Source organism: Erigeron canadensis, chromosome 2, assembly GCF_010389155.1.
Source record: "Erigeron canadensis isolate Cc75 chromosome 2, C_canadensis_v1, whole genome shotgun sequence".
NCBI lineage: Eukaryota > Viridiplantae > Streptophyta > Magnoliopsida > Asterales > Asteraceae > Erigeron > Erigeron canadensis.
In genome coordinates, this window is record NC_057762.1 from 27,287,149 (window position 1) to 27,431,327 (window position 144,179).

The window sequence follows — 144,179 nt, forward strand, 5'->3', positions numbered from 1 at the left end:
TGGAAGAGTGGCATGCTCAATGAATAACAAAGCCGATACATGGGAATAGCAAGGAGCAAACAGTAAGGAACTTACTCTAAGACAATGAAAGAGTTCATTCAGAGTGCAACTGACTTCAGCACCAGCTATGTTTTCAAGTGGTCAACATGGGTACCGAAGAAGTGCAATATTTTTGTAGGAGTAATCATGGATAGAATCCTAACTCTTGTGCAGCTAAAAGCAAGGAGTTTCTGGTTTGGAGACCCAGTTTGTGTGCTTTGCGAGAGGGAGAGGAGAATGTGGAACATTTAATTTGCTGGTGTGGGGCGGCGATGGTGGTCTGTCAGTACGTGGTGCAAGGCGGGTCTGTTTTATGTTTTGATGTCATGGATTTGATTGAAATTCATGATCACGTGAGTATACAAAGGCAGGAAAAGGAGGCGCTTAAAGGGATCGTCATTGTGGCATATTGGCGCATATGGAAGGCATGGAATGATAAAGGTTCTCTGGTACCAAAGTTAACATGAAATGGATCATTCATAATATCAAGACATTGGGAAATTGATGTAAGTTAACATTGATGTGGTATAGAAGTAGATCAAAAAATAGATCGATTACATGGGAAATTGATGTAAATAATGTAGTTTGTTGTTGATTGTTGCCTACCTAGATTGATGTAAACAGTAAAAGTTACCTTTGAAAAGAAAAAAAAAGTTACATAATCTTACTTTGACCCGTACCACCAATAAAGAATACATCTTTTTTTAAAAATATTAAACAACACAGATTTAGGGGACCCGTAGCCTGGACTACCCCTATATTTAATATTCTAATGTAGTTACGCACTGGTCCGGAGCGGGCGAGATATTATGATGGTTTGTCAAATTTCGAACTTCCCTAGTTGATGGGTTTGCTACTAAAACTTGTGCATCAAATGGGGATATTATGCATACAGGACCATTGTAAGTACCAACAAAACGACATGACTTGAAATCAAAAGTAAGGTCATGTACTTTATAACTAAAATCAAAAACATAACCCGTCCTAGCTATTACCAGCTTATTATATAAAACTTCATGATAATTGGTTTTGTGAGTTATAATGTTATGGTTTAAATGGGATTTAATGAATTGAGGACTAGTGATGAAAGATTTCCAGGACTTACATACACTTTTGAAAATAATGAGATCTTTTACATCTAATAATATTAATACCTGTTCAAGAATATCTATGCCAAATTCTGACATTGCGAACCCTAGCTAACTCCCTACGGTAATCGCTCATCAAAATAAAAAAAAACAATTGCCCACGACACCAAGTTTTATTCGGGTAATCTCATCTTATCATATTTACTCACTAGATTAGGGACTCATGTTAACACACGAACACATTGAATAATCATTGTGTAGTAATGTTTCACTAGTTAATCAGCTCGACTTCAACCCGGACATTTTTAATAAAATTTTAAAAACAATAAAAATCTAAAATAATTTATATAACTTTTGTTATTATATATTATAACTCGACTTGAAGATATTAAATTGATTAACACAATAATTATATATATTAGTACCTATTGCATTAATAAAATATAAAAAGACATTTATGATATTATATAAAAAAAGTATTTATTTTGTTTTCTACTAAAAGAATAAATTTGTAGACATCATAAATAAAATAAAACATTTTGAAAATATTTAATGGGCTATTTATCTTTAAAATTTTATTAATTATATATGACATCATAAATAAAATAAAAACATTTTGAAAAAAATTGTAGACATGCCACATCATAATTGTTTCTAAAAATAGTTAAAAAACAATCCTTCTTTATTATATATAAAGATTATCATTAAGTCTCAGTTTCCATCCCTAATTATTTAAGTCTCAAATTATCATATTTACCCATCTAAATTCAAGAATATTATTATTTACCCAATATAAACTCGAAATTTACAATTTATACCAATTTCATTAACTTAATCATTACTAAAACCACTAAACATTTACATAAAAAGCAATTGATATTTAAGTTGAATAATGAGTATATTTACTGTCAATTTCTAAACTCATGGATTGAAACCTTATTATTACGAGTATATCCATGCTCGATGTCTTGTGAGCAAAACATGCAAAACGTGTATTTCAAAGAAAATGAACACCTTAACAGATTGTTGGAGAATCAATTATTTGCTAAGCTAAGAGAGCAACGTTAACCGAGTGGTTACATAACCGATCGAGGGTTTCAATTCTTATGAAATTCAGCTGTTATTTAGTTTAGGTGTCACAGATACACCTTTATCGGATTTTGGATTACCAATGCCTTTTGTTGAATCTATGAAATCGTCTACTAATGGAGGATTAAGGTTTACTTGCCACAACCCGGCTTTGGTCAACTATATGTTGCCTTCTCACAGCCCGACGCATTGAAAGTGGTTATTATACCCACTGATGACTAAATTAACAACCAAACAAAAAGCATCGTTTTCAGACATCTTACACGAAATTACTCCATTGTAGGCACAATCTACTATCCTATTAGTTATACTTGGCCTTGTTTCTTTTTTTATTAATAAACTTAATAGTTAAAAACTTAATAAATAAAAATAACTTTCAATCACTATAGCAATCATTTTAAACTTCTTGAAATAGTATAGACATTTAAAGAAGAAGAAAACAAACTTCATGGCATTTACACAGTAAAAGATTATTAAAAAAATTATTAAACTATTATAAAAAGAATATTAGATGTGTTTGTAATTACTTTGTCATTGTAGCATTGCTCAATAAATAATGTGCATTATGCTTCGTATATATACTTGAAAAAAATTCTACAATTACATTTACAATACATGTACATTATGCTTCCGTGCACATTTTATAGATATAGCTTTTTGTACATCTGCAAAACTTGCTACCCAATCAACTTCTAAGATTATATACACATATACACTTCGTGATACATTATCGACACCACATGTAACTGTCCCCACGGTTACAGATGGGGAGAGTGGGGTTCAATGCATCACTAGAGCCAATTTGGTGTCATCTTACTTGAGGTTGGTTGTGATGATGAATGGTCGGAAACCTTGGCTAATGAGCGATATTGCACTTTAATGCTCTCTGCATTATCCAGGGTCTTCACAACGTACCTGAACACCATACACAAAACTGGGTGAACAACAAGCAATGAAAAGTTGTATATACATAATCTGTGTGACATAATCGCTAAACAATACTTTGCTATTTTTGTAACATCGAAACAAACGAAAGGCATACTAATCATTCTGCATGGAATTTGGTGTAAATGAAACAAATTGATATTTGTGTAAAGAAAGAAAAGAGACTGACCATCCATTTAAACACTGGGTTGTGACAACAGCCTCGCAACCAACAAAACGCTCTGGTGTCCTCTTGTTCCCCTGGTTCATTATTCTTAAAATGAGTAAGCAAGCAGAAACATCTAGGAATTATAGATGTGCATCGACACTAACCTTGATAATAACACGGTCACCCTCTGATAACGGAAATTGAAAACTTTTCCCTCTTGGTGTGTCCATGAACATGGAATCACTGTAATTACTCCTGTCCTGCTACCATTGACATGTCAGTTTGCAATAGCAGATGTAGTGAAAAGGCTGGTAACTCTTGTTGGTCCTAGCTAGAGGTGGCAATTTGGACTCATTCATAGGATTGTGGTCTCAAACGGGTCAGATCAGGCTTCAGCCAAAAAGCAGGTCAAATGGGTTAAATAGATTAAACAGGTCCAAAGACACTCAAAGTCCACTTTTAATGTAGACAACTCCTAATTGGTTATACTCAAAAATATAGTTTGCTATCCTAAAACTATAAATGTTGTAAAAATTTAATTCCCAGGCCGAGTAATAGCCGACTTCCCGCCACAAGGTCAGAGACGAAATATCCAAGTAATTGCCACTTAGTAAACAAATTGGTTAAAATCCGGTCAAAACTAGGCCAACTCAGACAAAAATTGGGCAACTAAGTGTTAACTTGTCAAAATCAATTCTGAACTCTGAAGTACTTCAGTGAATTGTGTTAATGTTTGTAAATGTTGTAGGGCCCTATAAACAATTTTATGGTCCTATGAACATATACAAATAATATCAAAATTTATGTGATTCGACATAAATTATTTTCTAGGCATGATTAACACAGCAATATAATATTTGTATAAAAAGTATTGTTGGATCAACCAGGTCTGGCCCTTCCTGTACCAGATTACACACACAGGCTCAAACCATTTTGACCTGTTACCATCTGCCCGTATTGCCACCTTATTGGACTAAATTACTTGACATAGCTATTGTTCAGCTTTTACAATGAGAAAGAGTAGTTATTATCATTAACTTATTACTACTACATAGAAAGGACTGGTCAGATTACACTATGGAATCTACAAGATTTAGACTAATTGGGAAATAAACACACCTGGTCTAATCTCTCTCTTCTTCTTTTGGATGCATGGTGAATTCGAAACTCTTCCTCCCTGCGAAATGCCGAAACAGCCAATTGCAGAGCTACAATAAGAATCCGAAATAAGACTCAAAAAATATATAGCTTGTGGATAATAGATCTAATATATATATATAAACTTTACTTGATTCATTTTTCATCTCAAAAGTCAGCAATGCAAAATTATCAAGCCTTTTGAACATTTAGGATAGAAGAAAATGTGCAACTCAGTTTCAGAAAGAATAAAATCCAAAAGGGGTTAAGTTGGGTTACAATTTACTTCTATCGGGTCAAATGGATAGACTTAAGGGGTATAGAGATTGAACAGATAAAAATCGATCCGATTTTGCCATGTCTACTAAAATCTAAGAACCTAAAAGTGATGGGAAGTCAACCTATGATTATTTAACAACTGGTTTGGTTCAAAAGATATGGTATGCTAGCTAGTTTATATGGGCGAGGGACTCGATGGTAATACTGTAATTATAGAAAATTACACAGAAAATCTTGCTTCTAAACATCTGCTTCGATAAAAATCAAGCAATGAATGTAAATTTTGAGCGTTCAATTATGATCCTACGCTGCTGAATCCCCTTAAAATTTAATCAGATAAAGCTGTCCTGGATCACATCACTTTGTGTTTTTTTAATAATAACACCATAACAAAATCACAGTTTCTAATTGCTAGGTCAATCTTGTTTTTTAAAAATTGTAACTTATTTTTTTCTTTGGATCTCAGTCATCGCAAACGAGAGAGAAAGCATATAGTCAGCAAAGGTAATACTTTAATTATCGAAAAATCAATACAAGACAATCATGCTTCTAAACATCTGCTTCGATAATAAACGAGCAATAAATGTAAATCCTTTACCCCCAAAAAAAGCAAAAAAATGCAGATTATAAGCCTTGAATATAAACCTATGCCCCTGAATACCCTTAGAATTTAAGCAGAAAAAGGTGTCCTGAATCACATTGCTTTGTGCTTTTTACAGCGAAAATGCAGCTGCTAATTTCTATGTCGATCTTGTTCCTTAATACATGTAACTTATTTTCCTCTTTGGATCTCAGTCAACGCATACAAGAGAGAAAGCATTTGTTGGCCTCACATATGCAAACCAAAAAAGGAGTAGCGGGAAATTTCATTCACGTCAATTGTTGTGCCCTAGTGTTGAAATAGAAGTGGTGATATACATAGAAAATGATAAAATAATGATGCTTGATATGTTGGTATGCAAAACCGATAAAAAGCTCAATTGCATCATACATAGAATAAACTTTGTAATAACTAAAGTGGATACACCGGGGCTTAAACAATTAACAAAATCAGGCAGCTGAATATGAACTACGAAGGGACATCGAAAATCTAGAATTAAATGAATATATATTCTTACATAGATTTGAAGCAACCAAACCTTCTGCTACAGGGTGCGAACAAGTGTAACATGCCTTCTGGAAAAAAAAATACGTATGAAAGAGGTCGTCACAAAATTTAAGAAAACCCACATTCAAAAAGTATGATTAACAGATCATAATAGTATTCACTGTGGATAAATATTAAAGTGGAAACTAAATAAACACACAAACGAATACCAGAGACTTGTAACTGAATCTTACCATCTTCATAACATGCTGCATTCCACCACTACTGAATGAATGGCCACAAGGCAATATCATAGCATCATCCATAAGTACCCCTCTGTATAAAATTAAGACCATTAAGTTCAACACGACGTAAACAGTAATATTATAGATTAAATGATTACTCGTAATAAAAAAGGCAAGTAGTTTTAGGGCTATCAGGGTCAATTACAATCTCAAAACTGGTTGAGCTGGCCAAAAACACCTTTAGTTTGAAAAAAAATTATGTTTCTTATAAACAATTCGGATGTCAAATGTGATTGCAAGAAATATATTATGCAATAATGATCCAAATTTTTGAATATAAAATTTTAGAGGATTTTATGCAATTACACTTAAATGTACAATACGGGCAGCCTGTTCGAACCATTTAAAAATTTCCCTTATAGTCTTTCTTATTGATGTTACAAATTTGACCCAAACGAAGACACAACATACCCCAACTTGGCCCATTTATAAGTGAACGGGTTTAAATGGTAACTTCTAAGTATGAATAAGTACAAACACTCTGATACAAATTTTACTAAAAAGATATAACAATAGCCACATACAAAAAAGGGTTATGGTTATTTGACCCTATTTTTTTGTCTTATCAAGCACAGGTAGTTGTAACAAATATCACTTGTCACAATATTGTAGAAAGATACAACATATTATGATGCTTTCTTACACCTAATTTGAAAAAGATATTGTTTTCTAAAGATAAAAGATATAAACAAAGACATTTACAATGAATCAATTAAAATCAGAAAATTAACTAACAAGAAGAAGCTTACGTTATAGGATCTGATAGTATTGTTCTCAGTGATTCCCCGGATTCACCTGAATAAAAAACATCCTTTCTTCTACTAAACCCACAACCCTTTTCAGCCTCCCTATTTTTAAGCCCTTCTCCTGAACCTTCAACACCATGAGGATACTGTGAATAGTGTACTTCACCATTACCGTCCACAAGTGCAAGAGCATTCTGGTAATGACTTGCGTTATGCTCATGATACTCGCTTAAACTCGGTCTTGCATCATTTAAAACATTTCCTGAAGGTTCACTTCCTACCTTTGCTACTTCCCTGGTAGAACCTAACACTCAAAAAAATGAAATCAATATCCGCTTCATGTCAAGTTTAAACAAGACAAAATTTTAAAAAATTATTATTTCATAATACTTGTAGAGTTGCTAGAATTATTTATGGAGCAAACGGCTAAAGAATGCAGCACAGTTTCATTTTTTAACAACTGAATGCAACCAAGTTGATTCTCTACCAAGTACCAACCAACGCAGCAATGGTTGACCCTAATACAAATATATACAAAATAAAAGAAAAAAGAAAGTTGGTCTCACAAAATATGCAGCCAACTATCAATATTCAAACTTAAAAATTCAACAACGTTTCGCTTTCTTGCACAGACTGATATCAAGTTCAAGCATGGCTACATTAATTACCAACAAAACGACGTACTCACAATCCTCTGTAAAAAAAAAAAAAATTGGAACTTGACCACATTGTATAGCCATTTACTATAACCACTCAACCGTTTTTATGTTATCTCGTGATCCATCTACCGTACCTGTGTTACATGATCACTAACACAAGCACATAAATCAATAAATTTTTAGATAAATAAAAACTTGTATAAACTTAAGTAGAATGATTCTATGGATCCAATTATCAAAATAACACACCTACTATAAACAAATAAACTTATTCATGATCAAATATTTATTCCGAAAACTTACCAAAAGAAGAAATATGATTCAAATTCACATTTCCATCTTTTTCACTACTATGCCCACTGGTATTACTACTAACATTATTATTATTCTCATCATTTTCATCTGATCCATCACCCGAACCGGAGCCCGAATCCTTTCCATTCCAAGCCTGTCGAGCCAGACCGGGCGGGTAATACGTACTCTGCCGGAACTCATTTGTACTTTCGGGTCGGAAAAAACTGTGTTGGTGATCAATGAATCCGGTCAACTCACGGGTGGCTTTATTGCTAGTAGAGACAGCAGCAGGTTGATCGGGTCCGGGTATAGACCCGGGTCGATGGGTGGTCCGGAAACCTGGTAGGTGATGGTGTGATAGGGCTAGATTAGTTTCTTCAGAAGCCATGATTTGTGAATTTTTTAATGAAATGAAATAAAACCCTAACCCTAATTTTGATTTTGATTTTGGAGGGATTGAGAAATTGGGGAAAATGGTGGGGTTAGTGTGAAGGAGAATTTATTTCTCAAATGGGGGGTGTGTGTGTTAGAGATTAACACTGTGTTGTTTGAAAGAAAGAAAAAGAACATAACACGTAAATTAAGTTGTGTTTTTGAGTTTAATTTATAGAAATGAAATACTCGTAAAAGTGAAGATGAGTCGAAAGAATTTTTTAGTTGATTTTATTTAAAATAGTTTCTTTTTACTTTTTGGGTGATTTGAAAAGAAAATATGATGACTTCTAATCATTTCATTTTCTTTATAATTTAAACTCAAGAACATAGTGTAAGTTTTTAAGATTTAAAAATGAGAGAGATTAACGATGAAACAAATTAAGGAAGACAACGTCTTAAAATTAATATATTTAACTTTTTTTTTCTTAGCTGAAATTTTAAACCTTTTTTCAAATACTAGCATGGCGCCCACGTAAATACGGCGACGGTGGCGGCAATGCGGTGGTGACAAGTGGCGGCGGCGACTAATGGTAAGGACAACGAGTAGTGTAGGCTATTGCCTATTGATGTAAATATAGTTAATGTAGTGGTTAGTGAGGTTATTATAAGAATTAAAAGACTGTCGGTGTAATTTATTTCATTAAGGATATTTTAGATATATTAATGAAGATAATTGAATCTATAATATAACTAAAAGAGTGGGTTGGAGGTACAATTGGCACCCCTAATCTCCCTCCTTTATTCTAATTATCCATCCTCATTATTCCTTTATTCTAATGCTACAGTTGCTATCGGTCGCTAGCCTCAAAAAAATCTTTGTACCCTCATGGATACGGTCCTGAGAAAGTTTTCTAAAAATTATATTACATCTATATACAACCTAGGAATAAACCATTACATATCCTTAACCAAAAACAAAAACTACGACCAAAACAAAAAAATAGTCGTCTATCAAGAAGGCGACTACCAAGAGGGTTTTTTTTAATATACTTTGTTCATATTTAATCATTATTGTTATTATTTAACATTAAATTCTTACGTTATTATTATTATTATCTCTATTAATTTAGTTTATTATTCATTATAGGTTCATCATGGCTTCGTCTTCAACAACCAAAAATAAGACCACATTAGTTCATCTTGAAGATCTTTTGCCAACACATGTTACCCATCATCTACGATTCTGTGTTGTGCATGTATGGATTGTTTCGGAGTAGAACAAAACGTTATAAATAAAAAAGTTATATATTTTTCAAAAGTTAGAGAGGGTCTTTGTTGCTGAATTGGTATGTACTTTTCAAAAGTTATATATTTTTCTTTAGTTTTTCGTAATTATAGTCTAAAATTGTAGTTTGTGTTTGTCTTGAGTTTATATTTAACAAACTACAATTTTTTTTATTTAACTAAAGTTAAAAATAGAAAAGGTTAACTAGATTCAATAGTTATATGGAATTCATTTTCATATGTTTCCTTCTTTAGTTTTCGTAACTATAATCTAAAATTGTTGTTTGTGTTTTTTTTCTTAAGTCTAGATATAACAAACTACAAATTATTTATTTAACTAAAATTGGAAAGAAAAAATGGTTAACTAGATTCAATATTTTTATGAAATTAATTTTCATATGTTTCTTTCTTTAGTTTAAGTTGTCGAATTGGTTCTAGGAATTTTGTCACCTTTACGATGATTATAATGTTAAATATAAACATTGAACATTGGCTTCAGTATGTTCGAATAAAAAGCAAGAAAATCAATAAAAAACCAAAACCAATAATTTATCATATTATTATAACTTTTATATATATTGAGGATCATTTGTTGTCAAGAACAATTATAAACATATACAAAGAATGATACGGAGTATTTGAAAAATAAAATCAAAAACTAAAACAATAAAATTTCAAAGAATCTCGATTTCTCCAAACCCCTTTACACCCCTAAACCAATCACATTAAATTAGATGTTATTAATTAAATAACGATTAAGAAAAATTGTTACGAAACACGCGGACCTAAAGTTTAAAACCAGGATTCTAAACACATCAAATTCTCCTTCGTTACTTGAATTCCAATTTTGTTAGCTTTGATTAATATATTTTAAGTCGTATTGCATAGAATAATTTTAGTATTTCTATAAATGAAAGGTGTTATTTTTTTTATATGTAGATATAGATATAGATATAGATAAAATAAAATAAGTATATGCTCCATAATTATGGATATTTTGATCTATTATTGCCAACAAACTTTTCAATATATATAATAATTAATCTATATTTTAATTCATAGTCATTCATCTATCAAATGTTATAACTTTTCATTCTAGATATTCATCTTTTTACTTAACGTTGTACATAAATAGTTTTTTTTTTTTTTTTCTTATCAATATTTATTAAATTTGTGCCCACGAGAGATGAAATATGTTTCAACTTTCAAGTAAAATTGACAATGGGTCAAATTTGGGGTATTGCCACGCCCAAACTCGAGCCTGAACTTGATAACGAATATGCTATCTAAACCTTATCCGATACCATCGGTACCTTATTGCGGATCTCGACGGGGATAAGTTATGCTCAAAACCCGACCAAATATGGATAATTATATTTCAATAAAAATTACCAAAACTTTTATGATTTAAGAGAAGGTTATATTACATGTTTTTGATCTTTAGAAAAATGGATGTGCAAGTTGTGAAATATATATACAATATTAGTTGACATTAGTGTGGATTGTGGAATATTCTATTTTATTTACAAAGGTAGAATATAATTTTAAAACTAATCACTTATATAAGTATGTATATAGATATAGATATTGATATTCGGTCAGAGTAGACATGCTCTAGTAAGTAAGTAAGTAACTCCCAATGTCGTCTTCAACGGGTTTTGGGTCCCAATACCGTCTTCGACGGTGTATGGGGGGGGTTGATATGTAGATAGCCTTACCCCTACCAAAGGTAGAGAGACTGGTTCCAGGTTCTACCATAGGTAGAAAAGGACCTCCAGTCTTGTTGGGCATGAGGATCGAACCCATGAGGACCTCCAGCCTTGCTGGACTAGAGTAGACATGCTCTACTAGAGTAGACATGCTCTAGTCCCTACCCCAAACAGATTTCCCCGTTGGGTTGGGTTATTTTCCATCTCGAGTAGCAAAGACACACGGTGAAAAGTTTGATTGTAATAACGTTCGATGGACATGATAATTGTGTAAAAAAATAGAGACTAACGGTAGGTGGTTGAATTCAGCGTTTAATATGGTATGTGGCTGAATTCAACGTTTAATAGATTTAGAAAATAGATATACAATAAAAAAATTATATCGCACTAAAATTAGATATGATCTGAAAAAGTGAGAGTAGAAATCATTACGTATATGATTTATCTATTTAGATTTATTTCTTTTAACATAATTCTAAATTTACCATGAAATATAAAAAATTCACATTGCCGATGTTGCCATAAAATAAATTCGTCCCTATAAAAAAAAATGGAAAATGCTAAACAAAGCTCTTAGGCTTTTACTTAACATGCATAAAAAGGTTATACGTTTCCATATCAAAAGCCCACCCCCTAATTTTTATGGTAAGTGTACAACTATTTAATGCACCTTAACGAAAGCCCTTAGGACTTTGTTTAGCAAAACCCTAAAAAAAAAATTGTTTTTTCAAAATTGTTTTGTTTTTAATATCATTTTTTAAAATTTATAATAATATATTAAAATTTTGTTCTAATTAGTTTAAATATATATTTTTTTTGAACATTTAACTTTGTTTTATAACTTATCATTTTAAAAAGTCAAACTTGAGACTTGTGAGTAAAACCAAGATAACGTACTCACAACTATAGGCTAGTTAATTTAGCCAATTGATTTTACACTAACTTTTACTTAAATTATCAAATTCATATACTTCATTAAAATTATATAAAAATTTAATTATAAAGATCATCTTCGTGCTTTATTAACAGGTTTTATCAAAACCTTTTTATATATTATAGTTTTAATTTTTGACTTTAATCTTCTTCCATACATTTTTAATTAAAAATCAACATTTTTTGTTAAAAAAATAACGCTTTTTCACCAAATTTGTTGATGGTGTTTCAAAATCAAAGATTGAAATCGTAAAGCTATGATAGAACCCGTCAAATCTCTAACACCGACTCATCCATACTAGGGGTGTTGAAGATAACCAAACCCAAATAATTCGACCCAACCCGAATGGGTTTGAATGAAACGGGTTGGGTTATTTGGTTTGTGGGTCGTCATTTGGGTCAACCAAAATAACCCACAACTTAATTGGTTTGGGTTGCGGGTGAAAATTTTATAACTTGGGTCAACCCGAATAACCCAATTAAGATGCGTTTATATACTAATATAACACATTAAATTTATTTAAAGTATACATTATTTGAATATTAAATTTTGATTCATAAACAAAATCAGGATCGTGCAAAGTTAAATAATAATAGATGTTTAAAAATACACTAATAAAAGATGATAACAATATGAATATAAGAAGAGTCATATATTGTCAAAATTTGTTTATTTAATATCAGTAGTTTTTACATTTTCATATAGTTTATAACTTTTTTTGTTTTGTCTATGACTTTTATTATAATAATACAATCATCTTTTCATGCGAGAATTCTAAAACGCACAATCAAAAGTGTTTCAACACTTTTGGATATAAAGAACTTAATCAATATAAGTATCATTTTTATTCAAGTTTTTGAAATTGAAATTATATTGTTGCAATGTTGCGTAACTAATGCACGTAAATTCAATCACATTTTATTTGGGTTACCCAAAACCCGATCCAAAAAAATCGAACCCGAACAACCCAAACCCGGATAACCCAAATCTTATTCGGTTTGGGTTACGGGTTAATTTATAATTCTTCGAAACCCGAATAACCCGAAACTCATTTAACCCGATCCATCAACACCCCTAAATTCCACACGACCACACCTCCATATATTATTTGGATTTTTATTTTTTGAGTAAATTACATTTTTCGTCCTTCAACTTGACACGTTTTGCACTTCTTATCCCTAAAGTGAGAAAATAACAAAAAGAACCGTAAACTTGACACTTTTTTCACTTTTTTTTGTCTCTGAGATAACGGTATTAGTTTTTTTCCGTTAAGATTGCAAACATTCTTTAGTTTTTTTTTTCACTTTTTATTTTTATTTTTGAGAAGTCAAAACTGCTTAGCGATGTGCCGATATAGAAATCGTACATGAGTAGGCAACGAATCTTAAAAAGAAACTATCAAATAAGTAAGGTTAGTATCAAATAATACATAGAAAGCACGGATATATATGAACACATGACAATTTATTGAACGAGACAATTACATAAAGGTACAATTAACACGATGAATAACAAAGTTAAACACATAACAAGTCATCTCTACCAATGTACTAAAATACGTGTGGAGTTTTTCTTTAGGTGACGCGTGCCTCTATATTAAAACAACGTATGTCTTTTTTAGGCTAGACTTATTTAAAGATAAAAAATTATTTCAAGATAACATTAATAAACAATAAATATTCATATTTTTAGTATTAATAAAATTTATATCGTATTTATTATGATCATATCTAATTAAATATATATACGTAAATTATTTTTTCAAACATTTTCGATTATTGAACTTTATAAATCATCAAACCAACTATACACTATACTATAATGTTTTTGTTAAGTATATTGTGTTATCTAAATTTCAATAAATAAATTTTGGTAAGTATAAATATATAAAAACAATTGTAATATATCTCTTATTCTACTTTCAAATACGGTTTATACACCATTGGGCAGTATTGAAATTATGAAATTGGGAAAAAAAGGTGAAAAAAAGGGAAAGACAAAAAGTGAATAAAAAACTAGCGAATCTTGGCAATCTTAACGGAGAAAAACTAACACCGTTTTTGCGGGGACGAAAAGCGAAAAAAGTGTCAAGTTTAAGGTTTTTTTTCTATTTTTTCACTTTAAGGACGAAAAATGCAAAATGTGTAAAGTTCAGGGACGAAAAATGTATTTTTTTTATTTTTAAGAGTTAATTGCAAGACTGGTCCCTGTGGTTTGTACGTTTTAGCAAGGGGTCCATATTCGAGAATTGTTGCAATGGGGTCCCTATTTTGAGGTTTTTTTGCAAAATTGGTCTAAATTTGATAGATCCGTTAAAGGTGACCGTCAAATGTGCACGTGTGGGGGAATTTTTGTACTTTTCACCCCACAGGGATCCATTGCTAAAATGAAAAAACCACAGAGACCAATCTTGCAATTATCACCTTGATATTTTTTTTTGATTTAAATCAAGAAATTGTAACATACAATTACCTGCTCGTTAGGTCTCTAATACTAAATTTAAGAACTTTAAATTTTTAATAATAAAGATATACCTTATATAAATACTTTTAATTTAGAAAACTGATCTATATATAAACTTTTGTTGTTATATAAGCTTAAATAAATAAAAGATTGTATGTTAATAATTTGATATTTATTAAAAAGAAAAAAACAAATCTGTTCAAATAATATAAATGTCATATATGTTATTTTAGTTATCTATTCTCGAGTCAAATACACAGAAAGTCAACAACATATTTTGAAATAAAATAAATTACTAAATAAATGAAAATAAAAAAAACTTATAAATTCTACTCTACAAATATAAGAAAAAGAAAACTAGTAATTTGATATTTGCCTTAAAAAACAAAATCTTTGATATATTATTAGAAAGTAAATATAAGTTATTATGAGAATTGGAGTTTAATCATAAATTGAAATATTTATAAGTTTTAAAATTTTTAGTGGATATATGTTTTCAGTAATTGAAGAATAAATAATTATGAAAAGCTAAAAAGTGTTAAAAAATATATTTTAGTTAACTATTTAATAAGATTTATACTTTTATGGAAAAGTTAAAAAGAATTATTTAGTGATTTATTTTTAACAATTGTAAGTCTATAAAACTTTTTCTAAATATAATTAATAATTAAAAGATTTTTAGTTTCATATTTATTTGATTTATAATTTTAATTATGATACGTGTAAATTAAATTTTCAAGTAAACTAAAATTTTTTAATGTTTAAGAAATGCTTAGGCCAATAGTTTTTTTTTTTTATACAAAAAGAAGAGTTAGTTGCAAGATTAGTCCCTTTGTTTTTTCCATTATAATAATGGGGTCCTTGTGGAGTGAAAAGTACATAAATACTCATGCATGTGCTGCACACGTGCATACTTGACGATCACCTTTAACGGATCCATCAAATTTGGACCAATTTCGCAAAAAGAAATCTCAAAATAAGGACCCCCGTTGCAACGATTATCGAATAAGGACCCCCTTGCTAAAACGTACAAACCACAGGGACCAATCTTGCAATTAACTCTATTTTTAATTATTATTATTTTTTGGCCAAAGTACTTTTTTCGTCCCTGTGGTTTTTTGAATAAGCATTTTTCATCCTCGCCGTTAACTTTTGGCTAAAATCGCCCTTGTGGTTTGCATTTCGTCCCTGCCGTTATAACTTTGCCGTTAAACCCCTCACATGCAAGTCACGTGAGGGGCATTTTCGTCTTTTCATGGAGTTAAGTGCAAAAATCGTTCCTGTGGTTTATCGTTTTTGCATTTTTCGTCCTCGCCGTTAACAATTCCAGGAAAAAATTTCAAAAAAAAAAATAAAAATTACCGTACCAATTTAATCCAAACAAAACAAAAACCTATATACCTACATTTGAGGATATGCTCAATCACTTTCAAATGCAACCACACACATACAATATTTTAAATACCGGTAGTATACCCGTAATACCGGTATCGGAAGGTACCCCGCTACAACTATTTCTAATATTTTCGGTATTACTATTCCGATACTTCCGGTATTCACATTTTTTATTTTTTGAATTTTTTTAAAAATTATTTTTACAATACTTTAATGTTATTTTTTGTAATTTGTTATAAAGTACCTATTTGTTTGGGTTTTTTTTTTGAGTGAATTCTAATTATATTTTGACTATTTTCGTTATATTGTAGTAAGTTTTATAACATTTTTTAAAAAAATAAAATAAGTTAAATTAGTTGTACCGGCCGGTATTAAATTAGATCCTCATATGTAGATGTATATATAGGTTTTTGATTTGAGTTTGTTTTGATTTTTGATTAAATTTTTGTTTGAAAGTTTGTTAAATTTAAGGATGAAAAATGCAAAAATGACAAACCATAAGGACGAATTTTGTACTTAACCATAGGAACAAATGGGTAAAAAGACATATATGCTCTCACGTGCAAGGCACGTGAGGGGGTTAACGGACCCAAGGATGAAATGCAAACCACAAGGACGATTTTAGCCAAAAATTAACGGCGAGGATGTAAAGTGCTTATTCAAAAAACCACAAGGACGAAAAAAGTACTTGGGCCTTATTTTTTTAATCAAATGTACTAAAAAAAAAATTTGTTTATTCTCACCTTTTCTTTTAACTTACCTCAAAAAAGAAAAAAAAAATTATCCCTCAAAAGTCGAAAACAATAACATCAAAATAGAAAGACTATAAAATCTGAATCTTCTTTCCATCTCGGTCTCAAACTCAAGTTCGCCACCGCCATTGAAATCCAACACCAATACCTCAATCGAGATTTGTGATTTTATTATAAGGTACGTTTAAGTTATAAATTTTAAACGTTTTATTAATATTTTTTATAAGTTCGATTTAGAGTTTTTATAGTTAGATCTAACCAGTTTGTGTGTATTATGTTGATCATTTTAATTACAAAACATATGTATATTTTTCTACATTCAGGAAAAGCTTCACAAATCTTAAGCAAATCATGGAATCAAACATGAATAATGAACACGAAGAAGGTAAAATCGTCATATACGGGTACAATGAAGACCCAGAACATCCGGAAGAAACAGAAAGGGTTCAATCAACAAAACATTCAAAATACGTAACCAAACGTTATAAATGTGTGTGGAGAAAAAATGAAAGATGGATAGCCCGGATTCGAAATCCTGTTACCAATTCACAAGTAAATTTGGGAAATTTTGACTCCCGTGAAGCCGCTCTCTTGGCTTATTTCTCTAGAAAGCGTTCGTACGATAGTCAAATCAGGTCAATAAAAATTTCAAATTCTGTTATGATTGATTTTCATGGTTTTTTGTTGGGTGATTTCAGCCGAATAGATGAAGATCTTTGGATCCGCTAATAAGCAATAATTCAACTAGGTAAACGTTTATATTTTATGTCTATTTTATATGAAGTAAGCAATTGAAAAATTGTAACACCCCACTTACAAAATTTAGATGTCAAAATTTTGTTTGTTAAGAGGACAGTCGTATTTCCCATTTGCTAGGATGCCATTACACCATAAGTGGACAATCAATTAAACGAGATATTAGATGATAACATGGTTTCAATAGCAACCAACATTATCAAAAATACATATATCAACAATATAATTGAACAATCAATTGAGACGAGACAAAAGCGTGAGGGTGGTTTAGATAAGAATGCATTTTAATTGAAATATAGAAAATGCAATTTCGTACATTCATATGATTACATTTTCAATGATTACGAGGGAATGTGTTATTTTTTTTATAATATTGTATAGATTATTAACCCATGACTAATCCCAACATTAAGAAATAACCGTGAACATCAACAGTAACTAATCTCTATATAACATTCCCAATACATAACTACCTGATCATTAGTATAGGTAACAATAAAAATAAAAATCTCCTTTGCGTTCACTCGTTATCCATATAATGAATAACTTCATAACGGCTCGTTTTTAGAGCAATTACGAGCAAACCATGAGTAGATAAAATCCCCCGAGTTGAAAATAACCTAAATAGAGAGATTATTTCAGGTTTTATTTAAATGATAAAAAAAAGACCTCTAGTCTTTATATAGAGTGAGGATTCAATCATTAAACTCTGTCTATATTTGTGAATTCATTTCTAACTGTAAATTCGGGTTCTGCCTTAGATGTTAAATTATTTCTCATGGATAGCGTCTTATAAGCTATAAATGAGCTACCAAAGGCATGAACCTTCTGCGAGTGATTTAGGGACAATCGTATGCTGTTGCGAAAAATCTATGCTCTCATCAATGTTATCCTCTCACAGTCTCACTTCACATGGGCAATAAAATTGAGACTGCTCCACTTCAAAAGCAATTTCGAAATATATATAGTTGTAATTACTTTCACGTTGTGTCAATTTTTCCCTTAGAGTATTCACAGTGGGCTCGTTTAGCTCGTCCCTGCACTCGTTCGAGCTTGGAGGACGAGTTCACACTGTTAGGTGGTGTGAACTCGTCCTTCCGTTCGTTCCGCTTTGTCCGTTCCCGCAGAGACGAACCTCCTCTCCATTTTTTTTTTCTTTTTAGGTATTTTATATATGCGTATATTGTATGTATATATTTGTTATGTATGTATATATCAGTGTGTAGTGGTGGCCGTGAAAAAAAGGCATAGCCATTTTTTCGGCGAGTTTGGTGGGCGGCTGCGAAGTGAAAGGAAACGAAGAAGACAAGATGGAGTAGGTGGTCCATGTTTGTATACTTTATTTATTATTTATTATTATTATTAATTTTCAGTTTTACCCTTAAGTTATATAATTCTAAAAACCACCTAGAATAAATATATTTTCAATATTATATATGTTATTAATAATAATAATAATTATTATTTACATTTTATATTATTAATATTAGTATTATTATTATTGGGTTAAAAAGATAAAATTAAATAAATAGTGGGCCATATACTACTCCTGACATTGTGGGTGTTTTTGGGTATTAGTCCTTGGGCTGATGTGGAGCTGATGTGGTGCTGACAGGGACTAGTCCTTGGAGAATGAGTGTCACCCACTGTGAATGCTCTTACAGTTTAAACTAGTACTAACTAGGGAGTTTTTCTGCGGCATTGCCACAGATTCAGTTTTTTTTTTAATGATGAAAATAATAGCATAAGCTCCGATTATGAGAAAGAAAAAAAATGCCAGAAACAACCAAGAATTAAATAGGTACAAATAGAGAGGATTAGGAATGTGTGATTGTTTGTCTGAACTTAAGTTTAGGTTTAGAATCTCTTACATCTTAATATTTAGACCCATAAACAAACATGACCGCTACAAATAAATATAAAACGTGAATTATAAAAATTTAACCCACGAAAAATTTACATTTAATGAACTAATTTACACTACAGGTTTTTTTCTTCAAAAATATCTCAACTACTATATTTAAATCAACTTATATCATTCGATACCGCCGCCGCCATCACCACCATCACCATCAATAATAGTCGTCGTCATCAGTTCACCACCATCAGATCATCATCGATGCACTGTGCTTGAATCCTTGCAATAAATCAAAATTTATTAGATATATAGTTTCATTTCCCTTTACTTAGTACATTATGTTTTATAATATGTAATTTACTATTCACATCTACTTCTCTTAGTAAAGAAAGTAATTATAGTATATTGGTTATACAGGGAATCATATTTGTTTGGGTTTTGTTAATAACAACTCATAGAGATTTTATTAACGTGTATAAATTAGTATACTTTTATCGTAAAATTCAGTAGTAAATTTTCGATGTGTAAGATACAAAATTTTTGCAGGTTAATGTTGCTAAAAAATTTCTATTTGTGTTACCTTATATAATGCATATGCACTATAACCTACCACCCATACCGTGTTCTTTCATACTACTAGATTTTTATCCCGCGGAAAATGCGGGTATGTTTTTAAAAATCGATTTTAGTAAATTGGTAGAAAATTATATTTGAGAAAATAAAATAATTAGTTTAGAAGTTTAACATATTAGATAAAAATCAATTACTAAGAGATACTAATAACATAATTAGTAAATAGGGTAAAAAAAAATGTATATCCATCATTAATACAACTATATTCTAAATTTTGTATCATTAAATACCTCTTATACACCTTTTAAAATCAAAACAAGTTAATTTGATTAAGTACACTACCACTCCTCCATGTAGGTTGTATATAGATTTTTATCCTGCGAAAAACGCAGGTAAGTTTAATAAAACCGTTTTTAGTAAATTAATATAAAATGAAATTTGAGTCAAAAATTAACTACTTTAAAAGTTTAGTATCTTAGATAGAAAACGATTAATTAGACCTAATAGTTACATAATAACTAATTATTTTAAAAATGCATATTCAAATTTGCAAGAACTTTTGAAATTGTAATCTACTTTGACAAAGCTATAGTATTTTTAAAGTTTGAAGATGTTCATAATCATCATCACCATCCATATTAGTTTAGCTATTCAACCTGAGTATTTGTCTTTGAAATTAGATAAAAGAAAACAAAAAAGAAAAACAAACCTAATTAGTAACTTCCATTGAAAAGTTGATGACATTTTCCAACCTTCATTTTTAAAAAACAGATAGTATGCCAAAACTCCTCTTGGTTGTAAAACAAATTTTCTCAAAATATATTTTTATTTTCTCATCTATTAAATACCTATTATACTATCTGTTCTTAAAAAATGGAAATGAATTGATCAAGTACATAGGTACAACTCCATCTAGATTGTACACATTACCTATTATACACACAATAGTTTCCAAGATCTGCTAATGAATGAAATACGGATAACAACAATAAATTAATTTCCATCTCAAATATTCAATTTTTTAATAATCTTTAAGACTACTCTTCTATCTATACGATAAAACTAACATGAGTATATATAAACTCTATATTACAATTTCATTTTTTTTCTTACTACCTTCCATGTCATCCACAATGGACTTGTAGATCTGATTGGTCACCAAATTTGTTCTTTAGCTAACATTTAATCTTGTGATAATTTGCAATCATTTAATAATTAAATCAGTATAGATGATAGATCATGTACAATATAAGTTCATTTTAACATCCCATCCTTATTACTATATCACTTCACATCTATGGTTTCAAGCAAGACTTGTACTAACTTCATTACTAAAGAATGCGCCTTTGTTGTCTTTCTAGAAGTCAAATAATGTTAAAGGGTCAGAAGATCAAACTGACCACAAACAACTAACTTGTATCATGGTCAGCCCAAACATGACAAATATATTTCATTTTTTGACATTATATCTTAACAATCCCAAAAATTCATTTATATCAAGTCAATAAATGTTACTCATCATGATCTATGTCTTTTTTATCCAACCTCATGCAATTGCAAGTTTATGTCGAGAAGATGCTACCTATTATCTTTAGGAAATTTTATTGCTAATTTTCTATCACAACAATACAATTGTATATTAAGACTATAATGAGATAGCTTTATTCATGCTATCTTTTGAACACACAGAGCATGATAATTAATAATTGACATGTAGTAAAAGGGTATGCAGTAACTAAGTAAATACTTTCACTTTTGTCCGATTCTTCATTCTGCTTGTTTCATCACCAGAACAGCGCATGTTTCATCACCAAAACAACATAGCTAAAACATCAGCAATTCTGCAAGAAAAACAGCAGCAAAACTACATCTTTCTACAGCAAATACAGCAGGAATATTCCACTGTTTCAGCAGAAATTCTGCCTGTTTCAGCACCAAAAACAGCAGCATTAGTGCATTGTTTCAACACCATAAACAGCAGCAAAACTGCACTGTTTCAGCACAAAAAAGGCAGCAATATTTGAATGTTTCAGCACAAAAAACAACAATTCACCATTATTTCAGCACCAAAAACAGCCTATTTTCAGCACCTAAGAGAGTTAAAAAAAACTGCAAATGAAACAGAATGTAACCAACACAAAATGGTCAAAAAACAGCATCTCTTTCATTGAACCATGATAAAAACAAGTTACAAATTACAACTTTCCTTTATGGTTAACCTTGTTAAAGCGATCACTAACATTTTCATTTTTCACATTGGCTAACCAAATCACACACTTAAACTAAATGGATATAAAAAGTCATCTCCTTTGAACCCATGATTTTGACCCACCAGACCCACCCACTTTGCCACCTCTAGAAGCATCCGTTTGACTGTAATTTCGACAAATACCGTTACTGAAATAATATCACCAAGTCAGAATTCAACAAAATATGGATCGGAAACAATATTTACAATGGCAAATGTAATTGCAGTATGAATGTGTCAATTCATGTTTTATTTAGAAAGTGTCAAAGGAGTAAAATTAAAATTAAGTATTTGGCTGGGATGGTGGACAAAAAAACTTACAAAATCAAAGAGCTTCCAATTTGTTGCAAAATATCCTCAAGTTTGATGCAAAGCAGCACAATACAGCTTTACAACAACAGCTGAATCAGCCTCAAAACAGTTCAGTAAATTATGCACTTTAAACTCCACAAACTCTTATACCCTTTGTAAACATCAGTCTAACAACCAACCCAATTGTCTAAATGTGCTAATTATTTTTCATGAGATTGTAAACTTCTTTCTGATGAAGCTGACCTAAGACATTTTATGCATTAAGGTAATGATAGAGTTGAATTGTACTAAATGTGCTAATTATTTTTCATGAGATTGTAAACACCGACAATGAAGAGCTTCTGGGTAAACCAGACCCAGACCCATATTCAAAAACTTGTCTAGATTTATTCGCGACACACCCATCTTGGAACCTCAACTACATATAAAAAGCTATAAATATTTTTTTTTCTAAATACTAAATAGTCATTTTTAAGATTGAGAGTTGTACCTGTTATTGCTGTTGTGATATTTACCCCCAACTAAGCACGTAGCACCTAATAACACATACCTTAGCTTTTTGGAAGAATCAACCAACTTTCTTCCACTTAAAAGAGTTCCTATCAAAAAATTTATTAATAAAAGTTAATATATCATCACAACTAATTAGCAAATTACCTAACATGATAATTTGCTATACTTCGACATTTTCATTATGCAATCCCAAAATGCATACCAGAAAAATGCATTAGATACATACATGTTATAATGGATAGTTAATGTGCAAAAATTACTTACTTGTAGCAGTAGTAGCAGCAAGCACTAAAAAAAACAATGGATATGATATCATGTTTTACGTCAAATATAGAACATTGTATATGCATAAGGTTATAGATATGAGAAAATTATTAACTTTAATCCAATCCCATTAAGCCAATACTACCTCCTCCATAAGTTTTCAACTTTATAACAATATATTCATCCAATATCAATTTCTAAAAAAACCACAAATAAAAATTTGAAAATTCATATCTGAAGTGGCTAAATCCATCAAACTTTTGGCTAAAAAAACCCTTTCTATTTGCTCCCCTGCACCAAGTCTGAAACAACCACAAAATTACATAAAAAAAAGTACGTACTTGAATACATAAATGTAATACAATTCAAGGACTAATGGTTATATGTACTTAGGGGGGTGGGAGTCGTTGTGGTGTGAGAGGCGGTGAACCCCGGCCCCGCGTGGGAACACCGCCGCCGGTGGGTCGGGGTGGGGAAAGGTGAAGCCCGTGTGGGGTTCTAACACCGAAGAGAGAGAAACGAAAGGGGGGCCCGCTTGTAGTCAAACAACCAACCAGCCTGTGCCACGTGGGCTAGCCAACGGCTAGTGTTTGTTACCGTTTCTTTTTTTTTTTTTAATCTCACCCATCTTTCTTTTCCTATATATATCCAACACCATTTTTAAACAACATTACACAACACAAACTTCAAATCCAAAAATCTCCACTTTTATAAAAAAAAAGAACACTTCTTCTTTATAAAAATGGATCCAAACAAAACCAAAAAAAATCCTTTCAACAAATCAAAATATCGCCTAAATGATCCACAAATGCATGCCAATTTTCATCCAAATCAATTCATGTCTCCACCAAATAATCCTCCTACAAATAAATATTATTCTCAATCATCTCAACCTCCTCCAAATCAATATTCTCAACCTCTTCCAAATCAATCTTATTCTAATCCATCACCATATCAATTTTCTCAACCTTCAACTCCATCCGCTTATTATCCACAACCGGCGTCTCCACAAATGTTTAACTACGGTTCAAGCCCATCTACGCAAACCAACGCCCATTTCGTAAACATGGCTAGAATGAACGATTTTATTCCGATCGAGGAAGATGTTCATCAAGATGACGAAGAAGTTGAAATTGTAGCGGAAACCCAACAAGACGATGTTCAAAAAGATGATGACGTGCAAGAAGTCCAAGATTGCGGGAAAAAGGCGAAGACAAAGCGTGAAAATTGGACGCCGGCACAAGAGGTTGCTTTGACACAAGCTTGGGTTCAAATTTCCGAATGCAAAAAATATGGAAATGAACAAAAAGCGGATGGTTTTTGGCGTCGTGTACTTGAGCATTACACCACACTTGTCGGCCCGACCACACGGACCATTCATGGGTTAACGCCAAAGTGGAAACAAATGAACGCCACCATGGGTCTCTTCAACGGGCTATACAATCAAGCGGTACTCTTACTTATATAGTATTTGCTTAGTTTTTAGTAATTATATAGTTTTTTATTAGTTTTTAATAATTATATAGTTTTTGCTTAATTATTAATAATTATATAGTTTTGTTCGTAGTTGCTAATAATTATATAGTTTTTTCATTAGTTTTTAGTAATTATATAGTTTTTGCTTAATTATTAATAATTATATAGTTTTGTTCGTAGTTGCTAATAATTATATAGTTTTTTCATTAGTTTTTAGTAATTATATAGTTTTTGCTTAATTATTAATAATTATATAGTTTTGTTCGTAGTTGCTAATAATTATATAGTTTTGTTCGTAGTTTCTAATAATTATATAGTTTTGTAATATGGTATTCTTTTTTTGTAGAAACAAGCCAAGGGAAGCGGGTGCAACGACTTGGATATTATGAGAGTCGCTATGGCGGATTTCAAGACCCGCACCAAGAAGGAATTTCCCCACCAAGCCGCATGGGATGTTGTGAAGATACACGACAAATGGGCCGAGCAAGAATGTTTCCAAATATACCAAGACATGGGACCTTCACGTAGCGACTCTTCAAAAAGGAAATCTGGAGAATATGAGACGGCCAGCACCGGGCACTTCATTCCCGACATGAATGAAGACCCAAACCCTCCATTGGAAGCGGCAACAAAAAAGGGGAAAAAGAAGGCATCCGCATCCGGATCCGCCTCTTCAACTGTGGCGGATGACATTAGAGAGTACGCCAAAAGGAAGACGAGATACTTGGATGAAAAACACAAGACGGATGAGAGGCGAGCAAGACAGCGGGACATCTTGTTTTTCACCAACTCGCATGCTCATATAACCGATCACGTCATGTTGGAAATCGTTCTTAGCGAGAACGCGAAATTGCCGCAAGACATGGATGACAATGCCCTTTTTAGTTTCGTTCGTGTAATGTTTTCATTCGAATAACTGTTGGACTTGTTTTTAGTTTCGTTGTTTTTTTTTTCCAAGTATTATTATGTATTTTTTTAATTATTAATGAATGTTTTTTTATGTTTTAAATTTATAGAGTAAAAATAAATGGAAATAAAAATGATGATTTAGAAATTGGGGTTGGGGTGAGTGGCGCCATAGTTTTGGGGTGATTTGGGGTGAATTGGGGAAGTTTGAGGTGGAGGGTTTTTATTGAAAGATGGTGATGTGGAAATTTGGGGAATTTTGGGGTTGGGGAAACCACTCCCACCCCCCTTACATACTTCTAGCTAGGGATGTGCACGGGTCAGGAACCGGCCCGACCCGCGACGACCCGAGAACCGAAAATGCTAGAAAGTTGGAACCGAAACCCGGCCCGTTAACCACACGGGCGGGTCGGGGCGGGCCCGGGTTTTACCGGTTCGGTTACGGGTTTTTCCATTTGACCCGAGAACATACTCTCTCAAACCTTATGGGCTTTTTCACATTTGTTGGGCCAAAGAAAATCTGCTATATTACATTTCCAGGACTACAATTTCCAAACCTGATGGGCTATATTACTCTTTGGGCCAAATATAAAACCTGCTGGGCCAAATATAAAACCTATTGAAACAAGTAAATTACATTTCCAGGAGTCCTGCTATATTACATCTACTAAAACCTGTCGAAATGCACAACCAAAAGAATACTTCCACCTGCTATATTACATCAGAATGGCCTTTTATCATATATTACATCGGAATACTTCCGCCTGCTAGTAACCTACTACTACTATATTACATCAGAATGCTTCCAAAGTTCCAAGTTACAATAATACATATCTTTCATCTTCATGCACGACCAAAAGAGACAGTAAGCTTCCATTCCCAGGAAGCATAACAGAAAGTCAGAAACTAGATTTTAGCACTAATAAGTTAGCCAAAATACATACATATTACACGCACTACATTAGTAAACTACATTGCATTATCAAAATATAGTGCAAGAATGTAGTGCAACAAAAATATTGCCATGATCTTCAATGAGATGGTTACGGTCATATCTTCAACCTCCTAGCTTCTTCTTTCATTTCTACAAAGTACAAACATACCAACAAATAAATAAAACAAACATATATAAATATTCAGATTTGATTGATGATTAATATTACCTCTAATTACATCGTCATCCTTTTGCAAATCGTCTATTTCATCATCGAAGTTAACCACGACCTTGTTTTTAACCCAATTTTGGGTGCATATCAAAGCTTGTACTAAAGAAGGGGACAACCTAGTCCTATATGGATCCAAGATACGGCCACTTGTACTAAATGCGGATTCGGAGGCCACGGTAGACATTTGGAGTGCTAAAATATCTACAATGTACATACAAATTAAAAACCAATAAAGTATACAATTATCATACTAAAAATTTAATAGAGTTACCTTTCGCCATCTTTGCCAAAATGGGAAATCTTGGACCATTTAGTTTCCACCAAAGAAGTATATCAAACCCGGGATGAAGTTCTTCACGTGGCTCGTGTAGATACTTCTCTAACTCGGTTGCAACTTTATATGACCCACCCTCTCTTCCAAACAAGAAAGCATTCACAACTTTGCTTTGACTTGGTGCAACTTCATTTACCGGTTTCTTTGATTGAATTCTTGAACTTTCACCCTCTCTTGCTTTGTATTGAGCAAACAAGTCCTCAAATGCCTTTTGAATTACACCTTTCTTATCATCAACCATACTATCAAACTCGTCATCCAAAATTTCCGGTTTCCGACCATAAGACATCAAAATTTCAATCCCATTTCTAACGCTTTGCATCTTCATACAAGGATCTAAAATCAATGCAAAGTAAGTATACATGTTGAGATTCATGAAATCTCCCCAATACTTCTTAAACTTCTCCCTCATTTTACCGACCATGACACAAAACTTCACATTGTTTTCCCATTCCCGAAGATGAGAATCAACATCAATAACTTCCATAAAAAAACGGTGGGCAACCGGATACGATGTCCCTGAGACCAACTCCGTTGATTCTTTGAACTTCTCAAAAAAGTTAACAAATGTTTCAATGAGCACCCAATCCGAACCCTTAACCACATATTCCAAGTCACTTTCAAAACATGAATTTTTACGCTCATATATAGGAAATGCATCTCTCAACTCCCATGCCGTTTTCAACATATCTAAAGTCGAGTTCCATCTAGTTGGGCAATCTACACATAAGAACCTCTTAGACTCACATTTTGCTTGAATGATACATTCCTTAAAACTATCGATTCTTTGTGTGGAATTCTTGATATATCTAACGGCCGAACGGACACCATCAATAGCTTTATGATGAAGAATCAATCCATCTTTCACAATCAAATTAATTATATATGCCATACACCTAACTTGAAAGTGTTTCCCATTATCATACATTTCCGGCAACCTATCTTGCAAGTACTTAATGGCCCTATCATTAGTGGTGGCATTATCGACACTTACGGTCATCACATTTTTTAGTTTCCATTCACTAATGCAATCTAAAATCTCCCGCCCCATTTCATCACCTTTATGACTATGAACGACCCTAAAGTTAATGATTTTTTTATGTAACACCCAATAATCATCAATAAAGTGTGTGGTCAAGGCCATGTAATTCTTTCTTTGATTGGACGAAGTCCAAGTGTCAGTTGTCAAGTGCACACCTTGGTTAGTTTTGCCTAAAAAGTCAAACAATTTTTTTTTTTCTTCAAGAAAATATTTGGTCACTCCTTTTGAAGCGGTCCAACGAGAAGGCAACTTGTAAACGGGGGACAATGACGCAACAAGTTCTATCATAGTCGGGTGTCTAATAAAAGAAAAGGGTAATTCGGCTAACACAAACAAATTTAGGACCGCCTTCCAAATTCTATCTTTGTTATACTCCCATTTTTGAACACTAGAACCTTCCCCATTCCCCGTTTTAGAAAAACAAATGTTACTTTGATTGCTTGAAATAACATTATTCGGGTTTAAAGTACATTTATTGATATGACGGTTTAAATTGGATGTACCATTTGTAGACCCTTCAGCACAGTAGGATGTTTGACAATATATGCAACGTCCTTTAAATACACCGTCCTCAACATCGGTATACGGTTCAAAGTGATCCCAACATTTTGCTATCAATTTACGCTTTCTTTGCGGGTTAGTTTTTGAAACATAGATTCTCACTGGTCGACTCACGTTCGCACCCCTTTTCCTTTTTAACTTCTGTTTTTTGGTGGTTGATGGATTCTTGGTTGGAAGTACTTCTTCCCCCGATGATAAGTTTACCTCATCTATGTGTTCATCAACATCCTAAACACAAACACAAAATCAAAAAAGGTAAGTATGCTACTGTCATAAGCTACTGTGTTCGAAAAAAAAATTAAAAAAAATATGCATGGGATGGGTTGATAGCTACTGAATTAAATACTAACAAATAAGCATAAAAAATTTACTACAAAAACAAAAAAAAAATTCGGATCTTTTTTTTTATGGGAATAGATTATACATCTACAAATAGGCATGAAAATAGATCATTATATCATATTTATCCATAAATAAACATGAAACAAGACCTAATCTATACTTTGCATTTTTTTTGGTTTTATTTTTTTTTCCCGAAAAAAAGATCACGAAATTAAAAAAAAAAGAGACAAGATCCGACTTACCATGGAGGATGATGATTGAGACATTCTTGTAAATTTAAAATAGAAAAATCCGATCAAAAACAAGCATCAATCTTCTAGGTTTTGATTTTGAATGGTTTGAGAAGAAGAAGAGTTTTTTTCTTAACAATCCCAATGTTGGTTGGTAGGTTTGTGTGTGTGTGATGTGTACCGTAAAAAAAAAAGGGTAAATAAGTTGCCAAAGTTAATTTGTATATCTTTTTTTTTGTTTGTCTGCTGTCTCACTCTCACACTCTCACGTCTTATATTTGCAAAGCCCAACCCAAGTCCAACTATGTCTTTTAGCCCAATCACTAAAACTCACATTTTATGGAATTCACGGTTTCACCGGGTCAAACCGGCAACCCGCGGTTCTGACCCGGCCCGAACCAAAAACCGATAAACACTTAGTTGGTGAACCGTTAACCAGCCCGTTTGGGTGCCGCCGGGTCGTGAACGGGCGGGTCGCGGGCGGGTGGCGGTCGGGTCGCGGTTTACGGGCCATAATCTCATCCCTACTTCTAGCTCTTGTGGTTTGTAATAATATGTGAAGATGTGTATCCCCTGTCCAACTTCAATCCTTTCCCAAACTTCTAATTCATTATACAACATCTTCTTGTCCTACATAATTTCAATACAAACCATCCATAGCAAACATATTAACCATCTTTAAAAGACTACTTAGAAACACCATCATAAACATACCAAAATAAGATTCTTGGCCATAAGACTTGCAGTCCAAAAAAAATCATAAAACCAAATGCTTGACTTTGTAACTTTTTTAAAATCCATAAAAATCCATCAAAAGCTAACAATAAAAAAAATTAAAAAAAACTCACATACCTTTTTTGCTTCATCATCATCTTCAATCTGCGAAACCCTTTATTTTTCCATGCCTAAAAAACAATAAGAAGATTGTTACCTATAAACTCGAAAATTTAACTTCATCACCTGAATACAAGTATAGCTAAATATATGAATAATATGAATAAATCATAAGTAGGTTGAAATTTTCTTTCAAGCATTTTGTCAAACATCTATTGTACAATATTTAACTTGTACAAAAATGCTTACCATTAACTTCTTTTTTGGTGTTGTTTTTCTTCAATCCAAACAAACATACCATTCGACCTTTATACCTGTAAAACCCCCCATCTATACAAGTTGCAGGTGCAAGCAACTCGGTTACCTGCACATAAAATACATACACCTCCATAAACACTAGCATGTTTTCTAAAAACTATAGAGATTGGAGATGAGATTATAGTATGTTGTCTTCTAACAACATCAACAGATATTAAGAGGTTGCAAGTGATTGAATAAATAGATTAAAAACTACCCTTTTTGAGTAATTGTTTAGTTGCTTCAATCTAAATGAAAGCGAAGTAGTAACAGCTTGTGTGGTTGCTTCTATCTTCTGCTTACCATCGACAACTTCTCCAACATCTTAAATTTATTTAGATGAAAATGGAGAATGAAAGAACAGAAAGAGATGAAAGAAAGAAATTATAGATGTGGATCTGTGATGTCTTTCTCTCTCCATTTCTCACCACTCAATTATATCCCCCTTCACACCTAATTTGAAATAAAGCATGCATTTCCCCCTCTCAAACACCACGCCACTTTCACACCTAGCCACTCTCTCCCGCCAAAGCCCGTATTTGAAACCTACCTTATTCCCCCACCCAAATACGTCCCCACACACACCAAATACACCATGAAATACCTACAACTTGACATCATACTTCTAATGTGGAGTAGCTCTTTGCTTGACAACACAACTTTGTGATGTCACATTAGAAGTCTCCTTTAGTATGAAAGGGGGATGAGGCACGAGTTAAATATTACAAGGTTGCCACGACCACCTATGATACTCGTATATCTGCAAGTCGTGACTTGTTATTTTCATTCCTTTTTTTTCCAGTTACTATTCCTCACTTATAAGTATGTGATTTAGTTAAACACGAACCAAATCGTACCATGTATTTTCTAATTCAAGATTTAAGGTTTCAAATTTTCAATGTTACCTATAAAATTGATTAACGTTAAAGAATCTTTTTCCATTACCAATATACACAGGTTATATATGTCATGATTTTTACACGGATGATGTTTTTGATGCATCCAAGGAAACTAAATATGAGTAGACTATTATGCCCCTAACCATTTATCCAATTTCCCCATTAACATTTGACTCCCAAGCGATCCAAGTTCCTTTTTGCTATAATCCGTTCACCACTTTTTTCCGTCAATCCTTTTCACACTCTTGTTGTGCACATTATCAAATATATACAAAACAAAAACCAAACCTTTTAGTATGTTCTTCTTGTTCGCCGGTGGAGGGTAGATCGTTCATAACCTCCGTGAGTCCATTCTCTATTCCCCTAATTAAGTACTCCGTAGGTTTTTTCCGTTATTGTATCTCTATTAAATGTATATTTATATCTATATTCATATATTAATATTTTATATCTATATTCATATTTAGCTAAGACAGAAGGTTCTTGATTTTCTAACTATTAAATTTTTCATAAATCAAAATCACGCGTCTGTATATATATGACTGTATCTATAAACAGTTTTGTACTTAAGTGATATGTATCAAAACAGTTTCTCAACTATATTCATATTTATACTTAACTAAACTCGAGTTGACAAAAGATTCAGGTATTTGTATAAATGTTAATCAAGATGCTGGTATCGATATGATGATATCACTCCAAGAGAGCATGAAAAGAAAAGAAAAAAAAAAAACCCCTTAATTGATATATAAATTGAGAGTCTCACGGCAAAAAGTAAGAAAGTGATAGAGCATCATGTAGATGTATAGCAGATACATGTAATGTTTAATTTGCCAGAGAGAGAAAACGAGATGCTCCTAGAATAGTTGACGGTTTTAGAGGGATTCCTATTGACACATTTTTTTTTTAGAGTAAATTACACTTTTCGTCCCTCAAGTTGGCTAGTTTCTCACTTTTCATACTTAAAGTTTAAAAATTACAATTTTGACCTTAAACTTGACAGATTTTTGCAATCGACGTCCTTTGGCCAGACGGTGTTAAAAAAAAGGCTGTCAACGAGCGCTCGTGCGTCACACGTGAGGGCAGTTCCGTCTTTTCGCTTTTTAAAGTTCTAATATACTGAGTAAGTTACATTTTTCGTCCCAGATATTGTTATGATTTTCATTTTCAATCCTTTTTAAAAAAATCCAGATGTATTATTGTATTATATCTTTTCTAAATATAAATCCTATCACATTTATCCTAACACTCATATAAAGGGGAAAAGATATAATACCGAGTAAGAATTCATTCATTCATTCATTTTTTACACACACAAACACAACCACCAGCCGCCACCATCGACTCCACCTCCTCCCATATCAATCACTAGCAATCACTAACAGTTGTCATCACTACTCCTCCTCCGTCGCCGGAACGTTGTATCGGAAAAAGAACCAACATACCATATGTATTTTGTTGCCTCAAAAACGCGTTTGGGTCACCATTGAATCGTCGTTTAAGCTTCAAAAAAGGTGTTCGAGACTTTCAGACTACCACCCATAGTTGGAGATGAAAAACTGACTTAGGAATCCACCAGATCTGGTCCCTTTCCGTCGGTACCACCATATCTTTGTGGTAGTGGTTTGCGGTGGTCAACAAAGGGTTTTAAAATTAGGGTTTTAAAATCACTTTGCGTTGATGAAGACGAGGAAGAAGAAGAAAACCTTAACTTTATCATCACAATCTCAACTCAATGTTTTCCAATCATCAGATTTGTACGCTGCCGTCGCTAAAATCGTCGTCATGCAAATCTGTAAATCCGTCGGATACACCGCCGCTCAAACCGTGCGGTGATCAACAAAGTGTTACCAGATTTTCCGGTAGTCAGTGAAAAAGAAATAAAAAGCAGCGGTGGCTGACTTGGAAAATGAGGGTAAGTGTTTCTAATTTAATTGGATGTGTTTCCATATATATATATATATATATATATCTTATTAAATTACATTTTTCTGATCAAGTGAATTGTGATGTTGTTGATGATGATGATCATTTGATGATGATGATATGGGTTGTAATTTAAGAGTAAATTACATTTGCAATCTGATTTTTCTGTTGATGATTTACAATCTGGGTTATACAATGATGATGATGATTTGATGAATGATGATAATTAATAGAGTAAATTGTAATTTTTGTCCTTGAAATTGGTAGGTTTTGCATTTTCGGTCCCTCAGTGTAAAGGGGGAAAGACGGAACTGCCCTCACGTGATTGGCACGAGCGGGCGTTAATGGCCTTTTTTTTAACTCCGTGTGGCCAAAGGAAGTCGATTGCAAAAATCTGCCAAGTTTAAGGTCAAAATTGTAATTTTTTCACTTCAGGGATCAAAAGTGAAAAACATGTCAACTTCAGGGACGAAAAGTGTAATTTATGAAAGTCCTTTAGCCACCGGATCACACGAGATTAAGTATCTAATGTATAAGTGCGGAAAATCTTATACACTAGAAATCAACACAATATATGAACACGAACACGAATATGAATAAACTGGAACCGTATATTACTTCAGTAAATGCAATTACAAGTAAATACCAAGTTCCTAAACACGAGAATACGAAAGAAACAAAAGCTAGAAGATTAATGAGTTGCAACTCTCCCTCTCTCCCTCTCTCCCTCTCTCTACCTTTTGAAACCTAAACCTTACATCTATATATATTGGCTTAAACATGGACCGCGCCGGGCCGACGTCTCGTGTAGGTCGAGCTCGACCAAGTCAACACGTTGACCAAGTCGAGGTTGACTTGATTATATGAAATAAAATAACGTTTATTACAAGTACATATTCAATAGACTCAAGACAAACTTCTATAGTGATGTTGTCACCCGGAAATGCACCAACAGACTCCCCCTTGACATCAGCCTTTAGAAGTTTTAATCGATCTTCAAAGTCTTCACTTGTAATGCATGGAAATAGTAACAGAAATGCCCAATCAAGCACTCCTTGACTATTGCTATCACTTATGACAATCATTAGTTAAAATATCTGCAATCAACAAATTTTCGTTAACTAATAATATTATGTCTTATTTCGGTAAGGCTTGATCTTCATACGCTGCACATTGATCTTCAAACTGCAAAATCTCCGTATCCTTATGACAACTAACAAATCCAAAACACAAATTGTAATTCTCCTTTAAACAGTAACCTCCAAATTAAGCTCCAAGCAACATTATCATGCCAAACATCATCACTTTAAATAATACAGACATCATTGCCTCCTCATGCAATTCAGATATCATCAGTTCAGACATTATGCAAAATATCATCGCTCAATCTATTTTGATCTTCAAGCTTAACCGACATATGTTAAAGAAGTTGAATCTCCAACAATCAGCATCGAATTTAATCAGCTCTCACTGATAAGAAATTATGTAACTTGAATTTCAGATATGCAGCACTCACAAGATCCAAGTCTTTAACCAATAGTGTCTGACTTTGTCTTGTATCTTCATGAATTCACCAATCACCTAAAGTCTTTCATATCAAATCTCCCCCTCAAGGTAAGCATCTCCAAAATACATAGAGAACCACTTAATCTGCAACCTCTTCACTAGTCACCGGATTAATCATCTCTACATCATTGGCATTAAATAAAGGTTTGATTTTCAATTACTCGGCTACAAATGATTAACTTTATCACAAAAGCTTTTCGACAAAATCCCAAACACATGTTAAGCAAAGATTATGAACAGTTTACTCGGATTTTCAATCACGGTCTTCAATCTTCATCTGATTCATTTGAATCACCTAATCTTAAATCAAGCGCCTTTGATCCAAAAACTAGGTCGGACACATGTCACACAGATTCAAAACCAAAAAGATACCATGACTAAACCCTATCGAAACACCATGATGTTCATTGCTACGAACATCCAAGAATTTTGCATAGAAAACATGGAAGCTTTGAATTTTTATCCCCCCCTTTTTTCTACAAAATTCTTAAAACAACCTATATGTTTGTTTTTGGTTTCAACACATCTCCCATTCTCATCTTAATCCCACAGTTGTTCACATATGCAATCCAGAGATAACACAATAGCTCATTGCCATAACAACATGGTGACACAATTGTTCACTTATACAATCAAGAGATAACCCAGTAGCTCCTTGTCAGAACAACCTTTTTGGCCTGGTCTTGAATTCCTTCTAACATTTCTCAGAATCTTCTATAAAGGATAGTTATCTAGCCATCATTGATTCGAGTTGCCTAAATTTAGAACCTAAAGTTGATCAAGTTTTCAAGTCTATTGCTTTATTACAGAATTCGAACCAAAACTTAAAAAGTTTACAAGTTCAATATTCCAACAAGCTTATACCAAGACTAAATCAAAGTTACAAGTTCTTGACAATTCGAAAAGTAATAAATTAGAATCTAAAGTTGATCAAGTTTACAAGTCCAAAACCGTCGATTAACAAATATCAAACCTAAACTCATAAGAGTTTACAAGTTCAATATTTTTGCTTACAAATTCTAAACATACTAATCACTTGGAGCACCAAATTTGATTATATAGTCGAACAGGATATAAAGGACAAGCTTCAGAAAAAGTCAAGATTGAGCTCTAGAAAGATCGAGGTCGAGCTCCAGTTGTGGTCGAGGTCGAGCTCCAAATCTGGTCGAGGTCGAGCTCCAGATCTTAGGGAGGTCGAGCTCGAGCTCCAACTGAGGTCGAGGTCAAGTGATGTTCCCATAACCATTGGAAAGTAGACTCATTTACGAATTCGTGGCCGCTTGAATCGTCAAAAATGGAGTTACGGTTTGAAAGTTATGGTCAAAACAAAATCAGGTCGAGCTTGACTGGTCTTGGTCGAGCTTGACTGGTCTTGGTCGAGCTTGACTGGTCTTGGTCGAGCTTGACTGGTCTTGGTCGAGCTTGACTAGTCTTGGTCGAGCTTGGCTTGAATTTGGTCGAGCTTGACTAGTCTTGGTCGAGCTAGGGAAGGTTGGTCGAGCCCGAATTGTATGGTCGAGCTCGAATGGAGCGTTTGATGCTTATCTTCACCGAAAACCTTGAAGAATCAAATGTAAACACATTATTGTTGTTGAAACCTTAACCCCGTACCTAAGGAATACCTCCATTGGCTCTGATACCAATTGAAAGCCCCTTAGCCACCGGATCACACGAGATTAAGTATCTAATGTATAAGTGCGGAAAATCTTATACATTAGCAATCAACACAATATATGAACACTAACACGAATATGAATAAACTGGAACCGTATATTACTTCAGTAAATGCAATTACAAGCAAATACCAAGTTCCTAAACACGAGAATACGAAAGAAACAAAAGCTAGAAGATTAATGAGTTGCAACTCAAACACTCTCTCTCTTTCTACCTTTTGAAACCTAAACTTTACATATATATATATAGGCTTAAACATGGACCGGGCCGGGCCGACGTCTCGTGTAGGTCGAGCTCGACCAAGTCAACACGTTGACCAAGTCGAGGTTGACTTGATTATATGAAATAAAATAACGTTAATTACAAGTACATATTCAATAGACTCAAGACAAACTTCTATAATGATGTTGTCACCCGGAAATGCACCAACAATTTACTCTTTTGTTTATTGACACCCCACAGAATGGGCGAATTTTAGGAGCAAAAGGGGCGAATTTCGCCCCATTTGACCTAACATTTTTTTTATCATAATGTTGTCAACTTTTGGTCACTTCGACCCGACATGTCAGAGCAGAAGGGGCGAATTTTTGAGCAGAAGGGGCGAATTTTTAAGTAGAAGGGGCGAAATTTACCCCATCTGACCCCACACTTTTGTTGGGATTTCATTAGCCGGATAACATAAAATGGGTCCGGTAATCAACCCGGTTTGAAAACAAATTTTAAATTACAAATCAAAGTGCGAAGCAGAAGCGTGTTAATAAGCTGTTAGCAACTATTAAAACGTGTGGTATCATTCTAGGAGACATTTAATAGTTCTAACATCATGGACCAAGATCACCATGCAATGCAATATAAGTTACTTAATAAATACAAAACTAACCTCGTTGCGGTAGAGAAGATCCCTCACAATGTGGAAGATTCCGGAAACGAGATTGTATAGAAACCCTCCGTAAGTACGTACAAGAACAATGTCTTAACCAATGATATGCTAGACACCTTTAAGCTTATGACCGCAACAAACAAAACCCTTACAATTCCACCTAGTGGAATTCGAACCTCTGTAGCTAAAACAATTTTAGGGTTTTGCTTCTTTTGGGATGTTTGGTTCGACAAAAAAAAAAAAGAGAAATAAGATTTTCACCTTTATGTGTGTGTTAGGGATTTGTGAATGAATGAATTAATTAGGGATTTCTTAGAATATTTATAGAGAAGTCTTCTAATCAAATTATGAAACCAAAAACCCTAATAATCCTTTGCAAGTTTCATCCTCTCCCTTCTAGGATTGATCTAGAACCGCCCCAGGGGGATACGTGGGTCGGACTGGACTTTCCTTATTTAATCAATTAACTATTAATTAATTATGGACATTTAACTATTAATTATCCAAACTTATTTAATTAATAAGTTATTTATCAATCAATTAAAACTAACTTTAATCGACTACTATAAATAACGATTGTCATTTTATCCGTTTATCGTCAATTAACTTGCATTAATTTATAGGTGTATAATTTAATTAAAACTATTTAATTAAATGCGTAAATGATCAAATATCATTCCATAGCTATGGTTAAATATTCTAGATGTTCAATTGTGCATGACTCTACAGGCTCAAAGATTCGAAGAAATATAGTTAGTCGGGTCTACGAAAGTTCACACAATTTCAACAACTTTTTCCCATACCCCTATTACCTGTATGTCACTTTTATCCGACAATGTCATGGGTTCATCTAGGTGGTCTTAATATGTCTCGGTCAATAAGAATAACGGATTTTATTTATGGTGTCCTATTTACATTTGTGTAGTAGTGTCATTACTATATAAAATGTTGTTTGATTTCCTAGTCAATGGTAGATCAAACAAAGAAGGAGCCAATGATATTTCTATGGTATTATTCATGTGTGATGGTGACGGAGTATACCGTAAGAGGAGGATCATAAAAAGTTTATTTAAAAAATGTAACTGTCCTTTCAAATTGCATGGTCATTATTCAAAGGTATGTGATTGGAGAGTAAATGTGATATATCATACACATAATCATGACACAGATGATATGTATGGTCATGCGTTTGCTAGATGTTTATCTCTGACTGAAGAAGAATACGTAAGGACACAGTATTACTTAAGTCGGTTCGGTTTTTACCATCGGTATTTATATATGAAACCGAAGCCGAACTGATCCATTTGGTTTCTAGAAGATCAAAACCAAACCAAACCAAACCGTTGATTCAGTTTTTGGTTTTCTTGGTTTGGTTTTATCCTTTTTTTTGTTTTTGGTTTTCCAAATCGGAGATGGTAAAAAAAAGAGTATTGATGATGAAAGAACCATGATGGCTACGTTAATCTAAACAACAAGAATATATTTTCAAAGATATTAACAACAGTTAAAGAATATTGCATTAATAAGACTATTATAATCATGTTCTCATTTTCAAACATAGTGACTAAATTGATACTTCCACATCTTCTCCTTTAATGTTTAAATGAACCATAAGATCATGTTCCAAATACTAACACTAGAACACAGATATATAATAAGGTAAAACATATATGGTTTCGGTTTGATTTTTACTGTCCGTTTTATACATGAAGCCGAAACCCGAACCGATCCTTTCGGTTTCTAGAAGACCAAAACCAAACCAATCCGTTTATTTGGTTTTCGGTTTTCTTGGTTCGGTTTTATCTCTATTTCTGTTTTTGGTTTTCCGGCTTCGGTTTTTGCGCACCTATGGTATGTATGGATCTGGAATTTAAATATATACTCAAAAGAGGCGAATTTCGCCCCTTCTGCCCAAGATATTTCACCTCTTCTGCCCAAGGTAAAAGTCAAAATTAATTAATGGTGTTGAATAAGGTTAACCGTCACTAGCAGAAGGGACGAATTTTCAAGTCAGAAGGGGCGAATTTCGCCCCTTTTGAGGTATGATGTCAATAGCTAAATTCCTTGGTGTCAATAGTATGTCCCGGTTTTAGATCTTGAACTTTAGAGGTCGAACAAAGGATAAATTTCATCAAAATATAATATAGGGGTATATAATGGTCTATGTTAGATTTCCTTGTATCCATAAAAAAAAAAAAAAAAAATAAGTGTAAGAATCAAATTAAGGCTAAAATCAATAAAATTATATGTTTGCTACCATTCTTATATAATACTCCTTACATCGTTTAACCTAAAACCATTTTAATTTTTATAGGATTATCAAATCATTAAATTGAAATCCAAGGAATTATTATTTGTACGTAATCATTCAATTGAAATCATTAGAAAAAAATATATATTGGAAATGAACTAATGTTTCCTTCTTGATCATCCATCGACGATAAGAATTACAGTGAGATATAAACACTATCTTATATTAATTTGTAATTGTCTCAAACCCTAAAACATTAATGCCCAATCCAATGATAAATACCACAAGCCCAATCTTCGATATTCTTACATCGACTATATATATATATATCGATCTTTATAAACAAAATACTCTACCATATACATCCCAATCACGAATCTTAACAAAGTAAAGTCTAGTAAAATAACAACTATCTATACAAAGATGGGGCATCATCACATGAATCTAAATCATCACCACCATCAACAACCTCAACATAGTCACCATCACCACCATCAACAACCACATCATCATCACCATCACCAGCCACCACACCATCACCACCACCACCACCACCACCACCATCATCAGAATGCATATGGTAATCCACTAACTATATTACAGCCACTTTATTTGCTGTTTTCATCAACTTTTGAGGTTATGGGAAATGGTCTTTCTGTTGCTTGTCACCCTTTTTTGCATTGTTTTGGTTTAGGCCGTGATCGACGTGACCGCGATCGCCATCACGATCGATGTTAATTATCCCAATATTCAATATTCAGTTTCTTTTTTAATTGGTATACTATTACTTTTTTTTTTTTAACAACACGATCGATGTAATATTCAGTTTCTTTTTTAATTGGTGTACTATTACTTGTTCGTGGTTACAGCGAGTGATTATTAATGGAACTTAATTGTATGATTTCTGTTCACATAATATTCTGATTTTTTACTTTTAGGTTTTGTTAATTTGTCCATGCATCCCTTTAATCTTTTACCGGTGAAAAAATAATAAAACTTTATGTATATCATATCGATCTATAGGTTTATCTAGGGATTACTATATATTCCCCTTCAAATTGGCACATGTTAATGATTTTGGTACTAATAAAAGATTGTCATCATATTGTAAAACTTTGGATTGTGTCTACAAATCGAACGATAACGTTATCATAAAGACCAAAAATGCATTTTGTTCTTAAAAAAAAAGTCATTGAAAGATTTTTTAATTATTTCATTATAGATGCTCTAAGTCTCTAATAGTCTAATTAAATATGCTAAAGGCTTGATTTTTTTAACATTAAGTAACTAAATGAATATAAAGTTGTTTTTTTTACACTAAACAGTTAATTACTTACTTACTTTTTTTTTACTATTCTGAGAGAGACGAAGACAACTATCATTTTTTTCAATTCACGGCTAGCGAATAAAGCTTGGCTATTTGAAGTATGTGACAAAAGAGAATTTCATATGCGTGCAAAAGGTAGATCAAGCTTACCACCTTTAGATCTGAAGAAAATGAAAAAAACAAGCAATTCCTTCCATCATTGTCTCATACCAATTTTTATGATCAATTGAGGGACACCATCATTCTAAAAGGTAAGCTGAACTAATTTAACGTTATAGCTAAATGAACACATATTTTTGACTTGGTAAAATCATTAAAACAAGATGATCGATAAGTATCATTAACTACGACTTTCTTCGACTAGATCACGTAACTTCTTATTACCGCAACAACAATCATGATATTCAATTAATTTTGTCGAAAATAAGATATTAAAAGATAAGATGTGGGGCAAAGAAATTGTTTCCATGACCCTCATCTAAATTTATGACGGATAACAATTGTTTATCGATGTAATTCTTGTTACCAAATCACCAGAGTTAATTGTAATAAAAAAAAAATTGTACTTTTTAACCATAGCCTAAAAATGTTTAATCACATGACACCTAAAATGAACCTAATCTTTACACATGTGGTTATATATCGAGTACATGTACATGGGGTCCAATAATCAAAATCACACGCCAATCATTTCCTTTGGAATTCATTTCCATTCACATCTCCATGTACATCCATCCATACTTCCTCATTAAGTTTGCTTCCCTTTAAATATCTCAACCACGGATAGATCTTGCAACATTATAACAATTAACAACACTTATATATCAGTTCCAATATAATCACACCACCAAAAGAGAGCAAAATAAAATAAAATCATATTCAACAATGGGTCATCATCATCATCATCATCACCATGGACATCATTATGGACATGATGATCCATATGATAATCCACTAGTGACACTTTGTTGTTGTCCTTGTTTGTTAGTTTCATCTATATTTGTCATGTTTGGAAGGTGTGTTTCTGCTGCTTGTTATCCTGTTTTACAGTGTTTTGGATTGGACCGTCATCATCATCATCATCCTCCTCCTCATCATCATGGATATTATTACTAGATTGTAACTAGTTACATGCATCTAGTGTTTATATGTATGTAGTTTAAATTTTTGGTGGATTTTTGTTGATATTAGTTGTTTATATATGTTTTTAGTGGATCAGTGATCAATTGAAACTTTGTATCTAAATTTTCTTCATATGAGCCAAGGGTCGAGACGACTTTGAATCAATATGTAGTACTTGCATTACTTTTAATTCTAATGATTTTCTGTGCACTTGTTAGAACTTCTTAACTACGTATAGAAATTATCCAATGGTTGTTAAAGTACTAAAACTTTAAATATACAAAATATACTCCATATCACTTATATTTTAACTAATATCTATGATCTATCGTCACATTAATGGGTGTCATAATTAAGGATGGAGGTCTGATTTTAACTTTTCAAGTAAGAAATCATTTAATTAAAATCAATGTTTAATATTTAAAATATTATTTTAAATCTTAGTTATTACTAATTCAATGGTCATGATTTCCGAACTTGACCGGTTAAGTTGAAGGACTTGAGGGATTACTCATTCGATAATTACCGTGTTCGTTCAGATCATGAGACTAATAAGCCTTGGCCATGGCTCCGTCCGAATAAGTTGGATCAACTGACAGTAGTCGTTAGCCATCGTGTTATCTAAACTCAAACCATAAATAAAGTGTTTGTTTGTATGTAAAAATTTAAAAAAAGGAAAATGATTAATCCTCATAAAAATTAGCCTAAAAATAATTCTAAAAGCTTTAAAATATGTCAAGTGTTATTCACTAATTCTCTTTTTTAACATTATTCCTGATTTTGTCACATGTCTTAATATAATAGTTATGATGATTTTTAGTCTATTGTATTAGGATGATTTATCATTTCTCAAATAAAGATTATTAACGTTTTAAGAGACTCGTATATAGTCGGTTGGTATCCAAAGAGCTTCCCAATCAATTTAAATAAAAGAATATGATTTGACATTCTAACAAATTAGCTTAAAAATCATCCTAATAGTTTTAGATGGTGACATATAGATACCACTAATTTTTTTCCTAATATAACCTCTAATTTTTTTCATATGTCCCCGTCTAAGAATTAAAAAGATTTTTAAACTATTATATTAAAATGATTAATCATTTTAATATATCATTTCACTTAAATCAAACATTTCGACCCAAAATAATCCAAAAACGTGTAATGTGTGAAGAGGGAGATAAGAACACACACTCCCTCACACACACTCTAACAAACAATGGCGTCTCTCTTCAAACCGCCATTACCAACCTCTTCTTCTTCTATCTTCACCAACAATCCATCCTCACATTCACAATCTTTTTCACCTAATTTCTTCCAACTCACACTTACACCTAAACACACAGTTCTTATCCTACACACCTCCAAACACACACTCACTCTGTGTGCCGCTGCAATCAATCCGCCGCCACCGCCGGAGAAGAATTCTCCGGACGGAAATGTATCGGTAGAAGTTTCTAGCGTCACCAGAGACCGTCGGAAAATCGTTAGAGTCGCGTGGGAGAAGCTCGTCCGGTGGTCACGTTCGTTGCGGTCCAAAGCCAAAACCGATGTTCTCGAACGCACGAATAAAGTAATTTACTTCGTTACTCGATTTGGTAGTCTTTATTGGTATATTATATATTCTGCAGAAATGAATTTGTAAAATGTAGATCACATTTACTATAAATTAGGAGATAATTAGACCTTGTACATATATCTATCGATATGTATATGTTGTGCTATTATTTGTTGTCATGTAATTTATGCATATGTATTTGTTTTGGAAATTAGGCATGATGAGACTAATATGTGTGTACAGTTTTCGCCTTAAAAGTATATAATTCGCTCTTCGGATTCATTGACTTACCTATACGGCTATACGTGTGTTTGTGTGTGTAAATAAGACTATAAGAGATATATGGATAGAATATGGTCCCAATTACAGCTGATGCTTGTCGCATCTAATGAGTATGAGCGTACTCTTGATATGGCCCATGGTTAAGTATTTGACGAAGTGTGAGTTCAGCGTAATTTTGTGCTAAGTTGATATCGATATAGATTATTCTCTGCTGAGATATTTATGCGAGACAAGAATTTCAGTACTTAACAGGCAGAGTTGAAGAAATAGGCAGAGGTGTTAATAATTATGCTTCATATGGCTTTGTTAGAGTGCTTAAGAATGTGTGTAGTAAAACCTATTGGTTATCGAGCTAGATCCATCATATAACACTAGGGTCACGGATGAACTGTATGCTTGATGGACAACTGGACAAAAAGGAGATGAGTAGATGATCAATAAATTAAATCTCGATAGAAAAGATTTTTGATGCCTTTTTTTATAAAAAAAATGGAAAGATATTGGAACCGGTGTCAATTATGTAGACGCATTGTGCCTGTTTTTTAATATAGATACACACTTCGTTGTGGTTTACTGATTCTTCTGATCTTCATTTGCTTCTAGTTCTCATATAATATTCAACTGTTCCTGCTATGGAAGGTCTTCTAATGGTCTCGTGCCAATGTTTGTGGGTACCACGATTGAAGTTAACTTTAAACTCTAATGAAGTGTTTGCTGCTATGGAAGATACCATGTGTCTCATTTTTATCATAAGAGGAAAACAGGTTGATGTGTCTTATCTATATTGGGTGCAGAAAAGATGGTCCCGTGTCACGTTTTTATTGAGCAGGGAAAAAGGGCTATGACTTATGAGTCACATTTCAATTGGTGGTGTTAAATTTTAAAATGGAGCTGAGAGATTTGCCCTCTACTAGAAGCGTCTCGTGCATTGCAGTGGATAGATCAGTTTATAATTCATCGATGAGAATATCGTCGGCTTGAAGGATCTGACAACCAAGTTCATCGATGATGGACTTGTTTGGTGGTCAGTGTTGGTAACTTTAGAAATGAGTGATAGTTAATGGGATGAATTAGCTAATATATATTAATGAGTTTCCCCTTATGGTCGAATATTGATTTTCTATCTATTAATATAAGATTCTTTGATTTAACTTGTATTCATGTTTAGGGGCAAGATAGTGATTTTGCTTTACTAAATATGTTTAAATTTAAGACCCATGTTCAAATGCTTTATGATGTAGTATAGATAGATAAGTCTTATCATATTACACTCCAAATCATAAGAATAATATTTCTATAAACCTGGGTTTACTTTGGTACTCAGTATCATCTCAAATTTGCATACCCAGGTCAATTATTACTTTAACTAACCATGATCACTTTACAAGAGAAAAGGTCTTGCTATTGGCATGAGGTTCCTATGATATAATGTATCTCGATTGATTTGGCGTGACCAAATTTTTGGACAATTTGATTTGAAGCATGAATGCATACTAATATACTTTAAAAGTGGTACTGGATGTATTGGGACATACATCCCGTATTGAGATTTTAACATTTGTAAATATGTGTCTTTTTTTCAGCACATTTCAAATAGTTGAATAAGTGATTCTGATGACAAGTTGAATTGAATAGATTTTAACATCCATATGGTATGTACTTTTTGAACATATTTTAGGTGGTAGTTCTTGGTGGTGGATCTTTTGGGACGGCTATGGCTTCCCATGTTGCAGGTAGAAAGGCACAAATGGAAGTAAATATGCTTGTACGTGATCCTCTAATTTGTCAATCTATTAACGAGAAACATTTTAATGGGTGAGATTTTTCATCTCAAGATAACTCTTTTTACCGCTTTTTGACATATTACTTGTTTTACGATGTTGATGGTCTTTATTTTGAGGATAATGTTGTTAGAAAATATGATTTATCTTGGTTTGCAGTAAATATTTTCCAGACCATAAGCTACCAGAAAATGTCATTGCAACAACGGATGCGAAAACTGCTTTGACTGGTGCAGACTTTTGCCTACATGCTGTACCAGTACAGGTATATAGTTTGTCATGGACCATCTTTCAGATTAATTGGACAAATATTTTTTGAAATTTTTAATGTCAACTTCTCATAATGGATGAGTGAGTTATTAGGTTAGAAGTTTATCGATCGTATCTGGCTGCATCAAATATGTATTAGTGGCAACTGTCTTAAGCTGATATATTTTGCAGTTTAGTTCTTCTTTCCTGGAGGGTGTTGCCGAGCATGTAGAGCCAGGGCTTCCTTTCATTTCCCTTAGTAAAGGATTAGAGTTAAATACATTGAGGATGATGTCTCAGATAATTCCACAAACTCTTAGAAATTCTCGACAGCCATTTGTTGCACTTTCCGGGCCTTCATTTGCACTAGAGTTGATGAACAAGTTACCTACGGGTGAGTTGCAAACTGTGTGCAAGGAAAAGCATTGCATTTGATTGAATTATCCTTTTTTTTTTCTTCCATTTATTTTGTTCCGTTTTCTTTCATTGCCGGCAATTCTCCATTTTTGACTGTGGGTCCTGTATGTTTTTATAATTTTATGCCCCATGTCAAGTAAATGGTGCCATAATCACATCTTTGCCTCTTAATCATGCTCAGATAAACTAAAGGTATCAGTTTCAACCAATTACTTATTAATAGGTCAGTTTTGGTCGAGTTTTATCTCAAATTGTATAAAATCTTTTAGCTAAAGGGGAACAAATGAGACATGTTGAAAGTTGACAATATTCTATATCCATGTATACATCCTCTTAAATGTTTTGGTCAGATATTTAAAATATTCTTAATAATCTCGTTTCTGTAATCATAACCAGCTGGGTTTGATCAAGTGGTTGGAGCCCTTGTCTCTGGAGACAGAGGTCAAGGGGTTCAATTCGCATGCCCAACAAGGATGGAGGTCCTTTTCTACCTTTGGAAGAACCTGGAAGCAGCCTCTCTACCTTAGGTAGGGGTAAGGTTGTCTACATCTCAACCTCCCCCATACACCGTCAAAGATGGTATTGGGACCCGAAAACCGTAGGAGACAACATTGGGGGTTACTTACTTAATCTCGTTTCTGTAATCATAATTAGCACATTATTCATAAAAGTAGGACGCGACTGATACCCCGTTCACTTTGACTCCACTTTTGATCTATTTTACTAATAAAGCCTGATTTCAACCCGAAACTTTTTGGTGACCAACCCGCCCATGTGGCCACCTCTAATACAAATGGACCAACAAAAAGGAAATGATAGATGGCTCCTAAAGTCTTGCTCTTGCTTTTGTTTTGTAGCGATGGTGGTTGCGTCAAAAGACAAAAAGTTGGCAAACTCAGTCCAACAACTCCTAGCTTCTAGAAACTTGAGAATCAGCACAACAAGGTAGATGATACTCTCTAGCATCTGAAGTTCCAGTGTTACTAACAATTTAGTCTTTTTTCTGCATTTTCTTGTCTATTAGTTCACTGAAATTTAATGTAACCTAATTGAAGGAGCCCGTATCTATTGATTGCGATCCCCAGTTTGTAACTCCTGATGGTACAGTGATGTTACAGGGGTTGAGATTGCTGGTGCACTGAAGAATGTGCTTGCGATAGCAGCAGGGATTGTGGAAGGTTTGGATCTTGGTAATAATTCCATGGCAGCCCTTGTTGCACAAGGTTGTTCTGAGATACGATGGTTATCAACAAAGGTGTGTATAGCCTTTGCGTCTTAACACATGCATGTGTTGTCCATGAAAATATACATTATGTGTGTGTGTGTGTGTATTAGTACTGTGATTTATAATTGACAGAGGTGGCATGATGAGTGTGTTACAAGTAGGTTTTAGTGCAGGTCGAGTCCGGCACCCACAGTTTTTTGTCCATATTTCTAAGTAACTAAAACGTTTGTACCATTATAGCGCCTATATCATTACCGTTATAACCCGTTAATTAGGAGGCTTTATGCATTTAAAATACATATTGGGTGACTTTCAACCCAGTTTCCTTTTATCTTAGATAGTTTTTAGATGTACGTTTTTGTCGTTTGAAGTTGTAAAATTCAGATAATTGAATTTCTAAAGCAGTTGGCATATTCAGGTTATTTATGGGCTTATGTAAAATCACAAGCATGGATATTTTTCGTTAAAGATATACATTTTGTGAAATGGGAGCTAAAGTATTTCGAATCAGGTAAAAAGAAGGGGTATATGTAGTTAATTTTATTTCACAAGCGAATTATAAGTTTTGTTGGAGCTGGTATGAAACATCAAAAACTGATATCTCGAGATAGTCAGTTTCAAAACACAACTCCAAAGACCCATTAGAGATTTGATCTAGGTTTATTTATGATTTAACCTAATATTACTGCAGTGCCTAATTAGTGGTTTACATTATGAACATAATGAAGATGGGAGCCAAGTCCACAACAATCTCCGGGTTATCAGGAACAGGGGACATAATGCTTACATGCTTTGTTAGCCTCTCGAGAAATAGAACAGTTGGCGTCCGTTTGGGATCTGGTGAAACACTTGACGATATACTCTGTTCTATGAACCAGGTTACGTTCTAACCTTGATGCAGAACCTATGTCTGGCCTAGATGTGGCAAGACAGGAGGATTGGGTAACTGGTCAAAACAGGTTCAGAATGAAACATATCAGGTGGTTGTGTGGCTTGAAATGAGTTTGGCCGGGTGGGTTTGCATGCAAATACTTCTGTTATCTATTTTTTAATTAAAAAAATGACGTTTTAGTGATGATTTCAAAAACAAATATTATCAAAAAGGCAGATGCAGGCTAAATTGATGGTTGTCCTCTTTGGAAGTAGTTTAGACTTAAGATGGTTATTAGCGTTCAAGAGACCCATTTGAGATAAAGCACAATTCAAATAAACCCATTCTTAAGTATATGGGTCGAAGTGGCCACCACTAGTCACATCAGTAAATCCTGTTGTAGGTCATGTAGTTATCTAACACTTGTTTTATTTATAGGTTGCTGAAGGAGTATCAACAGCTGGAGCTGTGATTGCATTGGCACAAAAGTACAACGTTAAGATGCCAGTTTTAACAGCAGTGGCACGAATAATAGACAATGAGCTGACCCCTCAAAAGGCTGTTTATGAGTTAATGAATCTCCCACAGGTATACATTTTGCATTTTTGCCTCTACTAGTGTGTTTGTGCGTGTGTGGGTTGGGGGTCCTCTTTTTTTTTTTTTTCCTTCATTTTATGGTGAAAAAAGGTTGGGTAACAGACTGGATTTCCCTGAAAAGCCCTAAGCCCAAAGTAATAAGAACTTCTGAGTCTAGCTTAAATCTAGAGACAGCAATTTGGCTCATTTACTTACGAATGGATTTGAATAAAAATGAATATATTTAACGGGATCAAAACATTAAGATTCGCTTAAAAGGAAAAGGGTCAAGTGGGTTGATAAGCGGGCTAAAAGTGGTCCAAAGTGTATGATTAATGCCTAAAACCTCATAAAATAGTTGATTCAAAATCTTAAAATGTTATTGAAATGATATGATTGTTGTAAAAATGTATGATAGACTAAGTAGATTTTTGGACAAATATCTAACCTGTTTTGACTTGTGCCAAAAGGTTACCCATTAGCCAACTCATTCATTTTACCCAACTTCAGGTTGGATTTGGAGTGTTACAAATGGTACTAGAGTAGTAGCCCCAAAAGATTGCATTGAGTTGGAGATTTATGTATCTGCTTGAGTATTCCAGCTTATTTGTGCTAAATAATGCCTTCTTGTTGTTTAGGTGGAAGAAGTGTAAATATCCGAAGCTGATACTCTCCTTTCATCCGGTTAGCAAATGCAGTGTTCTGTTGCTATTTTGCCATTGCTCCACCTTTGGTAAGAGCAAAGACAAGGAGATTGAACAACCACACAATTTTTAGTAATTAAGATACGGAATGGTGTATACCACAAAATATGCCAAAAAGCCATTTTATTTCTTGAAGAAATTGTACATATACATTTTTAGTTCTTTTAGATGGTACCTGAGAAAGGTACAAATGTCCAATTTATCATTTGTGGTCCATCAAATCTCAATTTTTAAACGGGTAGAAGCACCAGCATTGAGAATTTAGTTGCTTAATATTGGATGTTTTTGTATTTCAGTATTTCCAACTACTATTCACTGATGTACAATCATCCTTTTTTTAGAACGGCAAAAAGATTTTTTTATTAAAAATCACCTAGCAAGACGCTAGATGATAAGAGGTACATAATTCTAACTATACGAGTAATTACACCGACTCGAAGACAAAGCACAGAAGCAAAAATCCTTTCCTAGTAGCTAGAGAGACAAGTAGGTCGGTATATTCTTATACGATGTACAATCATCCTGTTTCTTTGTTATACCGCATTTATTGGACAAAATAATATCTGTTATGTATATTGTTAAATATTGTCGTGTATATTAAATATGATCTCGGGTTTCATATATGTAAAATGTAAACAAATCACAGGGCAAAATTGTTTGTAATGTTAGCATTGCGCTACATACAGTCTTCCACGTCATTCTTTTAAATGCATATCAACATTTTGAAGATCAACATAAATCTATATAACTTAGAACCGTTTATTTACTAGTTTTATTACATAAAAAAAAAAAAGTTCCAAGTATTTCAAGACTCGGGCACAATCATTACTAAAAATAGATAGATGTTCTATTCAAAGTTGCAGAAGTCGCTAATCGTTCTCAGGTCGGTCGACAAACGAGTTGAGAGTACTCGGTTGTATGCGATGAGTACTCGGGGGTCAAAATGACCAAGTCGGAGAGTACTCGGAGTAATCGGTCGACTCGGCACCTTAGCTTGTAGCGAGTACTCGGAGATTACTTGGATCTACTCGGTGAGTTTTACAACAGTGGTTCTATTTATTTGGAAAAATAACATTGAAAACAGAGATTAGTAAGGACTCAAATAAAGTTGACGAACATAACCTTACCAGACTGTAGTCTAACTAAACAGAGATTACTCAATGTATCTTCCAAATACATAGATAAACATTAACCCTCCCATTGCGTATTGGTACTTATCGAGTATAGAATAAATCTGCTTCTCTTTGATCCTACGAACAAAATTGTTCCATTATTACCAACAAAATAGAACAAATATGAACTCTTACGTTGAAATAATCCACTAAATAGGGGGTACATAACATAGTCATGGTCTTTTACAATGCAATAAAGTTACGTAGTGTCTTTTTTCTTTCATAAAGGGGTACTTCCATGGGTTTGCCTTAGTATCATGTTCATACTGTTGTATTGAATGATCCCGGACGGTTGCTTCCTGTTCATATAATGCATACAGCTTTGGTTGCTGGTTGGGCCGGTTCGATGGCCCTATATGAATTAGCAGTTTTTGATCCTTCTGACCCTATTCTTGATCTGATGCGGAGACAGGGTATGTTCGTTATAGGGAAAATTTCATATATAGACAAATGTGAAAACGGCTAAGGTAACAACGCAGGTCTTGATGACGCAGGCAGCACCACAACAGAGTTAGCAAACATGTATGGTCCTTCCCCAGTAGCCGATGTCAAAGCAGATTCAAGAATCATTACCTTGATGAATTGGTTTTCCCTCAAAACAGAGGCAGTATCAGGAAAAAATTCTAAAAGGGGCAAACTTAGAAAACTTATGAAAAATAAATCTAAAAGGGAGCAAAATGTTAAAAAACCTATAGAAAATTTTTAAAATTTTATGTAAAATTAAAAAATACATGACAAAATTTAAATTTGGAGGGATGAAGATAGAAAATAACCCCCGGCCTTGCAAGGGATGAGGATAGAACCCATGACCTTAACCATTTGATCCAACCTTGCTGCATATATTTAGTTCACATATCATATTATCATCATACGGGTATTTATATAGATACAATAAATTAAAAGGGTTTTGGTGTCGATTCGATTATTGTCACATTGGGCCCATTCATATTCGAGTGGCGTTGTCAAAATCTGTTTCCTTTTATTAGCTTGTAGAATTTGTTGCAAAATTTACGAGTATCCACTATGATCTTATATTGGCAATTACACCATTTCTATTGAAACATTAGTGAAAACAATAATGATCTCTTACCTAACAAAAGTGATGCCCACAAAGCAAAAAGGAAAAAACCATATCAATCTTATAATATATCTCAAGGACAATCAAATTGATTGGAAAGAATGAATATAAATTGGTATGTATATTACAAATCAAATATTTTGAGTGAAGTAAAATACAATTTGTATTAAAACAGTTGTTGATTAGGGTAAAAGACGAACTCATTTAGTTACTCTTTTAATAACCCACTTACAAAGAATTAGTAATAACACTAATATACAATACTTCGTATAAATTTCTTCTCTTTTTTTCTATTTATCAGTTCCTTTAACCAAAAACCTATCATACACCAGAGGAAGACGTCCGGTTTATCCTTTGAGCACCTAATTTTGGTGCAGCAGGTTTAGATCCTCGGGCACGACCAGCGGATAAAGGCTTGGCCCTGGTGGTTGGCGGTGGTGCTGCAATGGCGGCCCAGGGGTCGTCATTATCAACCGGGGCATTGGGTTTCACGTTTTGAGACTTTGAAGCTACTTTAGGAGGAGGGGCAGAAATGGAACCCCATAAATCATCATCTTCATTAATGGTAACGTGGGTTGACGTTTTTGATCTCATGTTTGAAACTGCAGCAGAGATGATAATCATGATAAAGCATTTGTATGTTCAGTAACTTAACTACATTAAGAACTAGAGGTGGCAATCAAAACCGTTTACTTAGGATTGGGTTAATTTTGGTTAAAATTCATCTCGTACGACTGAAACGGATAGAACATTAAGTTCTTTTAATGGGAAAAGGGCCAACATGGGTTGAACAGGTCAAAAGTAGCCCAAAATGTTTTTTTTTTCTTTTTTTAATGCATAATACCTCTTGAATCATCATTTCATTCAAACTATTTACTCCCTAATACTGCACATAAAACTTTTGTTATGATATGATGTGACTTCATATGTCAAAAATAATATCACTTCAAACTTAAATATTGGGGAAATAATTTCATAAAAAATCAATGTTACATTAAACATTATATGAATAATCCTGGTTAAAACTTTAGAGTTTAGAAGAACAAAAGATAAAAAAAATACAACTTTCCGTAATATCACATTTAGCCAGAATGACAAATAACAGAGAATAGAGGACACATAATAAGCTTTAGAAAACAGAGGGACACATAACCAAGACTAAAGGTGACAATTTTGACTCTTTACTTATGGCTGGGTCGATTCAGGGTTTATTTTTTTATTAAACATGTAAATTAACATAAATGACTAGCATAGAAATACGTGAAACAGGTGGAGAGTCGCCCAAAGTGTGTTTTAGTGCCTGAAATTTCCTTATTGAGTTTATTCAAAACAAAAATAAAAATGCATAACTTTGTAATCATCTTTGACACGCCACTTGATTTTAAAAAAACGGACAACTTGAGTTTTCCTCTCAACATAACAGGTACCAGAAAAGTGTGTTCTTAATGCTTAAAACCATCTAGATCATTTTATTCAGATAAATGATAAATATAAGCTAATATACCTTTTGTTTCTGGACAACCCAACCCATACTAATTTGACCTGTTTCCAAGACCGACCTGCTTATTTTGCCACATTTAGGTAAAGTAACAAGAAAATTTTGGTTGGCCTGCATTTCATGGGCTCTATCTCTATGTTTATATTCTTTAACCCTGAACTTTCATTATACCTGAATGCAAACCTTAAGATTGCTCATTAATTTCCATTTGCAGTCAATAGCAAAAGAATAATAGTGATTTTCTATAAATTAAGTTGTGATAAAATGCTAGTGGATGATACCCGGTGGTTTTGTCTGTGCAACGGGGCGCTTTTGAGCAGCCTGGATGCTTGCAAGAGCTGGAGATGGATTAAGGTCTTCAAGCGGCATAAAATCATCCCAGCCATCTTTATCATTCTCGTGATCTCCAGTAATACCATTCTCCAGTTCACCCCATCCATCAGTTGAGGTAGGTGACTCGGGGGCAGGTTGATCGACTATGTCAGCAGATGAACTTGCTCGGACCATGGGTGTACTATGGATATCTGGTACCACTATCATTATCCACAAAATAATCCAGTTATGAACTTCATTTAACATGGGAGAGATACATATTACGCCTCCACCTTCTCCAGTTTCTTTTAGTTAGCCTCCACCTTCTCCGGTTTCTTTTAGTTAGTAGCAAAAATTTTTGTATGACTTCTGAGCAGTTAAGAAATAACTATAATAACCTATAGCTTTGACCTTTCATGTTGTCAGAACTTAAAATCACCATTTTATATCTATATACTTAACAGTTAAGAATAACATGGTATTTGACAATGTCTAGAAAACCTATGACCACTAATCCAGGCTCCATGTAGGCAGATAAGAGGTCCATAATAATGGAAATGTAAGATGCCTACCTGTGCTGGCATTGGCAACCACAGAAATATTTGGTGCACTAGAACTTGCAGCCAAATGCGGAGTAGTATGTTCAGCAGGCTTTCCTTTGATAGATAAAGAGTTCATGGCCCATCTGCATCATAGTCCAAATGTTGAATTTCATGTTACGGATGAATTTAACACTCTTATTAGTTATTCTCTCTCTACTTGTCTTTCTTAAAAGTGTGACATGTGAGGAGGGAGGTTGAGATGATGCAATTACTGACGAAAAACATTAACTAGTCATTTAACAACTAAAATATGGATTTTGTAGACAAAAAATATTTTCAAACTACACATGCTTCATTTTTCTGAAATTAACTCTTTGCTACGGGTTTTAGAATATTACAGAAAGCTGTCATTTATAACCCTATAATATATCCTAGACATTTAGAAAAAGAAGCATCAGCTGGTAAAACAGTGAGATATAGTTTACGAAGAAATTAATTGTGAAAAAAGAGTAAAGAAAACCTCAAAAGCAAGTATCTAACTGAAGCTACTTGAGGAAAGGTGGGAAACTGGCAGGGACAAGTAACACATCTATAGTTTGATATTATTAATCAATAAGTCGAATATAATTATGTTTAAAAAATCTAACTTTCATATAATAAAAAGACGTGTGGCTTTATACATTTTCAATATGCGTGGTAACTATAAACCCGTTTGAACCACTTTTGCTTGGCTAGACGTATTACTTTTACCCATTAGAGATCAATCATAGCCATAATTGACCCCTTCATAAAGGTGAAAATAAACTTTGAATAAATCAACATTGCATGACTCATTTCTTTGTATATGCTTATGGGTGTGAAAACAATGTATCTGGTCATAGGAAAAGAATGGTAAAAGTTACGAGGCAATAAAAACATCAGGGATCAGATAGGCATACCCTAGTATACTCGCATTGCCTGAATGTGATGAAGTTTCTGAGTTTGTAAGCTCACCGGCATCTCCTGAACGTGTCTACAAACAAATTTAAAGATCCATGTTACCAACAGCTTTGCCAACACTTAAGGTTGTACACCTGCAACAACTTTTCATGTGGCATACCTATTGTATTCATAAATAGATTTTAAAACCTCTTTTAATTAGGTCATATTAATATTGTGTTCTACACGCAAAATGCAGCATCACCTAAGGTTACCTTCATAATTAATGGCCTTTCATGATGTGATAACAAACTAATGGTGTACCATATTAGGACTTGTGGTTTTCGTTTTTCTTTAACTACTTTCCACTCAAACTCATCTTAAAATATAATGCAGTTTTCATAGTCGCAAGTATCAATCACTAAAAAATGAACCGCTAAATAGCTGAAATGTTGTATTACTTATTTTTCACTCTGATCAGATGATGTTCAGCAAAATAAAAGTAACTGTATAGCAAAATACGTTTTAAGGTTTCTTGTAGAAATTATATAAGCCAAGCAAAACCTTGACCTCCCAATGCATAAAAGGACCAAGTCAATGACAATAAAAGGCTATCTTGTATACAACTGGTGTATAAGAAAAGCAGCAAAAGTGTTTGAATATTTTAAAAAAAAAAAAAGCAAAAAGTGTTCCAAAAAAGGGAAGAAAAAGATGCACACCTTGTCATGGAACTGCTTCACTATCAGCAAAAACTGTTCAACTGCTTCAAATGCCTTTGATCGAACATCGCTACAACATAATTAGATACCATTTGCCAGTTAGAACAAATATCAAAACCATGAACATAATGACAAGTAAGTTGATAACCATGAAGAATAAAGTATAGTAACCTGTCAGGATCTACAATAAGTACAACAACGTTCGGCAATATACGAACAGCAATCTCTTGGGCATCATAATAGGAACTAGTTGCACATAGAGCCATTATACCTGCCACCAACATGCAAAAAACATATGGCAATACATCAAACTTGAGGTATATAAATGTGAATTAGTGAGAATAAAACTTTTAGATTGAGATATATATAATTCTACCTGCTCCTCGTGCAGGAGGAAATGTATCCCTCAAAGCACGAACAGTGAACGCATTAATCAAAACTCTCTTACGTGTCTGCAGCATACCACCAAAAATGAACCAGTTTCAATTATTTAAACTTCTCATTTTATAGTCAGGAGATCCCATCGCCCATCTGTATTTGAAAAAGAGAATCCAAAAAACTTTACTAACCCCTTCATTAAGATAACTCGCCAAATTTCCAAGTAGTATGGTAGTATTTGTTCTGATTGCTGGTTCTTCATCCACCTATCTCGATAATGAAAATAAGTGTAAACATAGAATAGACAACCTAGAGAAACAGTGACACTTTGACAGTGGGTGGATGCATTACCTGGAGCTTTGAAAGATATTTTAAGAGTGACCCAGAAAGAGTGCGCTGAGATAACTGCACAATACATAAACAGAGCAAATAAAGCAATGAAGTACACAAACGATTGCACCAATCCCAATGTTTTCAATGGACAAAATAAAGGACTGTGTGATAGATCCATCAGATGTTTCATGAAAGTATAGGGAATTGATTAATTGCGACAACAACAAAAAAATAAAGACTATTGGTCTCTAGATTGTGGAAAAATGGTAAACTTTCGATTTTTTGAACTTTTCAAGTATCCATTCATGAGCTCAGTAGATTAATGAACTTCTGACGCTTTTAGCAACAAAATGTATTTCTTTAAGAAACGATGGCGGACATATCTATAGACTTACATATTAATGATGTAAGTATGAGTTATAAACTGTATAATATGTCTCATTTCTATTGTAATCAACATCAGATTATTATAAATAACCATGAAAACATGTCATCTTAAAGAAAGATGATCTCAAAAAAATATTACACTGCCAAACGCAGAATAAAAGAAAGAAAGCACAGACGGTGGAAGCTGAACATACCTTTGGAGCAAGAACTAGCATTGACTTAAGAGTCAATTCACGCAGAAAGGCAGATGTATCTGAAAATCCAGTGGCTATATGAGGGTAAACCTGCTCACAAGCACCAACAAACATTCTCTTAGCATGGAAGAACAAAGTTACAACAAATCAGCTTTTGCAAGTGAAAGTGTTAGATTCTTACTTGCTCATCAGCAACTTGAGCGGAAAATGATTCCCCATATTGATCTATATGCTGCAAGAGACCAACTCGAATAGCTCGATCATTGGAGGCAAAAAGTTTCACTAATGTCGGTAGGACCTACATTGGGAACAGATATCAGTAGATGTTAAAACAAGTAAACTAATTCCTAAAACATCCGTTATGTAAAACAGCTAGATCAGAGCAAAACTGTGAAACAAATAACTAAAGAGTATGACCTTTATGTTGAACTCTTCTGGTGAAAGCCAAGCACCGAATTTCAGTAAAGGAGTCAAAGCTGGTGCTCCGGCTGAACCAAACTCCAAGGCAGAAGCAAGTAAAGGAAGTAACTGCACATTCAAATATAAGTTTTGTGAATGATTCCAATTTAATATAGGTTTTTGCTATACATATCCCTTAGGGCTATAAATAACATGCATTAAAATGTTGTATATGATAATAACCGCCCCTACAAATAATTTTTAACTGCCATGTACAACACTTTCCCGTGATTTATCCATAGCCCTAGCCCCTAAGGGCTATAAATAGCAAATCGTTTAATATATATAGCCTAGCACATGAAAATGAAATATTAAAACAACACCTTCTTTAGCACAATTTCACGAGGCAGTTGCTCTGCTAGAGTTGGAAGCTTACGGAAAAATGTATCCTTCTCAACACTATCTTTTAAATTAAGTATTTCCATAAAATGGATAGTATCCACCAACTTGTTCTGAAAAAATTCTACAATAACAAGTTGAAACTGTTGTTATCAACCAAAATAGTTAAAAACAATTATTAACTTTGTAAAAAAAGTAAATGTGAAAGTTAAAAAAAAAAATCAAGAGAAATAACTATATATAACCATAAACTTAACAGGCTTTATCTCTGAAAAGTGAGCTACAATATAAGCCATATAAGCATGGAGTTTTACATAAATTCAAAACAAAAGTGTTTATAGGAGCAAACCACAGTTCTCCACAAGCTTTGACGAATTCAATCTACGAGAAGGCGTAGAATTTAAAAGGCGCTGATAATCTGGAAGTAGAGACTGCAAAAAATAAATACGAACTAACATGAATACTTTATCTGGCCATAAAAGCAGCCAAACAAACAAGGATGAGCAAGCAAGCCCTGTACAAATAACAAACTTAATGTTGAAAGAAATGTGGGAATTGCAAAGACAAAAAATTAGATCTCTGAGGGGCATCTATGAGTTACCCCTCACTGACCATAATGACATGCTGACCTTGGGTAACAATGCTGTATTCCGCAGCTCCTCCGTCTTGCTCAGTTTTAGGCCCGAAAATATCTCATAAATGAGACAGCCTGGTAAACCAACCACTATTCAATTTGGTCTAGAATATAATTTTAAAAACAATATACATACACAAGAGCACTCAACCCATGCCAAACTCATTAATAAAATATAGAACAGAAAGATAACTAAACCACTAAGAAAGTATTATTAATCAGCGGCATTGACATGCAGACTTCCACCTACGTTAGTCATTGTCAAAATATACTATGAATAAAGATCAGGATGATCCTTGTCATTGTATAGATATAAAATCTGCTACCAACTTCTAGATGCTTATTTACATTTCAGGAACTACAAGAAGGTTGGTCTGGTTGGAAATGTGCAACTTAATGCAGTTTATGACAAAAATCCCACACATGATTGCATTTACAATATGCTATATGAACAAAGAGAAACTATAAGATCGTATTGTTACTAAGTGAAAGAAATTGTCATACTTCAAAAACTGAGACATAAAAGCTTACCTAAACCCCAGGAATCAATAGCCCATGGTGGAGATTTTCTAATAGTAGCCCAGTCTGATTTTGCCAGCTCCACTGGTTTATATTGTGCACCCACAAGCCAATCATATTCCTGGACCAAAAAAAGAACTTGAGAAGTTGGCTGATAGTTTTTAGGTTTTGATAAGCATGCATTAGAAAAACTTTGAAGAAATAGCAAACTTCAGCGAAGAAAACATAATCGATACAAATACATACTTTTATATACAACTATGAAATTGAAAACATCACTAAGAAACTCGAACAGAAAATGGTTCCTCGTTACAAAAGAAAAAGCATTCCCATTGAACTAACTGACTATGTAATATATATTATAGCAGGGATGAGACCAATGTTCAGTCTTACTAATTTTACATTTCCCTAAAATTACTAGATCATGGCTCTCAGACATGTAGCCCTGCTTTGTTCCACAAGATTGTGCAAAAAAATAGAATCAGAATCAAGGTTCGGCTAGGTTATATATAGAAGTGGTCACACCTCATTGCTTCATTTATCTTATAATATGTTAAGGCATGTTACTAGACTCACTACTCGATAGGCATTTGATAAACCCCAATTGGTAGCATTATCTAATACATTCAGTATTCATGGTATTTATTTGTTCATAAGTTTAATGATTTGCCTCAATGTAACAGAGCCCACACATTATATTGGACATCTAAATTCTCACTGTGTAAAACACATGTATGACTAAACAAGTAAACATTTACCCCTTTCACATGATAAAACAAAACTTTTTTATAGGCGGAAAATTAAGAAATCCAAGTTCCAAGTAATGATGTACCAGCATTGGTCCAGCAGATGCTTCATTGTTTCCGTCAAATGCAGAAAGAACATCAAAACCATGCAACTTCCAGTCCAAAGTTTGAGTAACAACCACACTTTCCAAACAAACATTACCATGGACCTGTAAACAATCAGAGAAAGCAATCTAGACACATCAACTCTCAAGTACTTTAAAAGGCTAACATAAAAGGCTATTAACAAGCTCTCTACATTATACACACTGAATACACAGAAAACACTGCAAATGTTGAATAAACACATCCTCTCGCTCATATATCGCTTAAAACTTCTTTATTTTGGTTCATGGAATATTTTCTTTATTTCGGTTCATGGAATTGAACTTATCAACGAACTTAATGTTAAAAAAAAAGGGTAAGTTGGAGGAAACCCCTTGATTCCCAGTACCGCATTGGTACCAACATGCACAACTGCATAAGTCACACAACACATGTGAAAGTTGAACACCTCCACCCAATACCCCACACTTGAGCAAATACCTATACCTATACATATATATATATAAAAATCATGCTTGCAAGAGGGATAGAACCTGAGGCACATAAAGGACATCACATGGTGGGGCCTAGGCTTTGTCGGTGGTGGCTGGCCACTTAAGCAAACTCGAGTGGTTGCGAATTCAATGGTAATAAATGACTATATATCCATATCAACTGCCAAATTCTTATTACTCTTAATGAATATGTTGAGTTATTCTTATAACACCTATTAGGTCTAAGCAATCTAGAGTCTTTCTTTTCACCCCAAATGGCATCTGCACAGCCTATCTAACAGACTTAAATAGTGGGTTTGACAATTTCAAGTGGCACATGCGCACCACCTATCTAAAAGCCTTAGATAGTGGGTTTGAACACTCGGATGACCATTGTGTGTATGAGAGAGAGAGAGAGAGAGAGAGAGAGAGTTAACTCATCTTTGGCTCAAGTCCTTTATTTGTACCCAAGTCCATACATCATACAAATAGAATTATTTAATAAAAATGGGATATCAAAAACGGGACACGCAAATTGATCAGTAACTACTTGCCGTAACCTTGAATATCAACTCTTTGTCAAAGAATTATACAATGCTTATGCTAAACTTGTTATTTATTTTTGTATCAGTTTCGTTCACACTTATGAGTAGGAAATGCCCAGTCATAATTCTTATGTTTGTATCCCGAAATAATAGTCATCCTTATATACTAGGTTGTACTTTGACTTAAAGTGAGCCTGTCATCCATGCAACTTCTAACTACATAAAAATTAATTTTAGCAATAGCAAGATTACAGAAACAAAAGAATAAAATGTCCAGCCAGTAAAATACTTAATTAAATGTAAATACTACATATGCATATCCTAGAATTTGAAAACCCCAACCTAAACAATTAATATTGGTTAGTGAAGCATGTCATGTCACATGACAAGATATGTAATTTATAGTTCACAGAACTGTACTCACAAGTTTGCAATCGTTATTGAGGAAGCTCACAGCCTTTGCTATCCGCTGCAGGCCCCAGGCATAATACTCATCCCTGATTTCACAAAGCAGTAGTAGTAAATGATAATTGGATAACAGAACTACATAACATACAACAATAGCATAGACCACAGATGAGGATGTTTATTGTTCTCAGTTAAGCAGCGTTGGGAACATCTCTCTAGAAACGATAAACTGCATAAGAGGTGATATTCTTAAATCTTAAGAAGCAAATGCAATAGAATCTTAAAGAGAATTAAGCCAATTGATATCATGGTGAACTCATCAGATGAATGAGAGCTATCTATGGTATATAAAACTAAGAGAATTCATGGGGGGAGATATTGGCTTGTATCAATTGAACACATAAGTATAATAATATGGCAATAAGGATAGAGACATTTAAAAACAGCATAAAAAATTTAGTGTCCCAAAAATGCTCCAATTAGATCAAGTCTAAAGAAGCATATTATAAACCTTTTATCTCAAATTAGTCGAGACATGCTAAAGGAGACCCATTACAAGAAACCAACAGAAGAATAACTTAAGATATAGAGATCAAAAGATGAAATAATAAAGACAACCCTATCTTAACACATCAATTTCAGAAAAAGCCTCATACTTTTGAAAACCAATTGCCATGGTACTCAAATTTTAGATCTTAGATTTAACTGTTCAAATCAAGACCACATAGACACCAATATAATATCGGATATAAGCATAGGCACATTTGAGAACAGAATAAAGAACTTAGTGTCCGTAAATGCCCTAATAAGATCAAGTCTAAGGAAACAGATATTTCAGATTAGTAGAGACAACGTTAGAGAAGATACCATTAAGTATCAATTGACCCAATTAGAAAGGACGATAAGATCGACACAATGAGCCTATGTACCTTTTTGTACCTTGTAATCCTAATTCCTTAATTTTTTCTGCAAGGGGCATAACAGGTTCAGTGACAATATATATAGTGACCTTCGTTAATGAGCCATCATTAATTTCAGCCTCAGTACTATGAAGAAACGATAAAACGTTTGGATGCCTGACCTGAAATAAATAAGCTTTAAACTCAGTTCAAACTTCACTTACAACAAATAAATATGAAAACTAAGATACAAAAAGCACTCATTCATAAGCTTTATCTAAAACCGAGTCCATACAACCTTAGAAATTTCAGAGAAGGCGTCCGCACAGGCTATATATCCACATTTTCCACTTTACACATCCAAACCCTTTTATATAAAAGGTGCTTTTAGTATAAAAAGCTCTTTTATAGAAGGCAGTGACATGGAGCTTTTCCAAAACCAAAAGAGCTAATTAGACTTAACAGCTATTTAACTTATAAGCATAAGTTCATTCATATAATCCAGCCCAAACACCCCCTCAATCTTTCAGATTACAAATACCAAAAGAATATCACTAAACGTACTGAATATGCATAAAAGACAGATGAATTGAAACTGTTGTTGTCTAATATACATAATACATCTGAAAGCAGCATATACCTAAGTGCATATCTCATGCCTGAGAATGGCCCATGGGCCACACTATAGATATAGATGTATTATGTATTGAAAGCAACACATATCAACAAGTCTCATGTTCATATAAAGAATATTCATGAAAGTTTAATTAATTTAGCTGTTGACATATAACTCACTGTTCGAAGCCGTTTGACACCATTACGAGCAGCAGCTATACGTCCATCACCAGCATTACTTCCCGTGAGTGAAAATATTGATACAGGGGATCCATCCAGCTGAGAAACAAAATGGATGTTACACTCTATCCCATCCATCGATTAAAAGAATGCACACTATGTATACAAGAACATACTCCACAGATAAAGTATTCAGAAGCTATGTCGATACAAGTAATTGGCAGGAAAAATCATCCTGGGTAACAGATTACTAGAGCTACCCAAAGAAATATACGAATTCACATTCAGACAGAAATTTGATAGGGAGCTACCAGGCTTTAAGAAATGTTTATCCTAGGGAGGAAAACCACAATTGTGTTCTGGTTGTTAACAAATGTTAGTGCAGACTCTCTGTTGACACATACACTAAAATCAATCATGTAATTACCACACTAGCAAGAATTGTCTCAGTTTCATTTCACTAAATAATGACAGCAAAATTTATCCTAAGTTTTTGTGAACCCTTATGGAAAGCAGGTGGCATATGGCTATGGAAAAAGCAAAAGAAGAATGAACTGTAATTCCAGCATAAATGCTGACGGGTTATAGCTAACCTAATCTAACAACAAATGTCATAATTACTATTTTCTTAGAAATCATCATCATTAGATGAAAAGTAAGGCGTGTACTAAAAAGAAAGCATGGGACTATAGACCCCAAAGAATAAAGAAATAAACAAGTAAAACAGGACCCAGAGGCTCTTAAGTCGTCCCCTAATTATAAGACTAAACCAACCTTTTGCTCAACTAGATTGACATAATTTGCAAGCCCTGACAAAGCTATGTAATACATCTAGATAAAGCACAACTTAGATTCTCCACAAAGTTCATGAAACAACGCTGAAGCATAACGATTCATCATAACCGTAAATAAAATACTAAACCGCATTCTCTCAATCCTACATTCCTACTTAAACTATCATTTTCCTAGACCTATCTACCGTCACGATCGCATTTCCAAATATTTTTCATAACATAATCCAATAGATAAAAACTAAAAAGGATGTGCGACGATAATTCACTACAATAATTTTGCTCAATCAATCTACTAACCAAATCTCACAGCAATATAAAATCCGGTTGCGATATTTCATCGCAGAATTAATAATAAATCACACTGAAGTGCAAGTGATCCGTAATATAATACTGTATAACCAGATATATACATATATATTTGCTAACAAAATCGAAAAACAATGCGAAATTCAGTTCATAGATTTTGATCACAGCATTATATATGTATGTATAGATTAAAGTGATATACTAGCATACGACAAGTATGTATAGAATTGTATATATATATATGTGATGATGTATGTGTACCTTAGAAGTGCCGCGAGAGTGAGTCCAAGAGGCCCAGGCGGAAGAGTAAGGTTCTCCGATATTGTAAGGCAGATCTTTAACGCCGGCCACGGATCCGGCGACGACGTCTTTCAGGAATTTGAACATTCTCTCTACTAAAAAATTTCAGTTTTATGTTTTATTTTATCTCTCTAGAATATAGCGATCGGGGCGATCTGACTACTGTTTTCAGAAGAGATCCGGGTGATGGGGGGCAGATAATAGATTGTAAGGCTTTTTTTTTTCTTCTTAAATATTTTAACTGCAGGAAAATAAATAAATAAAGAAAAAATATTATCCTTACATTATATAAATCTCACTTCAAAATTTGTTGGTTATTTCTTATATGGCATGCTTAAAAATAAAAAAAAGCTCAAAAATCATTACAATATTGCTCCTTGGAAGGTCTACGGATTAGTTATTTTTATAAGAAGTTCAAATTTTCGAAAACGGATTAGTTATGCTTTCAAGAAGTTCAAATTTTCGAAAATTTAAATATGTAACCGTTCGTGTATTGATTGTGGCGGTTACTTTCTTACATGTCTATGTCTATATAAGGCCACTTCCATTCAGTTTTAAGGCATTTCAAAACGTAAACACATAACAGATCAATTTTAGAATGACTTCACTAAACCATGTTTCAATTAGAAATTTGCGTCCAAATGATAAGCCATGTACGATAACGGTTAGAATTTGCGGCTATGGAAGCAACCTCTATATGGAGATGTTAATAACATAGGTAGTATTGAGATGATCCTGATGGACGAATATGTAAGTATTCATTGTTTGTGAATTTTTCTTTTTTGATTAGATTACTTTTTAACATAACTTTCTTTCGAATTTATAACTAGCTTTTTAACATTCTAATGTATAAACATTTTCATTTTGACAGTTTGATAAAGTGGTTGTTGTTGCAACAATCGGTTTTATTCCAACAGGCCAGTTATGGTATTCAATGGAATGTGTGAACGGTTCTCAAGAAATTAAGTTGATCGATCTCTACATAAATGCAGTCGACATTATTGATGCTTTAAGGGACAACAAAATGTGGATTTGTTGTTCATGTAACAAGGAAGGAGTTCTCATCAATCCTAGGTATATATTTATATTTCATATTAAAACTCTATAATCATTAAGTTGTGTGGTAAATTGTATTTATGTTTTTTTTTGTAGGTTTAATATGCAAGTTAGGATTGTAGATGCCACTAGTACTATTGGAGTTAAAATGAATGATCAACAAATTTCAAATCTTATACAAAGAACAGCCTATCAAATTTGTGATGAAAATTATGAGGTATATTTGGTTTATTTTAGTGCTAAATAAGACTTTTCTATGCATTTTAAGTCATTAATTTTTTTTAAAATGGTCATTAGTTATAATAGGAGTACATTTACTTCGCTACATGCATGCTTGAACTGGTGTTAAAGAAATTATTTAAAGTTATAGCGCATCCACGTGGGTCTATATATCAAAGTGGGAGAAAATTCATAATACCTATCACATCCAGGTAACCAACATAATCCTTCTTATATGCGCCTACTATGGGCAATCAATTTTATAATTTCTCTCTGGCGTGCAATGTACGTGTTTTAAGCCCTTGTGTATTATTAATAAATCCCAAGGTATATCTAGCATTCTTCTTCTTTAAATTAATCAACTCATAAGAATATTTTTATTATGTCCAACTCAGTTATATATATTCATTGATACAATTTTAAAATAAAGTTTAAGAAAAATTATTTAGGGTTGTTCGTGCATCGCACGGGGTCTAAGCACTAGTATACTCAAATATCAGTCCTGCCCTCATATTAATTTTCCCAGGTGATGAAATAAAAACCCAGCCCCTCCCTGAATGTGAGTTCAAACAACAAATAACTATGTACTGTTAACAGCATATTAGACAAACCCATAAATAAAATGGGAAGCTTTATCTGCATAGATACAATTTATATAGCTACTGTACATCGTACGGGTATTAGAATTAGTTACTATGTATTTACCTCGCAAAACGTAGTCGGTAGCAATGACAATATTTAACCATTTACGTATTTCACTTATGAAGTTACTAACGGTCTCATATGATGAAACGGTCAATAATAATTAAAATTGTAACTTTTGATAGAGTTAAGATTATCATTAAATTTTCACCATTTTCATTTAATATTTTTTCTTGTAATTTGCCATTTGTTCACTATAACATTTTTTTCCTTACCATTTTCTTTAAACAACTTTTTTTTATCAATTTTTATCCAAAAGTCTAAATTAACTTTAGTTTAAGTTCTTCTCAATCATAAAACCATCTTTATAATGTTAAATTTTAGTTTTATCATTGTATACCAATTTTAATTATTTATCATAATCTAACATGATTAATTATTTATTTCAAGTAGAGCCCTAAAATGAAAATATCAATAGGCTGAGAAGAGTGGTGATGTGGGGAGGGTGAAACGACTAACGTTATGTGGCATAAGTGTAGAAAGAGTTGTCCTTTGAAAAAAGTGGATATAAGAGGATTTTAAAGAGTTAGACGACTTGCATCATGTGATTTTACATGATTGATTTTTATTATTTTTTTAATTTTTTATATTTAAAACAAAAAAAAATATACTAAATGAGTGGATATTGAAGATTGATGTGACTTACGCCATGTGACATTTTGAATGATTGTTTATTATTTATTTTCTAATTTTTTATATTTGAAACTAAAAATTATACTATTTAACAAATAAACTAAAAAATACAATTCATTAATAAAAATTATTTCATTAACTAAAATTTAAAAACCATAAAAAATACACTAGTATAACATATAGCACCCCTGGGCTCCGTATTCATCAACCAATACGGTCCACACCATTGGGTGTGGGCAGTATGTGATCGTATTAGACCACGTATTGGAGGCTTCCGTGGTGGTGAATACGAAGGTTTGCATGTTTGTTTCTTTTTGTTTTTTTTTAATCATCAACGGCTAGTTATAATAAAAAAAATAAAATAAATTTGAATGTAGGCCACAAATTTCAAACAGTTAGTTCTCAAAATTTTCAAAAAGTTCAACCTTTTTCATCATTTATTCACTTATTTAACCCACTTCTTCATTCATTCAACCAAAACTCAAACACATACTTTCCAAATCCAATCCATTCTTCAAACTAAAAATCACCATGTTTTTTTTTTATGTATGCTACTCATTTTTTATTAATAAAATGGTATTTTAGGATTTAATATAATATTTGTGTATTTTTTATGAATTAAATTTGTATTTTTATTTATTGAAAGTTTGAAAATAAATATGTTGGGGTGTATTGAAATGTACTGGATGTATTGGGTGTGAATTGAGGAAAATGTATTGAAAAGAGGTTTTGCTGATGTGGAGCTGTATTCGTTAGCATTGAGGCAACCCATTGGGGTGCTCTAAAAACCAACTTGGTTTTTACAATACAATTCTTTAAGCTAAAAGTACAACTTACAATTATATATGCTGGAAGTACAACTTCTTGCTTTTACTGTTACAATCAAAACAAGTTGCAGTATGTTTATGCTGTTGTTCAAAATGTCAATTTCATTTCAAAACTACCAAAAAAGCAACATATCAATACACGACATATACATACATATATACATACAAAAGATTTGAAATAACTGTCGGGAATGATGTACAACCGCCAGAAAAAATCGTCGGGAACAACCTCTGTCAGTGACCACCATCGGGTTCCGTTCATCGCATTTGACAATCACTGGTATCCTTAGCCATGAGCCAGATACGCCAGCCACAACACGTTGTCGTTATCCCACCGACACCAACAAAAGGGACCCACAATAGCTATTCTCAGATTGGACGAATTACTTAATGAGAAACTCCGACGAAGCTTCCAACAAGAAATTGATGTCGCCGGTGAAACCAAACAAATCAATTGTGGTGAACATTAGATATACCTTATATGAGTCGGGTTTTTTTTTGTGATTATTCTCTACAGAAAATATTTTTGGAATTAGATGAGGGAGAGTTAAAGAGAGATGTAGGAGTTTGAAGGTAAAATGAAAAAGTAGTTATCAATTCAAAGTGAACTTTGAAGAGGTGGCCAACAAAACCGGTAAATACCGGTTGGTATTACCGGTACCGGAGACCACGCCGGTATTTTAAGTCCGGGTATTTTTCCGGTATTTTCACTATTCAATACCGGCCGGCATTTCCGGTATTCCCGTTATTTTCCGGTATTACCATACCGGTATTTCCGGTATTTTCAAAAAATAAATTTTGATTTTTAAAAAAAATTATTTTTATGATACTTTAATGTTATTTTTTGTTATTTGTGAACTTTAAAACCTATATTTTGTTATGAAATAAATATTTTGTATTATTTTTGAGTAAATTATAATTGCATTTTGACTATTTTTGTTAAATTGTAACAAGTTTTGTAGGATTTTTACACAAAAAATATAATAAATTAAAAATAGTCGTACCGGCCGGTATTTCCGGTATTACCGATAATACCGGTAATACCGGAAAATTTTTCCACGCCGGTATAACTAAAATACCGGTTTTTAAAACATTGATTTCACGTCAATCTAATACGTGTCACTTTTATAATATTGATCTTTAACGAGTCTTAAAATTTTGATGTACAAGCTTTGAAGTGTATGGTACACGTAATTCATAGAAGGTCTTTCTTTGGGTTTTTTCTTTTAAAAGTTGTTAGTGCGTTTTGGATATAATATCCGTTGAATACAGCGGTTGTTATGGCGACGATGATGTGGTGGTAAGAAGATTGTTGATGATGTGGAAACGATTATTGGTGATGAAAACAACGTTGATTGATGTAGATTAGTTTAATTTATTTTTTTTTGTTATTGCTTAAAGTTAAGGTTTCTGATAAGTAATATGTATATATTTATGTCTCGGCGTATTTCTAATAAGTATGATATGTCGGTAATAAATAAACGACAAACATAACTTATATTTTAGTGTGACGATGTCATTATTTGCTAATATGTCGAACCCCGCTGCGAAGCCCGGGTGAAAAAACTAGTTCATTTATCTATATATAGTTGCAGACCTATTTTGTTATTATTATTTTTTTAAATTGCTCATCTGTATTTTTTTTTACCAATTCAAATAAAAAACCTTCTTTTCCCACTTCACCCCAACGTCCACTTTTCTTTTGGAAGACGTGTTGTGGTAAGAAAAGAAGGGGCGAGTTGTGGGATTTGCTTGGTATGTGGTTCGCCCAAAAGGCGCGATGTGATGGGAAAAAAAGGGACGAACTAGGTGAGATGGTATGAACTTCGACCTCTTTTAGTCTCCACTCCCTTCAATCTTTAGTTCACATGCATACATCGTTTTATTGTACGTTCGGTCATTATTTTTCTTCAAAGACATTACATTTCATTAGTACATATTATTAATGTCGGAATTATTGAGTGCATTTATTGTACTAAAAATATACAATATAATATTATGCTATATTTGATGACACATAGTCACATACCATTTATCATACTATGGTCCACAAAATACGACACCAATATGAACGAGTCTAAATGAGTTTCTTGTGCTTTAACAAACTCATACCAACACATAGCCCTAATCTTTCATAACTAAACTTATAAAAATACACTCTCATCAAACTTAAAATCATCCATACAAACACCATTTCTAAAAATATCATCATGGGATGGTTCCAAATTACCAATTATATCCTTCCACAAAGTACTTGATGAAAGACCATCATTACAAGAGGCAAGATGATCATCACTTTGTGTACTTGAATCATCATTTGTGATAGTTGAGAGATTACTTGGTGATTGTATGATTTTCTTTTCCTCAAAATCTAGTAGAAAAGAATTAAGAGCCCCGGAATTAGAAAACATGTGTGCGTTTTTATGCATATTTTGGCACGTATGGAAACCAAAATATGTGATATGAAACATTTCTGACCCATCTTCTAACTTTTGAACTTGTTTTAATGCTTTGCACCCTTCATGTTTGTGTGTACATCTAAAATAACATCTGCATAATGAAACAATTTTATATAAAATAAATTAGAAAAACATCATTAAGAAATATTAATCATATACAAGTATAGTTCTTTATTTAGACTAATAACATCATTACATTATTTCATAACAAATGATGGTCAAAGTTTAGAGCTTGTTAGACTACCTTTACTTATTTATAAAGATTTGTAATATATCATTTTGCTTATACTTCATTTTATTGTATTAGACTTGACTTAGTGGGTATTAACATGGGCAGGGTTCAAGGTTCAAATATCTGGGTATTAAGCAAGTGGTGTAGATTTGGTATCAATTCCTTGAAGGATTTAGCAGCTATTCATAATCAATTGGGAATTGATAAAAGAGCTAAAAAGTTTTTTAAGGGTATTGTTATGATGGCGTGTTGAAGTATATCGAAGGCAAAGAACGAATACAAGTTTTCAGAGACGGAGATTAGTGTTAGAAACTTCATTCTTTGTATAAGGTTGACGAGTTAATTATGGTACATTAGTAGAACTAAGGGGGAGAGGAGTGGTCTAGTCCAAAGTCTCAACCCTCTCAAATCTCACAAATTACATCTTTCCAACTCATTTTTCCTTTTCAACCCTCCCAACATTTTTCTTTGGCATTCAACACTTTCTCAACCCTTTCAAACTTTTTTTTTTATTTTAATAAAGCAATGGCTAGTCAAAGGTGGTCCTCTCCCCTTCATTCACGCTCCTAACAACTAGATTCTTCTCAACCCTTCACGGGTTAACAACTAGCCAAATCCAATCCCAACCCCAACCCCAACCCGCCCTCCAGTTGGGATGGCGGTGGTGTTTCCCAACGGGTTGAGCCAGCCAGCCACCACTCCTCTCGCCCTAAAGTTGGCAAAATGATAATTTGTGTAAATTTGATGTAAATTAATTGCTTTGTAAAGTATTAGCCCGCAAAAGTTGGCGGGTGGGTAAATAATATATACCTTTAAAAAATATATATATTACAAATCAAATAAAAATGATATGCTACAAATCGAAATGGCAATATGATGAATTTAGTTTTGGCACATAAGATATATGAAACATCATTTCATACGGACAAAAACATGAACTTTCACATTAACTTGATCAAGATCAAACAAATATATAAATAATCACATGGTCATCATAAATAGTCACCTTTCAATATTAAAGAGAAAAACAAACTAAATAAGCTATGGTGTGGCTGCTATCACTTCAATCGCTATCATCATTAGTGATTGAAGTAACACTTAACATATAATAATAAACAAGACGGTAAATGTTTAGCTAGATGTATAAGTTTAGCTTAAGGTTTCTTATGGCTATAGTATTACTTCGATTACTATCAATCTATTATCATTAGTATTATAATAGTATCCTTGAAAAAATCTATAGATATTGTCACTGGACACACTCAAGTCTTAATAGTTCCATCAATTATTTGTAATTTATAAATTTAAGTTATACTTTAAATTTTATTTAAACTATAAAATTAAGTAAAGGGCTGTTTGGTTCTAGAATGCATGTCAATTTGGTGGCATGTAATTTAATTTTTTTACTATGTTATCCTAAAATGACAAAGGTGAAAATTCAAATTTCAATCCGTCATATTCTTATACATTTTAGGAAGCAAACAACCACTAAACCTAAAATGACAAAGGTGAAAATTCAAATTTCAATCCGTTATATTCTTATACATTTTAGGAAGCAAACAACCACTAAATCTATAGAATATATTGTAGCTTGTAGATGAGTGATACCTGGGAAATTTAGCATTAAGAATCTCCTTTTGTCCATATTTCCTCCATGCATATCCATCTTCAATTGTATTAACAATTGTAATCCTTGAATCTTGTGTCTTTCTGCAATATATATAATCAAGTCAAAATTCATTATCAAGTATTTTACCTGGGGTACTAATACTAGACTACTAGTACTGCGTTAGTGTAAAACATACTAGTAATAATATTGATTTGACAGGCTATTATTATTTTCATAAAAAGAAATAAGTGTTTACATTCAATGAACGTTTATATATGCCGGCATACATCTATTTTCATGAGTGGTAAGTTACATCACAAAACAACATTAAACTATATTAATACCCGGTCGGTGACCGGATTACCAACTAAATTTATTAGTAATATATCACACATTGCGAAAAATATACGTCTTATAGTATATTATATTGAAGTTTATTATGAAAACGGACATATGTTAAGATAAAGAATCTTATACTTTTTTGGATATAACATATATGAAGTCGGTTATATATGTACTCGACCTTACATGAAATTCGACTTAAAGCTAACCTGGAAAACTGGGTTAGGATTGTGAAATCTCGACCCGGTAATCTGTCAATTTGAGTTTTTGGGTCATGGTCGGGTTGACCTTTTGGATTAATAGATCAACCCGTCAACCCAAAAATATTTTTAAATTATATAAAAATTTAAAATAAATCGACTCATCAACTCATTTGATCAGACAACTCACAACCCATTTATTTGAGATCAATCTGCCAACCACCAACCATATCACCTGAAATCAACCCACCAAACCATTTAACTTGTAAACTTTAGTTTTGTTGGTTGGTGCTTGGGTTTTTGTTAACGAACTGACAGAGTTACAGGTTTTGGTTGAGAAATTTTAAATTATAATTATATACCGGCATTCCGAACCCATTAACTCGAACCAGAGATAATTATACTTATATTTATTTTAATTGTTGTTCTATATAAAGTTATTTACTCTTTCATACAAAATTTTAAATTATATAATAACTTGCTATAAACTTTTAAAGTACATTATAGATGACTAAAATATCATGTTAAATATATTTCTAAACGTTACATTGTATTTTATCTATATAAAAGAAAAATATATATAGGCCACATAATTTAAAACATTATTATATATCTGTAAAATTTAAAATCAAAAATCTTAATAAATATATGTTATAAAAAACTATGATAGTAAATATGATTGAATTAATAAAATAATATATGGATATTCTAAATAATATAAAACTAACAAAAATAATGGATGTGAAATTTTGGATTAGACTCGTAGGGTGAGTTATCTTGATAACCTCTAAAAATCTTTTAAAATTTAGGTTTCACAGCTATCTTGTTCTGTTTTCTTAAGAAAAATACTTTTACGTAGTACAAGTATATACATCAATTAAAAATTGAAGTAATAATATATTTTTCCTCCCCCTCTAAATAAATCACTTTATGATTTTTTTAATTAATTAGAAAATCATTTTTTTTGTTTTTCTTGTTGTTCAAATATAAAATCTTAATAATTTGTATTACATTTATATATTTTACCTCTTCAATTTGAATAACAAAATATTACCACTAATCATAGCTAGATTCACCCTCCTCTTTTTTTTTTCACCTAAATAAACAAACAGACAAATACACTTTTGATATTATTATGCTCGTGATGGTATTTTATAGCTAAGATGTGGTATTCTCATCTTTGTCTAATTATCAATCTACATCAACCTTCCCATCCCGTTAGCCACCATCTCCGACGAGACCTTCCCGTCGAGAACAACCATCATATGGTTGAGAGTGAATGAATGAAAATAAAGAGTACGTGAAAATTGAATAGAAATGAATGGTTGTGTAATGACATTGACAACCCGTTTTAAAAATTGTTGGAAATAACGACATTTTTATTCTAACCAATTTAAAAATGTTTTTATTTTTTTGTTGAATTTAATTTTTTAAATTTTATTTTCTAACTCATAATGATAAACTAACCCCAATGCAACTTTCGTATATTGTAAGTTACATAATTATCCGTTTAACCTGGTCACTCATCGAATATTAAGCTAGTTTTTATTATTATAAAAAGCGACATGTTTGAAAATAGGTTAAAAATGAGAAAAAAAAATCATTAAAACGTTGCCAAATGAGAGATAGGAAAAAGACGAAATAAATTTTAAACATATTACCATATATATATAATATATATATATAAACTACACATTTAGTATAATTAATTAGTTACCATATCTAGATTTTTAATTTCAAGAGCCCTGATTGATTTGTAAAACTAATTTTAATGGTCCAGATCAAAAGTTCAATTTTATTTTTTTCTCTTTGCTCTACCGGCAGTATATATATATATAATCCGTTTTCTTAACAATGGTAATTATGTTTCCTTCAGCAATTTGATGGAAACATACTAGTGTAAAACATTATTAAGCCACAAATAGTTATACATACAGCAAATAGACCCCGTATAATTGCTACAAGCCTCAATGATTTCTTTCATTAAAAATACAGTATAGTGTCAGGCTCTTTTTCTTTTGTCCTTTTATATACTTTAAAGTTAGCTTTACTATTTTAGAAATACGTAGAGTATATACTATACGCTTGACGATAATTGGGTAGATTTGTCTATTCCTACCGACATGTTAGCCAAAAGGTTTAGTTTGTCTCAACATATATTGATAGTTGAATAGTTGATCATTTCATGTACAGTAGTATATAAGATATTTATATAAATCGAAGATGAATAATAATCTTTTTATCACTCTCAATATGATATCTTTAGTTAGATACTAGTCTATGTAACTTTATATATTATCCTTTCATTTATCATTTTTATATTTATTTCTACATTATTTGGTATTAATTTATTTAATTATTTTTGATATAATTCACACTAAAGTATTTATTAAGAATGTTAATAACACATCCGCAACCATACATTATTCAGGTCCGTTTCTAGTTAAATTTAAAAAAAATTGTTTTAGTAAGGAAGAAAATAATACCGTCTCTTGTAACATCCTCTCCGGTCCTTGACAATCGGAGTCGATTTTTTGTCACTTTCATTTGAATCCCATGTTTGGTTATCATAACAAGCCAAGCCAACGTCGTTAGTCGTGGAGACATGGTCCGAACCCAACACGGAAAGGCAGTTAGAGAATGATCCCAATATTTTTATCACTAGATCTTCAAGTGAGACAGAACCATCATTATCAACATTCCCAACAAGTAGATCTTGAAGCATTTTAGTAGTGTCTCTACCTTTGATAAGCTCATTTATCAATCTTTTTTTGTTAGGTAACGAGTTATCTTCCATTTTATTTGAAAAAAGTAGACACAAATATGTGTTTTAAATGGTGCTAGCTAGTTAGAAAAATATATGGTGGTGTTGGTTTTTGATTCACTCATAAATTACTAAAGTGAGCCACTTGATCCTTATATAGAAGAAAATAATAATAATAAATGTATTATAGATGGGTGTGTGGGTATGTGTTTGAGTGATATAGGAAGCTGATAAGAAACAACCTAATAACTACATGGAAATTGCAAAGGTACAAGTGATGACGTCGTTGAAGTGACATCATATGGTTTCATTCTTATCCTAAAGGCTTGACTACTTTTGAGTACGAGTGGTAGCAAAGACACAAGAGATCGAGTATGCGAAGTTACCAATTGCACTAACTAGAGATTATCGTGCTGCTACTGATCATTTACGACATGATTACTTTCTCAATCTCCCCCAGTGTTCTACGAATTGTTTCTCCCGTATATAGCAAGGTATTCATACGCCTAACAGTTACTACATCCGTAGTACTTTACTTACTTTCATCAAAGCTCAAACTGTAACAACTACTCGTATTTGTTTTAATATTTTTAAAAAACATATTTCCGTTATAGTTGCGCTCCCGATACTTTTGATAAATACTTGTACTAGTAAATACGATTGTTTGGATAATTTTTGTCAAAGTACCTTTCATCAAAGGCTGGTCACCTGTAATCAATTCTTATCCGTATACCATCAAACATGTTTCAAACCGTACACCACCTAACATGCTTTAAGGTGTTGTACAATACAATAATATGAAGTAAACCGTACACCACCAAACATGATTTAAGGTGTTGTACAATACAATAATGTGAAATAAACCGTACACCACCAAACATGCTTTAAGGTATTGTACAATACAATAATGTAAAACATGTTTGATATATGGTGTACGGTCAAGTTACCGTGAACAAATGAGGTGTGACAAAATAACTATGAAAGTTCTCACTAAGAAGTGTGAACTTTTATTTATACACACTTTTTATTGTAGAGAAATTTCCATACACTTTCAATTCAATATGACACACTAAAAAATGTATTTTGTTCACACTCACCTAAAAGTGTGAACAAATACAATATAATTTGTAATGGGTTAAAAGTTGGAGGTGTACAGATCACCACCCTCCATCAACACTCGACCCTATCCATAAGAAAACCTAACACTCCATAATATCTAATGTTAAATGTTTACATGCTAAACATGTAAAAATACATGATTTTTTAGGTATGCTCGAAAGTATTGATATTTTTCATTAAACATTTACAATATCTTTGTTTTACTATTGTACTTTTATTTACTTAACTCAAAAGAATATATACATTAACCCTTATGGTTAATTGGTTATTGCTCACAACTCATTGCCGAAACAAACGGTACCAATGTGTCTAATTTGGTTTTACAACTAGAGAAGCATTGTGTAATGTGTAGGGCCTCGACGGTGACACAACCATATATATACAAAGCATTAAAGCACGGTACCCTTTATCAGAAGGGATGATTGATTGGTTTATATCTACGTATATTATTTGTCGTATACAATTATTTTTTTGTTATTTTTGCTATTTGTTGTAATTAAGTAAGTAAGTAACTAACACCCAATGCTGTCTTTCACGGGTTTTGGGTCCCAATACTTCGACAGTGTATGGGGAGGTTAAGATGTAGATAGTCTCACCCCTACCAGGACGGTGTAGAGAGGCTGCTTCCAGGTTCTATCTAAAGATAGAAAAGGACATCCGGCCTTGCAAGGGATGAGGATAGAACCCATGACCTCTGTATCCAGAGGCAAGGGTATTAACCACTTGATCCAACCTTGCTTCTTTTTGCTATTTGTTGTCGTGACTTATAATCGGTCATATAGATATCACTCTCTTAATTCTTATTTGATACTCATACTAGCTAATCAACTCGGGTTCAACCTGGACCGTATAATTAAAAAGTTAAAACAAAAAAAATATATAGAATTTAAGGGAGTTAAAACAAAAAAATATATGTAATCTAGGAGAGTTCTATATATGTCCGGTTCAACCCTATTTGCTTCTTTAACTTGCTGTGAGGGGATTTAAGGGAGTTTTTACACATATCGCTCGTAATTGTTAGATCTCTACTTGGTTGTATGCACATGGACATGTTTATTACATTTTTAGGTTGATGTTTAATAGGTTTAAATGCCCTTTTTACTATGTATTGTTCATTTTACGCTAAAATGTGTTATGTGGTGTCTGCTATTCTTCTTTAATTGTAATGTAGTCAGACGACATAACCGACATATATGGTTACTAAACTTTTTACCCTCTCAAATTTTTGTTTTTTCTTGGCCGGAGATCCTTCTGAAAACAGTCTCTCTACCTTCGTGTAGGTGTAAGGCTGTCTACATTCCTAACTTCCCCAAACCCGGCTTTTGCCGGATTGGGTACCCGACTTTTGCCGGATTGGGTATCGTTGTTTGTTGTTGTTGTTGGTGTATGTAATTTGTTGTCGATACATTATAATTTCTGATATGGGGATAATAATATATTTGTAAAGATGAACATTAATATATAAAATCGATTAGGTGATAAAAAAATAAATAAAACTAACTACCATAAATCAATGGTATATATAGAATTAAAAATAAAGAGCTAGAATACGATCGCTCACTTTTTCATATTAATAAGGTTACAAAAATAATATGTAACAAAAGAGATAACATAGGATCTAATATGAAAAATAGTTTTTTAAAAATAAAGAAAAAGTAATTATGACATCATAAATTTGTAGAAAATAGCTAAAAAGAAAACGTTAGCATACCATATAGGAAAAAAAGTTCTAGACACAATTTTATTTTATTTATATAAGAGAGAGAAATGCTAGGCTTGTTTCCATTCTTGACAAGTCGTTTATTGCCTCCACAATGCAAGTATGCAACAACAGTTTTAAAAGTAAATTTATTTGTAGTCTTGAAATTTTTTGATGGTAGTTGTCGTATGTAATTTAATGGTGCAAAAGCTAACACGGTTTGTTAATTTCCTTAACATAGTTTAAGTTTACATACTACGTATTTAGTTATATTTTTTAGTGTATTTCAAATTGGATAAAGTCCATTTATATTTATATGAATATGGACGTGTTTTTATGTTAAAAACATATCTAAAACAAAATATATAAGATAATAATTAAAAGAGCTAATTATATCAAAATTAAGAACTTTCACAAAATGAAGTAAAAGAAGCTATTCATCAAACTTAACTAGTAAAAATATATTACTAATTTTCAATTTCAATTCATGGTTTATATAAAGATATAAAATCTTTATAATGCATTATAACTTATCTCGAAGTGACCAAATAGCATGCCGAAGTTAGCAAGATGACCAATTCGCAGGTCAAAGCCATCGAGTTGACTAATTAATAAGTCAAAGCCTATAGGATGAAAGGTACTATTGTCGACGAAAACCCATCCCACAAGAGTGATTAGTGACCATAAGAGAGAGTATTATAATCGACTAATCATACAATATTATAATTGACCAATCGTTATATAACATAAATAATATTTTTTCGATCAAAATTACAAAAACAGAATGAACATTTTATACGAAGCGAAGAAAATTTTTCATTATGTTGTAGTTAATTACACCAGTTTTTCCAACAAATTAACAGGAGTATATGTTTTTTTTGAAAAGTGTGGATTATTTGTTCGCAACAGAAAATCTAGCTTACGTTGTTTTAACCAGGTCCGCGCTAGAGAACCCTCTTACCCTCAATAGAAGTATATGTTTAGTTCTAATCTTATACCATTGAGAAAACAAAAACTCTAACATCAATTGAGAATAATGTTCTCTATGTTAACACTAATGTTAGACTCCTAGTTTATCAGAGGCAGCAACACATCATCATGATAATGTCTTTAAATTCCTTCTTTGCCTACCCTCCAAGCCGCACGTGATCATGATAAATCTCAATCAAACCTTAAACCGAAAATACAATGGGCTAGCCATTGCATCAAGCACTAATTTGCTACCAATTAATTATCGAGGAGCATAAACCCACCAGGCTAAAAAAAGTCAAACCCCGACCAGATAAGCACTACTTAGAAACTCCATGTTGCTGAAGTCATAACTCGTAAGCACTACTTAGAAACTCTTTCACAACCATAACCGAAAACTCCTTATTATTGCCACCCATTCATACCCAACAACCGCATCTGAAGTTCTCACCCAATCCCATAATCCAAATAAGTTCTTGTTCTCCACGTTGAACTTAACTGAGAAGTTAACAGATACATTAAATGCAGAACTGGATAAAAAATGATTTTAGAAAAGTAAATGAGAAATTAACGACTACATTATTATCCTAACTAATTATCAACCTCTTCTTTTATAGCGAATTCATTCAATTTGCTGGTAGTAATAAAAAGTGAAAACAACACTTCAATGTCAGCGCTAAAGATATTTTGTTTTCAAAACTAGCTAATTATATTGCTTTAAAATTTGCGGCACGATTTAAATAAAATCCACGAACCATCGATCGTTTTTATGTGACACACATATATTGTACGTACCCACAAAGAACAAATTATCAAATCATACTCTAGTCACTTGATTATATATGTCATGAAACATTTTATTGAACATGCACAATTGAATATATATATATATATATATATATGGAAAATGGAATATATAAGGATGTCCGGTACCTAAGTTTATGTGTGGAACCCCTCACATACTAATATTTTATTATTTCTTGTTTAATGAATAAATGCATGGCCCCTCATGATTTTTATGGATTAAAAAAACAATATGTGAGTGTTCCACACCTAAACTTAGATATCCGACAACCTTATATTCTCATCCTCCATATATATATATATATATATATATACATGTTCCTAACTTTTCCAAAATACACAAATATACATGTTAACATATACTGTAATTTATAATTAATTACTAGCTAGTCTCGTCTGTTAATATTTATTCTATAAGCCATCACTATACATTAACCCAACCACAAGTGGTGTCACCATGTTGAACACGAGTCAGGCGGCCTAGTGGCCAGTGTAAACGTACACATGGTTAGGCGGGGGTTATGACCCTTCTAATTAATAGGAATCAAAGATTATTAGCTAGGCTACGTACGGAATTTCATTTCATTTCATAGTTAATTTATAACAAAGTTGCTATATTTTGTTTCGATTAAATTTGATGTGGAGATGTCCCTAATTCTCCCCCTCTTCCGAAAAGATGCATATATATATATATTATATATATATAATATAATGTTCCATCAAAGTTTTGAAGTTTTCCTCATCTTGTCTACTCCTTTTGCATGTCTTTCTCACGGTTTTGTACCTTTCTTTTAGATAGAAGTCTTAATGTTATTTAATAAGTATTACTCGTATTATATAATAATTTGGTAGATTAATAGATACTCCATGACAAATATTGTATGTAAGTTTCTTGTATCTTGCCTAACTGATTAGACCATTGTCGGATTTTTCTTTTAGGACGTGTGAACATGTTTATCAACATGTGATATATATTTCTTATCTTTTTCTATATGTTTTATGTGAACAAGAATATATATATATATATATATATATAGTTGGTTTGAGTAAGCATTAACCTCTAGTTCAGTGAGTGATAGGAGTTTTCTATTGAGGAGTTTAACTTAAGGATCTATTCATCGACCAGGCTCTTTAATGGACCCAATTAAAACAATGTATATAAAACAATGTATATTCAACCTATTGATGTAATTTACACATATCCAAAGAAAAAACTAATTTGTCCTATTACATAGGGGGAAATGTTGAACACTTGTTTTTAGATCAACGACATCATGGTGGGTTCTACAAAGCATACTGTTAGATCATAGTTTTGTACAGATTAGGTACCGGTTTTATTTTTAAGTCGCGTTTGGTTTATAAGTTCTGATGAAATATGATAGAATTGATATTTTTACTCTTTAGTATGTTTAGTTGTCTAGATACGAAAGAATCTCATTCAGTTAGGATGTAAACATTTTCATATTTGATGGAATCTTCATTATTTGAGAAGAATTTTCATTTCGTCCATTACTTGAATTTTCAAAAGACAAGAAACATTCCTTTAAATTTCAATTTTCTTAACAAATTTCATTCATTTTAAAAACATTAACTGAAGCGGACACGAACTTAGTTTTATGGTCTTGGTTTTAAATCTATAACTTTGAGAATCTAGTTTTATCTATAATTTTAAGTGTTTTATGTTTACTTTAAAGTATGGTTACGATACAAAGGAATAAAGTTAAAGGGTTAAAATCTAAAAAGTGACTAAGTATGTTAATGTTTAATATTAGGGTTTAGTATCTGGGGATATAAGTAACTTTTACATTTTTTCTATTGTGTGAATGTAACTTTCATTTGGTTCATTATATGTAATCAACCTGCCAAATTGAACGATTAATGTAAAAATGTATACGTGGCACACCATATGAGCTGCCACGTAGAAGTTTTTTATTGGTCATCCTTAAAATTTTACATTAATCGTTCAAATTTAGCGGGTTAGTTACATACAATGAACCAAATGAAAGTTACATTCACACAATAGAAAAAATGTAAAAGCTATTTACACTTCCAGATACTTAATCCTTAATATTAAGTTGATGTAGGACTATATAACAATGATAAAACACTATGAAACTAAAACATGGAGTAAATTTGGGTTTTGAGTTTTGGATATGATCTTTGAGTAATTTTAACATGAGTAAGTGCTATGTTACATCACCATATAGGATGGGATGGTTAGAGGTGTGTGCGTGGGGAAGGGGATTCCCTCAAGTTATAAATAACTTGATGGGTCAAGTTAGAGCGATCTTGACCCTTATTTAAAATCAAGAGTTAAGATTAAAATATAATCTTTTAATCTTAACCCTTGGTTTTAAATCAAGGGATTAAGATTTACCCAACTTGACTAGTCAAGTTGACTTGAGGGAATCCTTTCCCGTATGCGTGTGTGAGGATGGGTGGGAGGAGGCGGGTGGGGGCTTGGGTTGGTAATGCAATCATGTTGTATATAGGTTAATTAATAGGTCATTAGTTCGAGACTTGACAGGTTCATATACTTCATTTTCAAACCCAACCCAATAAATAGGTTAGTCGTGTTGATATATTGGAGAAAAACCCCACACAGAGGATTACAAAAGGGGTAAAAACTTGTGTCAACCATGGAAGCCCAATACAGAGGAAAAACCCTCATACGAAGAGGTCGAGCCATCAGTTTTCACTGTGTATTGATTTTGATGTAATCCCAAACAAGCTTAAAGAAAGCAACAAGACAAAACATAATCGCTATGCCAATTGATCAAGGTTATTTAGCCACAAATTCCACAACAGATTTAAACATCTAAATCTCGAAAAAATCCTCAAAAGGAATTCCTGACCACCACATGAAATGTATATAGGTGTTATTATTGGATTGTATCGACAAAAGTGTCCTTGTTTTTGTTTTTGCAAAGTATCTACCACCAACTAAAAATTATAGCATGCGATAATGTCCTAGATTACCGTGTAAGCTCACAAAATTTTAGTCATTGAATTGGCTCGAAAGGTTCTCCACAAGGAATTTGGAGTTAAATCCATGAATAGATCTTACGAGGAGTGTCCATAGCGATTTTGCAAAAGCAAAAAAATGACCGTCCAAATTGAGATCAGACAAGTAAACAACACAACTAATTACTCATATATATATAGTAAGATATTATATGAGGTGAGTTATTTTGAGAATTCATAAAAAAAAAAAACTCAAGAACCATTCTGGACCACACATCCTTTCTTGCTTTCTCTCTCTCCAATTAAATAATAAAATTCACCAAAATCATTCAAAATGCTTTATCTCACAAACCGTAAATCGTTAGACGAAACAAAAAGCATGGGCAGTCTTAAAGTTTCGTCCTCTTTCATTAGAGATCCAATTCGATATACTTTTGACGACTTTTTAATTTTCGTTTTTTTTTTGTACTTACACATAACTTACACATGTGTAGGTTGAACAAAAATTATGATTCGGAACGGGCTTCGCCCTTAAGTATATTCTTAAACCAAAGCTAGTGGGGGTGATAGGTCATAGAGGGTGACCGGTGATGGGTGATCTACCTAACGGCATCCGCCCTTAGCCACTATGGCTCCGCCATGGATTGACAGGCTTCACCCATAACCTTTATTGCTGTGTACATATGTTCATTTACTAATTTACATGTGAAAACAATGACCCTACACATGTGTAGGTACGCAAGTACAAAAGGAAAAAAATAATAATTAAAAAGTCGTTAATAGTATATCGAATTGGATCTCTAATGAAAGAGAACGAAATTTTAAGACTACCCATGGTTTTTGTTTTGTCTAACAATTTACGGGTTGTGAGATAAAACATTTTGAATGATTTGAGTGAATTTTATTATTTAATTGAAGATTTAATTGAAGAGAGATAAAGAATATATAGTCCAGAATGATTCTTAAGTTCTTTTTTATTTGTGGCTTTTTAAATAACCTCATTGACATTGAAATATCGTTACTTGTATTCATAAAAATATTATTATATACGAATTATCATGTTCATATATAAGATTATATCATTGTTATCAGAATTTCATTGTTTATATTAATACATCATCATATTACAATAAACTATAAGGATACCTAAAAATGATTTTCTTAGCTAAGAATTTACCAAAATCTTATATTAAAATTTTAGTTTAATGATAATAATATTCAAGAATTCTTACACCATACTATCGGATAAACCATAACATTAGAAATGATCAGACATACTATCAAATAAACCATAGTATTCGAAATGATCAAAGTATAAGTTACTTATACCAATATGTAGTGTTTGGTAGAAAATTAAAAAGCATGATTTAATTTTAATTGGCTTAATCAATTAAGTCAATTATATATTTTTACTTAATTAAGAAAAACAACTATATTAATTTTATTTATACAGAGATTTCACTTTATTCCCTTAATGAATAAATAAATAAACAGACGTAAATATCCCCTATATTTTGGATTCTCGTGCGAAAACAAAATAGGTAAAAGGTAAAAACCAAAGAATACAATATTGACGGATTAACCCTCTAATTACTCACCGATGTTCCAATGCAATCCTTTCAGGTTCTCAGCAGCTGCTTCCACAGAAGATCTCCATCGGCCTTTCTCCCTCTAAAAATGTTATCATCATCTCCCTCATCAAACCCTAACCCTAATTCTAACTCAACCTCACTTTACACAACCACAGCCCTAAACCCTAAACCTCAAACCCCAAAAAATCTTGTCCCTCTTTTCACCAATCCAGAAATTCCTCAAATCAATTCTAGAAACTTATTTCCAAGCTCCAACGGCTTTTCGTCTTGCGTAGCGAGTAACCGTGTTTCGGTACCTGGAGTTGAAGAATCAGGAAACGATGACGAGGCTCAACAGCTTGTGGTGGTGTCGTTTTATAAGTTTGCTGATTTTCCTGATCATGCTGAATTGCGGAAACCGTTGAAAGAGTTATGTGAAAAGCTGGTATGTGTTTCGATATTTATTTGTTATCGAATTATGTTGCATTTTTTAAGTTATTGTATTTTTTTTGAATTCGACTAATGTGAGTTTATGGTTTTTGACTAATGTGATATTGAATTTTGAATGTTGTAATTGTTTCTATTAGTGGCTGAATGTATAAATAATGTTTGTATGTATGAAGTAAAAGATTGGTAGTTGACGGTTATTTCGTATATTAAGTCAAAAAAGAAACATGAAATTTGACTGAATCCATTAAGTTGTTAATTATTAAGTCAATTAAGTAAAAAAAGAACGGGGCATACGACTTATCACACAGTTTGTGTGTATAATATACCTTCAAACCGTCTTTTGTGTTTATCCGACTAAATTTTTGCTACTGTGTGTGTATCTGACGTTTTAAAGCATTTAAATTGATGACGTGGACTCGTGGAGCCAGTTAGGATGTTCTGTCGAATTATATGGCTACCACGGCACCACGCCAACAAAATGTCTCACACAAGTTGAAATACGTCTTACTTGATGAAGAGGTCACTAAATACATACGATGACGAGAATGAAATGTTGATACACGCAATTCTCATATATGATAAGCCGGATACATTTCCGTGATTTAGACTTTGTAATATATACTATAAGATGTTAGATAGTAAGGTAATATGATTATAGAGTTTGGTTTCAAGTTTTTTTATTTTCAGTACATTTCAGGTGGCATAATTCTTGCACCAGAGGGAATTAATGGCAGCATATGTGGTATCCGGAAATCAGTTGAAGAAGTTCTTGATTACATTCAGTCGGATGATCGGTTAAAGGGTCTTCGACAAATAGAGTCACCTGTAAGTCCTGAAGAAGAGGCTATTCATCATGGTCATACAAGCAGTTCTCCACTTGCAGCAGGGGAAGATGCGCCATTCAGATGGGACCATGTGAGAGTAAAACTTAAAAAAGAGGTAGTTACAGTAATCCGGACAGTAAATTAATGTTTTTGAGTTCTTAAGTTGCAGGGAAGATTGTTGATGGTCATGTTTGTCAGCATTTTTAAGTAATAATTTTTTTTAAACGGCATTTTTAAGTAATAATTAGTTTTCTGTTTGTGCAGATAGTTTCCCTTGGAATGCCGTCTGTATCACCTAATGAGAGAGTCGGGACTTATGTTACCCCAAATGAGTGGAATTCTTTAATCAGTGATCCGGATACTGTAAGTCTCTTCATTTGGTTATGAGTTGGTTTATATTCTCATTTTGAAGCTCGTTTCACTGGACTATCAGTTAGCTTCATTGTGTTCCTTTGTCTCTTTTCATTTATCACAATGAATTAAATTCTCATCAGTTGAGTTTCATACTTAGTATTGTGATGTTTAATTCTGATTAGGAGGTGTTATTCGTTAGATTATGACGTTGATATGAATCTGCGAGTCATGCAGTAAGAGCCTTTGTAGGACGAATGCAGGAAGTAGTTAAAAATAGAAGGAAATTTGTAATAGTAGTCGGTGCACCCAAAGTGTGTACTGAGCTCTCATCAAGCTCCTGTACTTCATCCCTTGGTACATTTTTTTAAACTGAAATCTGTGAAAAGTAATAGGATGCAAACATCAACTTATTTCAAATGAATTCAGTGAGAAATTAAAAGTAAAGGCATACAGTGCATATAGTGCATATGTAACGCCAATTTTTTTTTTTTTTTTTCATATGGTGCCTTTGTTATGCTTTTGGGTGATTATAAGGAACTTTGGGCAATAATTTCGAGAAACTTACACGAGACTCTCCTATTGAGAAAAGTACAACATGCCAACACTCCTTTGTCCTACCAGTGTTGGCCCTATGCAATTGCTAGACCTATTCATGTTGACTTCTAAGTAGCTATGAAGGACTCGTTTACAGTCCTTGTGGGACGGATGCAGTGTTTGGCTATTTGAAAGCAAAACATGTGGGTCACAGTGTTGGCTAATTGGTCATGGAAAATTTCTGTGTTTTTTCTTCTTTGACCTGAATTAAGGAGGTTGACCCGTGAAACAACATGAACATGTAAAGGTTACTTTTTTGAACTGTAAAAAAGGTTATGTTTATGACAAGGATATTTAGTTTGCATGACTCACGAGTTACAATACTTGGCCATTGTGAATTGAATCTTGGTTGTCTTTATGGATGCTATTTTAGGTTGTCATTGATGTGCGCAACGACTATGAAACCAGAATCGGAAAGTTTAAAGGGGCTGTTGATCCACATACCACAGCTTTCAGGGAATTCCCATTATGGGTGGATGATGAATTTCAAGTTTCTCCGTCAGATGCCCAAGTAGAATGCAGAGGCTCTTCTGACGAAGCCAAAAAACAAAACGAGGAGGGACACAAGTCTCCAGCTCGTGTTGCAATGTATTGTACTGGTGGGATTCGGTGTGAAAAAGCCTCAAGTTTCCTACTCAGCAAAGGGTTTAAAGAGGTTAGTTTAGCTTGCACTCTATACTGGATTACTAGTTACTGATCTCTTTATTAGTATACAAATTACAATCATTAAAAAGGTGGCAGTTTCAACGTATATGCTAAAGATAAATACTCTCAATGCCAGACGAGTAGTAAAATAATAGACAGCTTAGAAAGAAACCAAAAATAAATCCCCGTGATTAGAAACCGCCAAAAGGGTAATTTAAATGTATAAAGCCTTTTATATAATTCTATTTAAAAAAGAGATTATCATTGAAATAATATAATCTTGTTAATCAAATGATTCAAATCTATTTATTTATGTTTGCTATGGACAAAAAGTGTTTTGGGTCAAACACAACCTTTGATACCTGACCCACAAGGCCTGCTAATTCTGACCATTAGTCCAGGAAGGGTATGTTTCACAATTTCTATGGAAGAAAAATAGCTTTCATAATATTGAAGACTGAATTTCTCTAGATGGGGTTGTGTCAATTATGTTCATTGTTACATGTGTATGTTCAAAATATGATAAGCAACACATAAAAGATCATGAAAGTATAATATGCTCAGTTTGTTGTTCAACACATGAGCTTCTATCATGAGTATCATCTACTTACAAACTACATTGTTCTCTATTATTTGTTTATGTCCAACTCTGGATGCCAAATGAACTGCTTTCAATATAGTCCGTGTATCTACATGGTTTTTTTTTTGCCACCTCTAGATGTACCTATCTTTTTCCCGATTGGGATCCTCTAAAGTTGATCCAACTTTATAGGTAAAGTTGGATCAACTTTAGCCATTGGATAAAATCTAATGGTCCACATTAAATTTTGATGTTTAAATCTTGACCATTGGATTTAATCCAATGGTTAAACTTGATCCAACTTTACGTATAAAGTTGGATCAACTTTAGAGGATCTCAATCCTCTTTTTCCCAGTTTTCTTCCCCATTTTGATTAGCAAAGCATGTATGGTCTTTGATGTGTCGCTTCTTTTATGTCAATAGGTCTACCATCTACAAGGTGGGATACTTAAATACTTGGAGGAAGTTCCCAAAAGTGAGTCTCTTTGGGAGGGCGAGTGCTTTGTGTTTGACAAGCGAGTCTCAGTTAAGCACGGGTTGGTGCCTGGAAACTTTAAGCTTTGCTATGGCTGCAAGAAACCCGTGAGTGATGCTGATATGGAATCAACAGAATGGGAATATGGGGTTACTTGCCCCTACTGTTACGCTTCTAAATCTGAGGAAGAAAAGGAGAGAGCTAGAGCACGACAAAGGCAATTTGAAGAATGGGGTGTGATTGGTGGACCTGACAAAGGTAGACCAGCTAAAACAACCAATACCAAAAACAGTGGTGACGCCCAAATGTCAAGGTCTATGTGAGGACCGAGGACAATCGTCAACCATGTCGACAAAGATTACATCAATTGTGGTAACTAACCTGTACTCTTTTGTTCAAGTGTCTTTTAAAAAGAAAAAGAAATATTTGTCAATTTTGGCACATTATAATGATTTAGAAAGCATTTCTTTTGTCATAGGCTTTAGACCCTTAAGGTTGATTAGGGTTGACTACCGCTGGAACACATTCAGTAATTTGAAGGTTAAGTTCATATGGCTTGTGCTTTATGTTTAAAATATGAATATTTCATGAATTTATCAAAGATTTTGCCTTCGATAGGAATTACAACTCAAATACAAGGTAATTTTACTTTTTACATTTAAGTAGGATACTACGATCTCAATTCCATCTTACTGTTCTGATCTCGATACGTTCTAACACGTTGGGTTGAATTATTTCTGACGTATAACAGGACAATTTAAACGACTAACTTTAAGAACTTTCTTTAAAAAAAAAATTATTTGGTAGTTTTAACTTAATTAATGCTATACCCGTAACAAATTTCATTTTGAAAGAAGTAAAAAATATGGTTCTTTTCCTTTACTGAGAGCCAGTGCGCATTAAAATCAATTCTCTTATATAAGATCAAAGCACATTATAGTACTTTAATAGTTGAGTTGAATGTTAGTACTATCACTTAGTTTGTAATCGATAGGTATGAGCAAAGAGAGTGGGAATGGGAGTGTAATTCAAACCCACCCTTTGATGCGATTGAAAAGACTTCATTTTAATAGTTACGTACCCATTTTGGTTTTCCATCTATACGAACCAAATCTACCTATGACTATTATTCTAATTCCTCTGGTTCCAAACCCTCAAACCAAACACACTCTAAGTATCCGTCTTTTCAAGTAGTTTAAGATATTAAGATGTGATATCATTGTTAATTTTGATATCATCGCTATCATAGCTATAGTCATGAAACAAAGTGGGTATCAAAGCTATAGTTAAAAAACTAATATGCATATTGCTGAGACAACCGGGTTACAGCTATATATAAATGCTCAATTGAACCAACCCTAAGTGAGCTTAATGTAATGTGTTTAATACCAGTTGTTTAACCAAGCCGACTAATGACGAAACTGGTTTGAACAGTTGAAAACCAATTTATGTTTCTTTTTTTGATTTAATCGTTTTATTTTAGAATAATACTACTAAACATGTTACAATAAAACGAAAATAGCCAAAATAAAGTTGCATTCAATTAAAAATAATACCAAATAATTATATAAATGAAAATCAAAGCTTTAAAGTTAACAAACAACCAAAAATGACATTGAGTTAGACACATTATCATAAAAATAATGTAAAAATAAAATAAAAATTCAAAAGTCCATATAAAGCCGAAAAAACATGCAGGTTCAACATAATAACGATTCAACTAAGAAAAAGGGGACTAAAACAGCCGACCCTTCCCGATTAAACTTGTCGAAATTCTCATTTCGAAGTGGCTTTTAACTCATTGGATCAATGAAATTGAAAATAGACATTCAAAATTTAAAACGTGAAGTTTCATGTTTGGATAAATCATTTCATCATACACTCAAGGCCCAAAACACAAGATTAGTTAACTCCATTAGCCCATACACTAAACAATCAGGCCCACAAAAAGTCAAAAAGACAAAACCAACAAAAACTCATCACGTGACACTAACAACCGACATCACGTGACACATCATACAAGCCTCTTATTTATAACTGCCAAAACCCTAACAACCATCAAAATTTTCCAGAAACAGAAAACATACATTAACAATAACAACCTCTCTATCTCTAACTCATTCGCACGTGTAAACTTATATCGAACTTCAAGGCCTTTCTCACAATCTCCTCGACCCTACGATCAACTTCACACGTGTGAATCCAACGGCCCAGATTTCCTTCCATATCTCTATACCTACATACATATACAAATACTTAGCGGCTCGTTTGTCATATTGCATTGCATTGGATTGATGAAACGATAATGGAGACGGAGCTAATTGAGTTATTTGAAACGGCGAAGAAAGCCGCGGATGCTGCGGCGGCGGTTGGTGGTGGTGGCGCGGCGGAAGAAGATCGGTGTGTTGATGCTTTGAATGTGCTTAAGAAATTTCCTGTCAATTATCAAATTCTTGTTTCTACACAGGTATGTATATATATATATTATCTATATCTATATATGTATATATGTTGTGTGTAATGTAGTAATTTTTATATATATTTAATTTGTGAAAATTTGATGATTTTTAATGTTATATGTCTGAATGCATGTGATTTTCTTTTGATTTTCATTCTGATTTTATATAAAATTTATTATGTATATAAAAAAAATAATTTTATATGAATTTTTTTTAGTGATGCTATGAATTTATGTTATTTGTGTCAATGTAAATGTGCATGTGATTGTTGTGTTGATTTTTAGGTTATTTCGGTTTCGGTTGTAAAGGTTGTGTTTTTCAGATGTGAGAATGGAGGGGTTGTAAGATTATACTCAAAAAGAATGAAAGATTGAAGCTTTTGATTATTTTTGGTTGATTAGGATGTGAAGGACAGGCATGTAGTTGAAACAACGGATAGACAATCTTACGCGGAAGGATTAGAAAAATAGGGACTTTAGGAATCTAGGATTCATTTTTATTTTTTCTCTGTAAATGCATGCAATATTTTTTTGATTATTTGTTGAATTAGTTGTAATGGGATATTTGTTATAGGTTTTCGGTCGCTAGGATTTGTTTCTTTGATATTACGCGCTAATTGTTATGTGAATTGAACCTGCATTTGTGCTATTTTTTGCCTTTTAGGATATGTCATCTTCAGATTGAGAATTGCGGTGTTGTATAGAATGATAAGAGAGTTAAATGATTGCAGTTTTTAATGTTTGATTAATTGGTATATCGAAGACGTTCGTGCTATTGAAACAGAGAAAGAAAAGGCATACGACAGAGGTAAAAATTACTGTGTGACCTAAAATAAGGGGATAAACCAACTTGTCTGAGTGAATGCATGCGATTGAGTTTTCATTTTTGGTTGAATTAATTGTTTGGTTTTTGTGTTTTATGATCCGGTTTTTTGATATTATGAATCTAGTTACAATTAATGAATTTGTTATGCAAGTTGTTGAAACGGCACAGTAAAAAGCATACGAGAAAAGTAAGGGCTTGTGACTTTGCGAGCGAACTAGCATTCTAGATTGAGCTCATGACCTTTACAGATACTGGATTTGGCCCCACATATAGTTAGCGTAAGATTTAAAGCTATGCAATTGGCAAACTATGTTGCTTAACTCGATTTCCATGCAGATTAAGGAAATGGATGATTCCATCAATGTGATAATAACTCTCTGGTTTGTATTATTTTCAGATATGATTGTTAGGAGATTAAACAGTTCTAGATATTAAAACACGAACAGAATTTGATAATGTAATTATATTGTATAAAAGGAAGTACTTATCCTGCTACTCTGCAGTTGGGTATAAAGGCTTTAGGGTTTACGTACTAGGTAATATTACATACATTAAGTTTGTAATATTCATATGAACACATTCTGATTTTAATGATGAAGAGAGTGCAATATCCGAGGAAGGAAATGTAGTATGGATATCTGTGTCTTGTTGGCCGACCCAGAGATTATGCATCAATGCATGATAAGTAGACTTTTAGCTATATTATGTAGTCTCTAAATTTATAGAAATGTGATTTTTTCAGGTGGGGAAACGTCTTCGCCAATTAGCAAAACATCCAAGAAAGAAGATACAGTCGCTCGCTTCTGAATTAGTTGAGATTTGGAAAAGCATAATTGTTGAGGAAACTTTAAAGAGCAAGAAAAATGGCAACTTGGACATCAAGGAATCTCCAAAATCCGAGCCAGAACAAGAGATGTCCGAGAAGAAATTTCGGAGGAACTTTTCCACCAAGGTTTCAAAGACAGAGGGTATAAAAGTAGAGAAAAATGGTCATAGTGTCACACCTACTTCTGAAAGAAAGATAAATGTTGTCAAGACCGAAAAGAAAACTACAACAACTGATAATGTTGTCATTGCCGAAAAGATTTCTACAACAAACGATAATGCCAAGGTTGAAAAGAAATCCAGCCCAAACAATGTTGCTCCCCCAAAGCTGACTTCGCTTGTTTACTGCAATGATGCTCTTCGCGACAAGATTCGTGAACTTCTTGCAGAAGCATTATGCAAAGTTGCTGGGGAGGCTGGGGAGGAATCAAGGGATACGGTGGCTGCCTGTGACCCTTATAGGGTTGCTGTGTCTGTGGAATCTGCAATGTTTGAAAAATGGGGTAGATCCAACGGGGCGCAGAAATTCAAATACAGATCCATTATGTTCAATGTTAAGGATCCGAAAAATCCAGATTTCAGAAGGAAATTACTTCTTGGGGATGTGAAGCCAGAGAGAATTGTGGAGTTGACACCTGAAGAAATGGCTAGCACTGAAAGGCAATTGCAGAATGTGAAAATAAAAGAGAAGGCTTTATTTGAATGTGAACGTGGGGGTCCACCAAAAGCCACTACTGATCAATTCAGATGTGGTCGGTGTGGTAAAAGGAAGTGCACTTATTATCAGTTGCAAACTCGGAGTGCTGATGAACCTATGACAACGTTTGTCACATGTGTGAACTGTGATAATCATTGGAAGTTCTGTTAAGGGAATTAAGCTGTTGGCTAATTAGTATCGTAACTTCTCTTAATATTAGAAGCCGCATCATTAAGGTTTATCCCTTATGTAGCGGTCATTAATTTCAGGTCAGATGAGGCGTTGAAGAATTCTTTTTTTTTTTTTTTTTTTCTTTTTCTTTTTCGTAATTGTTGTTAGATGTAGGAGTTCATTCCTGTTTTTTAATTTGTCTAGTTGCTGTTAGAACTTGGAAGTAGAACAAGTCTATCCATGCCTTTATGTGCATGAGGCCATTGTAGTTGTAACAGAGTCTATTAGCTTTGAAACATTTCTTTATTATTTTTTTATTCCGGGTTACTAGTTGTTACCAATTTAACTTCAGCCGTGGCTTATTTTCCTGGCTCTTTGCCGTGCCGTTGATAGGCATTTTGCATCAGTTGATATGCTCCTCTTGATTGTTGTCTTCAATTACAGGTGACAATTTTATCCAATTTAGGAAGTACAATCAATTCAGGTTATGAACTAGGAAAAACTTCTATTTTGGGTAATATACTAATATGGTATGTTTGTTTCTTTTATTTGGGTAACTTTCTTTTCAGTTTTTCGATTTGACAATATACTTGGCGGATTTTTTCACATAGGTGAAACTTTATATATGATTTCTTCAATTTAGGTAAAAATAGAAATCTCAGGTTATGGTCATCTGGTAGAAACAAAGATTCCACCCAATGGAAAATCTGGCCTTCAGCAGTAAATACATAAGCTCCACGACCAATGTTGATCGAGTCATCTACTTGCTCTGAAGGAAGTCATGGCAAACATTTAGTTATATTCATGAATGTTGTCCATGAAGTGGTTGTTACTATAGAGGTCTTTATTCTTTAATAACTTCAAGAGGACCCCTTGGAGGTGGTATATACTCGCCCGAAGTTGCAACATCGGTTGTATATAATTTTTCCATTAGTCGGAGAGCTTTTAAGGCGCTTGTCGTACCAAAAAAGGGTGTCACAGTACTCACAAATCTGATCACAATCATCTAGATCCATATACCATAGAAATGAACCTGGAAAAGTAGTCCAAGGCCTAGTCAATAACGTATTCATGCATTAATTACTAATTAGATAAATATATCTGATTTGTAGATGTACAAATCTGAAGGTGACTTGCCACTAGATATATGTAATACGTTTAGTGCAGATTAATTTCTTCAGTTTAGGTAACATTTTTCCATTAAAGAAATCAGAAAATATATTACCAAAAATGAAAAAAAATAAAATAAAATATTACCTAATTAAGGAACATTCATAAGAGCATCTTTTGCCTGAGCCCGTACTAAAACCTATTTCTAATCATTAAGGTAAAACTTAAGTGGTATTTCAGTCCTCCCATGAGGGTCTTGGGTCTGAAGAGACCCAGGTTTGAATTCTGAGGGGCAAGATTTACTCTTATTAATCGTCGTGCCGTTTGACGGATTAATATGAGGTTTTGATCCGTCTGTGGTTCCCTGAAAATTCAAATGACATCTTGCCCGAAAGATGTAGGGGCCGATAAGTGTGACGAACAGACTCTGACCTTCGAATGTTTAAAAAAAACAAAACTAATTCTATGGCTGTTCAGGAGAAAAAAAAAACTATGCTTATGAAATTGTCATCCGTCCAACCCTTGTTAGTTGTTACCACCTATATGCCATGTATTAGGTTCGAATGGAATTCTATTGAGCGTACCAAATTTGTATGTTACCAAGGTACATATTGACAGGTCTAATTATGTGTAACTGCATTTGCACTTGTTAAACCCTTGAAACTAATCATAACATACATCCTTCATGAACTTTGAAACTAAGAATAACTTTGTCGATGAAATGAAGTGTTGAAAAGTGATAAATTGGTGATGAAAAACAACAAATAAGATTGTAAAAATTTATGTTACTGTCGAAAGTTAAAATTACAACATTCTTTTCATAATTTAGCTAGGCTTAGTTTGTTTCCTTATGATAAGCTCGCGATAACGTTTTGTTCTCATGATAGGTGTGTGTCATAGTTGTAACTTGTAAGGTTCATATTGTCTTCGTGTCGGTTTTTGCGGGATTAATGAAATTTAGACCATTTCAAAACAAAGAAAGCTTGGCTACCGGTTAACTTTTTTTTGTTCGGTTACTTTTCCCATTTTTCAAAACTTTCAAAGAAACTCAACATCTCATCTTAATTGTTGTGTTTTTTATTTAGGATATCTTTTGCATGCCAGAATGAATGTCAGATGGTATTTCTATACAGAGGTGATAAGCCTCAAATTGTACATGTTTCCCTACAGCGAATTGGACGTTTTATACTAGTTTTATAGCCGTTTATACTTGTTTTGTGGTGCATTATGGTATTTGCTAGTGGTTTCAGGCCTACAGCAGGTGTATTGCACCTAATTGGTAGAAAATAGCTCAGAAGTGGTCCATATGCAATAACGGAAGAAGAACGAAGCTGAAATGGCAACTCCAGGCAAGACCTCGCGGCGCGAGGAGGTGCTCTAGCGGCGCGAGTTGAGGAAATTCAAGTCAGAACTTTAGCCTGAAGTAGATAGCGGCGCGAGCTGGTGATCTAGCGGCGCGAGCTAGGGTTTTCAACCTAGTAGCGGCGCGAGGGAAGCTACTAGCGGGCGCGAGTTTGCTGTTTTTCGGACAGAAATGCTCAAGAACACCTCTAGCGGTGCGATCCAAGTCCCTAGCGGCGTGAGATCTATCTGACATCACCATTTTCTCTCTCCTGGGGTATAAATACCATCCACCATTCCACCCAAACGAAATTCTTGGACACTTTAGCTCACACACTTATACTCCAGCCGATTTTCAAGGGTTTTGAAGAGTTTTTCACCACTCCAACATCATTTGAAGACTTGAAGATTAATTTTAGTTATTGTTACTCATTGTAGCTCGATTGTAACTTCGATTTGGATTTGTTCTCTACATTGGGTACATTATGTCTTCCTTTCTATTTCAATCTTTAGCTTTTAACATTATGAGTAGCTAAATCTTTATACATCTATGAAGATGAAGTGAAACAATTAGTTATGGTTGCATAGTATTTTGAATTGAAGTTGGTTTAACTTAACATTTTGTCAAGATCTTAATGAAGTGATTTCTTCTACTTAAATTTGTGTTCTTGGTGATATTTGTGTTCTTCAATAGTGGTACTAGTTGAATGCAAGTATTATTTTAGTTGTTTGTCTATGAACAACTTTTGCTTGGTCATGGTATGATAGTAAGGAATACAAGTTTAATAGAAATTACTTTGTTAAGTGAATTTAACGGTTGGTGGTACCACGTTTCTTTCACAAAGATAAAATTGTTATTTAGATAATCAAACAAACTAGTTAGTTCAAGGAATTGTAATAGGTTGGTGGTACCACTTGTTGCAAGAAATTGGGTTGATTAGGTGATTGAGTAAATTTTACAAACGTTGTGCACCCGTTTGTGGTTTTGACTTGTCACGATTATTGTCACCAACATTATTGAATTTTGAGCTTAAACCATATGCAACCTAAACTTCTTGTGTAGCGGATTCGACATAGATGGCTTTTTAATTATTTGTTACAACTCAAACTATTTTCGCATACTCTCGATTGACACTGGTTGAGTATTTCATTTATTTTACTTGTTGATTAATTAGCTTTCTGAAACGCAAAGTGACAACTCGGTCACAAACCAAACTTTCTTTTGATTTACATTTTTACAACCTTAAGTACAACATTCAGTCCTTGTGATCGATCCTGGTCTTACCAATTAACTATATTACATACGAACGGGTACACTGCCCGTAAGTGTGTGGTAGTCAGTAAGCGGTAGATCTTGTTATCAATTATTAAACCCGATTTCACACATCAGAGGTTAGGGGTCTAGGTTAATCTTTGCCTCATCTTCAATGATACTTTGTATACTCTCATAGTTAGTGTTTTTATCAATGAGTTGAAGCTATTAAAAGAAATAACCCCTGTCTACAAGCATGCAACTGAATAATAATGTTTTGGTGTCTAGTATAAGTTATAACCGCCCCATTTTTTCTAAAACTATGACATAAATGGAGCCAAAATAATAATCAAATTTTATCTAAATGTTGTTTCAAAACACAAGTAGTTGTAACTATCAATTTTTTTAATCTTATAGTTATTATAATTTGTCAATGTAAAAGATTGGTATAAATGTATAATAGTGAAATCTTTATTAGTCGATGAAAAATGTCATTTTGACTACATTTTAGAAGGTTAATAATCGTTCAAATTTTGATGCATCACTTCCGGAAATCTGTGAGTTTTAAGGATACAAGGAGACTATTTCAACAAATGGCCTATTAGCTCAGCTGGTTAGAGCGTCGTGCTAATAACGCGAAGGTCGCAGGTTCGAGACCTGCATGGGCCATACTTATTGAGATTCTTTTTCTATTCTTTTCCCTTTCTGAACATCAGTTAAAAAGCCAACTTTTCAAACCACTTGTTACAAAAATGAGTTAAATTATTCTTTTGATTATAAATATGAGTATAACAATAACACCGCATAGGTAAAAATCATACATATAGATCGAACTGTATGGTAAGTAATCACATATTTTTACTACTATTCATAGCAAAATTTCAATATTCGTTACCATTATGGACTATTTTACAAAAGATTCTAAATTCGAACTCCACTGGGTGCAATCTTCAAGATGGCAAAAAATGTTTCGGAAACAGCCACAAGATACCTCGATTAGGTCGCATATATCAGAGTCAAAAGAAAAGATCCCGCTTTCCCCGTGGTGATTTGAATAAGCTCTGTTTACGCATTTATTGGAAGCACATATGAGATACGAAAGAGCTAGCTAATCGAAAACAAGATTTCAGTACTAAGCCTTTTCCGAGTAACCTGAATAACCTTTGTTTGCACGTTTATGAAAGCACAGATGAGATAAACAAGAGCGAGCTCATGCCGGTAGTAATTGACTAACTATAAATATTGTAAAACAACCCCAATAAATCAAAACACAAAATTCTAGTACTAGTAATAACAAAGAGCATTTGCATATTGATGCTTTTAGTAGTGTCTTTATAAGATGATGCAAATGCAATCCAATGCATGTTTTCTTGAACTCTTCCCTCAAACCACTTAAACTTGAACTGAACAATCATGGAGTGACCACATTAGACCTGTTATCGTCAGAAGAAGGCCTATAATCAGAGGAATCCGACGGTCGTAAATCCATGATCAGCTTAACAACTTCCTCCATTGATGGTCTCGTATCAGGAACCCTGGTTACACACATAAGCCCAATTTGAAGCAACTGAACCATCTCTTCTTCAACATGTTGTTGCTTCATTAGTTCCACATCAAACACCTCCGCAGTCCATTCTTCACGGACCACAGACCGGACCCATCTGGGAAGGTCACCCACCTCGTCTTGACCCGATGCTGGGAGAGGGGCTTTGCCTGTTAGGATCTCGAGAAGTAGGACCCCAAAGCTGTAAACATCTGATTTATGAGTGAACTTTCTGGTTTCAATCACCTCGGGTGCATTATATCCTATGCACCGGGATTTTGTAGGGAGGAAGGTCATCAGTGGGGCTAAGCCCAGATCGGATACACAACCCTCAAGGTCTCGGGTGAGAAGGATGTTTGAAGATTTGATGTTACCATGGGTGAATCTTGCACCTCCTTCTGAGTGTATGTGAGCAATTCCTTTTGCAGCTTCAAGTGATATCTTCACTCTAGAATCCCAATCTAATGGAGTTCTTCCTATGCCTCTGTTACCTGTGTGTTATAAGAGAATATAATAAGACCGTAATTTTATATGGGTAAAAAGTAAAGGGGCCAACTATAACCTATATAGTTATGAATGAGTTGATTCGTGTTATGTTTAATCTATATGACGTAAAACTACATGTCTCAATGATCAGGTTATGTTTCATATATTATGGGTCAAATGGGTAAAAAAGATTATATAGCTAAGTGGAAATGGGTAAAATGGGTCAGCCAAAGTGTATTAATGCTTATATTATATAAAACAGCCTAATTTGTTTGTTACAAGAGTAAGATGTTTATTGAAATAGCATGTTTTTTGTAATCATGTTAGGCTGTTAGCTTATATCTTACAAAATAAATGTGTTTCCAGCCCCCTCTGACCCAACGTAAACCAAAAATTTAACTGTTTTGACCTAAACCCATTTTGATCGGCAATCCGCTTATTCAATCACCTATAAGGAAACTTACTTAGCTCAAAACGAAAATAAGTCAAACAAGTAGTCGTCTGTCAAATCGTATATGTAATGCATACAAACTCCAATGCGGTAATATCGTTTTGGTAGTTATATTATACACATGAACTGTTATCAAAAGTAAACTATTTAAATATTAACCCGACCCACACCAGAAAAACAACGTTTAAACCTTTTTCCAACCCACCTGACCCAAAAATTGCAAAACTCTATGAAAGAGCCGGTAAACCACACTCAGATCCTAGATAGTTTTTTCATACCATGTAGTAGTGATGAGAGGCTTCCAGTGTGCATGTACTCAGAAACAAGAAGCTTTTCATCCTTAGAATAATAGTAAGCGCACAACGGCACAATGTTCGGGTGCCTTCCAAGCTTCCCTACCAATTCCATATGCTGTTCAAATTCTTTCTTAGGAACCCCAACTTCCCGTATCCGTTTCACCACCACTGTCGTTTCCTCATCCAATATAGCCTTATAAGCGGTTCCATAGCTACCTTTTCCAAGAACTTCAGCCGATGCCCTCAACAAATCTTCAAGATCGAAGTTATAAGCACTTCCCTCAAAGAAAACCAACTTGTTTTTCTCGGCTGCTTGTACCCCACTTCCAAAGTCATCAGATTTCTCATTTTTCCCAGGAGTGACAGCTTGGACCTTTAACTCACCAACAGAATCTTCATTTTTCTTCTTTAAACAGCAGAACAGTAATAGCACAAGTAAAAGGAGTAGCAAGAAGCCTCCTATAACAATGCCCACTATAGCAACAGTACTTAGTTTCTTATGTTTCTTCGAGGGCATGGGCATTGAGGGGAGATCACTAGGAGTGGTCAAAGGTGAACATTGAGCCAAAGGTGGCCCACATAAGAAAGAATTTCCTTCGAATGATGAAACCGGAAATTTCTGGAGGGAAGCTGGAATAGACCCATTTAGTACGTTGTTGCTAACATTCAGAACCCGAAGTCTAGTATGGTTCAGGTCTGGAATATTTCCTGAAAATGAATTGAACTGGAGGTTCAATGAAGTGAGTCGGGTCAAATTCTTTAATGTTTCTGGAATTTTACCCAAGAATGAGTTGAAAGAGAGGTCTAATACAGTCATTTGAGGGGATAAAAGAGGAATTTCACCAGAGAAGTTATTGTGTTGAAGGTAAAGAGACTGAAGAGAAGGAATAGATGGTATATCAGAAGGAAGATTCCCACTTAGAAAATTGGATCTCAAACTAAGAATTCTTAGAGCATCTAGTTTTCCAATAGTATTGGGAGGGATTTGACCATAAAGTCCAACTCCTGGGAGATGGATGGCGATAACACGAGTTTTCTCATCATTACATTTGACGCCAACCCAAGAAGTGCAAATAGAATCAGTAGAATTCCAGTTAAAGTTTCTAAGATGTGGCACGGCAGAAGCAAAACTAAGGAGAGATTGAGCATCAGAGCTCAGATCAGCAGTTGTGATGTAAAGTTTGTGCAGTAGGAGGATGAAAGCAGTCGCTGATAATAACTGGAGCTTCATTGAGTTTTCAGTTGTGGTCCGCATACACTATTACATAAATAACCTTGAACTCTGAAACTCCAATGGAACTCCTGATTAGGCACCTATACAAAGAACGAAGGCTAGAAACTTATGTACAGCAGTATAATGTTGAAGAAATCTTGCACAATTGAAGACAATGTTGTTTAAGAAGAACTACCAAACGGAATGTGAAATATAACAGAAATTGAATTTAAGACAACATTTGGAAAATCTTTCAAGATAATTAGCATAACAGTGAGAAACAACTCAACAAGAAGATATGAAAAATATTGAAGTAAAATGCAAGTTATATATAATTTGAATATAACTGGATTGTTACCTTGCAAGACCTGCATATAATGGGAGTGATGAAGTGAAAAAATGTGCTCAATAAAGTTTCAAACTTTGGTAGAGTGGTCTGATTATCTTAACCTTCTCACCTTTTTCCATATGGGATAAAGCAGAGAATAATTGTTTATAAACTTTAGTTTTTCGGTAGAAAGTATGCACTTAAATGTTTAGCAAACAACCATTTAGAAGAAACAGAGTATCGTTCCCGAATTTAGAAAATTAAAGAGAGATGAGACTTAATAATATATTCAAATTTATATGAGTTGATCAAAGATTTGTTTGTGATCTAAAGAACCATAAGCCATAAATTTAGATATGTTTTGGCATAAACTTTTCCATAGTGGAAAACAGGAGTCATTTTATGTGTTAATAGAGAACAAAAGTATTAAACAAAAAACAAAATAAAGGAAGTAAATGAGTGACAAGGAGAATCTAACCTAAAAGAAAAAGACCAAACACTAATAAAAAGAAAAAGCAAAAGTACACTCCATTGTTCTGCAAAAAGCAAAGAAATTCTTCTTGGCTATAAAGAAAAATGTTACAACTTAAATGTATAATTTCAATCATCCAATACAACTTTTATCATAAATTGCCTTATATATATTTGTTTATCGGTGAATGCATGAAGTGATATAAAGTGGGCTAATTGGGCATGGGACCATAACTCAAAAATTGTTATGGCCAACCCAAAAACTTGAATAACTGGTCATGTTCTATTGTTCTGCGCCTTTTTATACTAATTTAAGAGCTTTGTAATCTATAAAGTTATCAATATTTGTATAACATTAAATTCTGGTAATTCTGATGGGTACTAATGATCCAGAAAGTCCAAAATGTTCCAAGCCTCTAGGACCACCCAAACACTCAAGTAGTAGTATTGCCTTTTCTTATATAACTAACCTAAAATAATCAAAAATGTTATTACAGATTTGCTTCTTCATTAAGGAAGATATCCCTAACCAATATATTTATTGTTACCTGTTGTTTTCTTTTGTAAGACCATTAGTTATTGAACTTAATAAAAGTAAATACTTATTACAGCTATCAAGAAGACGATGTTTTATCAACAACTGACTGCTACTCAAGGGACATTTCATCACACTTCCATCCTATTTGTAATTGTTACCATATTATACTTTCGGAATAGTACCAAGTAATGAAGTAATGCAGGTTAACCGTTTTTCCATTATTGTTTAAAGTCTTTTATTTCGATGACTCCACAAATATAAGTTACAGAAAAAGAAAGAGACTGTTAGTATAGCACTTTCCCAAAGAATTATATAGTCAGTATGACATAAAGATACATTTTTTTTCAAAAATAGCCAGAACTAAGGAATATCGTATCTCTTTTCCATGATATTATAGGCACATTGCTACATCTTATAAATATTGTATCCCCAAAATGCTTCTAGTCTAGCGCTAACCTGTACAACAGACGTTGTAGGTCTACGTCTTGCAATATAAACATGTGAATATTGTATCTCCAATCTATCCGTTTTCTAAAATTATCATTCTATCTTCAATTTATCTACTGTTTCTGTTTCGACCTCAAGAAAAAAGTTTAACTATCATAAATTCATAATTTCATAGTTAGGATTATTAGGATATATACATACATACATTACATAAGTTCAATAAAATACAGAGAGAAAGATATGCAAAAAATCTGTTAAACTAGTTCAAAAAATGTTCACCTAAAACTAAAATAAAACACTATATATTTATTTCAGATCACACAATCTATGGATCTGACAAAAACTATTACTGCTATAAATATATAATATTCTATTTAATATTAATAACTATAAATCATATATAAATAATAAAATATACAGAGAGAATGTAAATTCAACAGTTTTTGGTTTTTGTCTTTTAGGATTAAATTAGAAATAAAGGCTATATATATCACTGACTGACTGTATGCAAATCTTCCAAAGTCACTAATATTTAATTAACTAAAATAAAATATTTAATTAAAAAAATTCACCTAACCACTAACAAAATCAGCCTTACTGGATGTAAATTTTCTTCAATTTATTCAGATTTAATCAAATCAACTATCAAATCCACACACAGATACATACATATACATACATATTATATATATATATATATATATATATATAACTCAAAATCATAAATGTTTCAAGCAAATGTAAATATGTATCTTACCTGTAATGAATCGTGGATACAATGAGCAGCAATCTGAAATGAGTTCACAAACAGCTTCAAATTTCAGCTCAAAATTTAAAAATTAAAAATATGTGAGAGCAGCTGTGTGTATGTAAAAAAAAATGTATTTTATTTTTGAAATAAATATAAAGTAAAATAAAATGTATATTTTGATTGTTGAATTTTGAAGTTAAATTGGCAACGGCATTCTCCTGAAACTTGTTCAAAGCCGAGGAAAAAGAGACAAAATAATTTAATTAAATTAAATAGAAATTAATTAAATGGAACGGGAATGGAAATTGGCGGTGCATTAAAATGTTGTTTTAATTTATTTACCGTTAGAAAAAATTATAATGTTTCCTTCTACTTCTACATAAGAAAGGAGAAGGTTGAATAGAAAAAAAAAAATAATAAATTATATTTATATATAAGTGCATTCTTGAGTATTACGGAGTATCATTTAAAAAAAAAGAAAGTAAATAAAAAAATTTAAATGCATTCTTGAGTTAAAAGAGAGTGATTAAAAAAGGATAAATATATGTAATTTTATATTTACAGCCTCATAGTTATTATTATTCATATAAGGTTTGAAGGGTATATTCATAAATTTAAGTTATCCTTCCAAATCTTGCAAAATATAGAGAGAAAATTTTTAGGTCTAAGACCCTCTACTTTTTTTTTCCCATCACTTTCCTTTCTTTTACTAAAAAAAACTCAAGAATACAAAAACATAAATTTTTCTTCTCCTTCCCTTTCTTATCCCACATAAATAAAACTCAGAATACACCCCTAGAGTTCTATGATTCTATCTATTATATTTCTTTGTACTACAATAACAAAAGTTTTTTTTTCAAACTTCAAAGCACATGTTTATTTTTAACTAAATTAACTAGTTTTTTTTAACGGCGTGTTAGTTGATTAGTGGCTCAAACTCTAACAGTGACATCTAAGTGGACAGTATGTTAGAGGCTGAACCCGAAGGCACCTTTGGAGACCAAAGGTGTGATAACACCGCCCGCGCACGCCCGAATAGGTAAATGCCTGAAACTATGAAGAATTAAGAACTAGTTAAGTGAACATTTCTTAAAATACAACATTACTTTTATCTAAAATGATTTTTTTAGCGACATTATAATCTAGGTCTACACCTAAATTACAGACATACTTGAGATGAAAACTCTTAAAAACCTCAAATAATACATTGCTACAAGTGTAAGAAATAAAACTCAAACCTTGATAGATTTTTTGAAAGTTAAAAACCTTTTACTTTTTTAATAATAAAAGAGTAACGACGACAATAAAATTGATTATTAATCAATTTGACACTTGTAATGACAAAAAAAAAATCATTTTCTTTGAATAACTTAAACTAGAAAAAATTTATTTATTTAATACGGTATAAAATACTCATGTCACTTGTTTACTAGGTGTCAGGAAAAAAAAATGAGTCACACTTTTATGAAATGTTTTTAGCCAATTACAAAATATACACATTAAAAGTCATAGTGTATAATTATATAGAGCATGTATTACTATGGATGACTACAAAATGCTATAAATGGCTAAAAAAAAATGTTATAAATTTATCATTCCTCTTTATATGGGATAATAAAAAGTCATTTATAGTTACTTGTATAATAATCAACATTAATTCATATCAAATATTATGTACATTCGGTAAGGATGACATTTAACAATTGGCGAGTAACAAGAATCTCGAGGTAAACCATTTAGATCAATTGAAATTGAGAAATAAATTGCTAAAAGTGAAACTTGTTTCCGTGACAATTTATCTAGTTGTGTCGTATAGGTAGTTAAGGAATAGCTAAAGTTGGACACATTTTTTTATTTAACAATTAATCTTAGAATATGAACATTTCGTATCATAGTGGTATCAAATCCTGTATAACAATATTATAATTAATTCTTAGAAAATTTTAAATCAAGATTTCTCATCATGTCGAACTGATGATGTATGCTTGCATAAGTGGTGTGACACTTTATTTAGTTTTGCTAGAGGTAACTTTAGTTTGAAATCTTAGGTAACACCAACTTAAAAGGTGATATAATTATGTCTAATTTGAAATAAATGTGGTAGCAACAAATGATGGTGGTTGTTGGATAACAAATCATCCCATACACCTGTTTGAATTTCTCTAATAATATGTCAACATTCTGCCTCTGATTTATATAGTGTTATAACATCATCATATTAGCACATGGTAGGCCATGTCTTCAAAACAAACAAAGAATTCTTAGTCTTACATACCATTTCACGTTTTGCTTGCTTCGACCATCTTTAACAACGAAGATTTTCACTGATATATTACCTTAAACGCGCTGAGCCTTAGATATGTTTCTTTACAGGTGTCGACGTGTTCACCGGCGTGTTATAGCAAATTGGTGCCCACTGCGTTGGTTGTTGGACGTGTTTGGGGTTTTTGTTTTTCTTCTTTTCCAATGGAGGGGTATTAAATTTAAATAGTGATGCGAAAGTGTGAAACCAGTAAACTCAGTTTTCATTATGATAGTTATGGGTAAAATTGTTTCAGTATGTTAGGTTGGTGCAGTGGCGGAACTCGAACCAGAAGTGACCGGTAGTACAAATTTTTTTCCACTAGCATTGTATTAGCTAAAACGTAACAATAATAATGATAACAACTAAATTGTTACGATTTTTAGCATTTTTAACAGATTTTTTTGACTATTTTTAATGAGTTTTAAGAATTTTTGGCATTTTTAGTGGTTTTTCTTTATCATTTAGTTGTACATACACATCTTTATAAGTGTTATTGATAAAAAATGTTTCAAAAGTTTAAAGTTGGTTATAAGACCGGTATCCGATATTTATTTGACTCGTAGCACCAATAAAAATACATCATTTTTTGAAAAATTCTAACTACATGAATTTAACGGATTCGTAGTTCAGGCTACCCCTTGTTGCAATGTAGTTCCGCCCCTGGGTTGGTGTGATGCTGACATAGACATCAACCCATTGAGTTGTCACTGTGATGGTTATAAATAATGTGATGGTTATAAATAATTATATTAATTAATCGATTCATAATAAGATGATTTATTTAATAAGTCATGTTATGTCTAGATATACAAATCTCATTCAAAAAAAGCCACCTTACTATTGTGATTGCTTGAGAGAGTTCGACCTCATTTAACAAATTTTCAGTTTAAAGATTTTTTCAATTAATTTTGGTAAATATGGTTAAATTAAAAGGGAAAAATATTTGGACTATTGAAGTTGATAAACAAGACAGATAGGGTTGGAAGACTATGTTGGAGTTAAAAGATAAAATTAAAGGGCATGTTAGATATGTGATTAGTAATGGAATGAAGATATCCGTCTAGTATGATAAATGGTGTGAACAAGGACCTTTATGTGATAAAATTTCAAGAAGATCAATATATGAGGTAAGATTATCTGATGATATGAAAGTTGCTGAATGTATTAGTGATGGAAGTGGCCAACTGATTGGTTGGATAAATTTCAATGAGAAAATCGCGATAATAGCCGAATTTCGTTGCGATTGTACCAAAATAGTCAAGTTTTTTCGGATTATCACAAAATAGCCATATAAATCGCAATATTTCATCAAAATCGCATAAAGAGGCAATGCGATTCTGCGAAATCGCAATATCGCAACGCGAAATGGAAGAATCGCAATGCGAAGTTGAAGATCGCAATGAGAAGTTGAAGATCGCAATGAGAAGTTGAAGATCGCAATGCGATTTTGATGCTTATTGTGATTTTTTTTTTTTGATGTTAGCAGCTTCAAGTTGTGATCAATGGTGGTTCAGTAGCAACTGCAAGGTTAATAGCTGGCAAGACTTCCAATTGGTTTACTGATAATCGAAGTAGCATTTGTTAATATGCATCACTCGCTTGTGTTTCCATTATGAACTTGATATTGATGTGGTAGGAGTGAGCTGTTAATAGAGTTAGTTCATTTACCGTCATGGAACAAAAGAAAGCATGTTAAAAAAAACGGGTCTTTCAAATATTATAATATATGTATATGTATATATATATAGGGGTGGGTTATTTTGAGAACCATAAAAAAAAAAAAAGAACGCGAGAACCAAGGCCACACATCTCATCTCCTTTTTTCTCTCTCATCACTTTCATTCAAATTTTTCAAAACGTTTTATCTCACAAACCGTGCATCGTTAGACGAAAAAAAAACCATGGGTAGTCTTAAATTTCGTGCTCTTTCATTAGAGATGCGACTTGATATACTTTTAAATTCCTACACACACATGTGTAGGACGTCCTACACTTGTGTAGGTTATACATCATACACATGTGTAGAATTATCGCTAAAAAAAAATTAAAAAAAATTTCGAAATTTAAAAGTTTGTCAAAAGTATATCAAGTCGCATCTCTAATGAAAGAGGACGAAATTTTAAGACTACCCATGCTTTTTTTTTTCGTTTAACGATGTACGATTTGTGAGATAAAACCATTTGAATGAATTGGGTGAAAATGAGGAGAGAGAAAATTAAATATCATCATGATCAAAATCAATGGCCAGGATTGATTCTCGCGTTCTTTTTTTTTAAAGGTTCTCAAACTAACTTTCCTCTATATATATATATATATATATATATATAAATATAAGCAGCAGCTTATGGAGCCAAATTCTTCCACTCTAAATATATGTCACATTTAGAGGTAATTGTCCATTAAGATAATTGTCATAATATAATTATGTAAAATATATGAAGCAAAGGCAACAAGTAATTGTCCATTATATAACAAAACATTTTTGTGTTTTTGCCCAGTCGTTACCAAGCATGTCTCTCCTTTGGTGAATGTATAAGTGTTATAATTCAAATATCCCAAACTCATGAATCGCAAGGAGATGTTAAAAAAAAATAAAATAAAAAGATAAGATTTTTTGCGATTTTATCCATAAAAAGATAAGATTTTTTACGATTTTATCCATAAAAAGATAAGATTTTTTCCAATTTTATCCATAAAAGATAAGATTTTTTCAAAATATGATCAAGATTTTCTGAACAAAAGTACCTAGTATATGACTTGATTGAATGTATTATAATTTCTAACATAATTAGCTAAATATATTGAACATGTCTCTTCCCAATTTATTTCTCTCCCAATTCCAAATTAAAGATATGTTTTTTTATTTACTTAGCTTTATACAACTAATTAATTTATTATTTAGTATAAATTGTTACCTTTTTAGTCTACTCTTTCTTAATGGCATCATCTAATGTCGTGACTGTTTGGGTAGATTTATGTTTTGGAGGATCATGGGAAAATGTAAATGATTGTTTACAGTATTTACCATCTCCTATGAATGTTTCACTAAAACTCTCATTTAAAAAGTTAACTTATAAAGGGTTAGTTTTACGTGTTGCAAAAAAGTTGAGTATAGAGCCTGAAAGTGGGTTTAAACTATCTTATTTGAAAGAGGGAAAAGTTTATTTGTTAAATGACAATGAAGATGTTGATCGATTCATGGCTTATATTAGCGTTACAACAGACAACGTTGCATTGTATGTTGTTCAACCTAATCAATTAAGTGTTTTTGGTGATCACAATGTACAACAAGATAATTACCAACAGTTTCATCACCAACAAACTTTCGTTCCACCATATTATCATCAAAACCCACAATATATCCAATACTCTCAAAACCCACAAAATTTCCCTTATAATCCAAATGTCAACCAATATATAGACCCAGACGCAAGTTTCCGAATAGAATCCTCAGATGATGTTACACAATATCCTAATTTTGAAGATAACTCAAATTTAGTTTGGGGTGAAACTAAAACAGCAGAGGTTCAAAGTCATTTTGATACTTTTGATCTTAGTCAATATTCTGATTTTGACGATAACTCAGATCTAGTTTGGGGTAAAATAAAAGATGAAGGGGGAGAAGATGAAAGAGAGGAAGATGAAGGAGAGGAAGAAGAAGGGGGGGGGGGGGAGATGAAGGAGAAGAAGATGAAGGAGAGGAAGAAGAAGGGGGGGAGGATGAAGGAGAAGAAGATGAAAGAGAGGAGATGGTGAAAGAAGCTGTTGAACATCCATTCATTAATTCATATAATGAAGAAGAAGAAAGAGAAGAGAAAATTGCACGTGATAAAAAGAAGAAGAAAGAGCCACGAGAGTATAACTGGAATATGCCAGAGTTACTTCCAATACCTGAAGAAGAAGAGTTGGTAAAGATACCTGTTGATTGTTACACAAAATATCTTCGTGTAAAGAAGGATGATTGTTTTGATACAAAGGAAGATTTAAAGATAGCTTTGTATACAAAGTGCGTGGAAGACGGCTATCAGCTAATTGTTGATAGATCAACCAAAGATCGTTTTGAAACGAAGTGTAGACAGGATAAAAATTGTACATGGCGTATGGTTGCGAAGAGGGTAACAGGTTGTGAAATGTTCCAAGTAAGAACTTTCAATGATCAACATACTTGTTCAAGAACCCAACTTTACCCTCACCATAGACAGGCAAACAAAAAGGTGTTGGGTGGATTTTTGTCTGAGTTGATGTTTGTGAAAGGAAGGGTATATAGGGGTCATGAGATTATGACCGACATGGATGCCCGGTTCAAGATTAACATCTCATATTCTCAAGCTTGGAGAGCCAAGTGCTATGCCTTGGAATTGTTGAGGGGGTCACTGGAAGATTTGTTTGCCCAATTGCCAGCATATTGTCACAATTTAAAGCTGAAAAACCCCGGTTCGGTAACTCATATCAAAACAGATAGATATGGACGTTTTGAGTTGTTGTTTATCGCCATTGGTGCTGCGGTGAGAAAATCAAATTAACTTTTCAAACTATTTATTTACAAGCGTTTATCACATGTTTAATTTATTCTCATTATTCTTAATTTGTAGATACGTTCATTTGTTTCTTTCTTGCGGCCAGTTATTATAGTTGATGGGGCACATCTAAAAGGCCGATATCTTGGAACAAACTTATTAGCAGTAGGCATGGATGCTAATAATGGGATACTACCAATAGCTTACGGGGTTGGAAAATCTGAAACCTTTGAATCATGGACATGGTTTATGGGGCATCTTAGGGATTGCATAGGTAATGTTAGCAATTTGACAATCATTTCTGATAGGGCAAACTCAATTGATACGGCCATTAGAAGGTGTTTTCCAGATGCTTTTCACGGGCTTTGTGCTGTTCATTTGCTTAGAAATCTAAAATCAAGGTCTGCCAATATAAAACATCACTCGTGGACATACTAGAAAGCGGTGAAAGCTTATCGAGAAGTGGACTTTAATAGGCATATAAATCATTTAAGAAATGTTGTGCCTGAGTGTGCTCAAACACTACAAGAGGTTGGGTTTGAAAGATGGTCAAGAGTACACGCACTTGGAGCAAGGTATGGTTTCATGACATCTAATAGTGCAGAATCAATCAACTCTTTAAGTCGTCATTCAAGAAAATTACCCATTACCATGTTAATGGAGTTTTTTCGTGCATCTCTTCAAGAGTGGTATTATAGGAAACGAAACGTTGCAGGTATTATTTGTTTAACAATCTCACTACTTTTTATAAATGATAATATATTCTAAGTAAATTACTTAAATGTACAGAAACATTTGAACATCGTGTTACACCATGGACTGAAAAAAAGATTGCAAAACGTGTTGTGAAGTCATCATCATGGAGAGTTGAACCATGTTCAAATACATTGTTTCAAGTTATAGATCATAAGCTAAATGGGCTTGTCGATCTTGATGCAAAGACTTGTACTTGTGGGAAATGGCAAATTTCTGGTTTTCCATGTGGCCATGTTATAAAAGTTGCTCTTCATTTAAACCAAGATGATTCAACTGTATACGTTATGGACTGCTACACTTCAGAAGTATATCGACAGACTTATGCCGAGATTGTCTATCCCATACCACATCCTTCTGAATGGGAGATACCAGATGACTTACAAACAGTTCTACCACCAGTCATGGATAAAAGACTACCTGGCCGACCCAAAAACCGTGATCGTATACCGTCTAAGGGTGAAGAGAGGAAGACAACAACATGCAGTCGTTGTAAGGAACGTGGGCATACAAGGTTGACTTGTGGTGCACCCATGCCATCACAAACATCTTTTCCTACACCAAAAGAGTATGGTTCTTCATCAAGATCAAAATCAAAAGGGAAATCAACGTCGACTTCACACTCATCTCCTTTCGGGACTGTTAACTTAGGGGATTATTAGTAGTATGTTTCTTATCTATTTGAAGCTTTGTATTCATGGACTATGCAATAAATTAGTATGCATGTTAACTAGTATGTATAAACTAGCTTTGTATTCATGGACCATGAGGCTGACCATGAACTAAATGTATGTATTCATGGACTTAACTCCAAGACTATGCATTTTGAACCCGTATGATATATGCTTGTATTATGTTTGTCCCACATTGAAAGATGATGAAAATATGAATGTATTTATAAGTAATAGTTTAATTAAAGTATTCAAATTGTTTAAATCTATTTGGAGGGAAACTTTAAAAATACATATATATATATATATATACTATAACTTGATTAGCACTTAGCACTTGTTTATTAAATCTAATTGGAGGGAAAATCTAAATACGCACCAATTTTTTATGTCATTCAGCACTCGTTTATTAATTCCCAGTGAAGCTTCATGATCAACTTTGACTTACAATATCAAATTTTTTTATACTAAACCTTTACGTAATACTTCACAGAGACATTTTACTTCATTTTAAACCCCATACAATGTGTCTAACTATAACTCTAATTGCAATAGTACCCAAAAAAAGAAAAACACAAGAATCGCAATATTCTATAAAATCGCATAGCGATCTTTAAAATCGCATTGCGATCATCTTCTCATATTGCGATCTTTCTCTTCTCATTGCGATCATCCTGTTCGTATTGCGATCTTCCTCTTCTTATTGCAATCATCCAGTTCGCATTTGTAACACCCCACCGTTGGCGGAAACATGAGGTGTCATGAAAAGTACAGTACGACATGGAATTACATAGATACTGCTAAATGAAATAGAATATAATAAATATATTCCCAAATACATGAGTTCAAAGTCATAACAGTGCTAAAATAGCTTATTACAACCAAGTCCATAAAGAAATATTCCAAGGCATGTAGCCTTAAAGTCTGAAAATAAATAGAGGAGCACTAATCTCCGAAGTCCAAGCCTAGCATAGCAGTCTTTATCCTTGATTAACCTGAGCACCTGAAAAGTATACTAAAACGCGTCAACACAGAGGTTGGTGAGTTCGTAGGTTTTAATTTAAAAGTCTAGTCAAAGAGATATGTCTTTTGTCGATTATTTTAAGTCTAAACCAGTAATAGTTCAATATATAACGAGCAGAGTTACGCCATAATAAGTCCAAAAGTCTCAATGTCACAAGGTCTGGTCTTACGGTACCTGCCTTAGTCCAAAGTCTCAAGTCTCAACACACACATTAAGTACGTCCAAAGCACAACAAATAAACACATAATCACACACATACCCAAGATCAAGCACGTCAAATGGCACAAGTAACTCTATATGCACAGGCTCAATATTGAACATAAAACAGAAATCGACAAAACTGTTTGAAAATAAGTATACTTTCCACCCCAAAACTTATAAAAAGAGGGGCTACGAAACTCACCTGAAAGCAGCACAAGCACAATTATCCTAGATGAACGAACAAGAACACGAACAGTCAAAAACACTTGAAAAGAGCTCACTATCTGTCCAACAGTCCTACATCGACCACAGTCACCCAGTAAGTACTTAATTAATTGCACAAGTCCATGACTTATACTAGTGTCCTAGGAAATGCCATTATATCTCGTCAAACGTCATACTATTTTTAATAGTCTTATTGTCCTTATAAATTGCCCAAGGAAATAGTTCATTTAATAATGTCACGTTTATTGTTTATATCCGTTAAGTCTTTGTGTCAACGTCATTATAAAATATATTAAGTCCGAAAAGTCATATAGCTGGTACATCGTCTTTACAAAGTCTTTTTATTCTTTGTCTTTATATATATAGTCGTTAAAAGTCTAAAAGTCCGATAAGTCATTACTGTCGTTATACAAATGTATAATTTATAAATGGTCCTTACAACGTCTTTTTTTTTTTTTTTTTAATATATATATAGTTATGTGTAATAAATTTTTATGTATATATTTTATATATATATATATTTTCTCATATAAACTTCATAATTATAAAAATTGGAAATTAAATTTTTAAACAAGGGTCAAATTAATTTAAATCTAATTTAACTTTGTTTAAATACTTTAATTTTTGCCTAATTGACCAAAATAACATTTCTGGCCGGTTTGACCAATTTTGACCGCGTTGACCGGCGTTGACCGAAACAAAAATTTCAACCACTCTTAGATCTAACAACATTTCATAACCCAATCAATTTTTGAAACCAAAATGTATATTCCGGCCGGTTTGACCGGCGTTGACCGAACCATAATCAAGAACAAAACTAGTTTCGGTTACAATGAACAAGTTACAACACAATTTCAAGTCCAAAACCAAGTTTTTAGATCGGATCTAAGCTAGATCTAACCAAGAACGAACCGAAAATCATAGTTAGCCACGGTTTTAATTAGTATGTATGTATTCATGTGTTAAAGGACCGAAATCACAATGAGCACATCAAATCTTAATCAAGAACATAGATTTCGGATCAAACTTTTCGGATTTCAAAGATTTCGGACCATAGCTCTTAGATTTAGAAGATTTCGGGTCAAGATTTCGGATCTATCCATATATACATACATATATACATCCGAGTTGTTTAACATAATGTAAGATTTTCGGATCCAAGAGATTTTCGGATATATATATAACCTTAAACAACCGAAAATTTATATATATATTTTCTCATAGAAAATCGATTTACACAAATCTAAGAAAAGATTTTCGGATTTAAGAGAAGGAAGGAAGAGATTTAAAGCCGAAAATGTGTGTATATATATACATAAAAATTATCGTGTATATATATACACATATGACTAAAAACGGGTTTCATACAACCGAATATATATATACATACACGAAAATCTTAATTTTTGATGAAGAACACGCAATTAAATCAATGATTCGTGCCATACTTACCACGATCTAAAACAAAATAGAAGGAGAAGATGATAGATGGTGGTTCGGTGGTGGTCTTGTGGTGGTTGGCGGCCGGATTTGAGAGAAAGAGGGGGGAGGGGGGCGGCTGGAGAAGAGGAGAAAGAGAGGGAGGGAGAGTGTGCGAGAAATGAGAGGGGTTAGGGTTAGGGTTAGGGTTAGGGTTAGTAAGGGTTTTGTTGGTTCATGTTTCCCCCCTTTGACCGAGTTTGACCATCCTTGACCTTCACAAAACTCGTTTGACTAGATCATTTTACAAGACTCATGACCCGTAAATTTATTTTGTCGTCATATTTAAACGTAACTTTTTAATAGCTTTCTAACGGATATAAACATGTCTATTTTTACTTATTAAATCTTTAATTGATTTAATTTTAAGTATTTTACTAAGTTTGGCATTTCCACAAGACAACTAGCATTCCTCCTGTTCTCGAGTCCACATAAAATTTTTCTAACGTCTAAACGCTCAATAAGCCCAAATCTAATAGAAATTTATTTATTCCGTGATAAAATCTTATTAGACTAATTACGTACATAAACAATACGAACTAAAAAAAATATGACCGGGAAGTGCTTCGAAAAATACGGTCAGATGACGGTTGTCACAAGTTTAGTACTAAACAAGTTTGGGAGGATCTAAGAGTAAATTGGTCCAAGGTGGGGTGGAAAAATGTTGTATGCTTTAGCCAAATGGTACCAAGACATGCTTTCATTTTATGGCAGGCAATTCAAGGAAAACTGATAACTCAAGACAGAATGAAGAAATGGCAACAGAATGTTGACTTCCAGTGTGCTCTTTGCAAAGGAGGTTAAGATAGTCATGAACATTTATTCTGTCAATATGCATATGCCATGAAGGTCTGGAAATATATGTTAGAGTTGACTCCTTATTAAAAGGTGGTATTAAAATAAATGATATAGTTGAAAGAATTATGAATTTGTAGCCGATGCTGTGTAAGGGAGATGTGGAAGTGAAGACTTGAAGATTTTTAGATTAGTGTGTGCGAATGGGAATAAAGAGCGGTGTAAAATAACGTTTCTTGGTCCCACTCTAGCACTAATCAGGTTTATGCAAGATGGTGCAAATTTATTGTTTTTGTGATTTGAATTGTGTATATGCTAAATTTGAATTGTATTGTCTAGAATGAGTAAGGATAGGAATGTTGAATTCGTGGGTATGGCCATGAATTCTGTTATTTGTCTCTGTAAATTTTAGTATTAATACAAAATCACCTTTTAAGTTAATTAATTTTGGTTTCGGTTTAGACTATTGTGATTGCTTTCAAAATATTTATGTGAATCATAGTATAATTTTAGTTGACTTGACATACAAGGGGATTTAAGAAGTAATTACATGAGCTTCCTAGCGTAACAAAATTTTGTAGTAGTGATTGGGTAGCGAATTTTTTTTATTTATATATGCACATCTCGATCTTTTTTTCAGTTGTTCATCACTTAATTAGGTTATACTAATTAGGTTGCTTTAAACTTTTTTGCTACAAAAGATTACGTTCTTTAGATTTCTCTTAATTTCATTTATGTCGTTCATATCTGAATTTCTTCGTAACAAACACACTTTTAGATTTAGAGTAAGAATTTGAAGGGATTTTGAAACCCGCCACCCTTGATGAGTTTGAATATGCTAAATTTAATAGGTTTGATACCCAAATTACAATTTTCTAAGACTATTAACCAAACATTTTCAATAAGAAAGAAAAGCAATCTTTCATTACAATACAAATAAAGGATTATTACCTATGGATGTAACTAACTATGACCAAATGTCTATGTTATTTAAAGATCTTATAAAATGTCTATCTCATGTAATGAACTTTCAAATCCTGATTATTGGATGTACTCAACCAATTAAAATCTTACACGTGGCAGATTATATGGTTGACACATATACCCAAGTACATTCAATAACCAGGAATTGAAAGTTCATTACATTACATAGACATTTTAAGAGATTTTTACATAACATAGACATTTTGTCATAATTAGTTACATCCATAGGTAATAATCCCTACATATAAACCAAACACATTACTTGTTCTATGAAAGCTATATCTCTACTTGGATTGGCCTAAACTCAATGTGTAACATCCCAAACTTTTTAATTAACGGTTGACTTGAGTTGTTAAGTCAACACAACGTGTCCGTTAAGTCTCTAAGAGATTTAATGTTTATGTGTGATTAATGTGCATTATGTGTAAGGTTTTAAAGCCTTAATGATTCATGTGTTAATGTGTCTAAAGGTATATTTTAATGTCTTTGGAGGTGCTTAAAGTGTTTAATGTGTTGTAAGTATTCCCCATAGGTGTTTAAAGCTAAATATGAGCCATAAGGAAGACTAAGGACTAGTTTTGATAAAGCTGGAAACTAAAAAACGGGTTAAGGGTCTAATAATCTGTCATTAGACTCATAAATAAGAGAATATACATTTCCTTTGAAGCCCTAGCCGTTCCCTTTGTTCCATGGCATCATATTGTTCGATTTCATCGTTATTCGGTTAATTCGAGAGTGTTTTGATCAAGTTTTTTGCATCCTCTTTGTAATCTCCAGGTATCCAAGGTATAATAACATTGATTTTATGTCCTTTCAATCATATAATCGGATCCATAGCTGGTCTAGGTTATTAGAAGATCAATTGATGTCAAAAATGTGTGTTTTGATCGATTCGGTAACCTAAAACGTTTAACTATGTGATGCAAATCAAGTAAGGATTAATCAATGATTTCATTGCATCATTATGGTCTTAGAATGGTGAATTTTGAGGTGCAAAAGTCGTTTATAAGGTTTGGGGTCGTTTGGGGTGTGTTTGGTTAAGTTTTGGAGGTTAAACAATGAGTTTTGTGCAGATTCGGGGCTAGCTGCGCCGCAGCTACTAAGCTGCTGCGCAACTAGAAAACAGTGACCTTTAGTTGCGACGCAACAGAGACATAATTTTCAAATGGCCATAACTTTTGAACCGTAACTCCCTTTTTAACAAATAAGCTATCCACGGAATCGTAAGAGAGTCTACTTTCTAATGGTTATGTTTTTAAAAGATGATTGTGATGTCAAGTTTCCAGAAAGGTTAATTTAGTGAGTGAATGTCGAGTTTCGTCGAGTTATGTAAGCTTTAAAGTATTAATCGAATGTCCGATGCATCAAGCCTTGTCATGGGTCATGTTTATAGATACTTAGGCTTGATTCATGAACAAAAGTAAGTAGGTACTTGTTTAGCTTATTATATCATTTAATGATTATAGGTAGTCGGGAATATTTGCAAAGCTCGGTAACTTACGTTATCTTTTTGTGCTCTTCTACGAGGTAAGATACACTACTTTGACACGCTGAGGGTTCAACATAAACATGGTTTTCATATAATAACTTCCCTAATAATAACTTGTTTGCTTATGAGTATTCGGGGTTATACGGGAGGTGATATGGGCTATGTACATGACTATTGAGGCCTGAAATGCAGTCCCTATGATATGAAATGTAACGATATGTTATGCAATGATATGGTATGTAATGATATGTTATGAAATGTTATGAAATGATACGATATGTAATGATATGCTATGAAATGTGATGTATGATGATGATATGTGAAATGTGCATGATTACATGGCTTGTTCATCTAGTTCACTAGACTTATTAAGTTGCCTTGACACGTGCACGTTTAAGGGCCCAAACGTAAAAGATGTATATGTGATGATTGTTTAGGTTGTGTAAACACCTAAGTTATATGTGATGTGAAATCGAGCTCGTAAATTTGATGTGAAAGTGTTAAGCTTAACCCGTACTTGCCCTAGACCAGTTAAGTGCGTTGATGTGGTTGCTCGGGTGGCTCCTTGCAACGAGGTACAACGTGAAGAGTAATACGGGAGGTCTTACCAGCCCCATTGTTCTTGAACATACGGATTATGTAACAATCGTGAATTTTGACTCGTAATTAACGTGACTAATTGTAATTTAAACTCCTGACCTAGTAAAATTTTATTTAAATTGACCCGTTGATGTGACGTGTGTGGATTTAATTTATTCTTGGGTAATAAAATGATTTAAATGTTATTTGACGATTTTATGACGTGTATTATACTAGTCGGGATTATATTACGGAATTAAGTTGATATATGGCGTGACGTGCCGTCTAAATCAACTAGAAATGTAATCGGGTGATCCATGGGGCGACCCGTGACCCATGAACCACCCTTGACCCAACCCTATCTCAAACCACCCAATCCAAGCCTTACACCTTCATTTCATCCATTCATTCATTCTTCCACCTATCTTTCTCTCTTACATTCATTGCAAGACTACCCTTTCTCTCTCTCACTAAATTCTAGTATAATTAAATGTTGTTCAAGATAGATTTTCATTAAATTCATCATCATAATCATCATCTAATCACCATATCTAAATTTGGAAGGTCAAAGTGCAAGGATATTAGGGTTATAGCTTAATATCATATTTGAAGCTTTGTTGGAGGATTTGGTAAGTTAAACTTGTCTTAATGTTATCACTTCATGTTTATAAACCAATTTCTAATCATAAACAAATCACCCTTGCGGTAAAAATCAAGCCAAAACTTTTATGGGTCGAATTAGGGTTTCAAATGAACCAAATGGGTCAAAAATCGATTTGATCACTTGTTCGATGTTATGGACGGAAATTATTGAGTGTATTACAATTCTAAACATGCCACAGGTCACATATAAGCAATCTCAGTTCAAAATGTGAGTCAAAGTTGATTTTTGTCAAATTTAGGGTTTATATGGACTAAACGGGTCAAAAATCGGGTTTTGGGTTTGATGGATGTCATGAACCCAAATTTGTGAATGAATTATGTTTTTAATCATGTCCCTACACTAATAAAAGCAAGTCACGGACAAAATTCGGATTAAATCTCTTAAAAACCGAAATTAGGGTTTATATATATATATATATTTAGGTCAAAATTAACATTAATTCGAAAATGATGATTTTTGGTGCACGTCTACTTCGATCATCACAATGCAAAACAAGCTTCAATTCGTCCCAATTCGAATTTCATAACTTCAATTTAGGGTTTTGAGTCGTGGGTCAAAGTTTGACTTAAAAGTCAAACTGTGTTCTTCCCTAATTTTCTGCCCAGAAAACTGCTGTCCCTGTACCACCGTTTGCCACACTCTGACTGGCGTCCAAGACGCTGTTCTCCCTTGTTCAACCGTCTCACACGGTCAGATAGTCGTCCGAGACGGTCCACTGTAACCTTCAAATGAACCACACGCTAGCCACACGCCCCCTTCTTCTGAGAGACGCCATGATAGACGCTGCAACTTACATTTCCAAGCCACCGTCCCAGACGGTTTCATATACCGACCCAGACGATCTGCTTACCTGAACCACCGTGTAGAACGATGGTTGAGTCGTCTTGCACGGTGCTTTATTTTCTTGCTTCCTGAAAATAATCCTTGACCGTTTCTGTTTCTTTGTGTCGTGAGGATAGTCAACTCAAAAGCCCATACTAAATATTTATGTTTTCTGATTTGGGCCAGCCTTGTTTTTACAAACCTTGGGTCGGTTTGGTTTCCACCCGAAGTTCTCCTCATCCCCTTTTATGTATCAATCAGTATGTCACCAAAATAAAAGGATGAGTTTCTTTATATATATATAAACAACTAATTACATACAAGTACATACCAATTAATAAACTTACATATAAATACATACAAATTGATATACTTGCATATTAATGTACATATGTTATGCAAACGTATTGATAGGCTGTGGACTTTGAAGAATTCGGGACAGTTAAATTTCGTTGAACACTTATAATTTACGTATAACTCGACGTTCAATACTAAGGTGAGTTTCGTAGCCCCTACATTTACTTTATCTGGGGTGGAAAGTGTACTCGGTTGTTAAACGTTTGTCGGTTGATACAACTTGTTGTGATATTAAATGAGACGTTAGACATCTACTTGATTGATTGTGATACGTGTTATGTGACGAACGACGTATATTATATATATTTATGTATTGACGTGACGGTGGATTGACGAATCCACACCCGGTATGATCATGGCCACTCTATTATGATGTTATACTTGTGATGTATGACGTATATTATATATTATTATTTATTGACGTGACGGTGGATTGACGAATCCACACCTGACATGATCATACACGGGATAAGGGTTTTGAGCCCATATTATGACGTTTATTGTATTGCCTTGTATTGACGTGACGTGATTAGGTATTCTAATCCTCATTCATCGGTAACGGTTGATATCCCAGCACTTAATTTTGTTACAAAAACCTACGAACTCACCAACTTTATTTTGACACATTTTAGTACACTTTTCAGGTGAACAGGTTAACCAGAGACGTGTTGGATGATTTGTATGATTTGATGCATGCTAGGATTGGACTTGGACTATTTCATGAATCCGTGATTCATTGTTCCCACTTAAGGGTTATGCTTAGGATCATATGCCATCTTTTGTACTATCTTTTGTAAACGTTTGATGGTCGTGCTCCTTATGCATTTTTGTATAATTCCGGTATTGTATTCGAATGATTTGTATGGATTGTCTAATTCCTGTAATGCATTTAGACTTGTCTCTACTTAATTTCCATGTCATGTTGTGCTTAGTATGTAACCCTCGTGTTTCCGCCTTGACGGGGTGTTACAGATTACTCTTGGATTTGGCTTGCCATTCCTTAACGACATTGATGTACAGCCGTAAGGTTGTTCATCTAGTCGGGTATGACTTATGTCTCACTTTTAATGATGTATATGTTATACGAGATGCGTGACTTATGTCACAATTATAAGGATGTTCAGATGTGATATGTGATGATGCAAAAGATGACTAGGCACATTAGGATGACCCATCCTAATATGGATGATGTTGATGCTATGATATGTATATGAGATGATGTGTTTGATATGTGCCTTAACGACTTAATATGACTTTTATATAATGTTTAAATGGACAAACGTTTTATAAATTATGTGTTATCTTACTTAGCTAATTCGTTAGCTAACACTTGCTCTTTTAAAATGTGTTGTGTCCTCAGGTCCAACAATAGTGAGCAGGTAGATGTGAGAAGATGTGAGGCACGGGTAGATGATCTTGAAGCTGGTTATAGTTTACCCATAGTGGCTGCTCGCTTTAGACATTTGCTTATTGTTTAGATAATAATGACTTGTATTGATGATGTGCTCGGTTGTTTAATGTTAGGCAACCGTTGGATTTCCATTTAGACTTATTTTGATGATATGGCTAGTAACACCATTTAACGAATAAACCAAACAGATTTTGCTGGTTTGGACTTTTAAAGTTTAATTCCGCTTTCTTTGACGCCGTTAGGCAAAAGTTTTTGGAAATCCTTATTTTTAAATATTGGGTGTTACACAATGCCTTCAACAATAACCTATGTAACACCGATACAGATACGACAAAGGGGAACGGGAATGATACGGGTACGGTGAACGACAAAACTAATAAACTTAGGATACGGGTACGGGTACGACAAAGATACGGCAATAAAAAAAAATAAAAAAAAAAAAAAAACACAAAAATATATTGATTTTAGATAGAAAGAGACTTGAGAGATTATGTATAATTATATATGTATAATTTCATAACATGTTTGATGGTGACTGATGATCACGAATTAAATTGTTACTAATTAAATTTGGAATAGAAAAAGTCTAAAATTGTATAATTTGGTTGGTTTATGCTTGGAGGTATGCATAGTCGCAAGATGACAGTCGTTTTTAGAGTAGAAAAAGCTTATTGAAATCCTAATATTAATTAGATACGGTATGGAAACTTCATATAAACGTTTCGGTATATATGGAAACTTCAAGGAACGTTTCGTATGAGTTTCGGTTCCCATGGAGTTTCCGAAACAGATACGCCTACCTGTCTGGAGTTTCGGTGCATCATAGACAATAACGCCAGTGCTACGACCTTTCACTTCCAATTTTAGTCTTAAGTCATATAACAGTCCTTTATTATCACTTAGTGATTCACACAAGATGACCTCCATCCAACCATCATTTCTGTGCTCCATCCAAGTATGACTGGATCCTTCTATTATGCTCGTTTTTGGCATTATATAATTCTTAAATTTCGGTATGTTGGACGAGTCACAGACTCTATTATTCCTTGTTGGCTTGATTATTGGTACATTAATGGGTTCACGCAACTTCAAATGTGCCACTGTAAAATGATTCCTATAGAAAGTATGACACTCGCAACTTGCTACCAAGAAAGACATATCATGATCATCGGTGGTAGTAGTAGTGTAGCCATCTACTAACTTGAAGACAGGATAGCATGCATAATCTTTACCTGATGACAACATTGACCCGTATCGTCTAAGTTTAACTTCAAAAGTACGAAAATATCCGACTTCAAGGGCTATCACTTGTTTGAACCTGTTAGAGTATAAATAATAAATTATAATAATTATATTAAAATATTCAATCAATGCTAAACTATTACTGTACTATGAGTTTATGATCAATGGCGGATGGGGCCTAAAATTTTTGTCCTAAAGTTATGTTTCAAGTATTATATTGGGGTCGGGTCAAATAAAAATAGCACAAAAAGTCTAAGTTTTCTCCAATCATTCGTAATATATTATAAGGTATGTCCCAAAAACAGAGAACCTGGATTCAGATAGTGATAATTTACGCCTAGAACTCATCAGGTCTGCAGCAGATACCATGAGACATTTTCCGCCAGTAGATTTGCATGTGGACAACCACTGTACTTCAACAAATTGTTTCGAAATGATACTTCACAAACATGAGGAGTATAATACACAAATAAATTCAGCAATAATAGTTAGATTATGTACCATTCGACCATCATCAGTAAGTACCCCAACAGGGTCAACATACAGCTCTTTTGAATTAGGGTACTCCAAATGTGTCCCTGATGGTTTATGATTTATATCTTTACAGTCACTTTGTGTTATTTTCTCCGAGTCGATGCCTTTAGAAGATATCGAGATACTTTCTAATCCATGAGTTCGATCATGTTGTTTCATCTGTAACTTAAGAAGCCATTGCATAGAGATATCTAATCATCACACACAACTACATTATTACTCGTAATTGATTCTTCAAAAAGGAGAAAGTAAGTAGTAGTAATACCATCTTTACAGGACAAAATTCAAATGCATAAATCGTGACATAAGGGATGTTGTGATCTTCGTCGCTTGAGATGATTCCAGTTAGCTCGATATCAAAATAAGCATTCTTCTCATTATTAACAAAATGAAATAATGTGGACTTCAGCTTTCTTTCTCTTCCGGTTTCAGTTTTTGGTTCGTTTATTTCTTCTACAAAATGGGCAGATGATACACGCAAGTCTTGACATTTCCACTTTATCCAAACAAAGTCTGTTAATGTAGACTGATATGGCCACGATCTGAAAGAGAATACTAAGCTAGCTGCGTACATGATACCCGGTGATAACATGCTAGTTCTTATTTGGCAACGAATGTTAGGATACTGTCCCACAATGCTACATTTGGTTCTGTCGCTGGGAGAGCTATATCCATCATACACACTAAAAGTTAAAATCAAGACTAATATATTCCAGTTCATTTTCACTATTACCATTTGTTATGCAGTAAAATTGAAAGTAAATGAATAAAAATAAGCTAAGGAAGAAACTTAACCAACTCACTTACGTGGGTTAGCCACCTGCATCCGATAAATCCCGGGCCCATTGGAGAGACTATTCCATAATAATAGGTCATGGGTTCAAAACTCGTCTCTGATCAATTTGTTCCTAATAACCAGTTGGGTACTGGGCCAGGATGCTTACAAGACATATCTACCTCTTGCAGGGTGGGGGAAATGGTACCAATACAAAATATGGGGTGTTCCCAGCAAAATACACTTTTTTCCCACAATAATTTCTGGGAACTTAGCGATGATTAAAAGTTAGATCTGATATTACTATTTCAATAATCCAATACAATTAATCATGCCAAAAAGAAAAGCGAAAAGAAAAATAAAAAGAGATCATGTATACAAGCAGTCAAGCAGACCACCCACCAAGAGATATTTTTAACTCAATCGAGACCCATCTGTACAATAGAGGGAGGCTTAATTATACAAACTATTCCTCAACTATATATTTATCTCTGATATTTAAGTCTACGTTAAATGTTAAAAGATACCATTTATGATTATGGGGGTTCTTATACAAACTGTTAAGTAACTAAGTGTACGTTAAGTGTTAATAGTTAGTTACCTTCTTGACAGTCGAGCCTCGTCTGACACAGTGTAATCAAACTTTTCAATTAATCTTGGTTTCCATTTTAGAAACTTATTTGCATATATTGTTTCACATTGTCCTCCATCAGGGTCTATTGAAAAAAACTGCAGACAGTAAAAGATAAACTTAAATGTTTGGTTAACATCATCACATGATCCATATATATGATGCTCTGATAAAATTAACTAGTTATAGGATTTAACGAAAAGTGTTATAGAATACATAAAGCAAGAAATTAGCATAAATACCCTACTCCCTTGATCAAAGGGAATTCCGTTGCGTAGAATCATGAAGAGTTCTTACTGGTGGTATACACCGGAAAAGAGTCTAACTTGTTGAGAAAATTTTCTATGTCCCTGGGTAGTTTATTCTTCCAATATTCCTCTGAGTCAAATTCGACTATATTGCCACTACTTTTCCCCTTCTTTTCATATTCTTCCTAACGATCAATCAACCAAACGTCTAGTTTGCTTAATTTAAAAGGAAAATTTTAAACTAGAATGAAAGGATACTAACCAAAACAAATCCAGATACATGTGATGTTTTCAAAAAAATATATAATCATGAGAGAACCTGAAATTGGAGTGATTCTTCAAGCTGTTTGATAACCAGATCTATTGGAGAACGTTGTATGCGATCATCATCCAAGCATCTATATGCAATTGATGAAAATACGCCCATGGAGTACGAGTTCATTTGTTTCCTTAAAATCGGATCAATAATCTCATCCAATGTCCCATTTTCATACGTCTTTTTCGCCAATTCGGCTGATAACACAAAACCATCATCATCTTCCATCATGCAAAGCCTCCCACACAGAACTTCAAATAGTACCATGCCAAAGGAATATACATCAGATTCTTTCTTCACAACACCAGTAATAAAGTATTCAGGTTCATAATAGCCATGTGTGCCACAAGCATGGGAAATAACGCTACTTCTATCAAGACCCGCTAAGCTTAACTTGGACAATCCAAGATCAGAAATTTTAGCAACCCAGTTAGCGTCTAACAAAATGTTAGCACTTTTTATATCCCTATGGATTATGGTTTGATGCTCTCCGACATGATTATGAAGATGATCCAACCCTCGTGCTGCAGATACACATATTTAAGCCTTTCCAATCACATGATTATGAATTAAATGTTTGATTGATTGATAGGAAGAATATGAAGAGAAGGGGAAAAGTAGTGGCAATATAGCAGAACTTGACTCGGAGGAATATTGGAAGAATAAACTACCCAGGGACATAGAAAATGTATAGATAATGTATTAACCAAACAATTAAGTTTTTCTTTTATTGTCTACAGTTTTTTTCAATAAACACTGATGGAGGACAATGCGAAAAGATATACTCACAAAAATTTCTAAAATGGAAATCAAGATTTATTGAAACGTATAATCCCAATGAGCCAAACGAGAGTGGACCGCCAAAAAGGTCATTACTAACTACACATAGGATTATATCTTCATGATAAACTTTATCGTTGATAGGTCTAGATCGAGTTTTATAGGATTATGGTTGAGTTTCCACTCTATCTAGCTATAGATAGTTTCGTAATGACCTACAGTAGAGGGTTCTATTATTCAAGATATTTCTTGAATATTGATCATGTGATAATGGCAACAGACTGAGATAAGTACGTAATATGAAAAATTTGGTGGTGTGCATCGAGTTTTTTAATATTGGATATTTGGATGGTCTGCTAGTAAACATGTAATCTCTTTTTTATGTTTGGTATGATTAAGTGTATTAGATTTGTGAAATAGTACGAAGTTAACTGAGTATTAATCTTCATCAAGTTCTAACAAGTTATGTTATACATTTAGCTGGGTTTCTTCCTTATCTTAATTTGCTCACTCACTTTTGATTTTAATCAATGAAGCACAACTTATGTTAATAGTGAAAATGAATTGAAATATATTAGTCTTGATTTAAACTTTTAGAATAGTTTGTATGGTCAATGTTATAACTTACACATCTCTTATGTATAATAGTGCCAGATGTACGACTGTGGGACAGTATCCTCATACTAAAGAACTTAACGTTCGTTGCCAGATAAGAACTAGTATATATGTTATCACCGGGTATCATGTACGCAGCTAGCTTAATATTCTCTTTGGGATCATGGTCATCTCGGTCTACATTAACAAACATAGTTTGGATAAAGTGGAAATGTCAAGACTTGCGAGTATCATCTGCGCATTTTGCAGAAGAAATAAATGAACCAAACATTGGAACTGGAAAAGATTGAAAGCTGAAATCCACATTATGGGATTTTGTTAATAATGAGAAGAATGCTTATTTTGACATTGAGCTAACTAGAATCTTAGGTGCTGAAGAACCGGATATCCCTTGTGTCACGATTCACGCAATGGAATTTCGTCCTGTAGAGATGGTACTACAATACGTACTACCGCTACTAGTTACTTTCTCCTAGCTTTTTGAACACATATATATTTCCTACTTTTTTGAAATGGAATGACATGATTTTGTAGTTGTGTCTGATGATTATCTCTATGCAATGGCTAATGATTCTTAAATTGCAGATGATTCAACATGACCCAATTCAAGGATTGGAAAGTATCTCGATATCTGTTAAAGACATGGACTCGGAAAAAGTAGCACAAAGTGACGGTAAGGATACTATTCATAGACTATCAGGGACACATTTGGAGTACCCTAACTCAAAAGAGCTGAATGCTGACCCTGCTGGGGTACTTACTGATGAGGGTCAAACGGCAGGAAATGTCTTATGCAAATCTACTGACGGGAAATGTCTTATGTTTTCTGCTGTTGAGATGTTTCGCCTTTGCATATAATGATCATGAACCTTTGATCAATACATTATCACTACCAGCTGAATCCAGGTTCTTTCCTTTTTGGGTCACCATCATCATAATTAAACTCGTACTGATCGATACTTCAGTATTTGGTGAAAAGATGAATATAATGATTATATTATATACTCTATAATTAACACATCATCAACAGGTTTAAACAGGTGATACCACTTGAAGTTGGAGTCAAATTTACTTTCAAAGCTACACATTCACCAGACATGTTGTCATCTGGAAGAGTTTATGCATGCTATCTTGTCTTCAAGTTTGTAGATGGCTACACTACACCTTATCATTATGCGTCTTTCTTGGAAGCAAGTTGCACGTATAGTTTGGGTGCCCCTTGTCATACCACGGCACATCTGAAGCTGCATGATCGAACCCATGAATGTACCGATAATCAATACAACAAAGAATTATAGAGTCGTCCGCGATAACATACCAAAATTTAAAAGTTCTATATTTCCAAAAATGTGCATTAATGGATCCATGCATACTTGGATGAAGCACCGAAATGATGGTTGGATGGAGGTTTTCTTGTGTAAATCACATGAAGGTAACCGAAGACTGGAATGCGTAGATCTAATATTGGACTATGTGAAAGGTCGTACCGGTGGCGTTATTGTTGGAGAAATTTCTTGAAATGGTGTCATTTCATCAACATTTTGTCAAACAAGTTTCTGGAATTTTTTTTTTTGAAAGTGGGTAATCTGGCACTCGCTATTCTCACACAAGACCGTCGTTGGCAGTGCCGGACTCGGTTTGATTAGCGAGACCGACACTCCCACTACCGGCCTCGGTTCAAAGACGACAAAGCAAGAGGATGAGGTGCAGGTAGGTGTAGGCAAGAGGACGAGAGGGTGCATTAGAATCTTTTTTTTTTTTTATTGCTTTTTGCTTATATATACATTAAAGGCTGCATTTTTGTCGATACATCTCTCCTTCTTTTCTCCTTCTTTCTTTCTAAAAAAAAATGGCAGGTTCATCTTTAGCCCCAAATCTCAGACGTCTTGGAGCACATGAGAGCGTTCGAGTTCATGGTATTGATGATAACAAGTGTAATAATAAGCTGGCAACTTTAATCGATCATTTGAAGGGGAAAAAGTCGGAGTATGAGGCTGAGATTTATGAATGTGGCACAGTGGTCCAATCGTCCAAATTAGACGACAGGTACAAGGAGTACTTGCAGGAGAAGGTCCAATGGTTGCAATTAACCATTAACCAACTTACTTTTGCCGAGTCGTCAATGATGAGCACAATTCAGCAGGGGACTAGCTATCTTCATGAATTTGGCCCGATTGGTAGGTGATCTGATGGTTACGTGACTGATCCGGGAGAGGAATACGCACCACGAGACCCCGGAGCTCCAGCCTCACCTGACTATGAGCCCGGTGAATACATTCACCGTAATGATGGTGACAGTGACGTATCCTCTTCAGATTCCCGATTTGGTTCGCCATACTATTCGGTCCGCCGTAACGATTGCAACCTTTAAATGTTAGGATTTATGTAATTAACTTTCGTTTAAATAAAATTACTTGTTTCATTAGTTTTTAATGTTGTTTTGTATGTTTTTTATGTAATTGTAATCGTTTGGGTTTTAATAATGTTTTTTATGTAATTTTAATGTTTGTAATATTTTTTTGTTTTAAAGTAAGTAACAACACACAAAAACAACCAATAATGAATTATTGCCATTTAAAAAAAACAACATTAAAACACTAGTGAAATATTTAAAAAAAACAACACACAAAAACATGGAAACAAAAACAACACACAAAAACAACACCCAATAATGAAAACAGATAAGCAACAACATTATTGCCATTTTTAAAGTCCAGGGCATGTCTTCCTGTTATGGCCCAATCCGCCGCAAACGGCACATCTAGCTTGTTGTCTTGAGGTTGAAGATCTGCTGGTAGAACTCTCATCCATCTTGTTCCGGTACCGTCTGGTGCGTCTCCTACCCCTATGCGTGACCAGTTTACCGGGTCTCCCTGAATCTGCCAATCTACCTGCGCCCAGTAATTCACGTCTCGAAGGGGAGCAAGTGCAGCATTATACTGATTTATCCACGTCCTAGTTGTGTACCTCTTACTTAGAAGATTAGCAACTCTCTCTTGTCTATATCCGCAAACAACAATGGCATGAGAGCATGGAAACCTATGATGCTGCCAAGCTCCACAAGAACATTTTTTCCTATTATCCCCCATGACAAAATTGCATGTGTACTCGACTTGTGCATTTCTTTGGTCTGTTCTGACCGTGTAATTTCCTATTCGTTCATCAAACACTTCCACCCTATGGCTTGTTGAGGCTCTTTCACGCATCTGATAAACCTCCCACATTTTGCGAGCTAGTGGTGGGTTCCAACTGTTGGCCTTACGGTATTAGCTGACAAAATGGTCTCTTGTCCAAATAAAAGTGGTCTCAATTAAAGCTCTAATAGGTAGCATTCAAGCCTTACCAAGGATATTGTTTTGGCACTTGACAATGTTTGTCGTTAAGTTACCCCAACGACGAACCCCGAGTCGTGCCTTAGAGTCCACTTATCCAAACCAATGTTTCTCAAATACGGCCAAACAACATCATCTTCACCTTTGACTTGATTAATTGCCCAAGTATACTTGGATGATTGGGAAGTGGAACCGATAACCCAAGCCAGATTTTTGATTTTCCTGTTCTTTAAGTGAGAGTTCACGTTGCTACAAACGTGCCTCAAACAATACCGATGATGCCACCCCTCAATTTGGTTCACTGCATTAAGAATGCCTTGGTGACGGTCTGAAATGATACACAAATCACCCTGTCGCTGCGATCCGACATGCTCTTCAAAGAGATTTAGAAACCATGCCCAACTTTCATTAGACTCTTCATCAACCAAGCCAAAAGCGATCGGCAATAGTTGTCCATTGGCGTTCTTCGTCACTACAGTTAGCAACTTACCCTTGTAGCTGCCTTTCAAATGAGTGCCATCAACAAAGATCACCAGAATACAACGTTGGAATGCCCTAATTGCCGATCTAAATGCCCAAAATACAAACTTGAATGTATGTATATTGCTTGAACTGGTTGGAGAATGGAGCCATTCCACAATAGTGTTTAGGTTAGCACGTTGTAATTCAGCAACATACTTGGGTAGTGCATCAAAGTTACTCGGCCAAGTTCCATACAACCTTTCAATTGCTATCCTTCTTGCATTCCACACCTTGGCGTAGCTCACATCCACATTGAAAGATGTTTTTACTTGCGCCTGGATCTGTCTAACTTTATAAGTTAATTCTTCCCGCACGTTAGGCAAAATTTCAGAAGCAACCATACTTGCTGTCATACATCTGTTGTTGTTAGATATCACCTCTCCATAGCAATTGTGACTCTCCACCCACTTTGTGATCCGAAACAATCCTAATCTGTTTTTGCTTGATCCAACTACAACCCACATACACGGGACCCGGTCCATAACACCACGATAATTCTTGATTTCTTCCCCCTGGTCATGCACTGTGCTTTCCACAATGTTGGCCTCATATCCATAACAATAAGTTCTCTGTTTTCTCTTATGTTCCAAAGCCTAACAGCGTGTACAAGTTCCGCCTTGCTTTGAAGAAACATTCCTTTTCTATCACATTTCTTTCTCTCGACCAAAATACCACATCTTCTTGAACTTCATTGAATGGCATTAGTTGATCATCATTATCATCGCCAAGATCAAGGTATTGTTCATGCTCCAAAGGACCTTGTGGATGGTCCCTTTCTTCTTCTTCATCTCCAGATACATCCCCATTAACACTATAGCCGTCCATGGTATCATCACTTCTATAAGGTGCCTCGTCACTTGATCCAACACCCATTGGATCAATTTCATCATCATGTTGAACATGGACATCTTCGTTATCTTCATCATCATCGTAATTGTCTTCATCATCTTCGTTATATTGATCATCTTCGTTATTTTGTGGCTGGTTACTCCCTTGATAAAAACATTGGCTTTGAGTCAAGCTTAACAACTGGTCTGTAAAAGTAGTCTCGAACTTCACTTCAAATTGCGCTTCACCCAGATGATAAATCATTGTCAAAGTATTATCATCTGTAATTAAATTCCTAAAGGGAACACCCTTAAATTCATACCATAAATATAATTGCAGTTTGAAGTCTTGTTTTGAAACACCAAAACAACTGTAAGTCATATCACAAATTTGTGAATATTTCATTACGTGAAACTGAGGAAAACTTCTTCTTTTCGATGGATCTGCATTTTGAAGGATCCCATTTACGAATGATACACAATCATCCCATATTAACTGAACTACAATTGGGTTGAAAGATGAAGAAGTTGCCATTTTTTGGAGATTTTTGTTGATTATTGGTGTTTGATAATTATTTGAAATAGATTTAGTACTGATAAAATGCTTGGAAAAACATTATCACATCTACATATTATATATATAAATTTATATGACATTAGGTTTCACAAAAGCTGTATTCCCACTGCCGCTCTCGTTCACTATTTTTTTTTAAAAAGAAAGAAGGAGAAAAGAAGGAGAGATGTATCGACAAAAATGCAGTCTTTAATGTATATATAAGCAAAAAGCAGTAAAAAAAAAGATTCGAATGCACCCTCTCGTCCTCTTGCCTGCACCTACCTGCACCTCGTCCTCTTGCTTTGTCGTCTTTGAACCGAGGCCGGCAGTGGGAGTGTCGGTCTCGCTAATCAAACCGAGTCCGGCATTGCCAATGACGGTCTCGTGTGAGAATAGCAAGTCCGGCATTACGAGAGCCGGATTACCCACTTTCACAAAAAAAAATTCCAGAAACTGGTTTGACAAAACCATGAAGAAATGACACCATTTCAAGAAATTTGTTGTTATTGTTGAAGGCATTAAGTTTAGTCCCACCGAAGAACTATTTAGTATTTATACTAGTAAAGATGAAGACTCCCACCTTGATTTGAAAGCATACTTAATCCTAGCTCAGTAGATCTTTTAACTTCACGCTATATAAGCTCATTAGATCTTTTACCTCTCACGCCGAAAAGATCGAACCTTGCTCCGTCTGCTGCCAAAGCAGTGACGCGTGAAGATCCACCACTAGAAAGCAACTACGTTGGACGTTCGATGATGAGACAACTTTAGACTCTCCGCCTTCACCAGAAAGCATATATCGGAGTCTTGATTATGAGACACCTAAAATCTCTCTGCCTTCACCAGAGCCTCTATGGGGGTGCAGGGGGTGCTTGTGAGCCAGGCCCACCTGTTATAGGGGCCCATAATGTTTTATTCATATGTAATTTTTGGTAAAAAGTTTCTAAATTAAAGACCCGTATACTTTTGGACTTGGACATAGTGACGGACTGACGTCCTCTTTGTACTGACATTCTGACTTAGCATTTACAAACTTCAATGTATAGTATAATTTTTTTAAATGGCTAGGACTTAACCAGTTAGTTTTTGTTGATTGATGTTTGAATCATTGAATATTCTTGTCATATATTTATTTATGTTTAATAAGTATATATTTTTTAGATATGCTTACCGTTCACAATTTGCTTAACTTATATTAATTATCTAGACAAGAAAGTATAGAATAGAAAGTAAAGAACAAGAACAATAGTAAAGTTCAAATACACGAATTTATGCAAGTCTAATCATATGTATTATTGATTAAACAGTGAATACATGATCGATATTACAACTTGACTTACAAGAAAATAAATGAACATACAATTGTTAAGTTTAAACAAACTAGAAACTTAAAGAATTACAAAAGAGAAAATATAAATGACACACTTAATTAATTTGTGGTAGAATTTCTTGCTGATTAAGAGTCACTAGACTCGCTTAGGCCTTACTCAACCATAACCTCTTTCTCACCTCTTTCTCACTGCCACGTCAGCACCACATCATCTCTTTTCTCATTTTATATTCCAGAAAATACTACTACCAACCATACCTCTTTCTCACCATTTTTTCTCAAAAAAAAAAATAATCTTATACTCACATTAGCCTCTCTCTCTCTACTTACTTTCTCTCTCTCTCTCTACTTTCTATTGTTTTCTCTTGAGAAAAAGTTGGAACTTTTTTCTCAGAAAAAGTGAGAAAAAGGGCGTTGGGAAGGGCCTTATGAATCTCATCAGCGACCAAGTCTGGTCAGTGAATCCTTAACTCAACATATGCTTAAAACATTATTTATCCAGTAATTAAAAATGATATAAGAGAACAACAATTGTAGAAAAGTTTATAAAATCTTAAATGGGGCTTTAGATAAGTTTACCAAAAACAACCTCATCCACATTTCTCTAATGTTAATGAACAAGATAAAAATAATAATAATGTTGAAGATGTTGATGTTAATAATGTTGATACAAATGTGAAAGATGTTTTTTCATACTTTATTTTATTTTCTAAAACGTACATTTATCGTCGTAATATTATACAATTGGGATAAGTACCCAGAAATGCAGTCAACTAATGCTCAAAAGTTATTGTGTGCACAAACTTTAGGTCAGCTTTATTGTATTCAGGAAACTTGTTCAATAGTCCTATAGCATGCAAAAGTGACCGGGTCAAAAGTTAGTCGGTCACCACTTTCACGTTGACCCGTTAACTGCTTACGTGCCATGCACACAATAACTTTTTGGGATTAGTTTATGCACACAATTAAAAAAATATATTATTTTTTTCAAACTCGACGGAAACTGCAAATACTCGTCGGAAAACTTAAAAATCCGACTAAACCTTCGTTTCTTCGAATTAGACCACGAAACTGGCACCAAAATACTCAAAAATCAACTGCGAACAAACCCTCGGCAAAAGCTAAACCAACTGAGATTCGCCGGATAATTCATCAACTCGCTGGAAAAATTAAAATCACCATAACTTTGTTGTTTCTTCGAGTTTCAGACAACAATTTTGAGTAGTTTGGTGTTGGTTTCAAGTCGAAACTTTTGTTGAGGGTTTGTTCGCAGCTGATTTTTCCGGCGAAGTTCAATCGGTTTAACTTTTGTTGAGGGTTTGTTCGCGGCTGATTTTAGTATTTTGATGTGAATTTCGTGGTCTAATTCGAAGGAACGAAAGTTTAATCGAATTTTTAAGTTTTCCAGCGAGTATTTGCAGTTTCCGGCGATCCTAATTTTTTTACAAATGCTATTTACTTAATGCATTTATACAGTATAAGGATACTAAGTGTACCTTTAATGTTTGAAATTCTGGACCATTTGGATGTTGATCGCGCTCTTACAGATTTTTTTAGAGAACCATTGATATGTAAATCATACTCCATATTAATCAAATAATCCGAATAGTGGTGCAGGTTCTATCTTTCTTTAGAAATGTTTGGTTTGAAATCATCATTGTCGTGGCACCTCACACATTGTTATGTTTCCGCTGCATCGCGCGGGCACTATCTAGTCATTAAAAAAACATATTTATTGGTTTTCAGTTAACTGTGACAATGACCATGTGTTAGAAATGTGAAATCCAATTTCCTACTTTCTAATTAAATATTAAAGAGATTTGTTATTTGCAGCCTATAGGTTGTAGATAGCAATAATATTTTCATTAAATTTAATTGATAATTAATTAAAGATTCTCTCCATTAACTTTGTATGACCAAATTTAATATTTGATTGCTATTATTTCTCCAAAAAATCTCCTTTTATCAACAACAAATTCAGTTTTTACGTAAAAGTATTTTTGCAGGCTTTTCACGCAAAAACATCTTCAATGTTTTTGTTCATGACATGATTTTGTTTATATTTACCGTTTATCTATAAAGAAGAATAATTAATTATTTGTACTATATGACTTTAACTTCTTTTGGTTGTTGCTTTTCAATTTCATGTCTCACAAAATAGTATTATGATATCTTGATTTTATGTTCCCCACCTTCTTGTGATTATTGGAAGGAGATTCCCTCAAGTTCTCCCAACTTGACTAGTTTTTCGTTGTTGTTACGAATAGTTTTAGTGCTATCAGTTGTTAATTGTTAGTTCATGTTTTTTTTACCTGTGCAGTAACACACAGATTATATATCACTAACATTTTGTATTTTTAAAAGTTTCTTGTTGTAAAAAAAGAAACTTTTTTGTGACTAAAAAAAAAAGTTTCTAATCATGTGTAAAGTGTAGATTTATGTTTCAAATTAATCATATATCACAAGTCAAACATTACTAACGAACAAGTCAACAAGTCAAACATAAAAAGTTCTGGATGTTACACATAGTTGCTAAGGGCGGAGCCCGTCAAGCAGATCACCCATTGCCGATCACACCCTATGACCTATCACCCCTTATGAACCATCACCTTATGACCTATCACCCCTAACCTATCACCTCCACCAGCCACCCTTTATAAGTTTTCTTAGGGGCGAAATCCGCTCCGAATCATAATTTTTGTTTGACTTACACATGTGTAAATGAACTAATTTATATAATTATCTTACTTTAACATTTGTTACACATGTATGGTACCAAAAAAACGAAAATTAAAAGCTCGTCAAAAATATATAGAGTTGTATCTCTAATCAAATAGGACAAAATTTTAAGACTACCGATATTTTTTTTTATCTAAGGATGTACGGTTTGTGAGATAAAACATTTTGAATGGTTTTGATGAATTTTTATTATGTTTTTGAGGAGAGAGAAAAAGAAAGAATTTGTGGTCCAGACTGGTTCTTGCGTTCTTTTTTTCTCCTAAAGTTCTCAAGATAAACTACCCCTAATTATATATGTATAAAAATATATGTATTATTGATTTTGAATGAACTTGAATGATAATGTAAATTTAGGGATTATGTGTGTCATGGAAAGTTAGGGATTATGAGTTATGTATGTGTGCTTTTGATAAAAAACTTGATAGATGAAGAATTTGGTTTTTGGTTTTGTTATATAAGGCATTTTAAAAAGGGATTATGACACCTGAATGTAACCACTTATGCCCGAATGGTTATGTAATGTAACCACCTAATAAAGTGGCTATGTAATGGAAGAACCTTCAATATTCGGGTTATGCCTTGTAACACACCGGATAACACCAGTTTTTGTGACCGGCTAGACCACGTGCATGTCACGTGTGTATTAAAAATATATAAAAAGAAAAAAAAGCAGAAACTCACACTCTTCGTTCTCTCTCTTTCTTCCCTCTTGTTTTCCCCTCTTTTTTTTTCCCTCGTTTTTTCCCCTGATGGCTTCATCATCATCATCAACAACATCAACAAATCAGGGATGTCGATATATAATTTGTGGTTGCGGAGCCAAGATGCGTATTCTCACTTCTTGGACAAACAAGAATCCAGGCCGTCGATTCATCAAGTGCCCTAAAGTAAGTTTTCCCTAATTTGTGATTTTCAAAATTTCTCAGATATAATGTGAAATTGGGTTAGGGTTTTTGTTTAATTGACTGGAAAGTAATAAAATTTTGCTTCAAAATAGGTTATTAGTTCACATTGTACCACTTTCAGATTTCTTGATGAACCATTGCCAAGTGATTATTACAAAGATTTGCTTTATGATCTTCATTCACAAAGAAAGATTCAAAAACCTAAAGAAGCAGATGACAAGGAAAATGAAGCTAATGATAAGCAGATAAAGAAAAACATGGCTGAATTGACTTTTACAAAGTCAAAATTGCCCATGTTTGACCTTCTGTTTTTTTTTTTTGATTTTAATTGTTGCATTATTATCATTTGTAATAGTTGTGTTGGTCATATAATGTGTTTGTAATCTTTATTAAGTAATGAAATGAAGTAATGTGGTTTTAATTATATATATGGTGTTGTTTTGTATACATAATCATAAAAGAAAGTAAATAAGAGCAGAAAATGCAAAGTGAAAAGCCAAAGTGTGCTTATAGCAGTACATATTTTACATACCAAAAGACAATTATGAGTAGTTTTTTCACATATTACATACCAAAAGATGATCATGTGCATATAGCAGTACATAGCTAACAAGTTTGTTTCAAAAGCTAATACAAAAGATCCTAATTTCCCATTATCCTATTCAACCAGCAATGCATCATCCTCTGTTAGACCAGGACCAGGTTTTGTTTTGGCAAGTCCGACTCTTAAAGCCCTGTAGCTTGGTGCCCTTTTCTTCAAACCTAGTTTTTTTTTTACTTGTTTCATTGGTTCCTTGTTGCCAACCCTTGGTTGAATGCTGAATGTACCTTGACCAATCCTTGTAACAACCTTGGCCTTGCCCTTGACAGTATTTGATGTCCCAACACTTGAAGTTCCTACAAAAATACATGAATTAAGATAGCTAAAACTATAAACACATATGCAATTGAAACCTATATATAAGAATCCATACCTGTACTTGTAACAACTTGTGTTCCTGAAGTCACAAGCTTATGGCCTCCTTTTGTAAACCTGAATTTCCTTCCTGGACTGAGTGGCCTCTCTACTAGTTGACTTGCATACTGAATTTCAACATTTGGTTGGGTGGCATGGTGGGTAGATAGATTTGGTTGACTTGCAGGGTCTGTTTGTTAAGTTGCAGAGTGTATTTGATTGACTTGCAGGCTGTGATTCTTGAGTTGCAGAGTGTGGTTCATGATTTCCAGGTTTTGTTCTTGGGTAGTTTTTTTTGTCTTGGCTTTGGTATGTGAGAGGGTCTTTCCTTGGGTTCTGAAGTTAATGTTCTTGTATTGTGACCCACTACCCAACAGTTCCTACATGTCATATTCATACCATGTTTTGTGACTCTAGTAGACCCAACCCTTGGTTCATGGGCTGCTCTTACCCTTTTCTTTCTAGGCCTGCCAGGCATAGTTCTAGGTTTTGGGGCAAATGGTTTGGGTCAGTCAATTACTGGCGAGGTATCCATACCACCAACTGGAACCACAACCTTGTTATAAGCTTCATGATAAACAGATTTCCTAAACCAACAAGAGATGTATTCCTCTGGTTCAATGTTACACTTATAGATTGCTTCAGTAGCATGCACACATGGAATGCCACTTAATTCCCACATCCTACAAGTACAAGATTATTCATCCATGTCCACAGTGTATGCATTATTGTAATTTCTAACCTCAAATAAACTACCACCAGCATGTATAGTCAACCAACAAGTCCTCTCGTTCTTTATGGCTTCTAGTTTTTTCCTAATAGATGGACACACATCATGCTCCCAACCTTGACTTAACTCCCTCAAAGACTCTAACCTAAGCATAACAATTACTCTCAATGCTTCTAGCAGAGTGATTATTGTTTTGTTCCTAACTTTCAACAAGACAGAGTTCCAACATTCACTAAAACCATTTTCAACTGCCTCACATCCTCTATGGATTTCAAAAAAAGCCCTACACCAAGACCTAGGATTTCTGTGTAACAAATATCTATATGCATTAGGATTAACTACCTGGATTTCTCTCATGACAGACTCATATTGTGCTTGGTATGATGACTTGGCAGCTTTCCAAAATAGGTTCCTGAACTCAACACCACTATACACCTTTCTGAAGTTTTCATAGATGTGCCTAGCATATTGTCTATGTTCTGCTCTTGGCATGACATCCCTGACAACCTCAATTAAGCCCTACAGTTGTTGACATATTTAGTATATCAAAATATATAAACAGAATTAGCATATCAAAATATATAAACAAGATTTACCTTGTGTTGATCAGACATCAAGGTGAGTTCTTAAACTTCTAGGCAGTGAAGATCATTACTTAACAACTCCAGAAACCATGTCCAATTCTCTTTATTTTCTACATTCACAATTGCCCAAGCAATTGGGTATACTTGGTTGTTTCCATCCCTTCCAACTGCACTTAAGAGCTCACCACTACATGGCTTCTTCAAAAAACACCCATCCAAAGCTACAATCTTTCTACACCCAAACCTCCATCCTTCTTTCACACCAGATAAACAAATGTAGAATCTATCAAAATAACACTTATCATCTGGATTGGTTGTAGTACCCAACTGCACTGTAGAGCCTGGATTTGTTCTCAATATTGCTTCACCATAAGACCTTAACATTCCATAATGCTCCTCCAAAGTTTTTTCATACTCTGTCAAAGCATATGTTCTTGCTCTCCTGGCTTGATGATGTGAAATGGTACATTTATACTTTTTCATAACTAAGTCTTGAATGGCACACAACTTGGTTTCTGGTTGAGCTCTTGTTGATGCACGTTGATGTGACAACAGCAACTTAGATTTGATATGTCGTTTAGATTAAGACATTATGTTATTTTATGTCGTATCTATATATGTAATTGATAGATTATGGACTTTATGTTTTGGTAATGATCGATTACATGTTTTGGTGTTATATATATGTGTTATGTATGATGTTTGCTGTGTGTTATACAAGTACAAACATAATATGTGTTAGGATTCCTTGTTGATGAAACACTAAGGAATATAACTAAGTCTTACATCTAACGAAGATAAGGTATATCTTCGTTAGAGGCAAACAAAGATAAACTTCGTTTGGTACAAACGAAGATTAACTTCGTTACATGGGCTGGGCAGCTAAGTTCGTAAGAACAAAGCCCAGCAAGCCCAGTTCGATCTGAAACATATATATACGAATGAATACCCTAAAAAGAGGTATCACATTCGACATACACGTACTCCAGACCACTAAGTTCGTTCTATAGCTTATAGAAATGAATATAGCATCATACGGCTGATTATTTACTTGATAATTAGCGATATACACGTTAACTAATCAAACTAGTTATCTCGTGAGGATTCCGCACTCACGACATAACAATAGACGATCTCGAGAGCGATCTGTAGCTATCGAGGGATTCACAAGTGGTATCAGAGCCAATCGATATCTTATCGAAGGTTCGAGATCGTTTGTTTGATTATTTTCTCTCAAAACAACCTCCCGATACCCTAACTGTCGCTAAGTTCGTTTTCTCAAACGAATTTAGCAAAAGAACTTAATCTCATCTTCGTTTCAATCTCTTCAAACGTATTTAGCTTTATTTTCGTTAAGTTCCTTCAAACGAATTTAAAGTTATCTTCGTTTATTCTCACCTTACGAATTTAGCCTTATCTTCGTTCAATTTTTCAAACGAAGTTAGACCTAACTTCGTTTCTTTCCTTCAAATGAACTTAATCCTATTTTCGTTGAGTTGCAGAAAACGAATTTAAACAATGGCTTCCTCGTCAACCAACACTGTTGTTGCACAATACCTAAATTCTCTTGTCTATCATGATCATCTCGTTGGACGTACTAATTCTCCACCGAAGTTAGTTTCATTAGCTGACTTCTGGGCGTGGAGAGGCCGATTTGAAGATTATATTCAACGAGAAGATTTGAACATGTGGATAATGATCACCGAAGGATATGAATGGCCAACTTTTACTGTAAACGGTGTTACAACTAATTACAAGGTAGGAGAGTTAAAAGGCGAAGAAAAATCTTTGTATGCTGTTGAAGTTAAGGCTCTTTCTACTTTTCAGATGTGCATTCCTCAAGAATTAGTGCACCTGTTTCCTAAATAGGAGTACAAGACTTCAAAGCAATTGTTCGATGCTACCAAGAACGAACAAGTTGAGGATCTTATATTGAGATTTCAACATCTTCTTGCTGAGTTAGCTTATTTCGATCTTAAGTACAATCCTACTGAGATAGTGGATAAATTCTTGGATGGTTTGCCGAAAGCTTATAAAGAGTTTCGTCATGGATTGCAAGAAAGAGCTGATTATGCATCTCTTCGTATCGATGGTGTTATATCCACATTAAGAAACAGAGAAATGAAGGATAAGGCAAAGGATCTCCAAGACAACTTCACACAAGATCCATCTCTTTATCATGCCACTATGAAAAATCCTACAGCTGATGTTAATGCATTCTTTTCTGGGGTTGGTACTTCTGGCACGAAAGAGAGTTCTAATTGTGTTATGGATGGAGATGATTCTGCTGGTTTCATGGCTTCTGATGCTGGTTACAAGGCTAGAAAGACTAATGAGAGTGCAAAGCCAGGAAATATTCTGCTGGTTACAAGTCTATGCCCATGGATATGAAATCTGCTGAGGGAAGAATGAATGTATTTGCCACAATGTGTGCTGCACATGAAGCTTTTGTTGCAGGAAGGATCACAGATCCAACACTCATTGATGAAGATTATGACCAAATAGATCCAAATGATGTTGAAGAAATGGATCTGAAATGGAATTTGGCTATGATCACCAGGAGAGTGCAACGGTTTATGCAACGAACAGGTAGACAGCTTATGGGGGGTACTCAGGGCTTTGACAAGTCAAAGGTTAAGTGCTATAATTGCGATGGCTTTGGACATTTTGCCAAAGATTGTCAACGACCAAAGAGAGATGTCAATATTACCCCTACCCGTCAAGATAGAGGTGGTAATCGTCCTTTTAATCTGAATGCAAGTAGAGCTCTCTTGTTGACTGATGATACTACTGGAAATGACAATGACAAGGCTATCGTAGCTGCTCAACCTGATGGTTCTTATGTCTGGAATTTTCCACAGGATGAGACCAATAATGCTTATTTGGCCGAAATAGTTGATGATATGGCTCAGATAGTAGATTCTGTTGAGGATTTCTTGGACACCACAGTTTACCACAATGATGAGCATTTGTATGAAAATGTTCAAAGCTCAAACTTGGAATCTTCTGCTCAGGTATATGACACTGATTCTGAGTCTGATGAAGAGGTTGAGGTTGATGATACGAAAGATTCTGGAGAGGTGAACGCTGCTGAGAACAAAGACGATTCTGCTACTGAAAAGGTTGAAAAGACAATTGAAGAGCAGATGAAGGAGTATGAAATTCCAGCAGGCATGAGTGTGGATGACTTTGTCGCTTACATGGCAGACTGCAAAGAAGCAGATCAACAGGTATCTTACTCTCTACATACTATTGTTCATGTTTGCAAAATTGTTAATCAAATGTTTGATGAAATTGAACAAAAGAATGAACTAATTAAGCATTTAGAATCTGTTGTTAATGCTGCTCATGAAGAAAGAGATAAGTTGATTAAAAAAGATTTAACTGTCACTGATAGAGAAAATTTTTTAAAGGATAGGATTAAATCTTTAGAGTCTGACATTAGTGCTATGAAAGACAAAGTTAAACATGTTGTGGCTGTAGAAAGAGTAGGTGGTGAAGCTTATGCATTGTTAGCTAAAAAGTGTGCTACAATTGAGAAAGAACTGGCTGATGCTAGAATAGAAATAGTGGAATTACAAGCTAAGGTTGATTCTGCTAGACATGATGAGCTTTTAATGCATATGAAAAAGTTTGAGGATTCTCCATCTAAGAGTTCTGACACTGCTAAGGTTTCTTACAATAGCATGCCTCCTCCTTTCAACAATAACTATACTCCTGTAGAACCCAATATTCCTGAAGTCCTACTTCAACCTAGTGTTGATGTTGGTAAATCGAAAGACTCGACTCCTAAGCCTAATTTGACTGAGGAGACAGCAGAGTCTAAAGGAGTTTCTTCTCAACCTACCAAGGAAAAGAAATTGAAAGGTGTCGTCCTAGATTCGTCCACTTCTTATGGTCAGAAAGACAGTATTACTCACTTTACACTTCGTAAGAGTAGTAGGGTCTACACTGAGTTAGAATTTCCGTTATCATCTATTGACCCTAAGAGGATTGATAAAGTCTGGGATGTTGATATTAAGGATATGAAGCGATTAAGTCAGTTGCGTCAAACTCCTTTACCTAAGCAGTCTAGGGATAGCAACTCTGAAGATGAATTAGTTGTTAATGTCGAAGCAACTAAGGTTTTGAAGCATATTTTAATGCCTGCACGTAAGAAATCCCCAAGTAAGTCTAGGATATCACCGACCAAACGAGACCATGAAGATTCTAGAAAAACAAGTAAGTCAGTGGACACTAGTGAATCTGTAAGTACCAATAATAAGGTAGATACAAAGAAAAAGACTAAGGTCCTCTCTTGCTTTGCTTGTCATGAAAAAGGTCATGTTTACAGTGTATGTCCTAATCGACCTCGGAGATTGGGTTCTCCTTCAAAGGTTTCCACCT

The 144,179-nt window shown here is 33.7% G+C and overlaps 11 protein-coding genes, 1 long non-coding RNA gene and 1 other non-coding gene across 15 annotated transcripts; 7 read left to right on the forward strand and 6 right to left on the reverse strand.

Annotated features, from left to right (window-relative positions):
- Window positions 1-2,758: 2,758 nt before the first annotated feature.
- Window positions 2,759-8,360, reverse strand: LOC122588927 (U-box domain-containing protein 62-like). Its single transcript, XM_043761145.1, has 8 exons — window positions 7,826-8,360; window positions 6,867-7,167; window positions 6,067-6,148; window positions 5,844-5,901; window positions 4,429-4,517; window positions 3,474-3,569; window positions 3,331-3,401; window positions 2,759-3,131 (listed from the first exon to the last, which is right to left on the reverse strand). Exons 1-8 carry the CDS (start codon window positions 8,202-8,204, stop codon window positions 3,008-3,010), a joined length of 1,200 nt encoding a protein of 399 aa, XP_043617080.1. The 5' UTR covers window positions 8,205-8,360; the 3' UTR covers window positions 2,759-3,007.
- Window positions 8,361-16,747: 8,387 nt separating this feature from the next.
- On the forward strand, window positions 16,748-17,527 carry LOC122590136. Its single transcript, XR_006322406.1, has 2 exons — window positions 16,748-16,906; window positions 17,052-17,527. It is a non-coding gene; the product is annotated as an uncharacterized LOC122590136 (long non-coding RNA).
- A 6,791-nt stretch (window positions 17,528-24,318) lies between these two features.
- Window positions 24,319-25,644, forward strand: LOC122588001 (glutathione S-transferase T3-like). The gene is made up of 2 exons (XM_043760148.1): window positions 24,319-24,702; window positions 25,075-25,644. Exons 1-2 carry the CDS (start codon window positions 24,319-24,321, stop codon window positions 25,642-25,644), a joined length of 954 nt encoding a protein of 317 aa, XP_043616083.1.
- A 17,599-nt stretch (window positions 25,645-43,243) lies between these two features.
- On the forward strand, window positions 43,244-50,043 carry LOC122589331 (glycerol-3-phosphate dehydrogenase [NAD(+)] 2, chloroplastic). Its single transcript, XM_043761619.1, has 9 exons — window positions 43,244-43,658; window positions 45,604-45,740; window positions 45,866-45,971; window positions 46,148-46,349; window positions 47,230-47,317; window positions 47,480-47,627; window positions 48,326-48,475; window positions 48,907-49,056; window positions 49,683-50,043. Exons 1-9 carry the CDS (start codon window positions 43,305-43,307, stop codon window positions 49,695-49,697), a joined length of 1,350 nt encoding a protein of 449 aa, XP_043617554.1. The 5' UTR covers window positions 43,244-43,304; the 3' UTR covers window positions 49,698-50,043.
- A 2,043-nt stretch (window positions 50,044-52,086) lies between these two features.
- LOC122589017 (N-terminal kinase-like protein) lies at window positions 52,087-64,778 on the reverse strand. 2 transcript variants are annotated; one of them, XM_043761248.1, is made up of 21 exons: window positions 64,563-64,778; window positions 63,202-63,300; window positions 62,437-62,588; window positions 61,524-61,596; window positions 60,063-60,185; window positions 59,243-59,351; window positions 58,707-58,786; window positions 58,427-58,508; window positions 58,062-58,201; window positions 57,697-57,807; window positions 57,461-57,577; window positions 57,280-57,369; window positions 56,717-56,770; window positions 56,557-56,631; window positions 56,364-56,439; window positions 56,159-56,258; window positions 55,988-56,057; window positions 55,289-55,362; window positions 54,381-54,493; window positions 53,778-54,029; window positions 52,087-52,600 (listed from the first exon to the last, which is right to left on the reverse strand). In XM_043761248.1, the coding sequence occupies exons 1-21, from the start codon at window positions 64,686-64,688 to the stop codon at window positions 52,320-52,322; spliced, it is 2,397 nt and encodes a 798-aa protein (XP_043617183.1). In that variant the 5' UTR covers window positions 64,689-64,778; the 3' UTR covers window positions 52,087-52,319. The 2 variants fall into 2 exon arrangements, with proteins under 2 accessions (XP_043617183.1, XP_043617185.1); XM_043761250.1 differs by lacking the exons at window positions 61,524-61,596; window positions 62,437-62,588; window positions 63,202-63,300; window positions 64,563-64,778 and adding an exon at window positions 60,275-60,535.
- A 5,242-nt stretch (window positions 64,779-70,020) lies between these two features.
- On the reverse strand, window positions 70,021-75,772 carry LOC122586310 (probable WRKY transcription factor 70). The gene is made up of 3 exons (XM_043758312.1): window positions 75,367-75,772; window positions 72,338-72,439; window positions 70,021-70,588 (listed from the first exon to the last, which is right to left on the reverse strand). Exons 1-3 carry the CDS (start codon window positions 75,675-75,677, stop codon window positions 70,183-70,185), a joined length of 819 nt encoding a protein of 272 aa, XP_043614247.1. The 5' UTR covers window positions 75,678-75,772; the 3' UTR covers window positions 70,021-70,182.
- A 9,001-nt stretch (window positions 75,773-84,773) lies between these two features.
- On the forward strand, window positions 84,774-89,293 carry LOC122587438 (rhodanese-like domain-containing protein 7). The gene is made up of 5 exons (XM_043759606.1): window positions 84,774-85,215; window positions 85,908-86,159; window positions 86,309-86,407; window positions 87,366-87,647; window positions 88,641-89,293. The coding sequence occupies exons 1-5, from the start codon at window positions 84,808-84,810 to the stop codon at window positions 89,013-89,015; spliced, it is 1,416 nt and encodes a 471-aa protein (XP_043615541.1). The 5' UTR covers window positions 84,774-84,807; the 3' UTR covers window positions 89,016-89,293.
- A 1,482-nt stretch (window positions 89,294-90,775) lies between these two features.
- On the forward strand, window positions 90,776-93,995 carry LOC122589122 (transcription elongation factor TFIIS-like). Its single transcript, XM_043761367.1, has 2 exons — window positions 90,776-91,159; window positions 92,719-93,995. Exons 1-2 carry the CDS (start codon window positions 90,998-91,000, stop codon window positions 93,667-93,669), a joined length of 1,113 nt encoding a protein of 370 aa, XP_043617302.1. The 5' UTR covers window positions 90,776-90,997; the 3' UTR covers window positions 93,670-93,995.
- Window positions 93,996-97,967: 3,972 nt separating this feature from the next.
- TRNAI-AAU lies at window positions 97,968-98,041 on the forward strand. Its single transcript has one exon. It is a non-coding gene; the product is annotated as a tRNA-Ile (tRNA).
- Window positions 98,042-98,208: 167 nt separating this feature from the next.
- On the reverse strand, window positions 98,209-103,968 carry LOC122588958 (probable inactive receptor kinase At5g58300). 2 transcript variants are annotated; one of them, XM_043761180.1, is made up of 3 exons: window positions 103,903-103,968; window positions 100,131-101,462; window positions 98,209-99,406 (listed from the first exon to the last, which is right to left on the reverse strand). In XM_043761180.1, exons 2-3 carry the CDS (start codon window positions 101,401-101,403, stop codon window positions 98,784-98,786), a joined length of 1,896 nt encoding a protein of 631 aa, XP_043617115.1. In that variant the 5' UTR covers window positions 101,404-101,462; window positions 103,903-103,968; the 3' UTR covers window positions 98,209-98,783. The 2 variants fall into 2 exon arrangements, with proteins under 2 accessions (XP_043617115.1, XP_043617114.1); XM_043761179.1 differs by lacking the exon at window positions 103,903-103,968 and adding an exon at window positions 101,720-101,942.
- Window positions 103,969-110,070: 6,102 nt separating this feature from the next.
- Window positions 110,071-112,133, forward strand: LOC122588002. Its single transcript, XM_043760150.1, has 4 exons — window positions 110,071-110,706; window positions 110,794-111,119; window positions 111,213-111,433; window positions 111,508-112,133. The coding sequence occupies exons 1-4, from the start codon at window positions 110,071-110,073 to the stop codon at window positions 112,131-112,133; spliced, it is 1,809 nt and encodes a 602-aa protein (XP_043616085.1).
- Window positions 112,134-130,692: 18,559 nt separating this feature from the next.
- LOC122588003 lies at window positions 130,693-132,958 on the reverse strand. The gene is made up of 3 exons (XM_043760151.1): window positions 132,833-132,958; window positions 131,840-132,304; window positions 130,693-131,760 (listed from the first exon to the last, which is right to left on the reverse strand). The coding sequence occupies exons 1-3, from the start codon at window positions 132,956-132,958 to the stop codon at window positions 130,693-130,695; spliced, it is 1,659 nt and encodes a 552-aa protein (XP_043616086.1).
- Window positions 132,959-139,176: 6,218 nt separating this feature from the next.
- LOC122588004 lies at window positions 139,177-140,276 on the reverse strand. The gene is made up of 2 exons (XM_043760152.1): window positions 139,908-140,276; window positions 139,177-139,728 (listed from the first exon to the last, which is right to left on the reverse strand). Exons 1-2 carry the CDS (start codon window positions 140,274-140,276, stop codon window positions 139,177-139,179), a joined length of 921 nt encoding a protein of 306 aa, XP_043616087.1.
- Between the last annotated feature and the right edge of the window lie 3,903 nt (window positions 140,277-144,179).

Excerpts from the sequence above, each read along its gene's own strand:
- LOC122589122 (XM_043761367.1), top strand. The coding sequence starts at position 90,998 with ATGGAGACGGAGCTAATTGAGTTATTTGAAACGGCGAAGAAAGCCGCG. Across the intron at positions 91,160-92,718 it reads AAATTCTTGTTTCTACACAG|GTGGGGAAACGTCTTCGCCA; the intron begins GTATGTATATAT and ends TGATTTTTTCAG.
- LOC122588001 (XM_043760148.1), top strand. The coding sequence starts at position 24,319 with ATGGCTAGAATGAACGATTTTATTCCGATCGAGGAAGATGTTCATCAA. Across the intron at positions 24,703-25,074 it reads ACGGGCTATACAATCAAGCG|AAACAAGCCAAGGGAAGCGG; the intron begins GTACTCTTACTT and ends CTTTTTTTGTAG.
- LOC122588003 (XM_043760151.1), bottom strand. The coding sequence starts at position 132,958 with ATGCCGGACTTGCTATTCTCACACGAGACCGTCATTGGCAATGCCGGA. Across the intron at positions 132,305-132,832 it reads AGCAAGAGGACGAGGTGCAG|GGTGTTCCCTTTAGGAATTT; the intron begins GTAGGTGCAGGC and ends TATGAATTTAAG. Across the intron at positions 131,761-131,839 it reads ATGAAGTTCAAGAAGATGTG|GCTTTGGAACATAAGAGAAA; the intron begins GTATTTTGGTCG and ends ACACGCTGTTAG.
- LOC122588927 (XM_043761145.1), bottom strand. The coding sequence starts at position 8,204 with ATGGCTTCTGAAGAAACTAATCTAGCCCTATCACACCATCACCTACCA. Across the intron at positions 7,168-7,825 it reads GAATCATATTTCTTCTTTTG|GTTCTACCAGGGAAGTAGCA; the intron begins GTAAGTTTTCGG and ends TTTGAGTGTTAG. Across the intron at positions 3,570-4,428 it reads GAAGAGAGAGATTAGACCAG|GACAGGAGTAATTACAGTGA; the intron begins GTGTGTTTATTT and ends CAATGGTAGCAG.
- LOC122589331 (XM_043761619.1), top strand. The coding sequence starts at position 43,305 with ATGGCGTCTCTCTTCAAACCGCCATTACCAACCTCTTCTTCTTCTATC. Across the intron at positions 45,741-45,865 it reads AACGAGAAACATTTTAATGG|TAAATATTTTCCAGACCATA; the intron begins GTGAGATTTTTC and ends CTTGGTTTGCAG. Across the intron at positions 47,318-47,479 it reads TTGAGAATCAGCACAACAAG|TGATGTTACAGGGGTTGAGA; the intron begins GTAGATGATACT and ends CTGATGGTACAG.
- LOC122588004 (XM_043760152.1), bottom strand. The coding sequence starts at position 140,276 with ATGAAAAAGTATAAATGTACCATTTCACATCATCAAGCCAGGAGAGCA. Across the intron at positions 139,729-139,907 it reads TTGCTTGGGCAATTGTGAAT|GGCTTAATTGAGGTTGTCAG; the intron begins GTAGAAAATAAA and ends CAACAACTGTAG.
- LOC122588002 (XM_043760150.1), top strand. The coding sequence starts at position 110,071 with ATGCCAGAGTTACTTCCAATACCTGAAGAAGAAGAGTTGGTAAAGATA. Across the intron at positions 111,120-111,212 it reads CTTAGAAATCTAAAATCAAG|AAATGTTGTGCCTGAGTGTG; the intron begins GTCTGCCAATAT and ends AAATCATTTAAG. Across the intron at positions 111,434-111,507 it reads TAGGAAACGAAACGTTGCAG|AAACATTTGAACATCGTGTT; the intron begins GTATTATTTGTT and ends TTAAATGTACAG.
- LOC122587438 (XM_043759606.1), top strand. The coding sequence starts at position 84,808 with ATGCAATCCTTTCAGGTTCTCAGCAGCTGCTTCCACAGAAGATCTCCA. Across the intron at positions 85,216-85,907 it reads AAGAGTTATGTGAAAAGCTG|TACATTTCAGGTGGCATAAT; the intron begins GTATGTGTTTCG and ends TTTTATTTTCAG. Across the intron at positions 86,408-87,365 it reads TAATCAGTGATCCGGATACT|GTTGTCATTGATGTGCGCAA; the intron begins GTAAGTCTCTTC and ends ATGCTATTTTAG.
- LOC122589017 (XM_043761248.1), bottom strand. The coding sequence starts at position 64,688 with ATGTTCAAATTCCTGAAAGACGTCGTCGCCGGATCCGTGGCCGGCGTT. Across the intron at positions 58,202-58,426 it reads AAAGCTTGTGGAGAACTGTG|AATTTTTTCAGAACAAGTTG; the intron begins GTTTGCTCCTAT and ends TTGTTATTGTAG. Across the intron at positions 56,632-56,716 it reads AATATCTTTCAAAGCTCCAG|GTGGATGAAGAACCAGCAAT; the intron begins GTAATGCATCCA and ends TTATCGAGATAG.
- LOC122586310 (XM_043758312.1), bottom strand. The coding sequence starts at position 75,677 with ATGGAAGATAACTCGTTACCTAACAAAAAAAGATTGATAAATGAGCTT. Across the intron at positions 72,440-75,366 it reads AGAGGATGTTACAAGAGACG|AAAGACACAAGATTCAAGGA; the intron begins GTATTATTTTCT and ends TATATATTGCAG. Across the intron at positions 70,589-72,337 it reads CTTAATGCTAAATTTCCCAG|ATGTTATTTTAGATGTACAC; the intron begins GTATCACTCATC and ends TTCATTATGCAG.
- LOC122588958 (XM_043761180.1), bottom strand. The coding sequence starts at position 101,403 with ATGCGGACCACAACTGAAAACTCAATGAAGCTCCAGTTATTATCAGCG. Across the intron at positions 99,407-100,130 it reads CCTCTCATCACTACTACATG|GTAACAGAGGCATAGGAAGA; the intron begins GTATGAAAAAAC and ends TATAACACACAG.